Source organism: Peromyscus eremicus, chromosome 3 (assembly GCF_949786415.1).
Source record: "Peromyscus eremicus chromosome 3, PerEre_H2_v1, whole genome shotgun sequence".
NCBI lineage: Eukaryota > Metazoa > Chordata > Mammalia > Rodentia > Cricetidae > Peromyscus > Peromyscus eremicus.
In genome coordinates, this window is record NC_081418.1 from 139,127,164 (window position 1) to 139,271,342 (window position 144,179).

A 144,179-nucleotide genomic window follows, 5' to 3' on the forward strand; every position below is an offset into this window, starting at 1 on the left:
CAACTTTTCTATATTAATAGAGAGATAGATGTTAGACAGTGAGATTTTACCGTGTGTAGATTGGTACCAATAGATTCTTTCTTTCTGCTGTAAACATCCGGATATCCAAGGCCTTATGATTTTTGGAAGATGGGTATTTCCATTATCCTGGAAAGACAAAAACAGAACCCTACCCCAACCTTGATTGTTAAATTTTTCTTACAACTTGTAGAGATGTCACATTGGTGGATGATCTTTTACTTCACCTCATCAAGGGGTTTTTCCTGTTCAAATCGAATTTTTATTAATTTTGTTGGTATCCATAGCTTTTCTTCTCCTGCAGAAACAAAGGCAAAACCCCTTCCCCAACGTAGAACATATCCAGGTTTCCATTCTGAGGTCAGCACATCCTTGAAATAAACCGGTTGGTTTAGCTCGGGAGTTTTGTCTGTCGTCCAATGTCTCTCTGCAGCTGTTGTTCCTTTCTCATCAGCATTGAGAAAATTCAAGGTTAATAAAGCACTATGCAATCTATTTCTAGGAGTCATTGTTACCTGTTGCTGTTTATTTAGCATATCCTTTAAAGTTCGATTGGATCTTTCTATGACTGCTTGGCCTGTGGGATTGTGTGGTATACCTGTAACATGCTTTATATTGTAATAAGCAAAGAATTGTCTCATTTTATTGGAGACATATGCTGGAGCATTGTCTGTCTTAATTTGTACAGGTATCCCCATGATGGCCATAACTTCTAATAGGTGTGTAATCACAGAATCAGCCTTTTCAGAACTCATAGGAGTTGCCCATTGAAATCCTGAATAGGTGTCAATGGTATGATGTACATACTTTAATCTTCCAAATTCTGCAAAATGAAACACATCCATCTGCCAAATTTCATTTCTTTGTATACCTTTTGGATTGCTCCCTGCAGGTAATGGAAGTTGGTTATAGATGGAACAAGTAGGACATTTTTTCACAATATCCTTAGCCTGTTGCCAAGTGATGGAGAAATCCTTCTTCAAACCTTTGATATTTGTGTGGTATTTCTTATGAAATTCTGAAGCTTCTAGCACATTACCTATTAGTAACTGATTAATCTCATCATTACCTTGTGCTAGAGGTCCTGGCAGACCTGTATGGGATCTGATATGTGTTATATATATAGGATGTTCCCTTTTTCTGATGATTTCCTGCAATTGTATGAATAATGAAGTTAATTCTGTATTATCAGGAATAAATTCAGCAGTTTCAATATGTAAAACAACTCTCTCTGCATATTGAGAGTCAGTGACTATATTGAGGGGTTCTGTGAAGTCCATCAGTACCATAAGAATGGCATACAGTTCTGCCTTTTGTACAGAGCTGTATGGACTTTGTACCACTTTACTTAAGTCTCCTGATTTATATCCTGCTTTCCCTGATTTATTTGCATCAGTATAGAATGTGAGGACTCCAGAAATTGGCTTTTGTCGTACAATGTGAGGAAGGACCCATTCGGTTTTCTTTATAAATTCTATTCTCTTGCTTTTGGGATAGTGGTTGTTAATCTCTCCCAAAAAGTTACTGCAGGCTCTCTGCCAGTATTCATTATCTTTCCATAGTGATGAAATTTCTTCATTAGTTAAAGGTACTACAATTTCTGCTGGGTCCATTCCTGTCAACTGGCGAAGTCTTAGTTTACCTTTTTGAATCAAATCAGAGATCTTTTCTATATAAGTCTTTAATTTCTTATTTGGTTTACGTGGTAGGAATATCCATTCCAATATAATATCTTCCCTCTGCATCAAAATACCTGTTGGGGAATGTCTGGAGGGGAATATGACAAGAATGCATTTAAGTTCTGGATCCACACGATCCACATGTGCTTCTCGAATTGTCTTTTCTACTAGAGCCAATTCCTTTTCAGCTTCGGCTGATAATTCTCTTGGACTATTTAATTCTTTGTCCCCTTCTAGAGTATTAGCCAAATTTTGTAGTCCATTTTTGGGTATTCCCATGATACCCAGTAAGTTGGAAATGCTTCCTAATAACTTTTGAAAATCATTAAGAGTCTTCAATCGATCTCTCCTTAGCTGTACCTTTTGGGGTCTAATTTTTTGTAGCTCTATCTTATATCCTAAGTAGTTAATAGAATCTCCTCTTTGTATTTTTTCAGGAGCAAGTTGCAGTCCCCAGTGAGGCAAAACTTTTTTTACTTCTTCAAACATGCTTTCTAATGTATCTAACTTTGGATCAGCTAATAGGATATCATCCATATAGTGATAAATTATGGATTGTGGAAACTTTACACGAATTATCTCCAATGGTTTCTGCACAAAGTATTGGCACAAAGTAGGGCTGTTTAACATTCCCTGTGGGAGGACCTTCCATTGATATCTCTTGACAGGCTGAGAATTGTTATAATTAGGTACTGTGAAGGCAAATTTTTCTCTATCATTTTCTTGTAAGGGTATGGTAAAGAAACAGTCTTTTAAGTCAATAACTATTATAGGCCATTCTTTAGGTAGCAGAGAGGGCAAGGGCATCCCAGTCTGTAGGGAGCCCATTGGCTGAATTACTTTATTAATAGCTCTCAGATCTGTCAGCATTCTCCAATTACCAGACTTTTTTTTAATAACAAATACAGGAGAATTCCAAGGGCTGGTAGATTCTTCAATGTGTTGAGCATTTAACTGCTCTTGAACCAGCTGTTCTAAAGCTTGTAGCTTCTCTTTTGTCAAAGGCCATTGTCCAACCCAGACAGGTTTATTAGTTAGCCATTTTAAAGGTAAGGCAGTTGGTACTTCTGAGAGTTCAACAGCAGTTGTGCTCTGTTTGTGAACAGCCTGAATGGTTGGTGCCTGATTTTTATAGCATGCGATGATATTATTCCTAGAAACATGCATTGGTCTGTATTCTTTTTCTGAAAGTGTAGGAATTTTAATCTGGGTATTCCACTGTTGTAACAGATCTCGGCCCCAAAGATTTACTGCTACATTTGCTACATATGGCTTCAGTCTTCCTCTCTGTCCTTCTGGCCCTATGCATTCAACCCATCTCGAACTCTGTTTTATCTGAGATAGGGTGCCAATCCCTAAAAGTTGGACATCTACCTCTTGAAGAGGCCAATTCGGATGCCATGATTTTGGTGTAATTATAGTCACATCTGCACCTGTGTCTACCAGTCCCTCCATAACCAGGCCATTAATTCGAATTCTAAGCTTTGGTCTTTGACCATTTATGGAAGTCTGCCAAAATATTTGTTTTATAGTGTTCTTTGTAAACTGTGATCCATCCATCAGAGCTGTTTTATCATCCATTGCAGTATCGGTTTTTACATTAGGCAGTGGTTTATTCAGTTGTCCTGGAGAGGAATTTCTTCCACAGTGGCTGGGAATGTTCGTACTACATTTGATTTGGGGGCCTGCAAGAGGCCCCCTGAGGCGTTTCCCGCCAGTAAAGGGTTACCTCGTATATCTATTTTTGATCTGCACTCACTGGTCCAATGTCGGCCTTTGCCACACCTTCTACATAATCCGGGAGGTGGTTGGGGTCTCCTGTTTAGGCTATTCCTAAAAGGAGTATTACTCCTAGGAGTACCCCATGTACAGTTTTTACTTATATGACCTGGTGTACCACATTTAAAACATTTGGTAACACGGGGCCTTCTTTCACCTCTGGGATTTGTCTCTCCTATCCAAGCCTCATTACTGTAGTTACGAGACTCAACACCATTAGTATACTGAATCCATTCTTCCAAAGGAGCTGATCTGATCTTTAATGGTGTAAGTATTCTTCTGCATTCTGCATTAGCATTGTCGAATGCCAAGGACTCAGTTAATACTTTTCTTAATTCTTTATCTGATACAGCTCTTGTTATAGCTGTGTTCAGTCTTTGTAAAAAATCAGTGAAGGGTTCGTGCGGTCCCTGAAATATCTTTGTGTATACCTCAGTTGGTTTTCCAGGTTCTGGAATTTTTTCCCAAGCATTTAGAGCTGCTGTACGGCATAGGGATATTGTATGTTCATCATAAATGGCTTGTACATTCCTGTCAGCAAAACATCCCTCACCAAGTATTTGATCTTGGGAGATCACAAAACCTCTGAGTTTACCTTGTTGTTCTAAATTTTTTGCCTCTTCTCTCAACCAGCTTTTCCACTGTAGCTGCTGACTATATTCTAGAACAGCTGAAATCAACTGATGCCAGTCATCTGGGATGATTCTATGTGAGGTAGACCATGAATTTAACAATTGTTTTATGTATGTGGAGTGTATCCCATACGTAACTACTGCTTCCTTTATATTTTTAAAGTCCCTTGTTGAAATTGGTTGTAATGTATATGTATTATATGGCTCGGGGTGTGTGTCATCCGCTGGCTTCTCATGGATGATAACAGGATAAGCCATTGTGTGAGAGCCATTTGGAGATGTTACAACCTCTATGGTCTTGCCCTTCTGCTTATTAGGTCCCTTGTCATGTTTACTGAGAGTTTCTTCTAAGGCCTGCAAACGAGCACCTAGGGTCTGTTCTAGGGAGTGAACCTCCTCTCTGGCAAGGGACTCCAGATTTCTCATGGAATCATAGAAGTTTTTATGTTCCTCAGAAACACATGATTCCATGGACCTTATCTTATCAATTAATGATAATCTTTCTTCCTTATATAGTGTCTGGAGAGTTAGTGTTCTGTCCATTAAATATTCACATTTATTATCAATAAGATCAATTTTTGGTACAAGCCTGTTTTGGAAATCCTGATTAGCAGATTCCAGAGAAAGAATCTTTTTCTCTAAGGTCTCATTGCTATCCATTAAAGCAGATTCCAAAGATAGAATCTTTTTCTGTAAGCCATCATTGTTAGTTTTGAAAGCCTGTAAATCCTGGTTAGCAGATTCCAGAGAGAGAATCTTTTTCTCTAAGGTCTCATTGCTATCCATTAAAGCAGATTCCAGAGATAGAATCTTTTTCTGTAAGCCGTCATTGCTCTCGCTTAAAGCCTGTATCAGTCCCAATAATAACTCATCTTTGTTCTTGTTTTTAAACCAGTGTTTGAACACTGTGTGAATTATTACGATGAATGCCAAAATGGTACAGGCCAGATATGCCTTAGGAAGGTCGTATATTTCCAGGAAGATGTTATTCATCATACAGGCAAAAAGGTTTTCAAATTCTTGTGAGGTAATGTTGTCAGCCATATTACCAGAATTACTCAAAATTTGTCAGTCAATTTTAAGGTGTAAAATTATCAGGTACTTTTACTTACCTTTCGTGGTTTTGGGGGTGTAGTAGCACTTTTCAGCCAGCAGGTGGCGATGGTACAGCTCCAAAGCAGGGCCTGCTGGTGATCTTGGCTGACTGCAGCTCGCTGGAGTCAAGATGGCTGAACCTCTCTAGCACTTTGTTTCTTCCTATTCTCATGTGGTCTTCATTTACCATGGTCTCCTATTCCTTGTTCTCCCTCTCTGTTTTTGATCCAGCTGGGATCACCCACTCACCCAAGCTCTCTTTCCCTCGACCCTCGCCCTTCACTACCCCCACTCCTGTCCAGGCTGTTCATGTAGATCTCATTCCATTTCTCTGTCGTTGGGCTAGAGAGGCCCACAGAAATCCACAAAGATACCCCCACAACAGACTGCTGGCAATGGTCGAGAGACAATCCGAACTGACCTACTCTGGTGATGGGATGGCCAAACACCCTAATTGTCGTGCTAGAAACCTCATCCAACTACTGATGGATCTGGAGGCAGAGATCCATGACTAGGCCCCAGGTGGATCTCTGGGAGTCCAATTAGCGAGAATGAGGAGGGTTTATATGAGAGAGAATTGTTGAGACCAAGGTCGGATAAAGCACAGAGACAAATAGCCAAACAAACGGAAACACATGAAATATGAACCAATGGCTGAGGGGTCACCAACTGGATCAGGCCCTCTGAGTGGGTGAGACAGTTGATTGGCCTGATCTGTTTGGGAGGCATCCAGGCAGTGGGACCGGGTCCTGTGCTCATTGCATGAGTTGGCTGTTTGAAACCTGGGGCCTATGCAGGGTCCCTTGGCTCAGCATGGGAGGAGGGGACTGGACCTACCTGGACTGAGTCCACCAGGTTGATCTCAGTCTGTGGGGAAGGCTTTGCCCTGGAGGAGATTGGAATGGGGGGCGGGCTGGGGGGAAGATGAGGGGGGCGGGAGGGGGGAGAACAAGGGAATCTGTGGCTGATATGTAGAACTGAATTGTATTGCAAAATAAAAATTAAAAAAAAAAAAAAAAAGACCCTAAAAAAAAAAAAAAAAAAAAAAAAAAAAAAAAAAAAAAAGATGGCTGAACCGAGCCGCAGCTGGCGTGCGTGCACTCAGGAAGCTGGGGAGTGCCTCTTTCGCTGGTCTCGGGGCTAAGCTAGGGAGCTGAGACCGGACTAGCTGCTCCCTTTTTCGGGAATGGAACCGTGTAGGTGTTCCCTGGTTATATGGAACTTTGCAGGCGGGTTTAGGTACCCGCTAGCCGAGGAGGAGGCTGAGGGCAGGAGCCACCCAGGCTTTTGGGATTTGCCCCACGTTGGGCGCCAGATATTGGTGAAATTATTTAGGCCACTCCACGTAGTTAAAAGGAGATTTATTTAATGGCGTAACTTACAAATTAAGGGATAGGTAGGTCGCGGGGTCTGGGGAAGGTGTATCACAGTCAAGCGGTGTTCTCTGGAGCTCTCCTCTGTCTACCTCCACCATCCAGCGTCCTGGAACCAAGAGAGCGTTCGCCGATCCGGATCTCGGGTCCCCAGGCACCTCCCTTGGCCCCGCCTTGTAGGCGTGACAGTTGCCGAAGTCTCAATGGGGGTTGGAACTTCCAGAACAAAGCTGGAATGGCTACCCACTACACTGAAGTTATCACTTCCTGTAAAGAACTTACTAAATACTGTGCAATGAAAATTACACAGCACTTTGAACCTTCTACAAACCCTGATTGCCTGATTAGAACTTCAGTGATTATAGAGAAGCAGGGATATTGCAGGTCCAGAGCCTAATTACAATTTGTCTTTAAAATGATATCCACTCACTGCCTGCCTCTGTGTCTGACTTGCCATACTTGTAGCTGATAGGTGAAACATGTTTGGAAAGTGTTAACAGACTCCTAGCTTCCACCAACCACAATGTGAATAATTCCATCAGGTAGCATGTGAGAAATACATCAGAGGTTTCCCCATGTTGCTGTAACCTGTCCATCTGATGTTTCCACCATATTTAAAATGTGTCTTGATTTATGGCATTTTTTTGTTCTATTAGTATAAAAACTTTGGATCTCTTTGCCTTTTGGTTAATTTGGCTAGGGGTTTGTCTATCTTGTTGATCTTTTCAAAGAATCAACACTTTGTTTCACTGTTTCTTTGTATTGTTCTCTTTGTTTCTATTTTATTGATTTCAGCTCTCAATTTGATTATTTCCTGGAATCTATTCCCCATGGTGACTTTGCTTCTTCTTGTTCTAGAGCTTTCAGGTGTGTAGTGGGTAGCCATTCCAGCTTTGATCTGGAAGTTCCAACCCCCATTGAGGCTTCGGTAACTGTCATGCCTACAAGGAATAATTTCACCAATACAGGTGTGCTGTTAAGCCACTAGTGTGAGATTTCTCCAACTTCTTTATGTTAATTCTGAATTCTGATTATATATATCTGATTATATATATATGTACATCCCAATAATATACTAAAATATTCTGGCAATCAGGTGATCAAAGGACATCATTAGCACAGCTAATTCTCCAGGAGTGCATTCTCAGGAAGGTTTTAATTTTTATCTGTGCAAAGATGGCTTCATAACTATAGAGTAGTTGGTGGGGCTTCTGATATTCTGTAACTGACAAGTGATCAATTTGCTTCACACTCATGTGGACAAATGACACTCATTTCCGGTTGTTTTTTCCCGCTTAGTTCACACTTTGTGGTATAGAGGCATTTGTAAGCATCTTTAGTAGAAATCTTCTCACCTCAAATCTGCCATTCTTAGCAGAGCTATGGTGGATTCCTGGTAACCACAGATAGCTCCAGAACTTACAGCTAAAGTTCAGTGTCCTCACAGCATCATCTGAATCTTCTGCTTAGAGCATCAGACTTCTCCTCACTCTACTGATATTTCTAATTCATCCCCACAGCTTTCATTGGCTGCAAGATTGCATATTCAAGTGTGTGCTATGAATGGACTTAATCCTTGGAGTATTTATTCACATATTCCCTGTGTAAGGTTACACTATCTTGACAAAGGAAGTTCATGTGACAGGAACATGCATCATTAACAAATTTTGAGGTGATTATTATATATAATAAAACCTGAGACTCTTATACAATATATATTGGAATTTCTACTTTCTAGAGTTGATCATTTTTCTAGAATTTTTTCTAGAATAATTTGAGATAGACAACTCTGGAAAGTCCTGTACACTTGTTGAAATTTTAGGTTTGGTTGAAGAATGAGGCAGAACCCTATGCTTGGCATTGAGTAAAATGGTTCTCATCAAAGAGTGATAACTGAGGAGGTTTCCCGAGTCTTAAGTGCAATGTGAGACCCTCACACATGCTTCCCCTCACTTCGTAATCATCAGTCCTGGGGAATGAGTGTGATGCCCATGTTGTGAGTACACACCTGACTCCTGGAACTCACAGCCAGTGGACTGATGCCACTGTCATGTAATTGTGAGCGCCTGGTACAATTCCACTTTGATCACAGAAAGTGACTTTAAGGAAATGTTTATTTTTCTTCTTTTTCACTTGTGGTATGAGAATGTCTGGCTTGGAATTTGTAGTAGTTGGTCTAAGGCTTTAGGCCTGAAAATCCTTGGAGGAGTTAGCATATCCCGTAGACCTGTGTCCTCCACTCTCTGTAGCTCTGACAGATGAAATCCTTAACTACATCTGCATGGACCTTCAGGACAATCTGAAAGACATGTGTGGATTCCTCCTCATCGCTTTTCCTATTGTGTCAGTCACATGGGTTTTTTTTTTAAATTATTAACTTTTAGTTCCACACTCATATTTTTATTTCCATATTTCACAGCTTCCCTCACAGCATGAATCTTTCATGAGGATTTTATAGCTTCAATTCATGTCAAATAGCACCAGGGACTTTCACATATTTTTATTTTTACAACATGGTACAGTGTAATTCCTGGGAGTGTGGTGGGGAGGATTCTTCAAGTTTTAAATCAGTATTGATTGCTTGTGCCCTGAGAAAGTAATTGAAAACAGACAATTAAAGGAAGAAGGACAAAAAGTTCAGAGTAGATGACATGTTATATCTTCTGTTTGAAAGATAATAACGTGTGAACTGTGTGATCACAGTGGTCACCAAGTTCAGTAACTGTGGAGAAACCCTTAGCTACAAGTGTGGGAGGGTGTGGATGCAGAGAACAGAGTGTTCACAGTGGACTTCCTTTTGTTCATTTGGCCTCACAGAACTTGTCACTGTTCACAGTTCAAATCTTGAATCTACAATGGACACATCAAGAGTCTATGGCAGTGTAAAGACAGTTAAGACCCCAGGGAATAAGTATGCATCACCCCCATCTCTTCCCTCAGGTAAGTGGCTTTATTTCTCCTTTCAGTACTTGGATATCTTCTAGAGTTAAGATTCCCATGGTATTTCAGTTTTAAATGACTGCTTTGGGATGGTGAGATGACTCCTCAGATAAAAGCACTTGCTGCACAAACCTGACAACCAGATTTCAATTCCCAATACCTTGGTGGAAAGAGAATCTCTTCCTGAAAGTTGTTTTCTGATTTCTACACCTAGTGTGGCATTACATACCCCTGCAGTCACACACACACACACACACACACACACACACACACACACACACACACACCCCTACAACTATACTCAGTGAGGCATACACTTGTAGTCACACTCACATATCAATACATACACACACACACATTCATTTATACATATACCTGCAGTCATACACACACACACACACACACACACACACACACACACACCTGCAGTCACATACACACTCGCACTCATGCACTCACAAACAATACTCTCTCTCTTTCTCTCCCTCTCTCTCACACACACATACACACTAATTAACTAAAAAATTATTGCTCTAGAGCAATGGTTCTGTGAGTGTTCACTAGTGTAGGACAGCTTGCTTTCAGATAACTGCAACTTTAGAGAGAAAAAGCTTACACATTGACATTTTATTCATGTTTCACATTCATGAAACATGAATGAAGCTTTTTCTATTCAGCCTCAGTTACGAGACCCTGAATAAATATTTTCCATATATGAACAGAAGTATGTTTTTAGAGACACTGCAGACCTGCTGTAATAGCTGCCCACTCCAGGTCCAGGTTCAGAACAAACACTTTGACTCAGCTCTGCTGCAGTTGCAACCCTGGCAGTCAGCATTGGGTAAACCAGCCCTCTCCTCTGTCAGGGAATTCAGTACTTGGAGTGAAAGAAATGTGGAAGATGAGGTAATACTCAAAGGGTAACATGACATGAGGGAGTATGAAAAGGGACCAGAAACTGAGATAGAAAATGTATCAAATTGTCATGAGATAATACTTCATTCTGTGACCCAACTGAACTTACTAGTACCAGTAATATTGCAACATTTTCAATTTGACACTATTCCTGTATTTTGAAAACTGATTATCAACATTTTAGGACTTTTGGTTAGAAACTATTAAATTATAACAGTTAAAACCAGGAAAACACCTTAGCATCATCAAATCAGCTTCATTATCTTCTTCACATCAGGGTCAGGGAAAGTGAGGCTGTGACCCTGCTGGGATTCCAGTGAACCACATGATAGGAAGAAGTATGCTTTTCTTTTCCTTGTGGTCATGCCTAGCATGTTGAAATGGATGTAAGAAAATGAAGGTTGAGAAAGACAATGAGATTTCCTCAACACTACTATCCATGATCCCAAATTGAAAGACTGAAAACTTTGTCTACCCTCATTGTGATTATTATCCTACAAGCCATCAGCTTGAACAGAAACCAGAAGGGCGCAAGCAGCAGAATAAAGCCAGAGCAAAGCCTGTGAAGAGAAAACACTGACCCAGTAATGAAAGAAATGAAACCGCCTGGATCCATTAGCTAAACAGCTCAAACTGGGGGTGATTCACAGCTTAGTGAGTAGATCTCTCAGTGAACAAAAAAACAAACACAGAAAAAGGACGTGGGCAGTGACCTGCTTTGTGGCCAAATGACCAAAAGTTTGCTTTGAGAGTAGAACAGATAAAATGTGTGTGGAGCTCATGCGTTCACTCAAGAAAGAAAGGAAGACAGAAGGAAAAGTACTGTTCATTAAATAATGCTTTGTACCAGACACTTTGCTTCGGAATTTATAAGAATTTTTCACAAGTCCTAAAATTTATGAAATGGATATTGTGCAAACATTTCAAAGATGAAATTTATGGTTTATGAAGGCTAAACATATTATCCCAGTTGTTGTAGAATATTTGTATATGGTATAAAGATATGTCTCTGCGTAAGGTGTCTTCTGATTGGTTTAATAGAGAGATTAATGACCAATAGCTAGGCAGGAAGAGGTTAAGTGGAGCTTCTGGGGACAGACAGGACTCAGGGAAGAAGGGCAGAGTTGCCAGCCAGACAAAGAGGAAACAGGAGGTACAAGATGAAAGAGAGGTAAAAGCCATGAGGCAAAACATAGATTAATATAAATGGGTTAATTTTAAGTTATAAGAGCTAGTTAGGAACAAGCCTAAGCTACAGGCTGAACTTTCATAATTAATAACTCTCCATATCATTTTTTGTGAGATGGTGGCCCAAAGAAAAATCTGTCTACACCCAATATTATATTGTATTGCATTATTTTATGTTATATTATGATAATTTGAAATATGATTGTTCTGAATACTAGACCTTTGTAAAAGTCATCAAAATAGTGACTGCATGAAGCTTCCTCTATTTTACAAAAAATTGGTCTTTCAAGGATACAAAATATAAGAAAAGACAGAAATATTAAATAATACAGAAAGCAAGAAACATGACTTGTTGGGCTTATTTAATGGCCTAGTCACTCTGTGTCATACCAGTGTTCAGGAGAAATTCTAGGCTGTTATAAATACACTGGTCTCCTCATATTTGGAGTATCTCTTGGAACTTAGGGTCTTCTATGGTGTCTACCTCATTGTCCAGTAACACAGCATGTCCTCCATGGCAAGAATGACAGTTTAGGATCTCATTCCTCAGGTTAAATGCACTGATGCACTGTGTGTTTCCTTCCATGACAGTCTTGTATCACCTCTGACCACACAGTATTGCTCACTATCCACAGAAGATTGCTTATAAGCCCCCTGCATATGAGATCAAATTTTGTGGTGATATATTGTGTCCCCCAATGAATTGTGCATCCTAATAAACTTATCTGGGGTCAGAGGACAGAACAGCCACTAGATAGACATAGAGGCCATGTCTATGTGGCATACACACCTTTAATCCTGTCACTTGGGAGGAAGAGATCCATCCAGATCTCTGTGAGTTCAAAGCCACACTGGAAACAGCCAGGAATGGTGACTCACGCCTTTAATTCCAGGAAGTGATGGCAGAAAGCAGAAAGGTATGTAAGGTGTGAAAACCAGAAACTAGAGCTGGTTAAGCTTTTAGGCTTTTAGCAGCAGTTCAGCTGAGATCCATTTGGATGAGGACACAGGCTTCCAGTTTGAGGAAACGAGATCAGCTGAGGAATTGGCAAGGTAAGGTTAGCTGTGGCTGGTTCTGTTTCTCTGATCTTTCAGCATTCACCCCAATACCTGGCTCCAGGTTTTTTTTGATTAATAAGACCTTTTATGATTCATGTTACAAAATCTCTTCCATAAAATGCATTATTTGCACAGGATGTATGTGCATATCCTTGTGTGCTTTAGATAATCTCCAGGCTAACTACAGCTTCTAAGATAATCTCAATGCCATGCAAATAGCTGTTATAAGTTTTTAATCTGAAAAATAATGATATGGAAAGTCTGTATGTGTTTAATAGATGCAACTTTTTATATAGGTGAAAATTTTTGTTCAGCAGTGAATTGTGCCTGGAGATATGGGTGGTTCTTAAGACTAATGAGAATTGTCTTCTATCTGCTAAGAACATTCAAACTCTTTCTGCCTCTATTTTTTTTTTCTGTTTTTCCTCAAGAACATTTTAAAATTAGCTGACTTACTTAATGATTGTTAGCATCCTTAAACTGGTCCACAGTCCTGAGACCAGTGCTGTTTGTCTGCAATCAGAATCATACAATTCAGCCACTAAAGATAATGCAAAAAAACACAGAAAAACTAGAAATGGACACAGGATATTTTGGACCACACAACAAGAATAAAACATAATATATATTTTCAGCACATCTGGTTTATAATTTTAACATGATGTCTTTCTGTCATCTTAGTGGTTCCACATGAATCTACTGATATTTTAATTATTATCTGAAGCCCCACAGCCCTGCAGTCAGCACCCCACTGGCCTCCCAGGCCTTGGCCTAGTGGGGTTCCAGTGCTGTGGTCCTGGCTCTGATGTGGCCACAATATATAGGTTTAAATTAAGTCTCTTACTTCTCAATAAGATTCAGGAGTCAAAGGATGGGGTGAAAACCTGCTACCTCAGAGAGGTTGAGTAGCAACTAGTTGATCATGCTTTTTTGTCCAGAGATACTGCAGGAGACACATCTCTCCCCTCATCCCAGAACCAAAAGGAAAGGCCAAACTCAAGTCTCTGCCCTTTCCTTCCTGTGCTTCTTCTCTATCCAAATTTCTGGCTTCTCTATGGCCAGTTCTGGTCAGCCAGTCATTGGCTCCACCCCATGATTCGAGGTTTAACTTTATTGGCAAGTCTCAAGTGTCAGAGTGTGATCAAAATATCCTACAACATTGACATGTAACTCAACACATGCTATCGCTCATACCAGGAAATATTTAGAAACAGCAGGAAACTAGCAAAAACAGGAATAAATCTGTATCTGTAGAAGTTAAGCAATCTTAGTCATGCATGGTGGGGCACAGCTGTAATTCTAGTACTTGAGAAGTCGAGACAGGGGTATCAGGAGTTCAAGGTCATCTTAACCACAGGGCTGTTTGAGAATAGTCTAAGCTACAGGACACCCAGTCTTAGAAATAGAACAAAGCAAAACACAAGGCAACTAGGAAAACTTTGCTCAGGATGGCATGATGTTTGGTTCTAATAATTAAATCTAGAAATCATTCATAAAATGGCAATACATGGAACTCTTTGAAACTGAATGAGAGCAAACAGGGGATCATGATTATTTTAGAGATGTAAAAGCCAACTAATGTTTCTCCATATTATCTTTGTAAACAAAACTATAATTGTTTTCCATATGAAATTCACATTTTTAATTGCCTAGAAGAAAGTTAAATTAACAAAGATATACTTGACCACATTTCAAAAATTAGTACATTTCACTGTCTAATAAACATAAGACATCCACTATTGACATAGTTACCAAGGGAAGCAGAGATATCAAATATGGTGTCTAAGCAGTACAGTATGGTAGACATAATGTATGTCACATTATGTAGGAGGCATGGAGGCCCTTGTGCTCATAGATAAGCAGTAGGAGAACCAGGAATGTTAAACACACAGGGCTGTTCCTTCAAAGGAAGGGATGCATAATCTGAAATAGTGCACATTGTTAATACCTTGGTGACTTTTGTGCTGTGTGGATGAGACTACAGTGAATCATCTCCAAGACACTTATCATGAGCTTGTCAATCTATAGAACCTATCTTTATGGAATGTGTCACATGTAGTTGATCTATAGACCCCATCTTTATGGAAGGTGCCATATGTTCTTTACAAAGAGTTTCTATGTAGTACATCCTAAGATTTATTGTGCACTTGTGATTGAGTTAGTTATCACCAGAGAAGTTTTCACAAATTGTGCTGTGCTTAAATATGCCCAAAATAAACTAGTTGGGGTCAGACTCCAGAAATTTGAACCAACACTGGTTACTTAGTCATGTTGAACTGTACTGTACTGCCTTCTTGTCCCTAGTGGATAGTTACACTGCTGGCTGTGGTGGTCACAGAGACTCCCCCAATGTTATATCACAGCACCCCTTATCTGTTATAGACATAGCGTATGTCTTGTTTAGCACAGTAACCCTTATCTGCCATTTCAGTGTCTATATCTTCTGTTGCTTGTATTCAATAGCGGTCTTAAAGTACTAATTGTGGGAATAAGTAACTCAATGTTGTAAGCTGGACACAGTCCTGAGCAGCAATGATGAGATCTCACAGTGTCTAGGTCAAGAAGTGACTCACTAGTCACCAGTGCTTGTGTCCCAGTAACCCTCACTCACTCAGTGATGGCCCCAAATTGCAAAAGTAGAAATACCAAGAGCCCAGTCATTCCAAAGAGAAGCCATAATGCATTCCTTTAAAAGGTGATAGTACAAAGTACTCCATTTAGCTGAAAATTTGTTTATACTGTCACAGGTGAAATTGTGAAAGTTATAGCTGCCAGTTGTAATATGGGCTTAGTTAAGATGGAAAACTGTGTGCGTATGTGTTTGTAAAACAGTGCACACGTAGTGTAGCACTATCTCCAGTTTCAGTCAGTCCACTAGGAGTGCTGGAAAGAGTCCTTGTAGTTAAGGGAGGTCCTATGTAGTGACAAAACCACCTTTGACGTTTATCCAAATTGTACTCAAGTGGACTTAACAAGTCTATTTTTTGCACTTCCTAGATGCCTGTCAGTGCCCACACTGGCATCGGTTGGCTCTGAAACTCAGCTGTGCTGGACTGATCTTTCTTTTCTTGAGCCTGATTGGACTCAGTGTCTTAGGTAAGTGAGGCAAGAGCCTTTGCTTCAAAAATTTCCTGCATAAACTAAGTCCTCTTCACAGCATTTGGCCACCTTGAGACTAGGGAAAGGTCAATAACATCAAATGTTACAGGATAACATCCCTTGTCCACTGTGGAAACTTCACAATTCTTTCATGTTTCTTAATTTTCCTGAGGAAAATTATGGAGTGTGTCATATGTGCATCTAAAACTGTAGAAAATAAGTTACAAGTGTGACAAAAATATGAAAGAAATGAAGAAAACTAAGAGGTCCCCGTATTTAACTTATTACATGCCTTCTAAACCTTCCCTTGGGGTGAATGTGATTGAAGATGAGCAAGCTCAGGTGTGACTGTGGGCAATCTGAGAGTTTCAGCAATGCCCACAGATTGACTTGTCAATCAGATCATATGCAACCTCAGAGCTGTTTGAATCTGTGTTCTGTGTTTTCTTGTTCATATATCCTGTCTCCATACTTGTCCCTTAATTCAGTTTGCTAATATTTTATTCTCAGTCCATATATTCAGATTTTTTGAAGTAACTTGATTTCCTGAAGTGAGAAATACTGTTTTATCTGTAGCACAGTGTCTATACCTGAACCTACCAATGCCTCAGCTGCTGACTACACCTTCCTAGCTGTGGCCTGGCTTTTGAGGCTATGGCCCAGGGGAAGCTTCACATCCCACTGCCCAGCTCTGCCATTGCCTCAGCCACCTCCATGCAAGGAGGCAAATGTTGTTTTGGATTAAGCCTCATCTTTTTATAATACCAATAAAGACTCAAGAGCAGGACACTGGTGTGATATCTGCTAGCTCAGAGAGGCAGAGAGAGCAGCTGGCTCACTTTCCTTCTCTGCTATTTGTTGTGGAATATTCCTTTACACTATGTGAAGATGTGTCACTGTGGTTGGTTTAATAAAACTTCTGGGGACAGAGGTTCCAGGGAAGAAAAAGGCAAAATCACCAGCCAGATGCAGAGGAATCAGGATCAGCAGTGCAGAGTAGAGGTAACTGAGCCACAAAGAAGAATGTAGATTAAAAAATATGGATTAATTTAAGTTATAAGAATCATTTAAGCCAGGTGGTGGTGGCACACACCTTTAATCTCAGTGTCATTATTTGTGAGCTGGTGGCTCAAAGAAAAAGCTTGCTACACATGACACCCAACATCTGACCACATATATCCACATAAGGCCTGAGAAAGCTTAAAAAAGTTCAGAACACAGAGTCAAATGTGGCTTCCTGGTAACCACAGTCTCTTGGGTAGGCTTGGCAACACACAGAGACAAGCTACTAGCAGTTTTCTATGGGCTGGAGCCAGCTTCCACCACCATATACCAGCACCATGTGCTAAACTGAGCTGCACAGTGGCTAACATAATTGTTAAGATTCGTCCCACACAGTGAGAAAATGCTGCAGGCACTTACTACAGCCAGATTCAGACACAGAAAACCTCTAAAAATGTGTAGTATGTTTAAAAATGTTTAAAGATGTTGAAGAAAGAAAAGAAAATGGTTATAGACAATCATAAAAATAGTTTAAAAATAATAAAGTCTTTAAAAAGAGAGTAAAGTAATATAAAAAAATAAGCCATGTAAGGATGAAAAATGTTATAACACAGGGGTTTTGGATCTTACATGGTACTTTGTTGACTTGGAAAAATTTGAAAGCTAATAAACAGAAACTTATGGCTGCTGAGAAACATTTTACTGTAGAAGAGACTACCAAATTAAACTTTAGGAATTCCTTAACTTTAAAATGGAAGTCAGAAAATGTATTGCTTTGGAGAAAAGGTTAGGCTTTTGTTTACACAGAAAGTGAAAGGCTGTGGATTCATTCAAAGTTAAAGAGAATCAGGTTTGATTGAGTGAAACCCTCTGAAAATCCTGACTACAGACATAAAGAAATAGACCTAAAAAACTACAAATAGGTGATCTGCTCAAACATAAAACAAAAAATCATCTTTGGCTGGGTTGTGTACAACACACAGTCCATACTTGTGTTTATGCAGATATGTATGTTACCTTTGAAAGTTTGTGTGTTTTCAGAGCAAGGGGACCAGACACAATGTGAAAGGCCCAGGTGATCCAGCCTTTCAGAGTGCCTCTGTTGTGGTTTCCTCAGAGTTCTACATCCAGAACAGCTTCAATGCTGCTGGCTGAGATGGTCCAGCCTCACAGAGTATTCTAGCCAGTACTACAAACACATATTGTGCTTTTCCATTGCACAGAGACTGGGCAACAAATGTTATGGCTAGTTTTTCCAGGACTTGACCATCATCTCAGTTTTCTCAGGGTCCTCCAAAGATTCCATTGCCCCCAGAAAACAGGAAGCAGTCTAGAGAACACAGCACCTACATTCCCAAGAGGTGGGGTGAGTTGGTTTTGATCAGTGGGTTATGAATGTTTGTCATCATTTAGGGGAGTTAGTTATAAGTTGTTACCGGTCATGATCAGGAAAAGAGTTGAACAAGGGAGATTAGATTCAGGGATCTCTTTTTGAAGGGAAAAAGGGGGGGTATATTATAGAAATGATGGGATAAAAGGGTAGATTGTTTAGTCTATTTTTGAACCACCACTAGTCTCAAATATGTTACATTGGTATGGATTTTTGTATGTTGATACAAATTTAAGGTTATTTTAGTTATACTATAATTTTCTACTCTTGTTTAAGGTATTATACCTGTACAGCTCATTTAAAAATGTTAAGTTTTAATCCTTGAAAGGTATTTAGGTTAATAAAAAAAGAGGTTAACAGTTAGTCATATATAACAATCAAACTTATAGTCATGTTAGGTATGTTTTCAAGGTTATTCAGTGATATATTTTAGATAGATAGGTAATCTTCAAACACTTCAAAAACCTATGGAATATGGCATTTAAAATGTTTTAATTACATAAGGCTTTTCATGACAGTGAAACACATCTGCTCCTGGTAACACCAATTTACTTCCAAAAAGGATGATGGGCATAGAAGAACCTTCATACAGAGTTTGCTTTCTTTGAGGCAAAAACTAGCCATTTGGGCAAGAAACTGCCCTTGCCTTGACTGTTGACAGTATGCTGTACAAAATGGACAAGAAGAACACAAAAGAAAGCAACTGCCAAACGTTGCCAAGATAGGGTAGGACAGTCTTTCAAAAATGCTTGCTTTATATAAAAATCTGTCAGATATTCTAGGCCTGTAGGCCAAAGATGAATGCCCCAATGTTAAATGGGAACATTGGGTGACTGTCCAGGCAGCCAGGTGCTTCTATCATTTCTATAGTTTTTGAAGTTGCTTGGTTTGCACTTCATGTTTACTCAGGTAATATATCCTTCTTGGGTCTCTGATGGAGTTGAAGATGAGATAGTTATAGTTACAGATTTCTTTGTTACTAAATTCAAAAAAAGAAACTCACAAAAGAGGTATAAAATGTATAAGGTTGAGAGACATGAAAGCTTAAATTGTTTATTTAAGAAAATGTTTTGAGGTCTAAAAAGACAGTTTTCAGATAGTAATACAAGTTATGATAGAAAATTGTTTTGATATAAAACTTTAAATTCATCAAGGTAAGATAGATAAAAGAGTATTTTCTCTGAATATGCCAAATACAAATGGACTGGACATTGTGAATTTAATTCCTACTTGATAATTTTTCTTATTTTTTTATAGTTTTATTATATTAGAGTAAAAAAACTTTCCTTTTTATTTAGACAAGAAAGGGGAAATATTGTGGAATATTACTTTACACTTTGTGAAGATGTGTCATTGTGGTTGGTTTAATAAAGAGCTGAATGGTCAGTAGCTAGGCTGAAAGAGGTTAAGAAAGACTTCTCGGGACTGAGAGGTCTTTGGGTTGAAGAAAGGCAGAGTCACTAGCCAGACACAGAGGAAGCAAGATGGGCAATACAGAGTAAAGGTAACTGAGCCATGTAAACGAACATAGATTTAAAAATATGGGTTAATTTAAGTTATAAGAACTAGTTAGGAGCAAACCTAAGCTAAGGCTGAGTTTTTCATAATTAATAGTAAGCCTCCATGTCATTATTTGTGTGCTGGTACCCAAAGAAAAAGCCTGCTATAGCTGTTGTCCCAGAAATAGTTTCTCCTACTCAATCGGAAACAAAAGCTCCTCCAACTCGATGTCCCTCTCTTGTACTTCCTGTGCCCCCCTCTCTCTCCAACCCTCTGACTTTCCTTCACTCTCTATGGTTACTTCCAGTCAACTGGTTGCTTGATCCTATGGTTGATTTTATTTCAGTAATTCAACCTTGGGGTTCACAGTGTGATCACTTATCCTGCAATGGAGAAATAGAATACACATTCCACCATCTGTTTCAGCATTTAATTCTCTCTGTTTGTTTTCTTATTTGTTAGTGCGATTCTTAGTGCAAAAAACACCAATAGAAAGATACAGTGTGGCTGCTCAAGAGAACAGGACCAAATCAACAGGTATTGTGTGGCTTGAATTTCCTGAGAATAAGAGGTGATTTTTGATACAGACTGTGAGTTACCTCAGTCAACTTTCAAAACAGCCCTCCATGAACCACTATATCACCATGGTTTTGTCTGAGAAAACAACCATACAGTGTTAAGAACTCATGGAAAGTCACACAGTTTATAATTGTGGGTGCTGGGAATTTCATTGAAACTGTGTGACCTTGATGTCTATGATCTTAGGCACCTGACCATGCTGCCCCAGGCTGCTGGTGCACATGATCCCTAATAGGCAGACATCAAGTTAAAAAGTAGAATATTTGGTTATTTTAATGAACATATTGAACAGTTTACTTGGTCTTACGTTAATCAATAGAAACAAAACATAAAATTAATCCTTTGTCATTTATTGGTGAAATTAAAAAAACTCCAGCTACAGTCATTAATTATAATTTCTTGACATATGGCAGCATTAACCTTGTTCTAGCATGTGCTAATAAAGCAACTACTGTGTGGACTTAATTGTGGTACAGCAAGAACAGGGCAGAAATAGAACATGTCTTCTTTTTTACTCTAGGGAGATCAACCATACTAACATGCCTGAGACATTGGCATTCATACCGGGATAAATGCTTATTTATGTCTCAAACTTCTGGGCCTTGGGCTGAAGGTCTAGCTGACTGCTCTGTGAAAGAAGCCACTTTGCTGCTCATTGAAGATGAAGAAGAATTGGTAAATTGCTCAGTAGAACATAACACTTTCATTAAGCTATGTTGACATCTCTGGACTTTAACCAATTGTCTATGTTGAGGAAGTTAAGACTTGGATTTTAAACACCTCATAATCTGAGCGACTAATTGGACTTATGATTTAATAACTGAATACAGTGGGATGAATCAATTAAAAGTACAAATATAGAAAGACAAATTTCACAAAGAAGAGAGAAGTATGCTGGTGGGGAGCTAGGAAGGACTTCAAATAGGAGTAATAGTGTTTTAGAAGGTTAGTAGAAGAAAGTAAGTCATGAGTAAATAGAATGTAGATTAAACCTCCCAATATGCTTTGATTATAGAGATTCATTCATGATTTCTCAAAGAGAAAAGGACAGCAATTTTTTATTGGACTAAATTATTTATCAGCAGAGAAGATGTGGAAGTGGATAAATGGCTCTATTTTAAATCCTGATTTGTAAGTATTAAATGAGCTAATTTGAATATTCAATTCACATCCATTTCACTGAAAATTTAATTTTGTAATTTTAATTAAGCTTATAAATTCTTGAGAGGGTCAGAATAGGCTGAAAAGACAGTTCCAAGATTGGTTGAATTTTTTCATGTACAAGTAGATATCAACTCTTTATAATAGAGTATGTGTGTGTATTTATTTATTTTCAATGGAGTTTTAAAGGACAAGAAATAGACTAACTTCTTAGGGTTGGAGATAAAATATTTTAAAAATTCTATCTGGAATACATAGTTTTTATTCACTTTTATACTTCTGACACTTGCATAGAATTTAAAATTTTTTCTTTTATTTTATGTATATGTGCCTGAGTGTATGTATATGTACAATGTATTGCGGGAGCTCACAGAGGACATTATATTTCCTGAAACTGTAGTTACTGATGGTTGTGAGCTGCCCTGTTGAGTGCTGGACTTTAAACGTGTGTCCTTTTCAAGAGCAGTCAGTACTCTTAACCACTAAGCCATCTCCCCATCCCCTCCACAGAAATTCTTAAGCAGCATATTAGAGTTGTGGCAAAAAGCTGCACCATCATGTGTTATGAAATGAATTTCTCTAGGCAGAAATAGACATTGGTGTTTAAAAATATTTTCATACATAGCAAGGTTTCATTTGTGTGTGTGTGTGTTTCTTAATTGTGCTACGATGTAAAATGCTTACTTAATTTTGATTCATAGTAAAAATATGATGATAAGTGAAGAAATCCATGTAAGGCAGAGGACTTAGCTCAGTTGCTGTGTGATTTTACTCTTTGGGTGAAAGGACACTCTGATTAGACAGCAGTGACCAGGTAAATTTGGAGGCTATTATGCTTTTGTTTTAACTGGACTGAGAAAAATGGCTCTGGGTAAAAGCTCTAGTTCTGTGAACCTCACAGCTTGAGTTCAGTACACAGAATCCATATAAAAAGCTGGGTTCAGAAGTACACATCTGTATCACAGCTGGGAGGTGGAGACAGGAGAATCACCAAGAAGCACCTGGACCAGTGAGCCTGGAGTGCACAGCACAGTGGTAGAAACAAGGTAGAAAGGGATGCTCTCACCAAAAGTTATCCTCTGACTTCACTTGCTCTAACCTTTCATCTCTTTCCCTTCCCCAACTCTCTCTCTCTCACACACACATACGCAAAGTAAATATTTATTTTAACTCCCTGAGCCCTGGTTTTCAGGTAAGGAAAACAGGGGAAAACAAAAATTTTGCAAGCAGGATTATTTTGGGCATTAAATGAGATAATGTTTGAGCCCTCACCAGAAGCCTGGCTGGGGAAGCCCTGAGAACCCATCGAAGGTTTTTTGAAAAGAAGTCATTAATTTGAACAGATTGGCTTGAAGAAAAGGATCTTGAAGATTGAAGAAAGAAGCTAAAAGCTGAAAAAATAAAATGTAGTTGAGGGACGTTCATAGTTTGATTAGCATGCTGGGCACTAGGGTGACATCAAATTTTCTCCTTAGGGATAAGGGATCCATGAAGAAATGAACGGAGGCAAAGATCAGCTGTGAGGTAGCCCTACCTACTGCCTAATATGTGGCATCCTCTGTTAGAGACAGGCTAGGCTTGAACTCACCCCTTCTCTGTAATTACCCCAGAAGATGCCTGTGTTAGTGCTTGACTTCTGGTCTTATTCCCACCTGTAGTGACCACAGGAACTCTAGGTATGGGGCTAGTGTTGTGATAAAGCAAACCCACCAGCTCTGGGATAAGACAGTTAGGAACTCCACTCGTTTCCACTAGTTGAGGTTCTTTTCTTCTCTACATCCAATTCTGTAGACCCACTGTGTTCACTCTGTATGTTGAATGCATTTACTGAGCACCTACTCTGTGTAAGTGTTGTCATACATTCATGTATATCTCCATGGCTTCCCTAAACATCAGCTGGTAATACACTATATATTTAAGGAAACTGTAGCTCAGTGAAATGAAGATGCTTTCTACATGATCACATGACATGCTAGTAGTAGAATTAGGAGATTTCACCTCCAATTCCCAAACCTTCTCCTTTTTACACATTATTGTGAAGATTCTTGCTGAAAGAATTCTTTTCCAGAAAGGCGAAACTGAAAATTCTAGAGGTTTCTATCTGCTGTGTCTTTAATGCTTACATGCATTTATAATGTTTGTTACTGTGTGTTTACTATGCTTAAATACTATATAATCTACAGAATCCTTAAAAGTCCAAAGAAAAATAATGGCTAATGTGATAATTGTAAGAAAATCCTAAGTTCTAGGAGCAGCTGTTCTTTGCTCTTTAGATTACGAATCATGGGCACTGACGAAGAAAACAGCTGTGCGGTCATCTCACAGACAGAAGTGTTTTCTGACTTCTGTTCTGCAGACAACCGTTGGATCTGCCAAAAGAAGCTGAAGCATGAATGGAATCCTGGGTCCTGACTCCTGATTTCAAATCTCATCTCTATTACTTTACCATCCACACCCGATCTCTGCATTGAACTGTCAGTGCTGTCGGCCCTCCCAGTGCAGTTAGAGGCACAGAGCATGGACTATAAAACCACCACGACTCTTACAGCTGCTCACTTCCAATTTCTTTATTCTGTAAATGTGAATGTACACAGACACGGATGGGCCATTCTAAGAGAGGTGTTCTATATAGATGGAGGCCCAGGCCAGCAGGGGCACTGGAAGCCTTGGGTGGCCTTTGTTGATGTCTGTGCGTGAGGTCATCTGAAGATGGTTGCAGAAAATTGTTTGCAAAGTCCTCATCTCTACCCTCCATCCCAAGCTATCTCACATCTGGGCTACAGATCAAAAGTCTTTGCTCTTGACCCTGACACCAGAGGCCCATAGTTAAGGAGTTTGGCAAGGGAAGAGTTTGTTTTGATTGAGACCTCCAAATTAATCAATTAATAATTGACTAATGTTCTGATAATGAGAGTGACTCTAGGTAAACTGAGCTCTGTCCATGTGATGCCTCTTACCCTGTGGTGATGTACCAGAAGAACCTGGGCAGATGCTGGTGCTTGGCCCTGGGCTAGTCAGTCTCCAGAGCTGTGAGACAGGAAGGTCTCTTCTCCTTCAATTTCCTGTGATGGCAACAAAAATGGACTAATACAGGGACTTGTCCCTTCCCACCTTTCCAAAGACCTTCCCATTTTAATTTTCTCATCACTTCTTTCTTTCACACCTCTCTATAGCTTATGGCTCATGCATAAACTGTAGGAAGTATGCAGCTAAATATTTGGTTATTTTAGCATAAAACAAATGACATCTTTTCAATTCTTCATTTAGAGAAATTAAAATAATAAGTATTCTGATAAATATCTTGGATGTCTACTTTTCTTTCTTTCTCTCAATTTTTGTTTTTGGTCTTTTGAGACAGGGTTTCTCTGTGTAACAGCTCTGGCTATCCTAGAACTTACTTTGTAGACCAGACTTGCCTCAAACTCACAGAGATCCACCTGCTTCTGATTCCCAAGTGCTATGATTAAAGGCATGTGCCACCATCATCTGGCTCAGATGTCTGCTATTCTAAAAAATTATTGCCATATTTTCCAATGTAATAAAAAGAATAAAATTGAATTTACTTTATAAGGCAGCATAATAAAATTCCTGTTAAAATAGACATCTAATTACTCAATGTCAACATTAATTACTGAAATTGAAGCATATACTGTGATCCAAATAAAATATTATTTACAAATATTTATTTATTTATTTATTTTTACTTTGCAATGCAATTCAGTTCTACATATCAGCCACGGATTCCCTTGTTCTCCCCCCAGCCCACCCCATTCCCACCTTACAAATAATTTTTACATTAAAAATCATTATTTTCTGCGTATGATGTTCTGCTTACATGTATGTATACCGTGTGCATGCAATGCCCTTGGAAGCCAGCAGGAGGCATTAGATCCTATGAGACTAGAGTTATAGATGGTTACAAGCTGCTATGTGGGTGCTAGAACCAAATCTTGGTCCTCTGCAAGAGCAATTGATGCTACTAATGGCAGAGTCACCACAAAATCTCAATATTATTACTTGTCAAAAATAAGTACTATATTGTTGATCATAACTTTTAAATGTACCAAACATTAAAGAATAAATCATTTTGTGAAAATTCTTAGGAGATAAAAATCTAGGAAAACCTTACAGAGAAAAGCAGCTGTAGCTAGAGTTTTCCTGCCTGGCCCACAGTCAGGACAAATGCCTCTCACCCGCCAGTCCCACAGCCACTCAGACCCAACCAAGTAAACACAGAGACTTATATTGGTTACAAACTGTATGGCTGTGGCAGGCGTCTTGCTAACTGTTCTTATATCTTAAATTAATCCATTTCTATAAATCTATACCTTGCCACGTGTCTTGTGGCTTACCGGCATCTTCACATACTGCTAGTCATGGCGGTGGCTGGCAGTGTCTCTGACTCAGCCTTCCACTTCCCAGAATTATTCTCCTCCTTGTCCCGCCTATACTTCCTCCTGCCTGACTACTGGCCAATCAGTGTTTTATTTACTAACCAATCAGAGCAACACATTTGCCATACAGAACATCCCACAGCAAGCAGCACTATAAATCAGTCATTAACAACAGTGAAATTTTCAACTGTTAAGAGCGTGCAGCTAAGCAGATACGAGTAGGTAGGAGGCAGGGTCATACACACCCATCCTTTTTTAGTTAGGTACCCTCTGACTGGGGAGACAATCAAGGGGACAACAGCTGTGACCTGGTGGCTGTGTCTCCTGAGGTTACAATGCTCCTTTGTGGTTAGACACCCTTGAATCTGCAATTGGGCTCCTCCTGCCACATAAGAAACTAAGTCACCAGGGGACTTTCCCACTGACCATACATGTCACCAATGAGTATGCTAATGATCAGGGAAGGGGAAACCCTGGGGACATCTTGGCCCTGGAACAATTTCTTTAATGCAGGATAGAGGACGTTCTCAGTAGGGGAACTTAACAATAACATCATAGAATTGGAATCATAAGAAACTTCTGTAATTTCCACCATTCAGAGCTCAGTGGGCTACTGCAATCTTCAGGACAGCCTGCTCCAATATTGCTCTGGAGTGTACATTTACTTTCAGTTACTTTGCTTTTTTAAAAAACTTCTTCTCAAACTGTGTCTTGGGCAAATTCTTTTTGTGAGAAGACGAGAATAGCAGAGAAGCTGTCACCTGGTAACAATGACATGACAACATCAGAACACAAATCAGAGGAGAATATCCCCATAATTGACAATGTGCATGCAACCTCTTGGGATGGTGTTGGTACCAACCTTCTGGTGCTGTCAAAGATGAGCTGAGACCATCTTGATGGGTTAATTCATCGCACATGGGTGTTAGATCTGAAATCAAGTAACCCTAAAGGAATGTTAGTAGGAATGCTTTTCCATGACACCTACTCCAAGAAAGTAAATTAACTGTCTCTGTCACTGTGGTGATATATTATTTGTGCTCCAATAAATAAAGCTTACTTGGAGATCAGAGGAAAAAGCCAGCCACTATATTAAACATAAAAGTCAGGCAATAGAACCTGCCTTTAATCCTAGCATTCAGGATGCAGAGCTTCATCTGGGTCTCTGTGAGTTCAAGGACACACTGGGAACAGAGCCAGACATGGTAGTACACACTTTTATTCCCAGCACTAGTTAACCATAGAGATCTGGAGGTCTGTACACACAGACAGAAAGTGATAGAGCTGGGTAGAAAGAGAAAGTGATGTAGCTGGGTGGAGAGAGGAACTGAGATGGCAGAGTACAGAAAGGATATAGGTATGGGTATACAAGAAGTGGCTCTCTCTTTGGCTGAGGATTTCTAGTGGTAAGAGTGTGGCTGGCTTCTTTCTGCTTCTCTGATCTCTCAACTTTTACCCCAATATCTGGCAACCCAACATTTGTGGTACATATTCATGAAAAAGCTGCTTTCCCATGGCCTTACAGGCCCACAGCTCAGGCCTGAGCTGTATGCAGATGTAGTCTCCACCCCATGTGGGCTGGAGTCTCTTTGACTTCTCTCCTGGTGGGTTGTGGGCTCTCTCTGGATTCTTATCTTGGACTACTACCATACTAGGTAGCTGCTTTGAAACTCCCTTGGACTTCTACTGTTCTTCACAGTTGCCAGACTTGTTGAGTAAATTAAGATATCTTAAAGGAAAAAATTAGTTAAAAGAGCAAAATTTCCCACATTCAAAAAATGGGAAACATTTTTACAATGGAGAAAATTTAGGAAGTCTAAAACTGTAACAATTAAATAAGAGGATAATTAATGTTGCTGGGTGTAGATGTAACCAACCATCTTATTAAATAAGAAACACAGAGCTGATTCAGAGAAGAAAGCCAAGAGGTCAGAACTAAGAGCCTTACCCTTCCTGCTTCAGCCAAGAGAGCTCTCCGAAAGGGAGCTACTTCCTATGTGTTTGTCTTTATAGTCTTTCTGTTTTGCTTTCTCATTGGTTGTAAACCCAAACACATGACTGCCTGTCTATAGAGACTTCCAGGTCTTCTATGGTTGGGATTGAGATTAAAGGCGTGTGTCTCCAATGCTGGCTGTATCCTTTTACACAGAGAGATCTACCTAGCTCTGTCTACCAAGTGCTGGGATTAAAGGCGTGTGCCACCACCACCATGCTCTTGCTATGACTCTAATAGCTCTGACCCCCAGGCAACTTTATTTATTAACATACAATTAAAATCACATTTCAGTACAAATAAAATACCACCATAGATGGGGTTTACATAATGTCAATAATGAATATATTTGTTTGTTAATTTCTGTTTTAACATTAAAAAGGTTGGTTAATTTGAGTGCCAAGATGAATGTTTTAGAAAAACTTGTTAAAACAAGTCACAGAGAAATTCAGACCCGTACAGAAGAATTTAAAGGTGAACTTATCTCAGCATTGAATTATACAGTTACAGAGAAACAGCCTAAGATTTTCAAACAACCAACCTTAATCTATCTGGTAACCTTACAGTAACTGCCAAATGCTCAAGGCTGTATATGAGCTAACTGGACTCCAGTAGAAATGTTAGATTTGAGGAGATTTAAAGAAGGTATAGTCTCATATAGTATTCATTCTCCATTTGTAAAGCAGACGTTAAACTTGTGGTCAACTTGTAATAGAATTATTCCCTAGGACAGGAAAGATTTGGTTACAGCTGTCCTAGAGGCCAGTCCACAGTTATAGTGGAGAACCTGGTGGAAAGAGGAGGCTAAGACTATAGAACAATGATGTAGGGCTAGAGGTATGGAAATTTCCCAAGATCAACTTCTTGGAGAAGGCGATTATGCTGATATACAAAGACAATCTTTATATGATGAACACATCCTAATTCTATGCCCAATGGCAGCCATGAATGCTTGGGACAGAACTGAAGAAATAGGAAAGAAAACTGAGTCATTTACAAAAGTTTTATAGGGCCCAAAAGAAACCTTCACAGATTTCATGCAAAGGTTGTCTTCAGCAGTAAATAGAATGATATCAAATTCAGAAGCTAGACATATAATAACTGGATCTCTGGCTTTTGAGCATACTAATGCAGCATGCAAAAGTGTAATTAGGCCATTAAAGGCAAGATCAGCACCCTTGGAGGAATGGATCCGAGATACAATTAATATTGAATGTCATGATCATGATGATACTTGGATAGGAGAGGTGATTTCAAGAGGTCTGAAGAAAAATAATAATGTTATATGCTTTAATTGCAATGAACAAGGTCACCTAAAAAGGGACTGTAAACAGGGCATTCCTAGAAACAATGTTTCTTCAAGGAACAATGGTAACAGAATGCTCCTCCTTTCTGGATTATGCAGAAGGTGTGGTAAAGACAAACATTGGACTAATGAATGTATATCAACAGGGGACAGACAAAGTAATCCTTTGCCATTGCTGTCAGGAAACTCCCTGAGGGACCTCTTGCAGGCCCCTATGGCAAATGCAGGTCGGTCCTTTCCTGCCATTATAGAAGAAATCCCTTCTCAGAGCAAAGAAATAAACAAATGCCTATTGTAGTAAACCATACTGCTTGAGGTGATAGAACAGCTATAGAAGAGAGAACAGAAAATTCAGGAAAAATCATAAAGCAAATTTTTTGGCAATCTTCTATAAATGAACAAAGACCAAATTTAAAAATATGAATAAAAGACATTTTCTTGGAGGATCTTGTAGACATAGGTCTGGACATAACAATAATTGCACCAGAATCTTTGAATCCAAATTGGCCTCTTCAGGAGGCAAATATTCAGCTGTTAGGAATTAGAACATTATCTCAAGTAAAACAGAGTGCAAGATACATCAAACCTATAGGGTCAGAAAGACAGAGAAGAAAATTAAAGTCATATGTGGCTAACATAGCTATGAATTTAATGGGGCCATGATCTATTACAACAATAGAATACTCAGATTCATGTTCCTCCAACCCCAGAAACAAACCATAAACTAGCACATGTTTCTGAGAGAAATATTAGAAGATATTATTCTAATGAGTGGTCACCGGCCATCTAGATTGTACAAGAACAGGTCACAACAGCTGCTGATCTTTCAAAGACACCAACAGCTCTACCTTTAAAATGGTTGACAGACAAGCATGTATGGGCTCAGCAATGGCCTTTAACAACAGAGCAACTACAGGCCTTAGAACAGCTAATACAAGAGCAATTAAAAGCTCAGTGTATTGAAGAATGAACCAGTCCTTGGAATTTGCCTGTATGTATTATTAAAAACAAATCTGGTAAGTGGAGAATGGTAACAGACCTAAGAGCAATCAACAAGGTAATTCAGCCAATGGATTGGAATATGGAATTACTTTGCCTACTCTGTTACCTAAAGGATGGCCTCTTATAGTTATCAATTTAAAAGACCATTTCTTCTCAATACCCTTACAGGAAAAAGACAGAGAAAGATTTGCCATTACAGTGCCTACTTATAATAATTCTCAGCCAGTTAAGAGAGCTCAATGGAGGATTCTCCCACAGGCAATGTTAAATAGCCCAACCTTATGCCAATATTTTGTATGACAGCCATTGAAAGTAATATGTAAACAAATTCCTAAATCTATAATTTATCATTACATGGATGATATTTTACTATCTGATTCAAATACAAATAATTTAGAATGTTTGAAGGAGTAAAGAAAATTTTGCCTTGTTGGAGATTACAAATTGCTCCTGAAAAGATACAAAGAGGAGATTATATTAATTATTTAGGATATAAAATAGGTCTACAAAAAATTAGACCACAAAAGGTGCAAACTTTGAGAGATTGATTACAGACTTTTAACGACTCAAAGCCACTAGGAAAAATAGGCTCCAACAGGTACCCCCCTTCTTAATATATAAAGAATAATTTCCCTTAATAGCTCTTTTCACCAAGGCCAATTCTCTCTCAACTTCAGCTGATAATTCTCTTGGACTATTTAAGTCTTTGTCACCTTCTAAGATTTTGAAGAAATTACTCAGTTCATCATTTTTTAACCCAACAGTCCATAACTGGGAAATGACTCTGAATAATCTTTGAAAGTCATTAAAAGTCTGTAATCAATCTCTCCTAATTTGTACCTTTTGGGGTCTAATTTTTTGTAGACTATTTCATATCCTAAATAATTAAAAGAATCTCCTCTTTGTATCTTTTCAGGAGCAATTTTTATTGCCAACAAGGCAAAATTTTCTTTACTTCTTCAAACATTCTTTCTAAAGTACCTGCAGTTCAGTCAGCTAGTAAAATATAATCCATACAATGATAAATTATAGATCTAGGAAATTGTTTATGTATTACTTCCAATGGCTGTTGTACAAAATATTGGCACAGGGTTGGTCTATTTAACATTTCCTGTGGGAGAATCCTCCATTGATATCTCTTAACCCATTGAAAATTATTATAAGTAGGCACCATGCAGGCAAATCTTTCTCTGTCTTTTTCCTGTAAGGGTATAGAAAAGAAGCAGTCTTTTAAATTGATAACTATAGGAGGCCATCTTTTAGGTAACAAAACAGGCAAAGGAGTTCCAGACTGTAGAGAGCCCATTGGCTGAATTTCCTTGTTAATTGCTCTTGGGTCTGTTACCATTCTTCATTTACCAGATTTCTTTTTAATAACAAATACAGGAGGATTTCAAGGGCTGGTTTATTCCTCAATATGCTGAGTGTTTAACTGCTCTTGTACAAGCTCTTCTAAAGCCTACAGTTCCTCTGTTGTTAAGGGCCATTGCTGAACCCATGCAGATTTATCTGCTAACCATTTTAAAGGTAGAGCTGTTGGTGTCTTTGAAGGATCAGCAGTTGTGCCCTGTTTTTGTACAGTCTCCCTGACCAGTGACTACATTTTATAATAATAACCTCTAACATTTCTCTAAGAAACATATGTTAGTTTATGGTTTGTTTCTGAGGTTGGAGGAATGTTAATCTGAGCATTCCATTGTTGTAATAGATCCATGGCCTCATAAATTCCTAGCTGTATTAGTTTTAATTTCCCTCTCTGTCCTTCTGGCCCTATACATCAAACTGTCTTGTGCTCTGTTTCACTTGGGATAATATTCCAATCCCTAACAGCTGAACATTTACCTCCTGAACAGGCCAATTTGGATGCCAAAATTCTGGTGCAATTATCATGACATCTGCACCAGTATCTACAAGACCTTCTAAGAAAAAATCATTTATTTGTATTTTTAGTTTTGGTCTTTGTTCATTTACAGACGTTTGCCATAAAATTTGCTTTATGGTTTCTCCTGAATTTCTTGTTTTCTTTGCTATAGCTGTTCTATTACCCTGAGCAGTATGGTTTATTAGAATAGGCATTTGGCTATTTAATTACTTTGAGAAGGGGTTTCTTTTATGATGCTAAGAAAGTTCTCAACTGAATTTGCCTTGGAAGCCTGCATGAGGCCCCTCAGGGAGTTTCCTGATGGCAGAGGCAAAGGATTACCTTGTCTATCCCTTGTTGATCTTCATTCATTTGTGCATTGTTTACCTTTAGAAGACCTTCTGCATAATACAGAAGGGAGGGGCATTCTGTTACTATTGTTACTTGAAGAAACATTGTTTCTGGAAATGCCCTATTTACAGTCCCTTTTTAGATGACCTGGTTAACCACAATCAAAGCATCTGACATTATTATTTTTTCTGAAAACTCTTGATATTACCTCTCCTATCCACATACTATCATGATTATGAGACTCAATATTAATTGTGTCCCTGATCCAATCCTCCAAGGGTGCTGATCCTGCCTTTAGTGGCCTAATTATTCTCTTGCTTGCTGCATTCACATTCTCAAAAGCCAAAGATTCAATTATTATCTGTCTAGCTTCTGTATTTGATAACATTCTATTTACTGCTAAAGACAGCCTTTGTAAGAAATCCATGAAGGATTCTCTAGGGCCCTGTATAACTTCATAAATGACTCAATTTCCCTTGCTACTTCTTCTATTCTGTCCCATACATTCATACATTCAGGGATTCCATTTGGCATAGAATTAGGGTGTGGTCATCATATAAAGATTGTCTTTGTATATCAGTATAATTACCTTTTACAAGCAGTTGATCTTGGGAAATTTCCATACCTCTAGACCTACATTATTGTTCTACAGTCTTAGCTTCCTCTTTCCACTAGATTGTCCATTGTAACTGTGGCCCAGCCTCTAGGATAACTGTACCCAAATCTGTCTAGTTTTGAGGGATAATTCTATTACAAGTTGACTACAAGTTTAACATCTGCTTTACAAATGGAAAATGCATGCCATATGATACTATAGCTTCTTTAAATCTCCTTAAATCTGACATTTCCACTGGAGTCCAGGTAGCTTGTACATGAGCATTTGGTAGTCCCTGTAAGGTTACCTGGTAGATTAAAGTCTGCTGTCTGGTAACCTAAGGCTGTTTCTCTGCAACTGTATTATTCAATCTTGAGATAAATTTCCCTTTAAATTCTTCTGTCTGGGTCTGAATATCTCTATAATTCCTTTGACAGGTTTTTCTAAAGCTTTTATCTTGGCACTCCAATTGACCAACCCTTTAAATGCTAAAATAAAACTAATTAAACAAATAATATCATGTGTTATCTTAACTGAGAAATAAAAATTGTTAAAGGCTTTTATTCATGCTCTTAATTATTATAGCCCTTTAGTGTTGCTTCCCAAATTTGTTTTGGTTGCTCAGGCACTTTTACAAAGAACACCATAAAGGTAAAACAGAGAATTGCTTATATTTTCCCATTTGTAGAGCCTTTTAATTTTTTAATTCTTGCATATTAAATGTATGCAGGTATAGCTTTAATATCTTACTCATTACACATATGTTGTTTTTAAATCTTATCTTTTATAAACCTTGTTGTTATAATTTTGTCCTCATCTGTTATTTTTATTCTTAGGACAAGAATTATTATATAAAAATTTATTTTAATCCCAAAATATTTTGGACACTTGTTTTTGTCTTCTTAGTTGTATGTATCATGTAGTTATCTTAATCAAGATGGTGGTGAAGTTACATGGCTGTTATTTAACTTATCCATTTAAAAAAAATAAGTTTTGAATCCAGTTTCTGTAGGGAAAAGGGGCTCACTAAAGAAACCCACCCTGAACCTGGAGCCCAGAACTGGGGAAAGATGGCTCAGATCAGGACAGAAAGAAACACTGTTTGGCAGTAAGATCAGAGCCATCTCTGCCCCTGGCCAAATGACTTGTGAAACCAACCAATCACAGAGCAGGATAGTAGAACCCCAGGCCCAGGGTTGACTCCACCCCCAAGACTTCCTGTGTAAACTGCTCTGCCTAGTCAGTTAGAAAAAAAAAACATGTTCTTTCCACCCTGGTAGAGGCATCTAATCTCTTGGACTCTTCTTTTCCAAATAAATCTCTTCCTCAATAGAGTTTTTTTAGATGTGAAGATCTTCATTCACTGGTGTAGGGAAGATCGTTGCTGAGACATCCCCCAGTGGACAAAACAAGGGATAGCTGAAATAGCTGAGCAAGTAAGGAGGAGCTGAACAGAAGATCTTTGCTGAAATGTCCCTCAGTGGATAGAGCAAGAGAGAGAGAGAGATAATAGGTAACACTTTTCTCCAGAGCTGGAAGAGATTGTTACATTTCTTCAGGGGTTTCCCCTTTCACAGAGTGAAGCAAAAGAAGCAACATCTTAGGCCTGCAAAGCAGAAATCTGCTAGGAAGCCCCCTTAAGTGGGGGCTGAGCAAAGCTCAGGTGTAGCAGCTCCTCAGAGAGGAGCAGGATTGCTATATCCTGTGGGGAGACCATCCCGTATCACACCAGGTATACCTTGACTTTCCCAAAAAGTCAGGATACCCTTCCCTGCTGAAGCAGTTCCAGGCTTGACTCTCCTGAGAAGTCAGAAAAATTTCCCTTCCAGGTTTGGGCTGTTTTTTTGTTTTTTTTTTTTTTTTTTTCAGTCCCAGCTGTCAGAGCTGTGCTACACAGCTCTAGGTGTCCAGGACACTTTCAGGGCAGAGCTGTTGTTCTGAGCAGCTCGAGGTGTCCTGGATAACTCACCCTCCAGGGCTCAACTGTCTCTTTGCAGTTTCAGCCGTCACAGCTGTGCTACACAGCTCAAAGTGTTTCCTGACTCCCCAGGTAGTCAGGACACAAAACCCACAGAGTTGAAAAACTGATGTTCTGCAACCAATTTACCTACATTTTTTTTTTTTTTTTTTTTTTTTGCCAAAACCCGGGGCACCAAATCCACAGAGTTACACATTTTGCAACCAGTTTACTAACATTTTTGGGGCAATTTACTAACAGTTACATACACAGTTTGTTGTAGTAGGGTACAGACTGTACACACCCTTTGGTCTCTCAAGCACAGTAAGTCTAAACTTTAAATATAACATTAACCATCACAACAGACAGACATACAAGACATATGCACACATAGACACACAGACACAGACACAGACACACACACACACACACACACACACACACACACACACACACAGACCCACAGAGTTCTACTTACACTAGAAAGGGAGCCCTTACCAGACCTAATATTATACCAATGTTGAATTTGGTGAATCAATGAGTTTCTCTTTGGAGTTACTATCAGTGTTAAGGGGACTCACCCTTCCTTAAATTTTTAGCACTCAGAAATAAACAGGGTTGGGGGAATCTCCTTAATTAGCATGTGGCTGTAGCTTCTAGCTATTGCATAAAAAAGCCCAGGCCTCATCATAAATATTCCATAGATTATATATGGTTAAACATTGTAATAATGTTTTCTACATGACCATCTGTGGTGGTTTGAATAAGAAAGGCTACAAAGGCTCATTTGAATGCTTGGTTTCCAGTTAGTGGAACTGTTTGGGAAGGATTAGCACATATGGCCTTGCTGGAGTAGATGTTTCATTAGGGACGGGCTTTGAGGTTTCAAAAGCCCACACCAGGCCCAATCTTTCTATCTTTCTCTCTGTCTGAATCTCTGTCTCTGTCTCTCTCCCTCTTCCACTCCCTCCCTCCCTAATATCTCTCTCTCTCTCTCTCTCTCTCTCTCTCTCTCTCTCTCTCTCTCTCTCTCCTCTCTCTCTCTCTCTCTCTCTCTCTCTCTCTCTCTCTCTCTCTCTCTCCCTGATTCCTGTGGATCAGGATTAAAGTTCTCAGCTACCTGCCATGATGCATTTGCTCTTCCTGCTATGATTAACATATACTAACTCCCTGAAACTATAAACAAGCCCCTAACTAAATGACTTCTTTTTAAGAGTTGCCTTGGTCATGGTGTTTCTTGACAGCAAATAGAAGAGAAGGGAGGTCTTTTCTTCTCACTCCAAAAGAGTTGTTCTCAGAGCTAAGCAAGTTTTACAGAAGCTGCAATTATAGGTTTCTGGTTAAAACAGTTTTATCTTAAGCAAACAGAACTTGCAGTCAAAGTGGACAGGGGTGGTGGTTGCTTCTTAAGGGAGAAGAACAGATGTATTCCCTGTTCTCCAAAAAGGAGGGGATCGGTGGATTACAAAAACAGAAGCCAGCAGTGTGGTGTCAACTCTGTTTTCTCTGATCAAAGAAATAATCTGTGATTCTGCTTGCTTATTCCTATGTTATTTAGCATTTCCTAAGTAATCCTGTTAATCATAATTAATGTTAATATTTGTTGCTTTCCTTTGCCCTTCAACAGGAGTACGGGTGAAGAGTTACTCACAATGAGCAGGAATGACTCAAAAGTAGCTTCATCACCAGAAATCCTACCCCAATATGGGTGCTGACTGCCCCAAACCTGCAACTCTGGGGCTCTCTATGACTCTTGCAGGTAGCTTGACCATTCCAATATCTTTCTTTCTGCAGTTTGGCTGGACAGAGTCTCCACCTCCAGTACCTGTTCACTCTTTTTTATACTGTTGGGGAGGAGCCCTGGAGAATCTGCAAAGTTTGTGTTCTCTCAGACATGTGCCCTTTGCCCTCCTGAGGCTCTTGCCCCTCTCTTCGTTCCTGGAGGAAATGTTTCAATTTGGAAGGAATTTGCAATTCATGGGGTAATACCAGGGAACAGATGGCATCCATGGTTTGACACATTGCATCCTGGTGAGCAGTGCTGATCTTATTCTAGAGAGCCTGGCATAAAATGATACTTCCCCATCCACAGAGGTGTGCCATTCAAATTAGGTACTGTAGGATTATAGTAGCCAAGCATCCACTGAGAACTGAGGGCTAGTCTGGTCCCAGAGTTTGTCCTCCTTAGTTATACCTTATAGCCATCCTTAGAGGAGGATGTAGGGTAGAGAGGCATGGTGGCCATCTGAAACTGAGAGACTCATGTACTTGCTTTCTGCGTTTCATAACAGAATTTCCTGAAGGGATGGAAGGGGAATTCTGACCACTGGATTGGCCTGCACAGAGAGTCACCAAAGCACTAATTGAGAGGAACAGGCAGCACTGAATATAACAGCTTGTGCGTTTTCAGACCACTTTCCCTTCACTGCGTTCATGTGTCATGATGTGTGTGACTTGTGGCTATGAGAGTTGAAAGGCAGTGTGGTGTGAAGGCAGCTGTGTGGGAAGGAAGAAATAAGGTGTGGCTCACAGGGAGAATGTGTGTGTACATGCAGAGCCAGTCCCTACCAAGTTCCACATCTGAAAGGACCTGTATCAGCACAAGACACCCCAAGACCAAGTTCTCAGAGATTTATTTGTCCCAGAGGGAAAAAAGGCAGGGAACAAAAACCAAAGACAGAAGGTAGAGGACAAGGGGATATAAAGAAACATGAGAGAGGGGGAAGGATATTTGTCCCAGAAGGACAAAGACTGCTTCTGGATAGAGAGGAGACAGACATGGCCCATAAACAAATTGAGGTTCATAAAGGCTAAAGGGAAAACCCACGTTAGGATGAGGTATTTAATTTTGATTGAGCATGTTAATGAGAGCAGTCAAAGCAGGTTTTTGGTTGCTGGACTTCAATACTTTAATAGCTGGACTTCGGTAGTCAGCCTCTGTGGGAGGTTGTGGCAAATAAGGGAATAGACCTTGGTGGCTGGCTTTAGGAATGTAATCTAATAATTTTTAGTAAGGAAATGGGAATGGAGGAGAAGGGCACTGCCTTCCAGAGCCATGTTTGACATGGACCCACTAGACCCCCTTCAACCTCCCCTCACATCTAATTTTCCTCTGTTAGCTCTACATCCCCTCAAATCTGGGCACTTTTTTGCCCTTCCATTCATTAGCTGCAATTTTAGAAAACCTTTACTTGCTGTTATTTCACATAAAACCTTAGTGTGATGGTTGCATCTGGGGTAGCTCTTGTCTACTCCTTCACCAATTTAAAACTTCTCCCTGCGGACAAACACCCTATGCACAATGTAGACAGAACTGCAGGTATGCCTGGGATTCTGAAACCACAGGAAGTCACTGCAGAAGTGCAAGCATGCTCATCAGTCTTCTCCTGCACAGTTGCACCTGTTCACATCACCACAGGCTCCAGGGACCCTGGTGATCTCTGATGTATCCTCTTCAGAGAACACCTGAAGACAGTGCTAGCTTTTATGGGAAACATTTCAGTGGGATATTTTGTTTGTTTTCAAGACCAGGTTTCTCCTTGTAGCCATGGTTGTCCCTGAACTTGCTATGAAGAGCATGCTGGCCTTGATATCACAGACCCACCTGCCTCTTCCTCCTGAGTGTTGGTTTTAAAGGCATGTTCCACCATGTCTGGTTTGGTGGGATATTTTGAATTCCACTATTTAATTGGAAAGGCACAGTGTAGAGGCCCAGTCATTTTCTTCAGTCAAAGGAATTCATTGTAGGCACTTACAAAAACATTGTTTTAAAGTTTCTCACGTTTATGAATAAGTTTGGAAAGCTAAAAATATCTTCAGCAAAGCCCTAAGTGGCAGTAGTTTTATGAACATTGCAGCAAGCACTGGTTCTATACTTCAATGACACACAACTGAGTCTGGTAGTGTGTGCTTACATGTGCATGAGTGATAAATGTGTGGTGTTAAAGGCCTCCGGGATGTAAAGAAGTCAAATGTTGAAGCAGGCTAGCTCTCATGATGGACTTTTGATTTTTGCTCATCCACATCAAAAGGTGGAGTAGGCAGGCTAGATATAATGGTGGGTAATAAATGTTGACATTCAAATTATGAATATTTAATTGTTTCTTGTTGAATTTTAGGCTTGCCATCAAAAGGACTGAAGAAGGGACCTATCTGAATAGTGAAGGTATCAGAGGTGCCAGAATCAACACAGATAAGAAATGGATTTGTAGTAAGCCATAATTGCAGCCTTTGTTAAATTACTTAGCATTTTTTGATTTTCAAATTACATTTTTTAAAAAATAACATATGTATCTATTTACTTGTATTGGTCTTTTGAGATGGGGTCTTTCTACATAGCCCTGCCTGTCCTGGAACTCACTATGTAGAACAGGCTGGCCCCAAACTCACAGAACTCTTCCTGCCTCTGTTTCTGCGTGCTGGGATTAAAGCCTACGATACTATGTCTAACAAAAGGGCTACGCTTATACACATAGTGGTGGGAGTGTAAACTAGTGCAGCTGCTTTTGAAATTAGACGGAAGGTTTCACAAAGTACTAGAGGTAAAACTACCATATGACCAAGGTGTACCATCCCTGGTGTATACTCAACAGATTTTTATTTTTTACCACAAGAGAAACTTGCACACCAATTTTAATAGCTTTTCCATTCATGACAGTTAGAAATGGAAACAGCACTGATGTTCATTAAGAGGTGAATAAATATGAAAAACATGGTACACATGCACAGTGGAACATCATTCATCTGTAAAAAAAAAGTGAAGTCCTGAAATCTTCAAGTAAATGGATGGAAGTAGAAGAAAAGTTGCAGTTAGTATGGAAACCTAGGCCTAGAAAGACAAACACTGAATATTCTCTCATGCAGATTGTAGCTTGAAATCTCTTATTTTTTTGTCTTTAATTCTGAGCACAAGTGGGAGCCAGGAAACTAGAAAGGAATCTTTATGTTAAGAGAAGGGGGATAGTAGATTATAGATAACATGATAACAGAGAGTTGGAATATTGGTGGTAAAAAGGCTTAAGCATAGAAGGGAATGGGACAATGAATGAAATCAGCTGCTGGTATGGGGAAGGAGTGGAGACTGTTCCCAATTGGGGATTATAGAAAGTCTACAATCTCACAACCCAGTGAAAACATACCATTGGAGGGATAGTAGAAAACATGTGATGTGAAAGAAAAGGGGGGATTCAGGAAGCTGGAACTATGTGGGGATGGGGAAGGTTGAGAGGAGAGGATGGGTGAACCAAAACTAAGGATATATGCAAATGTCTATAAAAATCTACCATTTAATATGCTAATTTAAAAATATAACTTTTAAAAAGCATTGGTATGGGAAACATTTGCATATTTCCTAAAAGAAATTGGTCAGTAAGTGAAAATTGAAGTGCAAGGGATAGGACACCTCCCTCTGAATTACTGCTCAGGAAGATCACAGAGATCTTCAAAACAACATAGGCTACTGCCGTTTGTTGTAGGGATTCGATCCATTCAGCCAATGACTTTGGGGTAACAAGCCCTAGGCGTGAGGTAACAGAGGTCTCAAAACAGCATAGGCTACTGCCATTGTCCTTGGTTACCTCCCCAAACTACATGGCAAGACCCTATTGCTGAAGACCCCACTTGCTTTGGGTATAGGACATAGAGATATCAATGTCAAACTCATCAGGAAACTTCATCCCAGCTGGCCAGCTTTCATATTACCTGTAGATGCTACTCAGGCAGCTGGGGAGAAAAGGTAGAACTGATCTTTCCCAGTGCTGGAACTACGTGCTATAACACTGACTTACTAGGCAAAATGTGTCCACTGGTCTACTAGTGGCACAACTGTTATCTGACAACAAACCACACTCTGATTGTATTTGGGGTCTGCTCCACAGGAGGGAATTTCATGTCTGATACTATAACCTTGTCTAGAAGCCTGTGGCTGAGGAGGCGGTAGGCTCTAGGGGAGAACCTGATGTTGTCATTTTACTAAGTGGTTATCTTATCAAATTTCCTTCTAAATGTTTCTGTCTGTACTTACAAACCTGGGCTTCACTCAGTCTTTTTAAGAGAAGCTTGACAGGCAGCAGTCAACGCTGAGATTCATAATTGATCACACTGTGGAGCATAGGGGACTGAGGACTCAACCCTAGATGAGATGTCTTTATCAGTCGGCACTGGAAAGGCCCAAAAGATGTGAGAGAAGAGTCAGAAAGAGCCAGATGATGGGGAGGGTTGTTGTGAAATAAAAACTTTGATTTGAACCTGTAGGAATAAGAGTTTCAAATGGTGAGGTGATGAGTGGGAGGGCCAGGAATGAGAAATAAAGAAGACAAAAGCAATACCTGGGACCAGCAGGTCTTTTTTTTTTTTTTTTTTTTTTTTTTTTTTTTTTTTTTCTAAACAGGGTTTCTCTGTGTAGTTTTTGGTGCCTGTCCTGGATCTTGCTCTGTAGACCAGGCTGGTCTGGAACACACAGAGATCCACCTGGCTCTGCCTCCTGAGTGCTGGGATTAAAGGTGTGTACAACCACCACCCAACATAATTTATTTAACTTTACTTTATGTGCGTTGGTATGAAGGTGTCAGGTTCCCTGAAACTGGAGTTACAGACAGTTGTGAGCTGCTATGTGGGTGCTGGGAATTGAACCCAAGTCCTCTGGAAGAACAACCAGTGCTCCTAAGCACTGAGCCATCTCTCCAGCCCAACTGACTTATTCCAAGCAAGTTTATTAAGAAGTATAATATCTTATCTACTATTTTAAGGGGAAAATTTGTCAAGGTCAGTAGAGAGATAAGTCAGGTAATGTTAGCAAAGAGAACACAGGATACCACAGGCACAGCTGCCTAAGGACTGATAACCACTGCTCAGGGGAAATGTCAGGTCCCTAGAAACAACATCCTTGACTCCTACAAGGCATTGACTCTAGTATCAGACAAGCCTTGTCAAATGTGTTCTTGAACAAGGACACAGAACCCAAATTCTGTTTGTACTGTCATAAGCGCCTTTGAGAAAGTCTTGGGTGTATCTGGCTCCCCAAAGGCTTGACATGGCTATAGATCTTATGGACTCACATCAGCTGGGTTTAACTGCATAAGGCTGCATAAGATATATCCAGCATAATATCTAATACAGATATTATGTTTTCTACAGTAAACCATAATTCACAATATTCTTCCCATGGCTACTTCTCATCCTCTTTCTCCTTCTCCTTTTTATTTGCTGAATTTCTACGTGGAATTATTTTCTTCTCCTTGAAGAATTTCTTCAGTATTTCTTTTGGTATAGACATTTAAAAATGCATTTTTGATCAATTTCACCTTAAATGGAGAGGTGACCTTTCCCAGGAGTCTATTTCTATTTTTTGCACACAGAATGGTCAGCTGCAAATGAAAGAAACAGGTACATCCCAGTTCAGCTTAGAGAACTAGTGAGTTGAGTGTGGTTTCTCAAGGAATACAGTTGACTTTTGGGTACATACATTACAGAAAAGTCCTGGACACATATGTGAGTGATGACTCATAAAAACTGTGTTGGAAAGATACAAAAATAGCAAAATGTCATGAAAATTATCAGCCCAGGTTACCTCTGCCTCACTGCCCTTGGACCCTCTGCTTTTGACAACCTGACGTGGTAGAGAGACTAGATGAATGAGGAACATAAAGGAAAGTGTATTATGAGGCAAAAGGGCACAGCTTTTGGAGCAAAAGCAGACCACATTCAATATGACCATTGAAGTCCGATGGTTGTTTAAATTCATATATGTGTAGTTACAAGAGCAATGGTCCCACAGACATACTTGTTCTCACCTGCATCCTGTGTACTGAGTGCTTTGTATAAAAAAGAAATTTTCAGATGTGATTAAAGACCTTGAGATGGAGAATTTTTCTGAATCAAGCTGGTGTTCTAACCTAATCATGGGGTTCCTCAATAGAGAAGACAGGGCATCAGAGAAAAAGTTAAAGATGCTACACTATTGGTTATGAAGGATGGAGGACAGGGACTTTGCCATGGAAAGCAGGTAGTCTCTAGAGACTGTTAGGTCAAGGAAGAGTTTTCCCTTAACCCTTCAAAAGGAATGTGGCTCTACTGTAAATTTTTGTCCAATAAGATCTCTTCTGAACCTCTGGTCTTCATAACTCTAATAAAGATTCATGTTGTTGTTGTTTTAAGCTTACTTATACATTTTTAAGAATTATTTATTTTATATTCTTGTGTGTAATTGTTTGACTGTTGGATATGTATGTGTATCATGTGCATAACTGGTGCCTGTAGAGGTGAGAAGAGGGCACTAGATCACCTGACACTTGAGTTAGGGATGGTTATGGGCCCCTACAGTGTTAGGAACCAAACCTGAGTACTCTGCAAGAGCAGTCAGTGTTTTAAACCACTGAGCCACATCTCCAGACCATCAGTGAGATTTTGCCTTTAAGTCAGAATGCTAATACAAAACTAGGTTTGTTTGTTTGCTGTGGTTTTTCTTTTGGAGACAGGGTCTCCCTATATAGCCCTGGCTGTCCTAGAACTCACTATGTAGACCAGGCTGGCCTCAAACTCATCTTTGTGGTTCTGCCTCTCAGGTGCTGAAATAAAAAGCATGCATTCAGCCTAAAACCATTATATTATAAATTTTTATATCTTTTGTAATTTGTCCAATAACTGCATCTAAACAATGCTAGACACAGAAAACTGTGAATATGTGGATGTCTGGGTTCTGTGGCTCACTGCTGTTGCCTTGTATGACAGAAGCACATGTACTGTTAATACCAGCCAGGAAACAGTAAAACAACTATTATTTCCTTCAACTAGTGGTAAATTCCAGTGACTATGAGATGGCTTGAACAGCTGTCACCTGTAAGTGACAGCAGTGCCACTCAGAGGCTACAGTCTAGTGAAGACTACTGCTATTCTCATTTTCATCTCCATAATTCAACAAGGGATGAACTAGGCCTTACAGATTTACAGAGCCTAGTGAGACACATTTTGGACAAGCTTGTAATGCTGCCTCCTTTGGCCCATTTTGCATATGAAGAAATCCTGCAATAAGAGCTACAAAATTTGTCAAGGTATTGGATTACAAATAGGAGAATCTAATTTTCTTGGTATGTGATTTAGAAGCCAGTTTGTATATGAATATTATACCAGCTAGGGTCACAGTGTCAATCAAATTCCTTTTTGAGTTAATCTTCTAGTGTCACAATTTCCTCTGAGAACATTCCAACCTTGAAAAAAACCAAAAAGTTAAACCACTCAAAATGGTTTCAGGAAGTTCCTCAAACTGACCAGATTTCCTAGGTCCCCTCCTCTTCAAGAATGTATATGCAGTAAGTGACTTCTCAGAGTCACTCTCAGACAAGCCCAGCTGCCTGGAAGAAGCAGAGAAGCCAGAAATCTGTTCATTATATTCAAGGGTTCCAGCTTTTATGAGGGGTCATTCATGCTGGAGTGGATTTTGGTGATATAGCATCTCTGTGATTTTGGTGATATAGCATCTCTGTGTCAGTTCTGATCTTAGACAAAACTCCTCACTCCTCACCCATATTTCTAGAAATAATCCCAATAAAACTATAAGTTCATCAAGTTGGAGTTTGATGGTATCTGTACTTTGGTCTGTCATTCCCTCCCTATCTTAGGTGAGTACATGTGTGTCTTGAGTCTCCCCAGAAAAGTCTGTCACGCAACAACCATACATAGTTTAATAGTATAAAGTTATCTGTTTTTCTGTAGAAAAGTAGGTTTCTGCATGAAGAACTTAATTGGATACAATACAATAGAGAAACCTCACAATCACAATCCTGAGATGCTGCCTTCCTTATGCATATGGTTTGAACATTCATGTGTTTGACACACTGTGCTGTTCTTGAGAATACAAAAGTAAGTTACACATAGGACTTTTCTATTAGTTTATTGGAAACAAAATGGACTGCAAAGCAAAAGGGCTAAATGAAGTAGGACAAGAACCACTGAGAAAAGTATTTTCCTGAATGAGATATGCTTGTATTTATCTAATAATAAAAATACAGACTCTAAACAGGCATAGTCATTGCCAGATATGGTGGCCCACACCTTTAATCCCAGCACTAGGGAGGCAGAGGCAGGCAGACCTCTGTGAGTTTGAGGCCAGCCTGGTCTACATAGTGAGTGCTAGGACAGCCAGAGCTACACAGTAAGATCCTGTCTCAAAAAAACAAAAACGAAAACCAAGCCACAACAGCAGCAACAACAACAACAAAAACAAACATAACAGGCACAGTCTCTATAAAAGGTAAACTTAAAATTTTTTATTACACTTAATTATTTATTTGTGTGTATGTGTACCACCATTGGACAATTTGTGGGAGTTTTCTCCTTCCGCCATGTGGGTCCAGGTTGAACTCAAATCATCAGGCTTAGTCCATATATCAATAAAGTAAGAAGAAAGAAATGACTGAAGACATGCTTTGACCTCTTATTTCGTCCTTTTTAGGACTCATCAGTACAGTATAGCATATAACCAAAAAATTAAATTATTTTGTCCTTAAAACTCAACTGTGTGCAAACAATTGCAAAATTAGGCACCTAATGCTTTTTAAAATGTTCAGTAATTAACTGTCTTATTTTTTATTAGCTTCATTTCAAACTAGGCTGGTTTTAAGTGAAGCTAATAAAGAATAAAGTTCAAATGACATACTCATGCATGAAAGTCTCAAAAAAAGTTGAATTAAGAGAGTAAAATGGCCTTTGCTTGGATCATGCTCTTAGTCCACTGTAATTAAAATAGGAGTGCTGAGGAGTAACATGTAAAAACATTTTCACAATGTGTTAATCACAGAGTATACAGTATTGGTTTCAATACTGGCTAGATATCACTTCGTGTTGGTTATTGAACTTTGCAAAAGAATATTGACCATGAGTACAAAAATACTTAGAGTCCACAGATCAACTACCACTTTTCTTGTGATTATTGAATCATTTCAATGGGTTTAGTCACCTTGTATTTTTAGGTCCCCTGCATTCAAAGCAAGGACCAAAGAAACAACTTTCATATCTGGTCGTAAAAGTGGAGCTAACTAATACAGATATGACTATAATTTAGGTTCTTGCTCAAACACTGATTTAGTTTAGAATCATCCATGCTCTCCCAAGAACCCTCGTGTAGAATCCTCTAAGTGAGTTTTCATCTTTGCTGTCAACACACATTATCACTGGATTTTGATGATGATTTTAGTAGATCAGGAATGGAGTAGCAACTGTAGATAACAGGTCACACAGCATCTGTTTCTCAGGCATGCTATGGCACATTCCCTACCCTGCATTTAAAAATCATTGGCCCTTGTAAAGGATAGTTGAGGCTTGCTACAAATCCACTTCCTGTATGTGTAGCCCCTGCTGCTGCTGATCCCATTGTCACTCAGGTAGACACATTCTCCTTGTCCTCGGATAGGAACCCTAAAACAACAAACAAACAAAATTTCAGCACAGGCTGACACTGAATCAATCCAGCAGTATAATCTTGCCCATCTCCATTGCTTATTTGTAGTAAGAATCAGAGAAAGGCAGAGTCCATGAGGAATCACCTGCATTGTTAGACCTAGCATCCTTTACGTGCTTGGAGTTCAGTTTGAGCACCACATCTTTGTCATTCCTCCATATTGACCTTATAAAGTATGTAAAAGGCATTGGCCTGGTGCTTGATGTCATGTTCAAATGAACTGCTGCCATGGGTGGCCTCACAAGGGTGATTTTTTTCAATTCTGTCTTCAAGTATTTTTGCACATGTATGAAAGTGGGAAAAATCCAATTCTTAGTAAATTTCTGAAAGGTATTTAAGGATGGACATGACTGGCTCTGTGTTTTACTGTTCCAGTGAAATGGCTCCATTCAAAATGGCTAGCTATGCTCACATCCAGGAGCTGTCTGGGGTGCTTTTTGATGATGAGACTTTAGAGGAGGCTCCCAATGCCCCTGGAGTCTCTGCTTCTGTGACAGGTGCAGCTGTGTAAACAGCTGTCTGACAAGTCCTACCCCAGCTGTTTTGCAGTGGTTTTCTGGGGTTTCAGAGCCCTCACTGCCCATCCTAGATTCTATCTACATCTCACAAGGGTGTCTATCATCAATGAAAAGTTTTCAATTAGTGATGAGCAGACAACATCTACCCCAGATGCCATTATCATGTTAAAGATCTTGAGTGAAATCACACTAAGTGAATGCTTTGAAAATAATGGTCAATAAATGGGAACACACAGAAGAATTTAAATTGGCAGGGATGTGGGATTTCCTGGGGATTATCTATTACATGTAAGCACATGGCCTACCTCTGAGGCATACCTCCAACTTGAGGTTTATTTTTCTACCTTTGTGGTACAGTTGGCTTCACATGACTCAGTCTTTCCTCTCTTATAGTCATAACTCACATATACAATACATGAATGCAATAGAGGAAAAGTGCTTTACAAACATACAAGTTGTTATATTCAGTGTTGTTTGTCCACCTCCAAGAGTGCTCTGGTGACTCTCTGTACAGGTCCATCCAGTGGTCAGAATCCCCCTTGTATCTCTTCAGGAAATTCTGTCATAAAACACAGAAAGCAAATACGTGTGTCTCTCAGCTTCAGATGACCTTTGAGTCTCTGCCTTACAGCTTCCTTTATGGAAAGCAATATATACAACAGAGGGTCACTGACTTTGGAGCCATACATGCCCTCAGTTCTCAGTGGATGTAATTTATGTCCATAATCAAGTACACTGATGACTCCCATCCCATTGTGGCTGGAAAAGCCCCTTGTTAAGCCTGTTCTTGCAGTTATTAACAGTAGTCACCTTCAGTATGCAACACCTGCCAGCTTGGATGAAGACTTACATGACCATCAGGTGTCTCAGTAGACTGTATGTCTGACGTTACATGTTGACTGTGAACACTACATGAACAATGTCTCTGGAATGTCTCAGGGTTCCAGTCAGAAGCAACAACATCAGCAAATGGTACACACTGTTCCCATGTCCCCCAGTGCCTAGGGTAGGATCCTGCCTCATGTTTCAGCCTTAAGCTCCCCATTTCAAGGAATTACACACTCAGTATAACAAACAACAAACCAGGTCCTGATACTTTCTTACCAGCTCCTCCAGGCTGTCAAATCGAGCTAGATGGGCCTTTTGTGCCATGCAGGAAGTCTGGCTAAATGTCCAGTTTCTCATGTCTTTGGAAAAATAAAAACATTTACTTCCAAATCCAACCCAGTCTCTTGGGCAGGTGGCATAGCAAGGTCCACGGGTCTCATTGACTGGTCTCACTGAAATGCAGATAGTGCCATGAAATATAATAAAGAAACATTTCCATGTCTGGGCCCTCAGTGAGGTGTGTTCTTGGACTGTACTTTCATAAGTGATCATTAGAAGACCCCTCCTAGTATGAGGATCACCAATACAGAGCCTTCCAGTGGGATTACGAGGAACAGCTTTCTTTTTCCTTCTTTGTATTTTATGTTTTGAGACGGAATCCTGTTTGGCCTGGATCTCATGTGGACTGCACTTATCCAGAGCTTGTAGTAATCTTCCTGGCTGTGCCTCCTGAGTGTAAGGACTAAAGACATCATACCCTGTGAGGAAATCATTTCTAGGCCATCAGCCCCTTAGGATTGTTCCTGATTCCTGGAATTCTATAGCTTCCTTTCCCATAATCCTCCTTCAAATCCAGCTTTTCTCTTGACAAAAGAAAGTAAACTCCTTACTTGCTTGGATTTTACTGTAGAGAAATGCCAGTTTGCAAAACATGACATGGTCAAAATAGATCTTGTATACCAAAACTTAGATCAAGACCTTCTTAGAATTCTACCACAACCATTAAGCTTATATATAAACATATGCTGGCTCTTGTTAGAGCCAGTTAGGATGGCTGTCATGAAGAAACATGACAACAGATGTTAGAACCATATGCAGAAATAAGGACGTTTATTTCCTGCTGGTGGGAGTACAAACTGATACAGCCAATATGCAAGTTCCTGAAAGAAATTAAAAATAGACCTACTGTGTGACTTAGCTATGCCACTCCTCGATATATATGAAGAGAACACATCCTACCATGGAGAATTTTGCACATCCATGTTTATTGATGCCCTATTTACATTAGAAGGAAGTGGACCTAACCTAGATGCCCATCTATTGAAGAATTCATATAATATGGAACACAACAAAACTGAATAATATTTCAGCCTTAAAGAAAAATGAAATTTTTGTAGGAAAATAGGTGGACTGGGAAAGTATGATATTAAGTGAGGTCACCCAAACTTCGAAAGAAAGAGACCCATGTACTCTGTCACATGCAGTCCCAGCCTGTGATGTACAGTGTAAACAGATTTGAGTGTGGGCATGGTGTAACACTTTAGAAAGGAGAACAAGGAAGAGTGATATAAGGTGATGAGGAAGGACAGGATGCAGCAAAGGGCACATAAGTTGTGAAAAAGGGTTGTAAAGAGAATTGTTTTTCTAGATTAAACCCTGCCATAGTTCATTTAACTGACATGTAAAGTCTAAAACCACAACTGAATCTCCACAGCTTCTGAGTGGCTAGCCTAACTGTATGGAAGTTAGGTGAGATACCTGAGTGTGGGACTCGGCAAGTGTTGGAGTGGCTGTGTTAATGGAGCTGTGTGATGTGTTCATCTGAGTCTATTATAATTAAATGATTATGTATGTATGTGTATATATATACATATATTTATGAGTGTATACACACACGAATACACACACACACACACACACACACACACACACATGAATGTGTGTGTGTGTGTGTAAGAAGCTCTTAATGTCACAAGATTTCAGAGGACAGTTTAGAAGAATAATAGACATTTTATAACTTTACTTTTTTTTTTAACTTTGACAGGTAAGAATGAATGCGCTGCTCTTTCAAAGGTCTAGTGAGTTTCAGGAAACATGACTTGATAAGAAATATTAAATACCAGAAATGACTCCCCCCCAATAGTGAAGGGTTTTTTTTTATAGCTGTTCTAAGTTCTCATACCCAATACCATGAAGCTTCAGTGAAAAGGACAAATGCAACAGGCAGTGAGAGTCACTTCTTTTACCTGACTCTTTTCAGAGCTATGTAATAGATTAGGTTACACTGACTCAGACTTGTCGGTAAATGTTTGTCCTGTTTAGATGTGTGTATTATTCATTGATGTGGTTAAAGTGATTTGATAGAACAATATCATGAAACATTTCTCCAGCTATGGCAGCAAAGTTGTTCTAGTTTTTAATCACATTATTCAGAATAATCTACAGCTAAAAGCTTAGGAATCACATATTTCTGGAAGTTTCTATTTAATGTTTTCAGACCATGGTTGAAGACATTAACTGAAACCATAAGTCATGTGGAGGGTGACGTTACTGTACCGTCCCTAACCATATTCTCACTTCCCTTTAGCTACAGCAGCCTCCTTGTGAGTCTCTGTTCCAGTTTTCCTCTCCTTGCTCTCTACCTTGAATAGATCCCCCAGGTGGACATGTGTCTAAACCTTTGGAAATATTGGATATTTACATTATGACTCATAACAGTGGAAAAATTACAGTTATGAAGTAGCAATGAAAATAATTTTATGATTGCAAGTTACTACAACATGAGAAAATGTATTAAAGGTTCACAGTACTAGGAAGTGGTTAAAAAACCACTGCTCTAGACGTTACTAGATGTTATCTTCCCAGGGATGCTGAGCCTGGCCTCCTGTGCACACCACAGCCTGTGCTGTTCCTTCACTGGATCTTCCTGCTAGACCCCAAGTTCCCAGAGAACAGGAATTTCCAGTGAGTTTTCTCCCCAGCCCTTCCCACAGCGCCTGGCTCACAGTGGTCAGTTAGTCTAAGTGACGATGAGGATGTGGACAGAATGCTGCAGAATCTGGAGATGAGTCACTCACCTGACAGTGTAACAGTCAGTGCAATTACAGCTGCAGTGAGGACAGCGATCACTGCATAGCAGCCGTAGAGCTTTGCAGGGGACTCAGGGGAGACGATCCTGGGACAATGTACTTGGAGCTTTTTACCTGAAAATATAAATATGAGAGTATCAATCTCAGGAAACTTTTAGGGAAAAAGATAAATTTACCTCAGAATCATCTGTAGATTTGGCTTGTACTCCCTTGTTGCAAATGCCCTCCATGGAAGGTCTTGGTTCATAAATGATATCCTTGGCTTACAGAAGACTGGAGGAAATGGAAAAATAATTTTTCTTGTGGAGTCTTCCAGTTAATGAACTAAGAACCAACGAAGGAGCAAGAAACTGAAAGAGTGAAAGTCAAGTTGAAAAAAACATGAACAATACAAACTACCCATAGATTTAGTTCCATAAGAATAGACCTGGGTAGGACTTATTGGACCATAATAATAAGAAAAAGAGAAACAAAATCAATGTGCCAGGTGTGGTGGCACAGGACTGTGGTTCTAACACATGAGAGGGTGAGGCATTAGAGTCAGGAGTTCAAGGACTGTCTTTACTAAATAGTGAGTTTAAGGCTAAGAGGGGCTACATTTGACTCTGTTCTATCTACCTATCTGTCTTCCTGTCATCTATCTATCTATCTATCTATCTATCTATCTATCTATCTATCTATCTATCATCTTCTATCATCTGTTTTCCTAATCATAAAGAACTAACTAAATGAAATTCTATGCATTAATGAATAAGAAAATAATAAGGAGCATTTCAGTAAAATCAGCAAGGTGTGTGCACAAAGTCAGTGTAAATCCTCAGTAAGAACTCTCAGTATATTAGGAATTGAAAAAACTTTCTCAACCTGACAAGATGTACCTATGATAAAGTAAAACAAAATTATAACTACAGCCAGCATGAAAGTTTTCTTCTGGTTACCCAGAGCAAGGCCAGGATGTCTGCTCACCATTTTAGTGTGACTCTGGGGGTCTTAACCACGACAGTAGGGCAAGAATAAGAAATAAGAGTCAAGTCTCATTGAGATAAAAGTGTTGATATTCAGACAACATGGTTATATTTACATAAAAATTTCAAAGGAGTCTACTAAAAGGCTCTAAAAATAGTGAATGACTTTACAATGCTGCAGGAAAATATGTCAATGCACAAAATAATTTTCATTTTCATACACAAGCAGTTGTCAAATGCAAATAAATGTGTAAGAATAACAATATTCACAGCATTGCCAAACACACAATTATACACCTGATGAAACATGTTCACAATCAGTTTCAGGAAGAGCAACAAGTTCTCTTAACCTTTGAATAATTTCTCCACTCCCTACTGTTGGGTCTTTAAAGCTCTCAATACATCATAGGTGCAGTTTCTTTTGAGAGAGATGGAGAGATACAGAGAAAGAGACAAGCTAGAGAGAGAAAGAGAAAGAAAAAGACAGAGAGAGACAAAGACACACACGCACGCACACACACACACACACACACACATACAGAGAGAGAGAGAGAGAGAGAGAGAGAGAGAGAGAGAGAGAGAGAGAGAGAGAGAGAGAGAGACCAACAGAGAGAGACAGAAGGAGACACAAACAGCCAGAAAGACAGATAGACACACAAACACACACACACAGAGGGAAAGGGGGAGGGACCCTGCCAGTCCATTGTATATCTTTTTATTTCTTTTTAGGGACCAAAGCAGAGTGTTAATTGTACTAAATACAATATATTTTACCTACTTGGGGTGTAGGTAAAGCTTTCGGTATTGTAACCAAGAAATCTTGAGACAAGCTCTCATTCACAAAGATTTTTTTTCTTCAAATAGATTTAAGATCTAGGCTTTATGTCTGAATCTGTGATCCATTTTGAGTCAGTTATTATACACAGGATGAGGTAAGTCTTATCATGAAAACCCACTGTCTAAGCATCATATACAGAAGAGTTTTCATCCTTTCTTTACCTAAAAATTGTCCACCTTCCCTGGTCTACAGTACATATGCACACACATAAACACACATTGGGTTTTAAAAAGAAAATGATCCAAAATATGGAATAAAATGATACATAGTGAATACATGCATTAATATGCTTAATATTACTAAACTTTGGGGAAAATAGTTGAAATACAGTTCAACATTTTGTTAAAATGAGAGTCATTTACCTCATGCCCTGGATCTAAGTGTCTGTGTTTACATTAAAAAAAACTTCCTGTGTTTCCAGCAGCTTTAGAAATTAATCCATGTATTTTGGAACAACTCAAATATTCCTGAACTTGTGACTAAGTAAATCAACATTACTCAGCACTGGGGAAAACGTTTGAAAAAGAAAACTGGACCTCATGCTTGCATCTGTCCATTTTTTATGCTGGTTAAACATTCCTCAACCTGCTGTCCCCAGAAGTCCCTAAAGTAGGACTTGCTGGCCAGTTTAAGTATCCCTTAAAACATTTTGTAGCCAACACAGTTTCCCTTGAGTCAGCAAGATGGCTCTGTGGGTGTAGGTGTTTGCAGTTCAATCCTGGTGACCCGAGTTCAATCCCTGAAACATGCACAAATGTGAAAGGAGAGAACCAACTACACATAGCTGTCCTCTGACCTCTAAATGGCTCATATGTGAACCCCCCTCTCCACCTACACGACCACCATCACCACCAAAATCCCAAACAACAACTCCCGGAGTCCAGCTCCAGTGGGCTTTAAAGACCCTGAAGATGGAGATGTGGCATTGGTAAAATGAAGGAAATGGCCACCAGCTTATTCAGGAAATGGCCCCCAAATAGCCCCAGCGTCTCTGAATTTATTTTATTTCAGTCATAAAGCCTACAGTTTCCGTTTTATTTCCTTAAAGATGTTCCACAAAACTAGATAATAACTCTCTGAAGTCTTTTTTATTTGTTTCTCATATCCTTTATTTTCCTCAGGCAGATATTTAACCTTATAGCCTCATAATTAAGCACCTACTACAAGGTTTTTATCTTAACCTATACTGACAATATCTTTATTCTTGTCCTGTACAACCATGGCCAAAATAAGACAATTTATTATGTTGGCACAAGAGCTGGTTAACTCTTAGCCAAACCTCTATTTTCTAACTACTTGGGGTTTGGGCATCTACATGGATGAGTTCCTTGTTCCTGGATGAATATCTTCATGTTCATATGTATTTATTAACTTCCCTGATCCATTCCTGCAAGGGTTATTTTCTGAGTCGGTGCACTCTATGTGCTTTTCTGAGAATAATTATGTGCCTCAAGAAACTGCAACTGCATGATTTCTATTCTTTTTTTTTTTTTTTTTTTTTGGTTTTTCGAGACAGGGTTTCTCTGTGTAGCTTTGCACCTTTTCCTGGAACTCACTTGGTAGCCCAAGCTGGCCTCGAACTCACAGAGATCCGCCTGGCTCTCCCTCCCGAGTGCTGGGATTAAAGGCATGCGTCACCACCGCCCAGCTTTCTTTTAAGTTTTTAATTGCTTTAATAATCATTTCAATCCATCATATATTTTAATAAATCCACCTTAAAATTATTAAGAGATTTCTATTATGCCATTACTGCACCCATTACAGAAAAAGTGAAAGAAAAAGCTACCAAGAGTACACAGAGTGTTATACTAGAGGAAAAGGATCACCCCTCAACTAATTCCAGGAAAGACAGTTGAGGCTGCAGATTCTGTCACACTGGTCCACGCCAAGCATACAGGAGCTTCTCCTTGGGTGCTGCCCACAAGGAGGGCCATCCACAAAGCACTCACATGCTGCTCCCTGGAACAAAGCCATGGTTTCCACCATCTCCTTTAAAACATTTTTTTTTTTTAAATGTAGCTTTTAAATGACTTGGGTTGCAGAGTGAAGATTGATGTTTACGGCTGGGTGGTGGTGGCGCATGTCTTTAATCCCATGACTTGGGAGGCAGAGCCACGTGGATCTTTGTGAGTTTGAGGCAAGCCTGGGCTACAGAGTGAGTTCCAGGAAAGGCGCAAAGCTATACAGAGAAACCCTGTCTTGAAAAACAAAAACAAAAACAAAAAACAACAACAAAATTGATGTTTACCTGGTGGATGAGGACTAAAAAAAAAAAAAAACAAATTAGAAGGACAAAACCTCCAATAATAATAAAAAATTATATATATAAATATATAAAATTCCCAAAACAACCAGAAGAGACATAACTAGTAATAGACTTTAAAAGACAGGAAGTGATCTCTTCTGGTGATGTTATTTGTAAATGGGCATGTGAAATGGCAGGTATTTTTCATGTAAAGTGTTTATATCTAAATTTACATCTGTGTTGCTCCAAATACATCTAATATGAGCCTGAATCTGAAAGCCATTATATGGCAAAGGAGTAACATAGACCCATTTGTAATTAGAATGGCATGCCACATATAACCTTGATGTTTTCTATCTGGGTTCCCATATAGAGTAATGCCTCTTCCAAAACATAATTCTGTCTACTAATCCTTTATCTATATATTCCTGGGTAAACAAGGCCAAAGACACATTATTTTGGAAAGAGAATTTACATGATGTGCAGTATGTACTTGTTGAACTAATGCAGTAGTAGAGGCTACCACAGAACCTACAAGAGATACTAAAGCAGTAATGCCAAGAATTAGAACAGCAATAAAACATTTGGATTGTAAAAGAGCAGAAGATAATTGATCCAAAGCATACATTACAGGATCAGTATGCCACAGCTGAGTAAGAGTCAGTAAAAACATTAGGAGGAAGTAAAACATTAGGAGGCTGATGAATGACAGCAAAAGAAACTGGGCCCCAAGAACTATTAGTCATAACACAATTCCTACAAGTCATATGAAAAAAGGAAGACTGAGTAGTAACTGAGGAATCATCCTAATGTCCTTCAGCTAATATAGCAAAGGGAGCAACAACACAAGCTTCAAGACCGGAGATAACTGGGGCTGCCTGGAGGGGCCTAGTAAAAAAAAAATTGTAATTAATAGCAGCAAATAACTTATTAAGATGTTTTTGTGGCATATATTTATGAAATGATGTAGTAGCAAAAATAGGGATAATCCATCCTCCTGAAGAACAATTATGTATATGGTGAAGTGCATCTGAACCATATTTGGACCAAGTAAAGTGTTGTCTAGTAATATTTAAATAAAATTTATAATTATAATCAGGACTTGAAACAGACCAATCCACTACAAAATCACTAAGGTCATGAAATAAATAAGTAACTCCTTTTGTAGGAAATATGCAAGACTGAGGGAGCCCATTTTCAGGTTCCTCGTGACTTTACCCAGCAGGTCCACATAGAGGATGATTAGGACCATGGGCCTGAGTGCAGGTGTCTGAGATGGTCTGCACTTGGCTGTGCTGGGGGAGGTCTTTTGTTCCACATCTTGGCGTCTCTATAAATACCCTGGGACAGAGACAGTCAGGGCCCTCTTGAGGCTATCCTTTATTTTCTATCTGTTTATCTCCGCAATATAAATCCTTCTATCTAATATTTTCTGCTGATCACACTCAAGAAAACTCTGGGGAGCTGTGGGGTTGGTGGGTAAATGCCCCACACAAGATAACCAAGACGGAAAACTATTTTCAGGATTTGACACACAGCTGTTGAATTCACTTTGGTGAGTCTCCAATACATTTACTACTGCAGGGATCCAGCTCCATGGTATTCAAGTGTGTAAGAGCAGAAAAAGCAAGGATGACGTAGTCTGGGTACAGAGGAAAGGAGTGTCTCCAGAAGGGTACCGGGGACTTGGGTGGGGTCTGGGTCCATAGATTGATTGTGATGGAGATTTCATGATGATATATGCTCTAAAAATTATTGGAAATGAACAGTAAATGAATAAATTGTACTGAATGTAAATTACATTTTTAAAATGTCCAGCTGGCTGGGCAGTGGTGGCACATGCCTTTAATCCCAGCACTTGGGAGTCAGAGGCAGGAGGATCTCTGTGAGTTCAAGGCCAGCCTGTTCTACAAAGAGAGTTCCAGGACAGCCAGGGCTACACAGAGAAACCCTGTCTCTAGAACCCCTCCCCCCAAAAAAACCCACACTCCAACTGACTTTAACCACCACATTTTGTTCATTTTTAGAAAACTCCAAGATAACAGGGAGTCTCACTTTACACTAAGGAAAAGGCTGAGGGAGGACTGGATGCTTAAGCTGAGGAGGACAGGAGACAGAAAGGGGTCAAGCAGATTTAGAAGCAGAGGTCCCAATGGTGAGTCGTTCCAATTCTTCTTGAAACAGGATTCTTTCCAGTCCAGAGTTTAGAAGTGACTGAGTTCGTTTCTTTTCTCCTATGTGAGCTCCCTGCCTTTATGCTGTGCCTGAAGATGTAACTGACATTAAATATGTCTGCTGAATAGCTTAAATGGTTTCTTAGATTTTCATGACAGAAATACATTGTATCAATTCCTCAGGTTTAGCCCATAACTTAAATAATTTGGGGGTCTTTTAAGCAGGGAGTGTTAAAGTAGTGTTTGAGGCCATTGAAGATTCCAATGCTTGGTTGAGTCCTATTTCCTTCTGTCAAAAAGAAGGGAATCTGTTTGTTGTCCTGGGTAGACATGACACACCATTGTGTCCTATCATAAGAGTTAGTCATGCTGGGCCTGTCACTCCTCTGGCCAAGAGACCACCCCTCAGGAAGGCTGATCCACCTAAAGCCATTCTAGAGAGGTGGCAGGAGAAAGGATTTTACTGAGATAATGTGCTTTTGCTTCCCTGAAACTCCACTCTGGTCACCCGTGGAGCTGCAGTCAAGCAGTCTGTGAAGCTCGTTTCCTTTTCTGAGATCTAAATCAGAAGATCTTAGCTTCTCCGTGTTCTGATTCTCTATCTCTTTAGGATGCTGGCCAAAGTCAGACTCCTTCACTCTTTCTCTGAACCTAACTGCCTCTCCCGTGGGGCTGCTTGCTAAATGTGGGGCTCCCCAAAGTTTCTGGGACAGCATATACAGTGTCCTTTGGAGTTTGGCTCCATAGAAACTTCTCATCTCTCTTTCTTTCCAGTTGTACATTAAACAAAGATGTCCTTTGATTTCAGTGCATCAAGATTTCCACAATGTCTTTCTTTTTCAATAAGGTAATATCCAACTTTTCCTTTAAATAGTCCCCCCATAACCCACTTGGGTGTTTTGCTTCTGAAAGTTATTTACTTATATATGTGACTTTTATTGTTTGCTTTCCTTGTTTTTCTTTTTTGAAATTAATCCCTAAATGTTTATTATAGAAAATATCACACATATCCAAATAACAACAACAACAAAAACCCAAACAATATGATAAATTCTCTGTCTGGGCTAACGTGTCTCACAGAAATATGGGGTGTGTATGTGCTTCTGTGTGGAGAACGAAAATGGTTTCAGTTACGGGACTACTTGACTAAGTTGAAAAACATCTACGTTCTTCATGACCTTGATAATTTTTTTGTAATTATGAACAATTTTCCAGGAAGCCCATATTCTTTCACCAAAACAAACAAGCAAGCAAATAGAAATTAAAGAAAGGGAAAAAGGAATAAAATAAAAGAATGAAACAGACAGTTTCTAAATACAGAAGATAATTTAATAGAAACCCTGCAAGATTATTCATTTCCATAATTTTCCACAAACCAGAAATGCCTGAGGATTTGCTGGAGTGGGGGTTTAGTCTCCCATTACATCTTACCTCCCTACCTTTCCTTTGAATCACCGTGGATCTGCAAACTACAGGCCCCAGTCCCACAGGGAACGTCCTTAGCTGTGCACATTGAAAGATGTGCTGTTAGAGTTTCCTTCACTCTGGGACATAAGAAGCATGTTTTACAGCAACCTCTTGTACTTCACCAGAGTGCAAACTACCAGATAGAGAGTGGGCTAGCAAGCTACTCACGCATGCGCGCGCGCGCACACACACACACACACACACACACACACACACCCCAAAAGAATCAAACAAAACCTAAAAAAATATGCTTTAGGCTCATGAAATGGATTCTTTGTTCAATTCTCTTGCCCAGAAATACTTGAGTGTTATAAACTTTGCCAGAGTAACTAACATAACAGAAGCCTCCAAGTACCTCTACTTCTACCGAGACCCGCCATGACAGGCTAACAGGAAAAAGGTTCAGCTCGTCTGTGAGATCCTGGTGAAGCTCCTCTCTGCCCTTTCAGTTTGATTCATATTGCATGAAATACATACCTGTTTCTTCCTCCTGAAAGAGGTCTGTGGTAATGGACACTGTCTCTGGCGTGCATGTGGAATCCTTTGTAGCCGCTGCCCCAGGCATCTCTGAGCTGAATCTCAGCTACAGGAAGACTAAAATTGAAACTAGAGAGGAAGAATTATGGTTTTCAATCTTGGGCAGTTCCAAATAAGTCTGTTGGTAACTCCACTCTGTTCATCAGGTGGCTTGTTAAGTTTCACCTCTCTAGCAGAATATTGGCTCACACCACACAATGAGACAAAGAATGAAGTGTACTGTAAACAAAATAATCAGAACAGCACAATGTATCATTCAACAAGGCATGGTGCTTTTAGTTTTAGGAAGTGTTTGTTTATTTATTTGTGTTGGAAACAGGCTCTCACTGTGTAGCTGTGGCTGGTCTCAGACTCACTTGATAAGTGAATCTCAGAAGGATACAGCACGCATGTCACAGTGTATCAGAGCATAATAAAGAAATATGAGGAGACCGTCTGTGGGGGCTAGTCCTCCTTCTTTGCCTCCATTCCCTGGGGACTCTGCAGATCCTCATAGGACTCATTCTTTCTTCCTCAAAAAACAAAACAGAGGAGGAAGATGGGGGAGGACTCCTCATCCTATGGAACAGATTAAAAAGGAGGACTTGCCCAGGCACTGGGACCTTGGTTGGCTTGTTTGTGGGCAGTGCAGATACAGACATGCTAGAACAAGGAACTGACAGGCTGACTCTGTCCCAGGACCTGTCCATGTACCCTGTACTCTGAGGGGGACCCAGAGAGGTGTATGTACAACTCCCAAATAACGCATTATCAGGCATTTCTCCTGGCCTAGCCTGTATCTGATTCTGTAAAACTTTACCCACCAGCCCAGCCAGCCTACTGCCAGAGTATAACCCAACAGAGACTCTCCAAGATATCAGCCAAGTTAGGGTCATCAGACTCCACCAACCAGATGGACTGCACAGCAGGGTATGATCGCGTGATGTTTCAGTGAATGTGGACAGCGTCTCCAGGCAACTAACCCTGTGAGGGGAGTTACAGTCCATGAGCTGCTCTTGCCCTACCTCATTTCTAATAACTATGCCAATACCCCAAGAAGTTAAGGGAAATAGACATAAAGCCAAGAGATGAGCAGTACCAATTATTAAGAGTAAGTTTCCAGGTTATGTTGACTATAGGATGAATGTAAAATCCTGGTATGCCCCCAGAGGGGTTAGAACAGTAGGAAATACCAGCTCTGGCTGGTGAGTTGATCATGAGAATCCAGACACTACCAGATGTAAATATTAATCACAAGAGACAAAACTGTCTCTCAGCCTGTGTGACACTGTAGCTGCATGTACCACCCACTGTGCACACTGTTCTACCTATAGGTGTGCCTAGTTAGAAAAGTTCCTGTAGCTTGTCAAACTCTTACACTTCTGATGATAGAGATATAGTTCAAAAGGGTAACCGCTGTCCACGGGTGCAGGAGAGCAGAAGGGGAAGAGACAGAGAACAAGCTGGTAATAATTGTAACCAGTTTTAGAAACTTAAATAAAACAAAATGGGTTGTTAAACAGTTCATGCAAGCCATTGAAACTGTATAAATAAAGACAGATCAAACTATTCAGGGCCACTTGCTTGAATGAAAACTGGCAGTCACAGTCTCTTCTTGATGCTGACTCCACACCTCCATCCCAGGTCTCTGAACCCTCCTGGAGCAAGGTCCCCAGCACTAGTGGTTGGGGTGAGATACAGACTTAAGCACTTTAAGCTGTTGTCTCAGCCTGGGCCTGGGCCTGGCTGCCACCGTCCTTGTCCCTGTGGCTGCAGCTGCTTCATTGCCAACTCCACTCAGCTTTAATGGTGTCAGGTTGAAGCGATTAAAGATTTGCTAAATCTTGACTGACTTCAGGGTAAAACTGAGGTCAACCTAACCCTCAGCAACACACAGTACTTAAAATGAACTTTTGCTAACCTGTGTTCTGTTTCTGTAACCACAAGGAGTTTTGCTCCCAGATCAAACAGAGAAACTGTGGTAACACAACTGTGCCCTATTCTTATTAAAAGTTAATATTCTGACTTGCTTGCCAACAGCCTCCTCAGGTACGCCAAAAAAACACTGAATTTGTCGTTTTTGCCTTTATAAACCCCCATTGCTCACTTAGCCTAGGTCCACTGAAAAAAGAAGCTGTTATAATCAAGGTTGAGAGCAGCAGTCTATGGGTAAAACATAGATATTTAGAAAGTAGTCTGACAGCATGACTATTTACCAAAACAACAATAGTGGGTTCCTCCTTAGGGTCTGTGACCTCCATAGTCATGGGTTAAAACCTGTTTATAACACCAGGCATGAATTCTCTTCTGTGGAGTAGGAGGACTCAAATTCAATTGGAAACTAGTTGTTTACCCCCATAACGTTCATACCAGTATTGTACTGAAAGACCCTAACCCTTCAGGCTTATACCCCCCAAACCCCAGGAGAATAAGGAACTAAAAAGAAAGCTAGTTCCAAGGGCAACCTGACTCAGCCATTATTCAACCACCCCTGCAACAATGTAACAATGTAAAGAGATTTCTGTTAAGAGATGTCCTCAACTGTGACTGGGATAGTTGCAAGTGTTCCAGGAAGGACCACTGTGACCTTTGTGTAAACTCCACTCCCGCCCTGAGGTTTTGGGAAAAATGTGCACACTGACGTAACTGTACCCCCTCTGTGATCACTCTGTGACCAGACCATGATCTTATGAAATTAACCTCTAGACATAAATTGATCGAAACAAAATTGTATGGGAATTATAATCTTATGGCTTTTGTGGGTTTTTTCTTTAAAAGTACCTATGTGACTGTAGTGCGATGCGACTCTTGCTCTTTGGAGCTGAGTTAGCCTGACTGTACAGCCACATCAATAAACACCTCTTGCTGTTGCATCAATTGAATTGGAGTCTGGGTTCTTGGGGAGCCCCCTCGAGAAGGTAGTACCCTGGGTCTGGGGTCTATCAGTACCAGTGGTCATCTTGTGGGGTTGACTGGTGTTTTAGGGCAAAACCATTGATGGCTTCTCCTTCAGCAATATGCACAGTGCCTTCCAGCATTATGAAAGCTTATCAGCAGCTTGGAGATTTCCTGGTCAATTCAAGACTATTTTATTTTATTTTTTTGGTTTTTTGAGACAGGATTTCTCTGTGTAGCTTTGCACCTTTCCTGGATCTCACTCTGCAGACAGGCTGGCCTTGAACTCACAGAGATCCACCTGTTTCTGCCTCCCGAGTGCTGGGATTAAAGGCGTGTGCCACCACCGCCCAGCTTCAAGACCATTTTTTTTTAATGTCCTAAAACTATGTGTTATCTTCAGCAATAGAGTCCTGCCTTATAGTAATGGTGAACAACCAATCAAGAACAACGGCAATAGCCTGTGTAGTTTGGGGACCTCTGGGTTTTTCCATACAAGTATCTTATAGGATATCCCATATCTGGACCTGAGATATTGGTTTAATAACCCATGTCTTCTGGGAGCAGCATTGCCACCCATGCAGGATTCCTCAGTTCAAACTATTTTAAAAGAAACATCAGTTTTAAATTAGCTTGTAAGTTATTGAGTTTCCATAAGGCTTTCTCATACATTCTTAGTTTTGGTTAACCCATTCTCTACATCTTCTCTCTCCTAACGTCTCACCCCCATCATTGCTTGAAACCAACATATTTTTTAGTTCAATTATTTTATTTTTCATTCCAGGATTTCTGTTTGGTTCCATTTATAGTTTCTACGTCTTCATTGGTATAATTTATCCATTCATTGCTTTCCTACAGTTGTTTTTCTGTGGTGTCCATGAACATCTTTATGACACGTTTTAAACATTCTTTGTCCAGGAACTGGAGAGATGGCTCAGCATGTCAATCACCTGCTGTGTAAGCAGTAAGATCAGACTTCAGATCCTCAGTGCCATTGTAAGTACCTGGGAGGAATGGTAGCCCATCTACAATCCCAGAGTGTGGGAGGTGGAGACATGGGACCACTGGAACAAGCTAGATAACTAGACTAATGGAATCAGTGAGCTCTGGGTTCATAAGAGATCCTGCCTCAGTCAATAAAGTAGAGCATGATCAAAGAGAACACTTGATATCAAAATCTTGTCTCCACATTCACACACACACTGTATACATATCCAAAAAAGAAATTAAATTATGTCCTAAGCAGCTTATAAATCTGTGATGCTTTAGTTTAAGAAGTATTTCTTTCCTTTCTTTGGCTGTACAATCTTTTGCTGTTTCTTTGTATCAGCATAAATTGATCTTTTTCTGTGAATTGGGCATCTGAAAAACCAGTCACCTCTCTTAGTCTTGCATGGGCTCTTCATCTGAAGAAAACTTTCATCAGATTGACCTTATTGTGTTTTTCAAACCTCTCTCTCTCTCTCTCTCTCTTTCTCTGTACTGTCTGTCCGTGAACTCTGTCTCAAACATACTGCTTTCCTCTATTATCTGTGGGCTCCAAACTGGGCACATGCCCTTTGGCAATCCAAATACGGCAAGACAGAAATAGTTCTCAGGTATCCCCAAGCAAACAAACCAGAAAATCTCACTCCTGCCCATTGTTTCATTGAAAAGAAGGAGCCTCTCTGTGGTGACCCTGACCAGCAGGTCATTCTTCAGTGACAGGTCCTGAGAAGGAGGGTTCACAGGATCAGAGATAAAGAAAATAGAACAGGTGAGCTTGGGAGGTCTTACAGAAGCTGTGTCTTATGCCAAGTGAGCTTATTAAGAAATACAGCATCTCATACACTGTTGTCAGGGAGGAAATGGGACAGAGTCAGAAGAAAGCTGTCGTGCAATAGGACTAAGTCTGAAGCTAATCAAACAGAGATGAGCAAAGGGAATGTGGAGAATCTAAAAAGCATTACAGACCAAACACGCAGTGGCCTTGGGGATGAGTAACTCCAGTCTTGTATTGAGAGAAGCCCCATTTTCAGAAACTGAAACTTAAACTCCTTTGAGACCTGGCCCCAGCTCCAGACTGGCCTTGCCACATTCAACCCTGGGCCAGTACTAGGTTCCCTTTTCCTTTCATCAGCTCTGAGAAAACCTTGGATAGGTCTGGCTCTCAACAGTGTGGGAGGTTTCCTCCTAGATCTTCTGCAGGATGAAGCATGAGAGAGCTGCACCAGTTGCCTATCCCCTTCCCTGTAATTATCTCTTTGGTTTTAAAAAGGGCTGGGGCTGCAACTTCCCAGCTAGTCTCCAAACCTTCCACAGGGGTGCTCTCCTCTCTATGGCAGTTCCTAAAGCAATGCCTCTGGAAGGAGGGCTTGTAGCTTCCTGGTGAGCCATTCTGCTCATGTTATCATTCCTTTGAATTTTTAGCCAGAAGCATATGATTTTTCTCCATAATTACTATTTTCTGACCCATATTTTTATCTTCTTGTATAAAATTATTTTATTATGACATTCATTTTCAAATTTAAGAGTGCTATTGTTTATATTTTACTCTATTTGTTTTGCATCCTAGCTCCCATTATTAACCTGGAATGGTTTGAGATTAACATAGGCTTCTAATTAAAAACTTGTCTTTATTTCTTCTTGATACGCTCAGTATTACTTTCTCTATTTCCACACTCTAAAACCCAAGATTACTTAGAATCACTCACCATTTGATTTACTTCTATTAATATCACATTATTTATATGTAGCATCACATTGTTATCACTCTCACACATTCTCTGTCTGTCTCTCTTCCTGATCCATACTTCCATATATAATGGAATAATATGCACCAATAAGAGAGGATGGGATGATGTCTAACTAGCTAAAATCAGACTGGAGTTTATATTATTTTCTTGGATTTGGAAAGTTTTTTTTTTTTAAAGCACAATGCAAAACTAGAAATCATAAGGAAATCTATGTATTCAAAATATGAAGGAGTTTAGAAATCTCCCAAGATTTACTTTCTATAGGGAGTGTGAGGAGCTATGAGGCATAGAACCCAGGGGAAACCAGATTACTCACATGCTGAGAGGTGCTGGAGCTGGAAATGAGCATGTGAGAATTATCCTGCCACTTTCTATATCTTTGTATAACTGGAAAGAATGAAGGTCGAGTGTTTTGTGTGGACCCAAAATCCAAAGGCCACAGTTTAGTGCTTAAGCCTTCTAATCCTATGTATCTTTCTCCTCCATTGTTAATGAGAAAGGCTTCCTGGTATTTTAGATGTGTGAATCTGAGCAAAACGCAATGGTTAAATTCAATGGAAAATTTTAAATAGTATAATTTGCATTCAGTAAAGTTAATTCATTTGGAATAAATTTTAATGAATTTGAAACATCAAATCATGCATTATTCATCAAGATATATAGGGGCTGGAGAGTTGGCTCAACCATTAAGAACATTTGTTGCTCTTGCAGAGGACTGGGTTTGATTCCCAACACCGATATAGTGGCTCGTGTATGCATTCCTAACTCCAATTCCAGGGATCCAACACACTTTTCAGAACCCTCCCAACACTAGGCATGCATGTAATACACACATACACATACATACGGACAAAACACTCATGCACATAAAATAAATCTAAAACAATAATTTACAAAAAATATAGACCCCCCCCATACCTATTGAGGTCCTTCAGGTGGCAGCCCTTTAGATCTCTTCAGGGTCCAGAAAAGACACTACAGCAAGCAGGGGAAACCTAACATATCTGAGGGCAAAAAAATGAATCAGCTTACATACATCTGCTCCTTAGCATGTCTGTTTGTTGTTCTGTCCTAATTCTAATTCTCTTACTCTAATTGTCTATAATTTCTTAGCTCTGATTCTGTGTTCCTATTCTAATCCTAATTCCTTCTAGCTTCTTCTTCATGTAGCCTAAGTCATCTTCTCCAGGAGGCTTGAAGCAATAGAAAAAATTACCAGAGTTCCCTCTCATTGGTCAAAAGCACATTCTTAGGGTAAGCGATAAGTGCAGAGCCATTGACCATGACAACACAAGGTTCCAGGTTTCAGGACTAAGACTGTGACCAGACTGGGGTGGGAAGGCACAGTGAGCAGTGACAAATTTGAGACATAGGTCTATTGTTAGCAGACTTGACAAGTGAAGAGTTGGCATGTTTTTCTTAGGGTGCTTTGTGTAGGTAGTGAACTTGGTTAGACACCGGCAACTCTGACGTTGTGCGTAACTGCGAAGTTTTAAACGTATCATCTATTTACAAAGGCCTTTGGTGTAGTTTGAACCTGCTCTGAGGTAAAAATGAGCTAATTGTGTGCAGTTTGTGTTAGACTGAGGAGAGATTGTTATTTTCTTCAGTTAGTCTGAGTAAAAGGAACAAAGCAGGCTTTAAGTGTCTACTGTCCATGTGGGACAATAGATCTGGCTATGAAGCATCTCCTAGTATATTTCTACATATTAAAATTGTACAGCTAATGAAAAATCATCCCCTTGACTGTCCACAGACATATGTGTGCTGGTAAGATTGAGATGCAGTCAAGAGATTACATAGACACATTTCATGAAAATGAATGATAATGCAGAAATATCACTGTTACTGCACAATAAATTACAGATGGAAACAACAGTGTTCAGAGTCAGTGGCCTGCAAGCCTTCTCGAAAGGGTATCCCATCTGAGAATCATTCTTATGGTGGGTTGACATCTGAATTATCAATTGCTATAAGCTGTATTTGCATCCTGGCCCGCAATAGCTCGTGGCAATGTCTTCTGACACCTACCCCACTCTGACTTCCTATTCTATGTTGCAGAGACTCTGTACCTCTGTCCCCAGCCCTTACACACTTACTTTTCCAGAATGCCTCAAAATGGATCCCTGAAGCAGAGACTTCACATTTTCCTTCTTTCATGTCGTCACAGTATTACATTCTGCTGTTCAGACAGTGCAGTGTCTATCAATAGTGAGTCAGACACACCGCTGGCTAGATCTAAGAGACTGTCCACAGCACCACCTGCACAGGAGCAGTGCTCTGAATTCTGAAGTACACAAGCACCATGTAATCAAATATTACACAAAGAAGTTAAGAAAAGCTGGCAGGAAACTTGAGAAGTGAGAGGAGGAAGCAAGTCGTGGCATTTGGGGTTTCTTTTCAAATAAGCAGGGAGGAGACAGTTTCCTGTGGCTCACTGTCTTTAAGCTTGCTTAAGCATGCTGATAAGTTTAGTCTAGGGACTTTTGAATCAGAAGCTTTGGGACATTTGGCCTGGTAAAATGGTATGAGAAATAGGCAAGTGGAAGCTTGTGGTCCAACTTGTTTCTTCTGTTGAGAGGTTTGTTTACATTGTCATCAGCTTAGGGACATTTGAATGATTGCAAATGTTGCATTTTTTTTTTTTTTTTTTTACAGTGATCCTCAAAGCAGCTACAAATATACACGTAAAAGTTTCTTTTTCAGAAAGAGTGGTGGGGCCTGGTCTACAAAGTGAGTTCCAGGAAAGGCGCAAAGTTACACAGAGAAACCCTGTCTCAAAAAACAAAAACAAAAAAAAAGTTTCTCGTTCTTTTTTCTTGAACCTTAAATGCAGGCTTTCCTTTCCGTATGGGGATATGTGGGCAGGATGGGCGCACATCACCATATTGTGCAGTTCCTGCACAAACTGCTTCATAGTGGTTGCACAATTTTGCCTTTCTGAAAGAAAGGCATTAGATTCACATCAACATCTAATTCATCAACCTCCTGTTATCTAGAAAGTGATTTTTCTCTTGAATCTAAGATGATTTTTGCCCAAGACAAGTTCACAAACATTCCCTACACTTTTTAAGGAATTAAATGAATTTACAATATTAAGCTTTGTGCTTGGGTCTACAGTCTTTCTCATGTCTTGTTCTTAGCAGACAGCCACAGGGTTGTTTCAGCAGCACATACTGGAGCGATGCCATCCTTTCCCTGTCTAAAAACCATACATCTCTGTTAAATATCTGTTGACCACATGTGTTTGATTTAACTTCTGGAGTCTTATTTATTTATTTATTTTTGTATTGTTTTAGTGTCTACTCTTTTACTAGCACCAGGCTGTCTTTATTTCTGTTCCCATAAGTTATAAGATTAGCCAGAATGATCTCTGAATTCGACCCTTTTCAGAATCATTTTTGACTATTCTAGTTTTTTTAATTTTCATATAATTTGATGCTATGATTTCTTTTCTGAAGGCAGTTACCATCCAGGAAGTGAAACTGTTGCAAATACAAACTTGCTCAGGAATTGTTGACATATGGACAATAGTGAGTGTTCCAGTTCATTATATGTTTAGAACTGCCTTGGTTTGTGGTGGTATTGTGTTTTCCAAGATATTGTGCACCCTAATAAACTTTATCTGGGGTCAGAGACAGAACAGCCACAATATTAAACATGAGGATAGGCAGTGGTAGCACACGCCTTTAATCCTAGCATTCCAGAGGCAGAAATCCATCTGGGATCCATCTGAGTTCAAGGCCACACTGGAAACAGCCAAGCATGGTGACTCATGCCTTTAATCCCAGGGAGTGATGGCAGAAAGCAGAAAGGTATATAAGGCATGAGGACCAGAAACTAGAAGCTTTTAGCTGGTTAAGCTTTCAGGCTTTCGAGAAGCAGTTCAGCTGAGATTCATTCTGGATGAGGACTCAGAGGCTTCGAGTATGAGAAAACAAGACCAGCTGAGGAATTGGTGAGGTGAGGTCGGCTATGGCTTGTTCTGTTTCTCTGATCATTCAGTGTTCACCCCAATACCTGGCTCTGGGTTTGTTTTTATTTATAAGAACTTTTAAGATTCGTGCTACAAAAAGCTATGGCTATCATCAAGTTTGGTAAAGATTAGGTTCAAACACGAGAGACCTCTTGATTAAGGAAAGGAATAGTTCATCAAACTGTGTGGCCATTCAATCCAAACTAACATGTAAGACTAACAAATGCCGTTCATTTGATCAGATATGAAATATATACCACATATCTTAATTCCATGTTTTAGTATGTTAAACTGCAGATTGCCATGTAGCCCATGCCATCTTGGACATCAGCATATTAATTTTCTTCTCAAATAAAAAGGATATTTTGTTGTTTGCTGTTAAAAACTCAGTTAAGAGATTTAGAATGTTTTAAGTAAATTCAAAGAGTTACTAAAAAGATGAACTAAAATTCAAAATTAATGTCCCTTGTGATCTAAAATTAAATACACCTTAACATTGAATATATATGTATGTATATATACTCACACACATATATGTATACACACATATATTATATTATATTATATTATATTATATTATATTATATTATATTATATTATATTATATTATTATATTATATTATATTATATTATATTATATTATATTATATTATATATAAAGAGAAAGGGGAAAGTAGGTATATTTATCCACAAATACCATGGTATATTTAATTTTAAAATTGCAGAAAATATTTTTTAATTAAAAGACAATACTTTTTCTGTTGCCAAAATAATTTTGCCTTAACAAAGATATAACCTACCAAAAGAGGAACTCCCCAACATTAGGGTTGGGCCAGAGTTTTGTTTTTGTCTTTCTGGGAGAATAAAAGCATATAACTAAGGAATCTGGAGACCACTGGACAAATGAGACATCTGAAGGACAAATCATTAAGAGTAAATGTCCCAAGAAAAGAGTAAGTTGAGCTAATCATATAGCACACCTCCAACAGGGTAGAATTTCATAAATCCTCCCAAATGTTTGCTTTTGCTCTCTTTACAAACATAAAAGGCAAATTGTCTTTTTGTGGTCTCAGTTCAATCAAAAATCAAAGCTGGCTTTAGAGTTGGAGAGTGGCTTTCTCTTCTAAACCCAAGCATGCTTGTTAAAGGAAAATCCAAAACTTCTGTCTCATGTCAGAAGAGCCACCTTAGGTATGCAACAAAATAAAACCTAAATTAAAGGACTATTCTATTGTCAGTAATCTCATAATCCTTTGGATTTATTTGACTCTTTTAAAACTTTTCCTAAGATATAAATATTTTCTCAAAATCTATATGATTTTAATTTCTGTTGGGATATTTATAGTCATTCAGAGTACCAATTCTAGAAATAAGCTTATTCTAGCTTCCTGTATGTGTTTTCAGGTTTGAGTCTAAAGCAGCTAATTAGGAACTCAGTTTGTATATTCCAGATGTACTTAATAGGTTGTGGCCCTCTAACATTTTGGAGATCTGCTACATATGGCATTTAAAATGTTTATTATTTCTGCAGTGATCTGTGACCATTCCTAACAGTGACCTTTGAGGTCTCCAAAAAGAAGATGGCACCCTGCAATACCAAATCCACCTGAGCTGTGGTGATGCTATTAAGCTGACAAACACCATCCAAAGGTCAGTTTTGTACTACAAACTGCTCAGGACAACTTCAAAGCTGCTAGCTGAGAGGGTCCAGTCTCACATACTACTGTAGCCAGGACTTTAGATAAGCCCTGCACTTTCCTATCACACAGAGGCTGGACAATAAATGATACAGCTATCTCTCCCAGGACTTAATCATTGTCCCAATTTCCTAAGGTTCCCTAAAGATACTCTTGCCCCCAGACAACAGGAAGTAATTTTAAGAACATAACACACACATTCCTAAGAGGTGGGTTGGTGATTTTTGGTCATTCAATGGGTTATGGATGTTTGTCATTGTTTAGGGGCATTAGGTGCAAGTTGTTATTGGTTATGGTGAGTGAAAACACTAAGCAAAGGAAGTTAAGTCAGGTATCTCTGTCTGAATAAAAAAGGGGGGGGTATAGGAATGATAGGACAAAAGGGTCCATTATTTAATCTGCTTTTAAACTAAAAGGTGTAGCACGAATCTTAAAAGTTCTTATTAATAAAATCAAATCTGAGGCAAGTTATTGGGGTGAATACTGGTAGATCAGAGAGACAGAACAAGCCACAGCTATCTCACCTTGCCGGATCCTCAGCTGATCTTGTCTCCTCAGACTGGAAGCTTCTGTTTCCTCATCCTAATGGCTCTCAGCTGAACTGCTGCTAGAAGCCTGAATGCTTAACCAGCCAAAGGCTTAACCAGCCAAAGGCTTAACCAGCCAAAGGCTTAACCAGCCAAAGGCTTAACCAGCCAAAGGCTTAACCAGCCAAATGCTTAACCAGCCAAATGCTTCTAGTTTCTGGTCCTCACGCCTTATAAAACTTTCTGCTTTCTACCACCACTCCCTGGGATTAAAGGCTGCTTTCTGGGATTAAAGACATGAGTCACCATGCCTGGCTGTTTCCAATGTGGCCTTGAACTCACAGAGATCCAGATGGATTTCTGTCTCTGGAATGCTAGGATTAAAGGCGTGTGCTAACATTTTCTAGCCTAAGTATCTTGTGGCTTTTCTGTTCTCTGACCCCAGAGAAGTTTATTAAGGTACACAATATTTTGGGGAACACAATACCACCACAAAAAGGCAACTATTAAACTCAAATATTTTACATTGGTATGGATTTTTTGTATATTGATACAAATTTAAGGTTTTTTTTTATAGAACATACTGTATATATGTTTCTACTCTTGCTTAAGGTATTGTACCTATACAACTCATTTAACAATGTAATGTAAATTTTTAGTTCTTGAAAGTTATTTTTACAAACTGTTTAGGATAAATAAGAAATATAGATTAGTAGTTAGTCATCTAACAATTAAATTTGTGCCCATGTTAGGCATGTTTTGAAGGTCAAACAGAGATATATTTTAGATAGACAGATGGTCTTCAAACACTTTAGAGACCTACAGAATATGACATTTAAGATGTTTTAATAACATAAGACTTTTCATGACAGTGAGACATGTCTGCTCCTGGCAGCGTTAATCTACTTCAAAAAAGAATGATGGTCATTGAAGAACCTCAATATGGAGTTTGCTTTCATTTGTGGCAAAGCTATTCATTGGGCAAGAAACTGCCCTTGCCTCAACTACTTACAGTATGCTGTCCAAATTGGACAAGACAATATAGAATGGTACCTCAAAATTCCTGCTTCACAGAAAAGTCTGTCAGATATTGCAGGCCTGTAGGCCAAAGATGAATGCCCCAACATTGTAGAGGAACCTTGAGTGACTGTCCAGACCAGTTGTTTCTGTCATTTCTATAGTTTTGCAAGTTGTTTGCTCTGGGTTTCCTGTTTTCTCAGGTCTCTGATGTAGTTGAAAGCAATATAGTTACAGTTACAGTTTTCCCTGTCACCAAATTCAGAAAATAAACAAAAAGAAAATTCACAAAAGAGGTGTAAAATATATAAGGTTGAGAGAAATAAAAGCTTATGTTGTTTATCTAAGAACATGTTTTGAGGTCTAAAAAAATAGTTTGGATTGCTAACACAAGATAGGATAGAAAATAAACTAGGTATAAAACGTTGTACTAACCAAGATAAGATAGATAATAGAGTTTTTCTCCATAATTGCCAAATACAAATGTACTGGACATTGTGAACTTAATTCTTACCTGATAATTGTTTTATTATGTATAGTTTTACTGTGTTAGAGTTAAAACATTTTGTGGTGATATATTGTGTATCAAAGAAAGTTTGCCTGAAGATCAGAGAGCAGAACAAGCCACTAGATTAAACATAGAGGCCAGACAGTGGTGGCACGCACCTTTAATTCTAGCACTCAGAAGGCAATGATCCATCTGGATCTCTGTCAAAAGTCACCCAATTATATGAGATTGATTCAGTCTAGGAGAGAAACAGAGCCAGACAGTGGTGGCACACACTTTTAATCCAAATACTTGGGAATCACACGCCTTTAATCTCAGCAGTTGAAATCTCATGCCTTTGCTTGGGAAGCACACACACCTTTAATCCCAGCACTAAGGAAGTGATACGGCTGCATGGAGAAAGGTATATAAGGCATGAGGAGCCAGGAACTAATGCCCTTTTAGCTAGAACCCTTTTGGCTAGAAGCTTTTTGCTGAGGATGGAGAGGCTTTCAGACAGAGGATTTGTGGAGTTGGTGAGGCGAGACTTGGCAGTGGCTTGTTCCTTGGTCTCTCTGGTCTTTCGGCATTTACCCCAATATGTGGCTGTAGCTTGAGTTTTCCTGCCTGGCCCACAGTCAGGACAAATCTCTTTCACCTGCCAGTCCCACAGTTCCTCAGACCCGACCAAGTAAACACAAAGACTTATATTGGTTACAAACTGTATGGCCGTGGCAGGCTTCTTGCTAACTGTTCTTATAGCTTAAATTAATCCATTTCTATTAATCTATACCTTGCCACATGGCTCGTGGCTTACCGGCATCTTCACATGCTGTTTGTCATCGTGGTGGCTGGCAGTGTCTTTCTGACTCAGCCTTCCACTTCCCAGCTTTATTCTCCTCCTTGTCCCGCCTACACTTCCTGTCTAGCCAATGGCCAATCAGTGTTTTATTTATTGACTAATTAGCAACACATTTGACATACAGAACATCCCACAGCATGTGGCTCTGGGTTTTTTTTTTAATTAAAAGACCTTTTAGAATTCACACTACATCCTTTTGTTTTTATTTACACAAAAAGGGGGAAATGTTGCAGAATATTTATTTACACTGTGTGAGATGTGTCACGGTGATTGGTTGAATAAAGAGCTGAATGGCCATTAGCTAGTCAGGAGAGAATAGGTGGAACTCCTGGGAAGAAAGAAGAATTCAGGATGAATCTAGGTATTCAAGAGATGCCAGTGAGACACTAAAGAGGTTGGACATAAGATACAGAGGAGAGGTTACCAAGCCATGTGGCAGAACACAGATTAATAGAAACAGATCAGTTTAAGTCATAAGAGCTAGTTGGGATAAAGCCTAAGTTAAGGCCAAGCTTTAATAATTAATAATAAGTCTATGAGTCATTATTTGTGAGCTGGCATCCCAAAGGAAAGTCTGACTACAGATGGGCTCACATTGTACTAAATAGCAAACATGTAGCTTGCCACCATCTTGTCTAATGACCTAATGAGCATGGAAGCAACCATGTGGCTGGCAGATATCTTTACTAAGGTTAAAGAGGTGACATATCATGTGACTTCACCATCATCTTGGTTAAGTTGACCAAATGGCATAAACCAACTAAGTTGTCACCCATAAAACTCACTACTCTGAGGTCCCTGTTTGGGCACCAAATAACACAGACTGAGAATTCTATGTATTGAGAGCTTAGTCAGCTGTTCTGTAGAAAGTTGGGAGATAAGAATGTTGAGAGCAGTATAGATGATAGAGGCCTGTCTTGTGAAATTTCAGAGGGAAGCAAAGACTCTGAAGAGCCATTTTGAGTTAAGAATCTGTGGTTTGCTTATCTGGGGTAGGATAATTGGTTCTGATTAACAAGATACTAGAACCATTAAAGTGAAAATTTTGCTTTGCTGGAATAATGGTTGCTGGTCACCTGGGGCTGAAGAATCAGCTGTGATTAAGAAGAGACCAGCATCATTGAGGTAAAGTCTTCTGGGCAGTGTTTTCTCAGTGCCAGCACACAGAAGCTGTGTTGAAAAAGTGGCTAAGGCTGTAACTCATTCTGGAAGCTGAACTTGGTAGTATTAGAGTCACCTAGATGGAACTGGTTTTGAAGGTGTGGAATAATAATGGAGAACAACTGAGTCTTTGCATTGTGTGGCAGGGCTGGCATCCCTTAAGAGAACTCAGGAAAGGCTATTGGTGAAGTTGCTTTGGTCATGGTGTTTTATCACAGCAATAGAAACCCTTAAGATTGTAGGATTTTTGCTTTTCATTAAGAGCACTAATATAAACTGAATTTATTTTGTAGCTGTCATTTTTATTTTGGAATATCTTTATGTATCCCCAGCTGGCCTGGAACTCTATATGTAGATCAGAGTGGCCTAAAAAGTCACAGAGATCTTCCTGATTCTGCCTTTTGGTGCTGAGATTAATGGTGTGCACCACTGGACCTAGTCTATAAAACTTTTATGTAATGGTTTTATATATCTCCTGAAATTTATCAAGTAACTGTATCTAAATAATGCTGGCTATAGGGAACACTATGACCATGTGGCTAACTGGGCACTGTGGCTCACTGCTGCTACCCAACATGATTAGAGATGTACTGTTTATTACTAGCCAGGAAAACAGCAAAATTTAAATTTCATTATTTCAACTAGTGGATAACACTAGTAACTGTGAGAAGATGGTTTGAAAAGCTGTCACCTGTAGGTGGCAGCAGTGTCACTCAGAGGTTACAGTTCTTGGAAGACAAACACATTACACATTTACACGATTGGAAAAATACACTCATGGATAAGCTTGCCAGTAATACTGCCATTCTTAAATCATTTTCACATATGAAGAAACCCTGTGACTGGGAGTACAAAATTTTTTATCAAGGTATTGACTTATTAATAGGGTAATCTAAACATTTTTGGTATGTGATTTTTGAAGCCAATTTTTACATCAATATTAATCAGGCAGGTCGTAACATCAAACAAATTTCTTTCATGAATTAATATTATAGTGTTGCAATTTCCTCTGAGAAACATAGGGAAGCTGGGAAGACAGGAAGGAAATAACTCAAAATAGCTTTAGGAAGTCCCTGAAACTGAGCCTCTCCTCCCCAAAAGGGACTGCTGAGAGTCACAATCAGACAAGCTCAGCTGCTTGGAGGAAGTAGAGACAAGCAGAATTGTCTGGAAATAATACAAATCAACTGTACCACCAGCAAAAGACACTACAGTGATTTGAATGAGAATATTACCCAGGGGCTCATATATTTGAATGCTTGGTCCATAGATGGTGGAACTGTTCTCGAAAGATTAAGAAGTATGACCTTTTTAGAAGAGGTATAACTTATTGGAGGAAGTGTAGTCTTGCCTGTTGTATGATATTTTGTATGTGTTCTGATAAATAAGGCTAGCCTGGAGATGAAAGGGTGGAGCTAGCCACTAGTTAACCAGAGAGGCCAGGCAGTGCTGGCACATACCTTTAATCCCAGCACTTGGGACGAGGAGCAGGAAAATCAGGAGTTAAAGACCACCCTGGGGAACATAAAATTGAACCAGTCTAAAAGAAACAGCTGGGCAGTGGTGGTGCATGCCTTTAATCCCAGCACTAGGGAGGCAGAGACAGGAATATAAGGCAGGTGGAGATAGGATCTCATGCCCCCCCCCCACATTCAGTCTGAGATTTCATAGAGATGAAAAGTGACTGTGGCTGCTTCTTTGCCTCTCTGATCTTTCAGCTTTCAGCCTAATATTTGACTCTGGGTTTTATTGATTAAGACTAATTAGGATCATGCTTTATCTGGTGTCCAACTTTGGGAGCACAAATTCACAAAATAGCTGCTTGCCTGTGGCTTTGTAGCCACTACCACATGCTGGAGCTGCATGTGGAGGGTCAGGCTAGAGTCACCAAGGCACTGGCTATGTTTTCCTCCCCCCCCCAAGTCCTCTGAGTAAATTTGGGATTTTTTTGTTGCAGCCTCTCTGCAGTAAACTCCACAGGCATTTGGGCTCCAAACACAACTGGAAATAGCTGCTTTCACACATTCCCCCATGCAGACAGCTGGCTTCCTCTCTTCCAGTGGGTTGTGGTTTTTTTCTGGTCCCCCTCCTCAGGCTGCTGCCACACTAGGTAGCTGCATTGACACCTGCTTGGGCTCCTACTGTTCTACACAGCAGCAGTCAGCCTCACACTTCACCATAATCTTCATCATCACCAGCAGATTTGGTGAGACAATTGGGAATTCTTAAAGGGGGGAATTAGTTAAAAAAGGAGAGCGTTTTTCTCCAAGTTAAAAATTAGGAAAGTATATTATGATGGAGGGAGTTAGGTCTCTGTATGATTATACAATGAATGGTCTAAAAATGGAACAATTAAATGAGAGGATAATTAACTTAGATCAGATTTATGCAATGTCAATTATAAACATTATCAGTTTGATTATTCTTGTTTTATCCCTAAAAAAGTTGGTTGATATGAATGCCAAGATACAGGCTTTAGAAAAACTTATAAAAATGGATCATAGAGATATTCAGACCCAGACAGGGACATTTAAAACTTCTTGCAATATCAAAAATAAAGTACATGGCATTTTAAAAAGATTTCAAGTATTAGTGCTGCTACTCTTTCTTGGCATAGGAGCAGGCTGCCCCCGCCCATACCTGAGGTAAGAAGTGACTTCCCAGTGCCTTTACTAAAGATGGCAGTGAGGCCATATGACCTGTCTGTCTTTGACCTTACTTAACATGGCGCCCCTGACCATGTAACATGAATTGCTAAATGATCTTATTAATAAAAAACCCAGAGCAAGCCGGGTGGTGGTGGCGCACACCTTTAATCCCAGCACTCGGGAGGCAGAGCCAGGAGGATCTCTGTGAGTTCGAGGCCAGCCTGGTCTACCAAGTGAGTTCCAGGAAAGGCACAAAGCTACACAGAGAAACCCTGTCTCCAAAAAAAAAAAAAAAAAAAAAAACAACCCAGAGCCAGATATTGGGGTGAAAGCTGAAAGATTAGAGAAACAGAACAAGCCACAGCCAACCTCACCTTGCCAAATCCTTAGCCGATCCTGTTTCCATGAATTCTCAGACTGAAAGCCTCTGAGTCCTCTCCCCTGAGAGTCTCAGTTGAACAACTGCTTAGTTCCTGTCTCCTCATGACTTAAAAACCATTCTCCATTGATCCATGTCACTTCCTTGGATTAAAGGCATGTGTGCTTTCCAAGCAAAGACATGAGATCTCAAGTGCTGGGATTAAAGGTGTGTGCCACCACTGCCTGGCTCTGTTCCCAATGTGGCCTTGAAAGCAAAGAGATCCAGATGGATCTCTGCCTCCTGAGTGATAGGATTTAAGGTGTGTGCTACCGCTGTCTGGCCTCTATGTCTAATCTAGTGGCTGGTTCTGTCCTCTGATCCCCAGATAAGTTTATTAGGGTACACAATATATTGGGGTACACAGTATATCAACACATGACCATATGATTGCCCTTATCAAATATGGTGATTGACCATGTGGCCATGTGGATTTTTTTTCCCCCCAAAACATACTGAACAGATAAGGAACATGTAAACTGAAGCATTTAAATTCAGTCAGAAATATATATACATGGCCACATTAATCATACATTTCCATTTGCAGATAGGAAGTAGACTTCTTGAAAGAAAGATGGACAAAAGTTTTTCTGGGAAACTTTTACAGTTAATGCGTTGGAGCTCAGAGGCATGGCTGTAGAGGAGACTGAGGAGTGGCGTAGCAGTGCAGATAGGTGAGAGAGAGGGCCCCTGAGCTGCAGCATGGCATGAATGGTTGCAGAGGAATGAACCCAAGCAAGTCATGGGTGGGTCTCTCAAGTAGTGGTGGTGGTGGGGCTATGCTCCACTTAGCTTGCCCCAGTGCCATGAGTGGCAGTGGCAGCAGTGGCAGAGGGAGGGCAGGGACAGAAGAGATAACAGAGAACAGGGATTGCTCATTTTCTACAAATGAGGCAGAAGGTCTATCAGGCTGAACTCCAGTGTCCCAGAGGGTCAGTGAGGGCCAATAACAGCTCAAGATAGCCTGTGGACCATCATACCAAAGGCTATGGGCCATGGAGTGAGTGAGCACAAGCTGTCATCATATGCCATCGCTTAGGAACAGGGGCCAGGAGGGCCCAAAGCTCTAGACACATGGTGCCAGTACTGGAACTTCAAGAGACCACAGTCAAGAGATAAGCAAGATCCTCACTTGTGGGAAATGGCTAGAAGGGAAGGGGGATCTTACTGATTCTAGCTGTCCTCCATTTGGAAAAAATGGTGGGTGTTACAGGGTCCCAGAGTTTCTCAGACTGCTCTCCCACAGGAAAAAGCAATGGGAGAGCCTTCTGACATCATGGCACTAATGTACTGATATGGCGCATGTGAGGCCCTGGCTGGCCGGGCTAAGGTGTCCAACTGGTGAGGGAAACATGCCGGGCAGATGTGATGGCAGGCTGCAGTGTATGGACAGTCACTCACACCCCAGGTATTGCATCCATGTGGAAATGAGTTTATTTTGGGATTTGAGGGGAAGAGAAGAGAACGGGGGAGGGGGGGAAAGAGAGAGAGAGAGAGAGAGAGAGAGAGAGAGAGAGAGAGAGAGAGAGAGAGAGAGAAGGAAAGAGAGGGAAAGAAAGAGAGGGATGGAATAGAGGGGGGAGAGTGTGCACCTCCTCATGGTGGGGAAGGGGGAAAGGGTGGAAGAGAGAGAAGGGAGGGGTTTTTCCCTAAAGAAGGCTTTTATGTCAGGACACAGGGCACCCTGCAGGGTGGGTTCATAATGTTAACACGGTGGAATCAAGAGACAGAGGCATCTCAAGCATAATTTTAATCTTTCCCAGCTGCAGAGGGGATCCATCTCTGTAGACTCTTCCACTGTAGCTTAGCAAATAGCCCTTTTATTTTTCTCCAATTTACATCCTTTGGCAAGTTAATCTTCATACTCCCAAACCCCTCATCTAAGCTTCCCAAAGGGACGATGCTAAATGCAAATTCTCAGCCATAGAATACCTGTGGTGTTCCAGGTTCTTCCTCAACCACATTTGCATAGGCTTTGCACCTTCAGAAAATTGTCAGACAAGACTCACATAAAGGATACTAGGAAACAAAGGTAGCAATAACAAAACAAAAAACAAAACAAAACAAAACAGAAAAAAGATTAAACACTCCTGAATCAAACCAGCTGTAGCTCTGTTGGAATTCTCCCAACATATCTCCCTTTTTTATATGCAACAATTAATTATTGAAAATTATGTAGCCTTACAGCATATACAGCCTTTTCTCTATCTTTCTATTTTACAATCTTACGTAAGTAAGCCACAACACATTTTAAAGCCAATAAAGTTACTATTGCTAGCACAAGAGTAACACTTGGTAAAACAAGAAATCTAATATATTAAAGTGACTCACAGGGTTGAATGGGGCTATAGTATTTGTGAGACTTTCCATAGCATCCATTTCTCTCATATCAGGTAACTTTTTTTGTAAAAGTTTTATTAATTTCTTGTTGTAAATCATAAGTTGTTTGAGAAGAATTAGGGTGACCCATCAAATTCATCTTAAATTTTTCCCAATCATACTTGCTTTCATTAAACTTTAAAGGTGTAATACAATAAGATGTAACATTCTAATTACATTTTAATTTTAACTGCTCCTTTAATATTTTTAACTGATCTCCTAACAATATAACCACTGGTCTTAAATCAACTAACTCTTGCCATGGCCTTGGTAACGTCATGGTATCCAGATTGCTGGCCTTGCTTTGAGAGTGTATAAACTTTTAGAGGTTAAATTTAAAGACATATTAGAATTAACACAAGTATGAAGGGTACAGAATTCACAAGTGATGCTGTAATTATTAGTGTGCCATTGTATAGGCCCCTTTAGTAGCAAGTAAGGTAATGGTACACATGCCATAAAAGGATGGCTTTGACTTAGTCTAAAAGACCAAGTATACTTATTATCCTTAATGTTTAACTTTTCTTCCCACATGTTAAGAGCATGAACACACTTGCTAATTTCTACAAGTTAGTCTAAATTGAATTGCCAAATTGCAGGAGAAGACTTGACATTCCAACTCTGTGCCACTGGATAGGGTCATTAACAGAAAAACTAATTTCTATAGTTCCATTCAAATTATACCACTTGATGGTTTTTAGCAGTGCTCTTACCCTGCGAGGAAAAGTCACAAAACACAACAGAATCCACTAATAAGTTTTATTAAGACAAGGAGAAAAGGATAGAGGTGATCAGGCCTGCTGAAAGGACATGTGTGTGAAGGAGGTAGGGAAACATGGGGGTTGTCTTTTAAAGACCAAGTTGCACCTGTGCACACAGGCCCCTCGTGGCTATTCCACACATGTGCATAGATCACATGGTTGCACTGCATGCTTTATGCAACCACACAGCCACAGGGTCATGGGTCACATAGGATGTATGACCCAGACATGACTAGGTGGAAATGACTAAGTGTCTCACCGGGCATGCAAAGATCATGGGGGCATGGTTGGAATTGCTATCACCACTTCCATTTTAACTTTGAGTGAGAATATTTTCCTTGAAGGGAGCCATAAGGGCTCCAATCAATGATATTTCTGTTGGAGATATTAATTAGAACCCAAGGTTTCTTGCTCTTACATCATTGTCAGTGCACCCAGTCAGATTCCTTGTTGGTAACCTTCATCTCACAGAATGGTAGATTTATGGAGCTAGTAGCATTAATCTCCTATTCTTTAAAACCAGATGCATGAAGCATATAAAACTTATTATGATAATCTTAGATAGTATTGACTATGGATAGCCATACTTGAAAGGTTATATTTAGACACTGAATTCTATTTTCCATACAAATAGGAATTACTTATATCCCTACAGTATAATTTTTAATCTCTTTACCCTCCTCCATTGGTTGAGCAGGACCTCAGTTGTCATAAGGACCAGGTAGCCAAGAAGATTCATTAACCATTACAGGAATATCCATATCTCCCCAACTTACTGCTAAGTTAATTGGAGGATTAGGGATAAAAGCCCAATAATTATGACCTATCCCTTTTACCTGCACAGTTACCACCAAAAGCATAGCAAGAAATAAGTTTGTAGCATTCAGAGTTTTCTGAGTCATATGAAGTATTGCATCCCCTTTATCACACAAATTCTTAAGCTGTCCCCAGGTAGGAGGATTAGCTGTCTGCTCCAAAGGGCTCCCATGTTTTTCTCTTTCACAGAGGCTTCTCATCAGATGAAGCATCAGGGAGATTCCTCTTACTCATGCCAGATTTTTATCAATTTTGATGGGATCCACAATTTTTTATCCCCTGTGGAAAAATAAGCATAATATCAACACCGTAACAACACCCCCCCCCCATCATTTTCCATACTGATGTCAAGGCATCCTTGTAGTACACAGGTTGATTTAATTCAGCCTTTTTTCCTATGGTCCAATGCCTTTCAGCAGCTGTTGTCCTTGTTTCATTAACATTTAAAAAGTTTAAGATTAGTAAGGCATTATGTAGCCTATCCCTGGGGGTCCTCATATCCCCCTTCTGTTTGGCAAGCATCTCCTTTAGAGTGTGATTAGATCTTTCAACAATTGCTTGTCCTGTAGGATTGTATGGTATCCCCGTAATGTATTTTATGTTGTAATGTGAAAAAAAATTGTTTCATTTTACTGGAAACATAAGGTGAGGCATTATCAGTTTTAATTTGTATCAGTATACTTATTACAACCATTGTTTCTAATAAATGTGTAATTATAGAATCAGCCTTTTCAAAACTTAAGGCAGTTGCCCATTGAAACCCAGAGTATGTATCAATGGTATGATGAATGTGTTTTAATTTCCAAATTATGCTAGTGAAACATACCCATTTGCCAAATTTCCTTTCTTTGTGTACCTTTAGGATTAGTTCCTGCAGGTAAAGGAATTTGATTATACAAAGAACAAGCAGGAAAGATTTTTATAATTTCCTTAGCTTGTTGCCAAGTAACAAAAAAACTTTTTTGTTAAGCCCCTACTATTAACATGGTATTTCTTATGAAATTCTGAGGCTTCAGGCAACCCACTATGAAATCAAATATGGATAAGATAAAGTGGGCAAATCCTTTCTCAGATTGCCTGTTGTACAAATAGTACAGATAATTCTGAATTATCAGGAATAAGTTTAGCAGTTTCTATATGCAATACAACCCTTTCTGCATATTGAGAATCAGTAATTATATTAAGAGATTCATTAAAAATCTAATAAAACCATCAGAATGGCAACATCTCTGATTTTTGAACCAGATCATGTGGAGTTTGAATAACTTTACTGATGTTTCCTACTTTATAAACAGCCATTCCTAATTTATTCACATCAGTATAAACATAAGAGCCTTAGGAATAGGTGCTCTTTTCACTATGCAGGGAAGAATCCATTCAGTTCTTTTTACAAATTGTAGCTGCTTACTTTTTGGATATTTCTCATAAGAAATTACTACAAGTTCTTTGCCAGTTGTCATTAATTACCCACAATTGCACAATTTCAGCATCAGTATAGGGTACTACAATCTCAGCTAGATCCATTCCTGACAATTGATGAAGTCTTATTCGTCCCTTTATGACTAATTCAGAAACTTTTTCTATATAGGTTTTTAACTTTTTACTCTGTGAGCTAGGAAAATCTATTCAAAAATATTATCCTCCCTCTGCATAATGAGTGCAGTAGAGGAATAATTGGAAGGTACAATTAATAAAATACATTTCGTTGTGATATCTAATCAATCCACATAGGTATTGTGTTGTTGTGGGATGTCTTTCTGTATGCTGTGAATATGTGTTGCTATGATTGGTTAATAAAGATGCTGTTCTGGCCTACAGTGAGTCAGGCTATAGCCAGGCAGGAAATCCAAGAGAGAGACAGGAAGAAGAAAGGCAAAGAAGAGGAGAGATACCAGCCACCACCTAAGGAACAGCAAGATGCCAGCAGACCAGTAATGCCACAGACATGTGGTAATTTATAGATTAATAGAAATGGGTTAAGTTTTAACAGCTAGGCAGCAAGAAGCCTGCCATAGGCCATACAGCTTATAAATAATATTAAGCCACTGAATGATTATTTTATAAGTGGATGCAGGATTATGAGGCCAGGGAGGACCTGAAAAAACTTAAGGCTACATTTGGCACTGATCCCCAGATAAGTTTTTTGGGGTGCACAATATATCACCACATTGTGTAACTTTTGTTATACTTGGGTTAATTCCCTTTCAGCCTCAGTTGTTAATTGTCTTGGACTGTTTAAATCTGAGTCACCTTGCAAAATTTTAAACAAATTACTTCATAATTGAGTAGACAATCCAATGGTAAGAAGCTACCAATTAATATTACCCAATAATTTTTTTTTTTTTTTTTGTTTTTGGAGACAGGGTTTCTCTGTGTAGCTTTGCGCCTTTCCTGGAACTTGCTTTGTAGGCCAGGCTGGCCTTGAACTCACAGAGATTCGCCTGCCTCTGCCTCCTGAGTGCTGGGATTAAAGGTGTATGCCACCACCGCCTGGCTGATATTACCCAATAATTTTTGAAGATCCTTAAGAGTGTACAACTTATCTCTCCTAATCTGTACTTTTTGCAACTGAATTCTCTGTTTATTAAATTTAAATCTTAAATAACTAAGAGAATCTCCTCTTTGTATTTTTTTCAGAAGAAATCTGTAATCTCCAAAAGGGTAAAATTTTCTGTACCACATTAAATAATTTTTCTAAGATCTCTGTATCAGAAGCATCCAATAAAATATCATTCATATAATAATAAATAATAGGTTGAGGAGATTGTCTATGAACCACTTCTAGTGGTTGATGTATAAAACATTGCCATAAAGTTGGGCTATTTAACATTCCCTGGGGAAGGACATTCCAATTATTTGCCTTATTAGTTGAGTATTATTATAAGTAGGAACTATAAAAGCAAATTTTCTCTATCCTATTCTTGCAAATAAATAGTAAAGAAGCAATCTTGTAAATCAATAACTATAATAGGCCAATCTTTAGATAATACAGAAGGTTAAGAAATTCCAGGCTGTAAAGATCCCATAGGTTGAATTAACTTATTTATCACTCTTAAATCAGTAAACATTCTCCATTTTCCAGATTTCTTGTTTATTACAGACTCAGGAGAATTCCAGGGACTGGTAGTTTCTTCTGTGTGCTTAGCCTCTACCTGTTCTTTTACTAGCTCTTCAAGTGCCTGCAAATTTTCTTTATTTAAGGGCCACTGCTCCACCCATACAGGCTTCTTAGTCAGCCATTTTAAAGGCAGAGCAGTTGAATTAACAGCAGTGGCCCCTACTCCAAATTTGGATAGCCAGTTCCTGTCCTATCTTGCTTTTGTGCAACCTGCATAACCTTTGACCTTCCCCTATAATTCTTTCTGATGTTCTTTCCAGGAATATATCCCATTGTAAACATCCTTTTATGAGCTGTTTCTAAAATTGTAGGAGTATTAATTCGAGCTCCCCATTATTGTAACAAATCTCTCCCCCATAAATTCATGGCTATATTAGCAACATAAGGCTTTAACATCCCTATTTGTCTTTCAGGCCCTATACATTTAATCCACTCTACACTGTTTTTTCTTGAGATAAGATTCCAATGCCTACAAATTGAGTGGGGACTTGTTGTAAAGGCCAGGTGGGATCCCACGATTCTTGTGAAATTATAGATACATCAGCACCAGAATCCAATAATCCTTCAATCTCAATCCCATTTAATTTTATTTTTGATTTAGGTCTTTTGTCATTGATGACCATTTGCCAAAATACCTTTTTTCTAGTACTTCCAAAGCCTCCTGTTCTATATATAGGAGCTATTTTGCCTTTAAAACAAGAGAGTAATAACAATTGAAAAATTCTATCACCAGCTTCTATTTGCATAGTCCTTTTTACATATGCCATAATTTTAATTTCTCCCTGATAATCTTCATCTATAATTTCTGGGTGTACAATAAATCCTTGAGATGCTAAACTTCTACTTCCCCAAATTATTCCTACTGTCTCTTGGGGAAGGGAACCATATACCCCAGTTACTATCTTATAACAAAGAATTTGTGGAGAAAATGTAATATATTTGCCCACTGCCAATTCTAAAGCAGCACTCCCTGAGGTAGCATGTATTAAATCTCCAATGCTGAGCCTATGTTCCCCTGATAGCTCTGTGGATGAGTCAGTCCATTGCTGACAGGAAATTGGTAGCTCATGTTGTCTGTTCCTGGGCCCTGAGCTAAATCCTTCCTCAAGTTTCCAGATGGTAAAAGATTACTATGCATATCTCTTTTTGATCTGTATTCATTAGTCCAATGTTTACCTTTCTCACATCTCCTACAAATTCCTGGGGGTTGAGGCTTTCTATTCTGATTATCCTCCAAAGAGGTATCCTTTTTAGTAACAGAACAATAACAATATTTCCTTATATGTCCCAATTTTCCACAATTAAAGCATCTTGTAATCTGAGATCTAAGACCTTTAGCTAAAGCTTGTCCAATTATATTAGCATTGTATTCTGTGGATCCAATATCAGCAGTAGCTTTAGTCCATTCCTCTCCCTGAGTCTTCAAGGGCCTTATTTTGATCTTCATTATTAGCATTCTCAAGTTGAAGACTCAATTAAAACCTTTTTAACATCAGGATCAGCTACTGCTCTATGCACTGCTGAAATTAATTTTTGTAACACATCAGTGTAGACTTCTTCACTTGGTGTGATTTTTATGAAGGAGATAGATTTTTTTTCTGGTTCCTCAACCTTATCACAGGCCCCTAAAGCCATTAAATGACACTGTACTATAGTAGCATCATCAAACTGTACTTGCCTTTGTAAATCAGCATCCAACCCTCTCCTAACATATGGCCCCTTATTATATTTACTCCTCTAGTCTGATTATGCTGTTCCATGGCTGTTGCTTCCTCTCTCCACCATGTGAGCCATTGTAATTGAGGACTAGCTTCTAGTATAGCTACTATGAGGTCCTTCCAATCCTGTGAAATAACTCTATTCTGAGTAGCCCAATAATTTAAAACCTGTCTTACATAGGGTGAATGCATCCCATATGCTACTACTGCTTCTTTTAATCTTTTCAGATCTGTCATGTCCATAGATCTCCAGTTAATCTGACTGTAACCTTGAAGATACTGATTATTTACAGGAATTTGCTGCATAGTGACTAGGAACATTTGTGGGAGTGTCCTTATGACCTTAGGCAACCATTCCTCAATTCCATCATAAGGTGGCACTGTAAGTCCATAATTAAGCATTTCCCTTTTTTCTAATGGGAAAATTCCTTTTCTTTTCCTATTTTCTATAGAGAAATTTTTCCTTTTAATTATTTCTCCTTCTCCTTTTTCTACTATGAAGATTTCCTCTTTTATTTCCTTATTTCCCTTTTCTCTGTTAGGAAGTTTCCTTTTCCTTTTTTTAATTTTTTATCTTGGGAGCTCTTGTATTTTTAAATGTGTAGTTAACCTTTCAGCCTTTCTTATTTCTAAACCTATTTCATCCAAAGAAAGAGGAGGAGAGTCATCTCCAATGTCTTGGCTCTCCTCACTTCCATTTTCCTCCAAAACAGCACTCTTATCTTCCTGTCAAGGAACATTTTCCTCTGCTGACTGACAATTTCTAGCTAGAACATACTTCATTTTGTTTCCCTGTTCTACATCAGATCCAGCTTTAAATGACTCCTTACTCTGCAATGGATTTAGAACATTTAAAATTAAATTACATAAAGACCAAATTTTTAATGGTATGGGATCTCCCCTCTGATGAGCTCTCCTCAAAGCTCTCAACACTTGCTTCCATATCATCAGCTTTAATTGAACGTGAGGAGTTGCTTGAAACCAATGCCAATGCCATTTAATTAATACCAAAAGCTCTGTAAGCTGTTTTTCCTTCACTTTTACTCCATTTCCTTTTAACAGGCTTTTTTTTGAGACAGGGTTTTTGGAACTTGCTTTGTAGACCAAACTAGCCTTGAACTCACAGAGATCCGCCTGCCTCTGCCTTCCGAGTGCTGGGATTAAAGGTGTGTGCCACCACTGCCTGGCTTTAACAGGCATTTTAATAACTGCATATACCATTGCTTCTGAGATGGGAAGTTTCCCATGACCCTGCCAATCTTTCAGTCCTCTTACCTTGAGAGCAACTTCCTCCAGTCTTCAAGATCCGGATCCTCTGTCCTTCTTCAAGTTCCACTTTGGCACATCAATATGTTGTATATCTGGTGTGGGTATTCATGTAGGTCCATGGAATCAAGAGACAGAAGAACCTCAAGGATGGTTTTAGCCTTTCCCAGCTTCAGGGGGGATCCACCTCTACAAACTGGTTCACTGTATCTTAGCAAATAGCCCTTTTATTTTTATCCAATTTACACCCTTTGGCAAGTTAATCTTCATACCCAAAACTTCTCATCTAAGCTTCCCAAAGGGATGATGCCAAATGCAAATTCTCAGCCAAAGAATACCTGTGATGTTCTAGGTTCTTTCTCAACCATATTTGCATAGGCTTTGCATCTTCAGAAAATTCTCAGACAAGATTCACACAGAGAATAAATACCAGGAGACAAAAGGTAGCAATCACAAAAGGCAGACTAAAGCTAGGTACTAACATTCCTGAATCAAACCAGCTGTAGCTCTGTAGGAATTCTCCCAACACTATGCCACTTCAATTAAAAGCTGGCTCTGGAGTTGGAGTATGACTTCCCTTTCTCTAGACCCATGCATGCTTTTTAAAGGTTTCTTCCAAAATCTCTGTTCCATATCAGGTGAGCCACTTGAGTATGTAACAGAGAAAGGAGAGCAAAACAAAATAAAGGGACTGACCAGTCCTAATGGGTACTATTGCTACTCATCTGATACTCTCTTGATTTTGGTTTAACTCTCTGAAGCTTTTGCTAAGGTATAAATCTTATCTCAAGATTTGTAAGATTAGCTCTGAGACAGAGCCCACCAGCACCTGACTTTATCCTCATACCTAAACACCCAGCCCCTAGGCTTTGGGCCCAGGAGCACAACCCTGTGCCCCTACACCAGCACCAGTTGCAGTCCTAGTTTCAGGCCAGTTGGCAGGCAGACCTCCTGCAGATAGGTCACACTAGTGACTTAACAGCATAACTGAAAGCTCTAGAACAAGAAGAAGCAAACTCACTCAGGAGAAACAGACACCAGGAAATAATCAAATTGAGGACTGAAATCAACAAAAAAGAGACAAAGAATCAATAAAATAAAGAGTTGGTTCTTTGAGAAAATCAACAAGATAGACAAGCCCTTATCCAAATTAACCAAAAAGCAGAGAGAGAGGGCATCCAAATTCACAAAATCAGAAATAAAAAGGGAGACATAACAACAGACAATGAGGAAATCCAGAGAATTATCAGGTCATACTTCAAAAACCTGTACACCATAAAATTGGAAAATCTGAAAGAAATGGATGATTTTCTGGATAGGTATCCCATACCAAAACTAAATCAAGACCAGATAAACTATTTAAATAGTCCAGTAACCCCTAAAGAAATAGAAACTGTCATTAAAAGTCTCCCAACCAAAAAAAGCCCAGGACCAGATGGTTTCAGCACAGAATTCTACCAGATTTTTAAAGAAGAGCTAATACCAATACTCTTCAAATTGTTCCACACAATAGAAACAGAAGGAACATTACCAAATTCTTTTTATGAGGCTACAGTTGCTCTGATACCCAAACCACACAAAGATGCAACAAAGAAGGAGAATTACAGACCAATCTCCCTCATGAACATTGATGCAAAAATACTCAATAAAATACTGGCTAACAGAATCCAGGAATACATCAAAAAATTATCCACCATGACCAAGTAGGCTTCATCCCATGGATGCAAGGATGGTTCAACATATGAAAATCTGTCAATGTAATACACCATATAAACAAAATGAAAGGAAAAAAAAACACATGATCATCTCATTGGATGCTGCAAAAGCCTTTGACAAAAATCCAACACCTCTTCATAATAAAAGTTCTAGAGAGATCAGGAATACAAGGAATATACCTAAACATAATAAAGGCAATTTATAGCAAGCCGACAGCCAACATCAAATTAAATGGAGAGAAACTCAAAGTGATTCCACTAAAATCAGGAACAAGACAAGGCTGTCCACTCTCCCCATACTTATTCAACATAATACTTGAAGTTCTAGCTAGAGCAATAAGACAATAAAAGGAGATCAAGGGGGATACAAATTGGAAGGGAATTAGTCAAAATTTCACTATTTGTAAATGATATGATAGTATACATATGTTACCCCAAAAATTCTACCAGGGAACTCCTACAACTGATAAACTCTTTCAGTAAGGTGGCAGGATACAAGACTAGCTCAAAAAAATCAGTAGTCCTCCTATATACAAATGACAAATGGGCTGAAAAAGAAATCAGAGAAACATCACCTACCCTTTACAATAGCCCCAAATACTATAAAATACCTTGGGGGTAACTCTAACTAAGTATGTGGAAAACCTGTATGATAAGAACTTTAAGTCTCTAAAGAAAGAAATCGAAGAAGATATCAGAAAATGGAAAGATCTCCCATGTTCATGGATAGGTAGGATTAACATAGTAAAAATGGCAATCTTACCAAAAGCAGTCTACAGATTCAATGCAACCTCCATCAAAATCCCAACACAATTCTTCACAGACTTGGAAAGAACAATACTTAACTTTATATAGAAAAACAAAAAAACTAGAATAGCTAAAAGAACCCTATATAATAAAGCAACCTCTGGAGGCGTCATGATCCCTGACCTCAAGCTCTACTATAGAGCTATAGTAATAAAAACAGCTTGGTACTGGCATAAAAACTGACATATGGACCAATGGAATCGAATTGAAGACCCTGACATTAATCCACACACCTATGAACATATGATTTTTGACAAAGAAGCCAAAACTGTACCATGGAAAAAAGAAAGCATCTTCAACAAATGGTGCTGGCATAACTAGATGTCAACATGCAGAAGATTGTAAATAGATTCGTATCTATTGCCCTGCACAAAACTCAAGTCCAAGTGGATCAAAGACTTCAACATAAATCCAGCTACACTGAACTTGATAGAGTAGAAAGTAGGAAGTAGTCTGGAATGCATTGGCACAGGAGACCACTTCCTAAATATAACACCAGTAGCACAGACACTGAGAGCAATAATAATAAATGGGACCACCTGAAACTGAGAAGCTTTTGTAGAGCAAAGGACACTGTCAATAAGATAAAATGACAGCCTACAGAATGGGAAAAGATCTTCACCAACCCCACATCTGACAGAGGGCTGATATCCAAATATATAAGAACTCAAAAAGCTAGACTTCAAAATACTGAACAATCCAATTAAAAAATGGGCTACAGAGCTTAACAGAGAATTCTCAGCAGAATAATCTCAAACGGCTGAAAGACATTTAAGGAATTGCTCAACATCCTTAGTCATCAGGGAAATGCAAATCAAAACAACTCTGAGATATCATCTTACACCTGTCAGAATGGCTAAGATCAAAAACACTGAAGACAGCTTATGTTGCAGAGGACGTGGAGCAAGGGGAACATTCCTCCACTGTTGGTGGGAATGCAAACTTGTACAACCACTCTGGAAATTAGTATGACGGTTTCTCAGAGAATTGGGAATAAGTCTTCCTCAAGGCCTAGCTACACCACTCTTGGGCATATACCCAAGGAATGCTCAACCCTACCACAAGGACACATGCTCAACTATGTTCATACCAGCATTATTCATAAGAGCCAGAACCTGGAAACAACTTAGATGCCCCTCAACTGAAGAATGGATAAAGAAAATGTGACATATATACACAATAGAGTACTACTCAGCATTAAAAAACAATGATATCATGAAATTTGCAGGCAAATGGATGGAACTAGAAAATATCATCTTGAGTGAGGTAACCCAGACTCAGAAGGACAAACACAGTATTTACTCACTCATAAGTGGATACTAGATGTGAGAAAAGGGATGGCCAGACTGCAACCCACAGCTCCAGAAAGGCTAGCTAACAGGGAAAGACCCTAGGAGGGACACATGGATGACCCTGTGAAAGAGAAGTGGATGAGATCTACATGAGCGGACTGGGTGTGGGTGGGTGGCAGAGGGCGAGGAGTGGGGGATGAGAACATAGGGAAATGGGAGGGTCAAGCTGGAACAGGGACACAGTGGTAGGGCAGGGAGGGAGATACCATGATAGGTTAGGACATCATGGGAGTAGGAAGAGGCAGGGTGCTGGAGAGGCTCTCAGGAATCCACAAGGATGACCCTACTTTGGTCTGCTGGCAATGGTACAGAGGGTGCCTAGACTGGTCTACTCTGGTGACTGGTCTAGCCAATAACCTAGCTGTCATCATACAGCCTTTGTTCAGTGACTCAGGCACCAGGCTGAGCTCCGGGAATATAACTGATGAGAGAGAGGAGGGATTCTGCAGGCGGGGGCATCGAGATCATGATGAGAAGATGTGCAGAGATGACCGGCCACACTGGTTAAAGCCCATGAACTGTGGACTGGTGGTTGTGGAGCCCCCATGGGACTAGACTAGGCCCTCTGGATATGGAAGATGGTTGTTTGGCTCAAACTGTTTGAGGGACATATTGTTGAAATTATTAAGGCTACTCCATGTAGTTAAAAGGGAGGTTTATTTTGTGGGGTAACTTACAAGTGAAGGGATAGTTTACATGGTCTGGGAAAGGTGTAGCACAGTCCGGCTGTGTTCTCTGGAGAACTCTGCTCTGTCTGCCTCCAGCTTCCAGGGTCCAGGAACCAAGAGAGCCCCTGCATCCAGATCTGGGGTCTTCAGCGTCCTCTCTCAGCCCTGCCTTGTAGGTGTGACCGTTACCAAAGCTTCAATGGGGGTTGGAACTTCCAGGTCAAAGCTGGAATGGCTACCCACTACAGGGGCACCCAGGCAGGGGGATCAGTTGTCCCTGGTGCATGGGCAAGCTTCTGGGAATCCAGTGGCTGTAGTGTGATGCCTTGCACAGCCTTGGTGCAGTGAAAAGGGGCTTGGACCTGCCTAGGCTCAGTGTGCCAGGTTCTGCTGACTCCCCATGGGAGACCTTGATTTGGGGGATATGGGGATGTGGGGTGGCTTGGGAGACAGGGCTGGGAGATAGGGGGAAGGAGGAGGGGGGATCTGTGGGTGGTATGTGGAGTAGAAAATTTCTTAATAAAAAAATGGAAAAAAGATTTGTAAGATTATTGTGTAAACTTTCTGCACTTCAAAATTTATAAGCTTATAGGTATGATTAAAAATCTGTAAGAAATGGGTTAATTTAAAACTAGTACACCAAGATTGATAGTTAAAAATCTATATGTAGGTAATCTTAAAGGAAACGTGGCTTTCCGCCATCTTAGCTGCTGTCCCCTCGTTGGGATAGAGGTAGCCACATGGCTGACGGCCATCATTGCTTGGTTTGGAAAGGATGGATTTTGCCATGTGACTTTACTCCCATCTTGATTAAAATTGACCACATGGTGTAAGTCAACTGAAGAAAAGCAAATCCTCCTAGCTCTAAAGTCCAAACCAGATGATTCCTTCACAACTTATGATCATACTAATGAGCCTTCTCCTATCTGGCCTAATCCAGCCATGGGTTCTTGCATTATGGGAGGATGCCAGGGTGGACAGCTTGTTCAAGCCACACATCCCCTATTTATTAAGTGTACACTTTCAAATAAAAAAGGATTGTAGTTCTATACTGCTAATTCTTCCACCTTTATTGAAGAATTCCAGTGTATAATTTTCACCAATAACTTTCTCCCTGAACACAGGAGAATGTGGGAACAAGCCAGAGCACATGCAGACAAAGTCCAGACAACTTGCTACCTGGCCTATCTCTGTAAGTCTGCTCTTAAAGTGCCACTTCTTCTTCCAGAGTTCCCCTGACATTAGGACAAACTTAAGCATCCTGAAAGGGGACCCTGACTCCGCAGGCAGAAGTCTTAGTGTTGGCCTTCAAGGTGTACCATGGAAGAGATGAAAAAGGTCCCAAACAAAAACACCTGATACTATGTAAGGCTTTTCATCCAGGCATAGCAGCTCCCTCTTGCTTTCAAAAGCCCTAAGAAACTCTGGGTCCCTGCTTCAAATGCAGTCAGGAGGGTCATTGGGCCTGGGTCTCCCAAAACCCTCATAAAAAATTCAGACCATCCCACAGTGCCATCAAGAGGGACATTAGGCCCATGTCATTTGTGGTATGGGTATATCAGGCCCAGATCACCCTCCAGCCCACCTCCTAGGTCTGACCATGGATGACTGAGGGCCCCAGGCTCTCTTGGCCTGACAACCACCACCTCCTACAGGGAGCCTCAGGTAGTCATCACAATATTAGAGTGATCCACCTCCTTTCTTCTAGACACCTGGGCTTCCTAATTAGTCCCAATGGAGTCTTGGCTACCCACCTCTCCTTATTTCCCTATTGTCAGGGTAGGGAGACGTCTTATCAACTTCACCAAAGCCCACCATTTAGTTGTATTTTTAGGGGTATCCCCTTTGCTCACTCCTTCCTAGCAACACTAACCTCTCCTGTCCCTTTGCTGGAAAGGTACTTAATAGCCAGAGTGGGAGCTTCTATTTCTTTCACTCCCCATCAGCTTGACCCCAGGATCCCCACCATTCCCCTTTCCTTCTCAAAACCAATCTGACACACTTTTCCCTTTCCTGGCCTCCCAGGTGGATCCCTGAGAATGGGACACCCCAAATCCCTCTATGGCCAAACACCATTCTCCTCTTGTTACCCAATTGCAAAACCCTACTAATTACATCACCTAGGCTCAATATCCACTCTCTCTCCAAAGTCTTAGGGGACTTAAGTCTCTTATCTCTGACCTCTTAAGAAAGACTCTTCTGTGTAGCTAGAGTTTTCCTGCCTGGCCCACAGACAGGGCAAATCTCTCTCACCTGTCAGTCCCACAGCTCTCAGACCCAACCAAGTAAACACAGAGACTTATATTGGTTACAAACTGTATGGCCATGGCAGGCTTCTTGCTAACTGTTCTTACAGCTTAAATTAATCCATTTCCACTAATCTATACCTTGCCACATAGCTCGTGGCTTACCGGCATCTTCACATGCTGTTTGTCATCGTGGTGGCTGGCAGTGTCTCTCTGACTCAGCCTTCCACTTCCCAGCTTTATTCTCCTCCTTGTCCCGCCTATAGTTCCTGCCTAGCCACTGGCCAATCAGTGATTTATTTACTGACCAATCAGCAACACACTTGACATACAGACCATCCCACAGCACTTCTGTGCCCCTCACTTCTTCTCCCATACTTGTGGTTAAAAACCCCAGTGGAACCTACTACTTGACTCAGGATCTCCAATTTAATCAGCTCGGGAGCCGGTTCCCCTTCAACCTGTGGTAACCAATCTCTATAAGCTTCAGTGGGCCCTCCCAGCCTGAACCACTAATCAACAGGCTGAACAGCTCTCACCCATGCCTTTCAACTACCATGGAGACTAGGTCACTCTTAACGAAGATTCTGATTTGGCTCAAGTTGCTGATTTGACTGTCTTAAGATGCATAGAGATCACTTGTTTCTGCCAGTTTCTTCTCCCCATGATATTTGGTTCCAAATTCTAGTGTCTGCCTCCAGCTGTTTCTCCTCTCTATCTGGTTTAACCATCCATCTCTCTTCACCTACTTAGTAAGTGTCCTCTCTCTGTCTCCTCCTGCCTGCTATGCCCTCCAGTGCCCCACCACAATGGCTACACTCTAGTTATTAAGACACTTGCTCCTCTCCCTCTATTGGAACACTTCCTGTTTCCTTGCCTCCTCACCTTAGTAGCTGCCTGCTAAATCCTGCTGTAGCTAGAGTTTTCCTGCCTGGCCCACAGTCAGGACAAATCTCTCTCACCTGTCAGTCCCACAACCGCTCAGACCCAACCAAGTAAGCACAGAGACTTATATTGGTTACAAACTGTATGGCCGTGGCAGGCTTCTTGCTAACTGTTCTTACAGCTTAAATTAATCCATTTCCATTAATCTATACCTTGCCACATGGCTCATGGCTTACCAGCATCTTCACATGCTGTTTGTCATCATGGCAGCTGGCAGTGTCTCTCTGACTCAGCCTTCCACTTCCCAGCTTTATTCTCCTCCTTGTCCTGCCTACACTTCCTGCCTAGCCAATGGCCAATCAGTGTTTTATTTATTGACTAATTAGCAACACATTTGCCATACAGAACATCCCACAGCACTTCCCCCCCCCTTTTTTTTAAAGGAAGGTTTTAACCTTAACAAAGTAAAATTACATATAATTTGGGAATTTGGGCGTAGCTTCTCTTAATAATTCCTGCTGGAGGGGGGCGCTGTATCTTATGGGGATACAAAGAAAATTTTAGAATTATGGAATAGTCCATGAGGCTGTATTGTCTGAGCCAGTTGCTTTGAAACCATTCTGGATGTTGAATCATCTGGGCCATGGTGTCATCGGAGACCTTTCAGGGGGTCTTAGCTGGTCAAACGTGATGTATCTTAATCTGGAACAAATCCATAGCCTCTTGCTTTCTGTGGAAACAAAAGCAGAGACTCTTTTTCAAAGCAACATATCCTTACATCCAAATTTTGAAGTCAAGGTATCTTTAAAATATATATATTGATTTAACTCAACAGCTTTTACAATCAAATGTTTTTCTGCAGTTAAAAATCCCAAAGACAACACAATCCAGATTCTCTGTGTAATATTCATCTTTACGTGGCTTATTTTTTATATTAATTTTATTGTCTCTTTAAAGACTTTATTTTTTAAAACTATGTATTTGTTTCTATAACTGTATATATCACCTTTTTTGTCTCTTTCAAGCCTACGTATATTTTACACACATTTAAACTATTACATCTGAATCTGTCTTATTGTGAATCTATTGTTTTAAACTGCAGCAGCTGTGGCTGCTGGCTCCGCCCACCTCAGCTTCCCAACATGATGGTGGTACGTTTTCCACCAGCTCTGGGAGCTTTTGTGGGTCTATGCTTTTATCCAAGCAGCGTGTAGCCTAGAAACCTCTTTTTTTTTTTTTTTTTTTTTTTTTTTTTTTTTTTTTTTTATACTAGCAAAGGCTAAATCCACCATGCAGTTTAATGTGCCACTTGCAGAGGCCTCATTCCCTCCATATGGCAGGTCGAGCGCAAAGCTAGGAACCCACCAGTAGCTCAAACCAGCAGCTGCTGCTCATTTGAGAGAGACAATTAGAAAGCTGTTTTTAGCTCCGTTTTAGAATCTTTTTTTCTCAGTTTTTAGGTGGAAACTCTTGCCACCATGTTGGACGCCATTTGTAGCTAGAGTTTTCCTGCCTGGCCCACAGTCAGGACAAATCTCTCTCACCTGCCAGTCTCACAATCACTCAGACCCAACCAAGTAAGCACAGAGATTTATATTGGTTACAAACTGTATGGCCGTGGCAGGCTTCTTGCTAACTGTTCTTACAGCTTAAATTAATCCATTTCCATTAATCTATACCTTGCCACATGGCTCGTGGCTTACCAGCATCTTCACATGCTGTTTGTCATCATGGCGGCTGGCAGTGTCTCTCTGACTCAGCCTTCCACTTCCCAGCTTTATTCTCCTCCTTGTCCTGCCTACACTTCCTGTCTAGCCAATGGCCAATCAGTGTTTTATTTATTGACTAATCAGCAACACATTTGCCATACAGAACATCCCACAGCATCCTGCAGCATCCTTAAGCACTTCTGGGTCTTTGAAACCTTGTTCCTCCTGTCTCCCATCTCTATCTTGAAAGTCTCACAACTTCCCTATGCCAGTCTGGCCTTCTGTCTTGCCTCTCAGCTCCCACTTGGAGCTTACAGAAACTCCTTCTGGTGGAGTTCCTTTTGCCATCTTTCTTCTCTTCCTCCATAAACTTAAATTTTATTAAAGCCCTGAGAAGTAAAGTCTAAAAATATTTTGACAATGTTCCTAATGAATTAAATTCCAGAATTTATGGCATTGGTTTTAATCTTGTCTAGATATCCCTTCATGTTTGTCATTGAATTCTGTAAAAAAAAAAAAAAAATGTTGATTGTCTCTAAAAATACGTGGAGGCCACAGACAAATAATCATCTTTCCTGTGATTACTGAATTATTTCCATGTTTTCACTTGTCCTTCACTTTTTAAGATTCCAAGCATTCAAAAGAGGAAGTAATGAAAAAAAAGTTCACATGTGGTCATAAAAGCAGGGGTCACTAATACTGTTGTTGTACTTTAGGTTTAAGATATGAATACCAACTCATACATGAGTACTTATTTAATTTAGAATCATCTATGGTCTCCCAAGCACCTGTAAGTATAGTCGTCTAAGATAGTTTTCATCCTTGACGTCACCACACATTATAAGTTGATTTTGATAGTGGTATTAGCAGATCAACAATGGAGCATCAAACATAAGCAACATCTAACAGGTTTGTCACAAATGCTTTGACACTTTTCCTACCTTAGATTAAAAACTACCGGGCACTGAATACTGTGAAGTATAGCTGTTGGACTTGCTACAAACCCAACGTCTCTTTAGGGAGTCCTTGCTACTGATGATCCCACTACTAGTCAGGTAGGCATGTTTTTCTTCTCCTTCAACAGGAACCCTAAAACAAAAAATAAAATTTCTACAGAGGCTAGCACTGCATTCACTCCTGCAATGAAATCTTACCCATCTCCAATGCTTATTTGTAGTATGAGTCAAAGAAAGGCAGACTCTGTGAGGAATCACCAACACTGCTTTTTCACCTAGTGTCTTTTCCATCTTAGGGTTCAACGTGAACATTACCCTGTTGTCATTGATTCATATTGACCTGTAATGTGTATATAGGGGATTTAACAGATGTTTGCTGCCATGTTCAAAAGAACTGGTGCCATGGTTTACCTCACTGAAGGTGATATTAAATTCTATCTTGAAGTATTTTACACATATATGCAAGCAGGGAAAACCCACTTCTCAGTAAATTGCTGAAAAGGCTTTAATGATGGAAATCAATTGGTCTGTGATTTATCATTTCAGTGAATGACTCCATTCAAACTGGTTAGCTATATTCATATCCAGGAGCTGCCTGGGGTGCCCTTTGATAATGAGACTTTAGAGGGGGTTCCCAATGTTCCTGGAGTCTCTGCTTCTGGGACAGATGCAGCTGTGCAAACAGTGGACTGACAAGTTCTACCCCAGCAGTTCTGCAGTGGCTTCGTGGGATTTCAGAGGCCTCACTGCCCATCTGCAGCTCTGTAGACAGCCGACAAGGGCATTTCTCAGCAGGAAATGTTTTATATTGGTGATGGAAGTGGAAAGATTACCCCTGATGCCATCATCATGTTAAAGATTTCAAGTCAAATCACACTAGGTAAATGCTTTGATGATGATAGCAAATAAATAGGAGAGCACCCAAAGGATTTAAATTTGTTGGGATGTGGAGCTTGCTGGGGATTGACTCTTGCATATAAGCACACACCCTACCTCAGAGCCAACCTCAAGACCAATGGTTTATGTTTTTTGCTTTCTAGAACAATTGGCTTCACATGACACTGACTTTTGTCTCTCATAGTCACAATTCACACACCACAACACATGAACACAGTAGAAAGAAAAGTGGTCTGAAAACATACAAGTTATTATATTCAGTGTTTTCTGTCCACTTCCAAGGGTGTTGTTTTGACTCTCTCCATAGGCCAATCCAGCAGTCAGAAACACTCGTACATCTTTTCAGGAAATTCTGTCATAAAACATGAAAAGCAAGTACACATGTCTCTCTGTTTCAAAGGACCCTTGAGTCTCTCTGCCCTACAGCCACCTTCCTGGAAAGCAGCAGGTTGTAACTGAGGACCATCGACTTAGGAGCCATCATAACCCTCAGTTCTCAGTGGATGCCTTTTAGACCCATAAGCTGAAGTATACTGACGGCCACTCATTCCTCTATGGCTAGAACCATCCCTTATTAAGCCTGGCCTTCCAGTTATTAACAGTTGCCATATTCAGTTTGTAATATCTGCCAGCTTAGTTAAAGACTTCCATGATTAGCATGCATCACAGTGGATGTGGCCATGCAGGTTGACTACGAGCCCTACATGAGAGCTTGTCTGTGGAAGATCTCAGGGCTCCAGTCAGAAGCAACAACATCAGCAACTGCATACACTCACATGTTCCCCATGTCCCCCATATAGGAAGGGTGAAATCCTTCCTCATGCTTCAGCTTTACGATCCTTGTCACAAGGCAATACACATTCAACAGAAAAACAACAAACCAATTCCTGAGCTTTTCTTACCAGCTCGTCCAGGCTGTCAAATTGAGCTAGTTGGGCCCCTTCTTCCATGCAGGAGGACTGGCTAAATGTCCAGTTTCCCATGTCTTCAGAAAAATAAAAACATTTGCTTCCAAATCCAATCCAGTCATTTGGACAGGTGGCATAGCAAGGTCCAGGAGTTGAAATGACTGGTTTTTCTGTTCTCACTAAAAAGCAGACAGTGCAATGAAATATAATAAAGAAACATTTCCATGTCTCATCTCCTTGGCTAACCATGCAAGTCTCAGTTGGGAGGTGTGTGCTTGTACTGTAGCTCTACTAATTTATCACTAGGAGACCCATCCTAGCATGATGGCGCCCAATCCAGGGCCTTCCAGTGAACTCTGAGGAAATGCTTTATTTTTCTTCTTTGTATTTTGTGTTCTGAGACAGAATCTCCCTATGTCTTCTACCTGGCCTGGATCTCACTGTATAGACTACACTTGTCTGGAGCTTGTAGTAATCCTCCTGGCTGTGTCTCCTGAGTGGTGGGACTAAAGACACCATACTCTGTGAGGAAATCATTTCTAGGCTATGAGTGCCTTAGGACTGAGAGGTCTAAATTTCCTCCATTTTACAAGCTAGGTCTAAGTTCCAGTTTCCTAAACAAATAACACCTCTGACAACAAGGATTAAGGAGAGAGCACAGAGCAGACACAAGGCCTGAGTCATCTTCACAGTATCTAAAAGCAATGACATACACATATACATATGCATATACATATACATATACATCATATACATATACATGCTGGCTCTTCTTAGAGCCACTCAGAATGGTGTGTAAGAAGCTTTGAATTTCAGAGGGCTTAGAAGAATAACAGACACTTTTCTGTCATACCTTCAGCTTTTTCTTTCTATGACAGATTAGAAGGTTTGCACTATTCTTTCAATAGGTCTCTAAATCCTAAAAATAACTGATTTTGTAAGAGATATTAAGTACCACAAATGGCCCCCACACTAATTTGTAGTTGAACAGAATTTGTTGTAGCTGTTTCCAGTTCTTATACCCAGTACCACGAGACTTCAGTGAAAGGGACAAATGGAAGAGGCAGTGAGGGTGACTGTAATTCTTTTTATCTGACTCTTTTCAGGTTATGCTGATTAAGACTTTTTGGCAAATGTTTGTCCATGTTTATGCCTGTGTATTATTTTCTGACATGGTTAAAGTTGATTTTATAAAACAATATTATGAAACATATACTCGAGCTATGACAAAAAGCTGTGAGTAATTCTGAACAGTCCACAACTAAAAGCTTAGGAATGACATACTTCTAACACTTTCTATTTAGTATTTTCAGACAGTGGTTGAGGAAATTTACTGAAACCAAGAGTCATGGGGGGTTCTGTACCTTCCCCAACCATATTACTCTTCACTCCCCTCACTTCTCTTAGGTGCATCAGCCTCCATGAGGTTTCTCCTTTACTTTCTTGTCTTAGTTCTTTGCTTGCCATTGGTCTCCCAGGAGGACATATGTCTCCTGCATCTCTCTCTAGAGGTTGCTGAATGCCATCTTCCCAGGGATGCTGAGCCTGGCCTCCTGTACACACCACAGCCTATGCTGATCCTTCACTGCATCTTCCTGCTAGACCCCAAGTTCCCAGAGAACAGGAATTTCCAGTGTGTTTTCTCCCCAGCCCTTCCCACAGTGCCTGGCTCACAGTGGTCAGTAAGTCTAAGTGACAATGTGGATGTGGACAGAGTGCTGAAGAATCTGGAGATGAGTCACTCACCTGACAAAGCAACAGACAGTGCAATTACAACCGCAGTGAGGATGATGTTCAATGCATAGCTGCAGTAAAGCTTAGCAGGAGACTCAGGGGAGAGGATCCTGAGACATACTTCTTGGAGCTTTTTACCTGAAAATATAAATATCATAACATCAATCTCAAGAACCTGCAAGGGCAGGTAAAGGTGACCGAGCAAAAGGTAACGGTGTCTGTTGATCATTCTAGTGTGACTCTGGGGGTCCTAGTTAGGACAACAGGGCAAAAAATAAAAAATAACAGTCAAGTCTCATAGAGATAAAAATGTTGGTATTCAGACGACATGGATATATCTACATATAAATTTCTAAGAAGTCTATTGAAAGGGCTCTAAAAGTAATGAACAAGTTTACAATGTTGCAGGAAAATATGTCAATACAGAAAATAATTACCATTTTCATACACCAGCAATTGTCAAATGCAAACAAATTGTATGAGGATAGAAGTTCACAGTACTGCCAAACACACAATTATACATCTAATGAAACACTGGGTTTTTAAAACTCTCAGTACAATGTAGGTACAATTTCTTGTGAGAGAGAGAGAGACAGAGACAGACAAACAGATAGACAGACAGACAGACAAACAGACAGATGTGGGGAGGGGGAAGGGAAACACTGCCAGTCCACTGTTTAACTTTTTTTTTCCTTTTTAATGATCAGAGCAGAGTGTTCATTGCACTAAATCCAATTTATTTTTCTGGTACATAGATAAAGCTTTTGGTATTATAACCAAGAAAATCTTTGCTCTCATTCATAAAGATGTTTTTCATATTTTCTTCAAATAGATTTAAGTTCTAGGCTTCATGTTTGGGTCTGTGATCCATTGTGAGTCTGTTATAATGCACAGGATGAGGTGTGAGTCTTACTATGAAAACCCACTGTCTAAGCATCATATGCATGAGTTTTTATCCTTTCTCTATTTAAGAATTGTCCACCTTCCCCAGTCTACAATACTGTGCACACACACTATAAACACACATTGGTTTTTAAAAAGAAAAATGAGCCAAAATATGGAATAAAATGATATTTATGTAGTAAATACATGCATTAAGTATGCTTAATATTGTGAAAATTATGGGAAAAATAGTTAAAAACAGTTTAACATTTTGTTACGAGGAGACTACCTTTACCTCATGGCCTGGATCTAGGGAAATTCCTCTTTACATACAAGCCTGTCTGTATTTACAGCAACTTTATGAGTTTACTGTGTATTTTGCAACAGTTCAAATATTCCTGAGCTTGTGACAAAGTAAACCAACATTACTCAATATCAGGGAAAATGATGGAAAAGGAAAACTGGAGCTCATGCTTACACATATCTTATGTTGATTAAATGATCCTTAGCCAACTGTCTCCAGAGATTCCTAAGATAGGCCACATACACCAAAAACAAACTAAACATACAAATGCAGTTCAACCAACCAACCAAGCAATCAAGTGAGCAAAAACCCACGTCTTAGTCTTTTGTAATTAATTTATTGTTCATTTCTCTTGCCTGGAAATACTTGAGTGTTACATACTCTGCTAGAGTAACTAATGTAGCAGAGGCCTCCATGCATCTCTACTTCTACAGAGACCCACTGTGACAGGCTAACAGGCTGGGGGTTCAGCTCCTCTGAGGGTCCCTGGTGAATCTCTCCTCTATCTTTTAGTTTGAATCAGGTTGCATTAAAATACATACCTATTTCTACCTCTTGCAGGCAGCCTGGTGTAGGGAAGTCTGTCTCTAGCATGCCTATGGAAGCCTCCTCAGCCTTTGCAGCCTTCATCTGTGAGCCGAGAGGAAGAGACTCAATTGAATCCAGGAGGAGGTTTGGAACTTGAAACTGTAGAGGAGACAGAGCCTGTGTTCTGTATGTTGTTGCTCCTGATAAAGCCCAGCCTGTTTGGGTGATTTATCAACTACTCCTTATCAGTCCTGAACAGGTCACCTCTTAGCATATAGTTTTCTGTTTCTTTTTTGAAATGATATTAAGTGTTCTTTAAACAGGGTAAGCGAAACTGATAAATACTTTAGAATTTGAAAATGTCCTTATCACTGATTCTTTAAGAAAAATACTGCTTTGATTAAAATTGTTATTATTAATTTGAGAGAGTATTTATTTATTTATTTACTCTTTCAAAGAGGGTCTATCTGTGTAGCTTTGGCTAGCCTCAAACTCACTATATAGACCAAGTTTGCTTCAAACTCATAGATATCAGCTTGCCTCTGCCTTCTAAGTGATATCAGTAAAGATGTAAGCCACCACACTCAGGCTAAATATTTTAATTTTAGAACATGTTTACTTATAGAATCTTGAGATTTCGCTATTCTGATAATATTCAGTAATTGTGACATTTGTTAGAAGAATGAGGATGCTGCTGAGAGGGTGGTAAAGGGAACACAGAGCTAGACAGCCATGACCTATGCAGGGATCTATCCTGGAATCAGCGGCTTCATTCCTCAGTGGGTGCACCACAAAGAGAACAGGAACAGATCTGAATGAGAGGTCTCATGGCATTATTATGATAAGTAAAGTGGAAGGATACATGTCATCGGTGTGATAAGAGTGCAAGAAAGAACTAAGTACAACAGATAAGAGAGGAATGAACAGGCAGTGCATGTTGGAAAGTGTAATACAGGCAGTGTACCACAGAAGAGTATTGTGCTATATTCCCCTAATGGGATGGGCAGTGATAACAGAGAGCAATGTCCTGCTATACCCAGCAATATAAGAACGTTGCATGTGTACTTTGCCTTGTTTTTTTCCCTTTTTTTAATAGAGAGCAAGAAAAAAAATCTCTAGAGATCAGTAAATATATTATTCTTGCTAAAAAAAAGAGCAGTATATAAATTTTTAGGAGTGATGTATTACAGCTAATGGAAGAATAAATACTTGTAACTATATTGTAAGTAAAACTTTGGAATAGTTATTAATGTTAAGCACAATCAAACCATGCTATAGCAATTTTATTTGATTACATGTGCACAAATGGCATGTACAAAATAGACATACTAGTATTATTTCTAACAGCCAAACCAGAAACTTAGATGTTCATTAATATCAGTAGAACATAGAAACACACTGTGCTGTATTTATGTGGTGTGCATACCAGGCATCACTCAAGAAGAACCCATTCATGCAAGGCAACAACATGAATATCCTCAAATCCTAATAAGTGAGATGTCATGGACTACATGGGAAACAGTTTCATTTTTATCAATTTCGAAACCATGCATTTAAACACAGCATAAGAATACAGTGTAGGAAAAGGAGGAGCAAAGAGAATAGATGTTCTGAAAACAATGGGTGGCTTAGTTAAGTATGTCACCCCAAGAACACTGGAGCATTTGTTTAGGAAAAATGATACTCAAGAGAGCTTGAAATGGATTCTGTTCTTCCAACCCAAAGTACCAGTGTTTCTTGAGAGTGCAGCTTTACCAAGCTTACCCGATATGGCAAAGCCAAAACCTGCACCAATTTCACCTCTGTGGTGATATTGTGTTCCCTAATATATTGTGCACCCTAATAAACTTATTTGGGGTCAGAGAACAGAACAGCCACTAGACAGACATAGAGGCCAGAAAATGGTGGCACACATATCTTTAATCCTAGCATTCCAGAGGCAGAGATCCAGGTGGCAGAGATTCCAGTGAGTTCAAAGTCACACTGGAAACAGCCAGGCAAAGTGGCACATGCCTTTAATCCCAGGAAGTGTTGGTAGGAAGCAGAAAGGTATATAAGGTATGAAAAGCAAGAACTAGAGCTGTTAAGCTTTTAGACTTAGCAGTAGTTCAGCTGAGATCAATTCGGGTGAGGACTCAGAAGCTTTCAGTCTGAAGATTCATGAAAACAGGATTGGCTGAGAAGTTGGCAGAGCTGGGGTTAGCTGTGGCTTGTTCTGTCTCTCTGATCTTTCAGTGTTCACCCCAATATATGGCTCTGGTTTGTTTTTATTAATAAGAACTTTTAAGATTCTTGCTACACACCTCCTCTGACTCTCAGTTGACTTCAAAATTACTAATTTTTCACACAGCTTCTGTGGTGTTTGCCTCCTCTGAAAATCTTGGGTCAGGTAGTAACCCATGTAAGAACCCAGCTCGGTACATAGACACTGTCATCATTTTTAATGTGTTTTTTTTTTCTGGGACTGTGACCCAGACTATCTTTTCATAGATTCAACAGGTCATAGATTAAAGGGCAAGATGACAAACTTCTAGAGTCAGATGTTCTTGCTCCTGATGACACTAAATATTTAACATCTCTTTGCAAGGAAGAGTAATTGTTAATCCTGAAGATGGGAGAGAAAGACCACTGACCCAACTTATCATGGCCAAATTCATTAAAGCAAGCAATTAAATAAAGCAAGGTTTTGTATTCGTGTACATGGGCTGCCTCAACCCAAGGCAGGGTTTGAAGAGGTCAGTCATGGATGTGAGAAAGACAAGGCTTTTATAGCTCAGGGGTAGAGGCTTCCTACTATAAGGGATGTGGTAGGCAAAACAAATGGGGTTACAGGAGCAGAACTAATAAGTTAGTCCTAATGACCTCTTGATACCAAGGCATAGTTGCAGGTGGGCATAACAAGGTAATCATAACAAGAGGTTGTTATAACAATAGGTGGTCATATAACCTTTTGAAACAAGGGCTACAAGATGGTTATAAACAACTTATTGAAACAAAGACATAGTTGCCATTCCTGGACCAGACAGTACAGAACTATTTATAGTTACAGTTATAGGTGGAGCACATTGAAAAACAGAGGTTTAATCATAAACAGAAATGAACCTAGTTTGTCTTTACTATAAGATGGGTTCCAAGTGCAAGGAATGTTGGTTCTTCATAGTAAAGACTGATCCTCCTGAAGTTAGCTAGAAGCTTCCCCAGGAACATGTGACATTTTTTTGCACAGGCTCCTGGCTCATCCCAGGATGCCCCCTGATTCTGTTGCCTCTCCTGGTACTCGTTCCTTCCATCCTTCCCCCACCAGATCCCTCCTGTTCCTATCCCCATTCCTCCTTCTAGAACCCTCCCCCATCCACTGACAATGTCTATTCTATTTCCCCTTCATGGTGAGCTTCATGCATCCATATCTTGAATCCTCCTTGTTAACCTCCCTAGCTCATATCCATGGAATGACCACCTGTGTCTGAAGAGAAACAGTGGAGGAGGAGTAGATGGGGCAGGAGGTTGGGAACATGGCTAGGAAGAGGGGAGGGGGAAAGCTTTGGTTAGGATGTAAAAACAAGAAAAAATCAATATAACTTGAGATGTATGAAAGAAAGAAGGTTTGAAGAAGGGATTCCTATTCTCACTTCTTAGAGATAATAATATACATTTTGCAAAAAATAAAATAAAGTAAGACTCTTAGCAATTAAGAGGTCAAATCAGGAAGACAGCTAGTATGAACTCAGTTTGGACTACAATGCTATTTCCCACTTTCTCTTCTATCAGGTTCATATTAACTGAATTTATACTGAGGTCTTTGATGCACTTGGACTTGAGTTTTGTGTAGGGTGATAGATTTGGATCTATTTGCATTTCTACATGCCAACATCCAGTTATGTCAGCACCATTTGTTGAAGATGCTGTCTTTTTTCCATTGTATAATTTTGGCTTCTGTAAAAAATCAGGTTTCCATAAGTGTGTGCATTTACATCTGGGTCTTAGATTTGATTCCATCGATTCACCTGTCTGTTCTTATGTCAGTACTATGCTGCTCTTATTACTATAGCTCAATAATAGAGCTTGAAATCAGGAGAGTGATACTTCTACATTATTGTACAGGATTGTTTTAGCTATCCTGGGTTTTTTGTTTTTCCAAATGAAGTTGAGTATTGTTCTTTCAAGATCTGTAAAGAATTGTGTTGGAATTTTGATGAGATTGCATTGTTCCTGAATAGAACACCAGTAGCACTGACACTAAGATTGGCAATTAATAAATGGGACCTCATGAAACTAACAAGTTCTGTAAGATAAAGGACACCATCAATATGATAAAACAGCAGTATACAAAATGGAACAATATTTTCAACAGCCTCATATCTGACAGAGGGCAGATCTCTAAAATATATAAAAACTCAAGGAATTGGACATAAAATACCAAATAATCCAATTTAAAAATTGGGTATAGATCTAAACAGAGAATTCTCAATAGGAAAATCTCAAATGGCTGAGATACATTTAAAGAGATTCTACCTTACACCTGTTAGAATGGCTAAGATCAAAACCACAAATGACAGCTTATTCTGGAGAGGATGTGGAGTAAGAAGAACACTCCTCCACTGCTGGTAGGAGTACAAACTTGTATAGCCACTTTGGAAGTCAAAATGGTGGTTTTACAGAAAACTGGAAATTGATCTACCTCAAGACCCAGCTATACCACTATTGGGCATATACCCAAAAGGTATTCAGTCATATCACAAGGACACTTGCTCAACTATGTTCATAGCAGTGTTATTTTTAGTAGAAAGAATCTGGAAACAACCTAGATGCCCCTAAACCAAAGAATGGATAAAGGCAATGTGGTATATTTACACAATGGAATATTACTCAGCTGTTAAAAACAAGGACATCATGAAATTTTTAGGCAAATAAATGGAACTGCAAAAAATCATTCTGAGTGAGGTAATACAGACCCAGAAAAACAAACACAGTATGTACTCAGTTATAAGTGAATATTAGCTATAAAGCAAAGGATATAACCAGGGTATAATCCACAGACCCAGAGAGGCTGGGTAACAAGGATGGCCCAAGTTGGGACAATTGGATCTCCCAGGGAAAAATAAATAGAAGAGATCTGGTGGGTGGACTGTGGGCAGGTGAAGACAAGAACATGAGGGATGGGTTTGCAGGGTGGATGGAGGGGGAGAGTACTAAAAAAAGATTACTGAAATGTGGTGGGAAGTGCATTTTGGGGTCAGGTACAAACCTGGAACAAGGGAATCTCCCAGGAATCTACAAGGATGACCCCTCCTAAGACTACTAGCAATGGTGGGTGCATAGCCTGAACTGGCCATATCTTGTGACCAGATGGAACTTCCATTGGAGGGATTGGGATGCCCCCAGCCATACAACCTTTGACCTACAGTCTGTCCTGCCTATGGAATGTGCTGTGTGGGGAGGAGTTAAGGATGGCTTGGAGATTGTGGGAGTGGCCATCCATTGATTGGTCAGCCTCAGGCCCAATACCATGAGAGTGAACTGACCCTGACATTGCCTGGAATTCCAGTGTCCAGAAGCTGAATGACCCAGAGACCTAGGATAGAACCAAATATAATTGGAGGAAAAATATCAATGTAATGATGGCTGATGATATTCTGCTGTACACACAGATTGGTGACTACCCCAATTGTCATCAGAGAGCCTATATCCAGTAAGTGATATAAACATGTGCAGAGACCCACATGTAAGCATTGGGTACAGCTCAGGGAATCCTGCTGAAGAGACAGAAGAAGGATTGTACAAGCCAGGGGCGTCAAGCACATCACAAGGAAACCCACAGAAACAACTAATCTGGGCCCATAGGAGCGAATAGGAAGAGAGGTGGACAACAACTAATTATATGTAGAAACTCAGTCAGGCTCAGGAAATTCTAGAGACCTTGTACTATTTTGACCTGTCATACCCAGTTATGTACTGTGTACAAAACAAAATGTAGAAAAAGTGAATTGATATTATTATATAGTGAGAATCTGTTTAAAAATTGCAGCCTTTGTAAAGTAGTTGACAAGATGTCAAGAGCGTTAAAAATTGCTGGGCATACATGGTGGTGTACACACACACACACACACACACACACACACACACAGCATTTGTTATATTAAATGATGAAGTTTGGTTTAGCCATCAGAATAGTTTAAATCAGACCCTTTGCTTTCAGAAGGTTCACTGAGCTCTAGATGAGCCTGAAAGCATTTTCACCTAGGACAGAGAGGGAAAATACCTCCCCAGGTGATCTAGCATAAACACTTCTATGACTGATGCTACAGCTTAGGATCCCCAAACATAAGCCTCAAAGGCTGTAATTGGTGCACAAATCAAGGCTGTGATTGATCTACACAAAGTCTTGTGACTGGTCAGAAACTATGGCCATGACTGGTCCAAAGGCCTTTTCTCAGACTACTCAGAAGACTGTTCTGCCTTACTGAGTCTGCTGGCAGATGTGCTCTTGTGCTGCCCCTCCAGGTGTTTCAGTGTCAGACCTGACAAAAGGCTCCTTTTGAGTGTCCTTTTCTTACCTTCTCTAAGCAGTTCAGGCTGAGCTGGTAACACCAGGGAAGCAGCAGCAGGAATAGCAGAGAGTGAGGTAATGCCTGAGGCCACAGAACATGCAAGAGGCAGGGGAGCTGGGTGTAGTCAGGCCACGCTGTGAACAGGGCAAGGCAGCTGCTGCTGGACAGCTGAAGAAGAAGCAGCTGATCAGTTTTCTAGCAGCCAGGGCAGGAGGGGGAAGGAGAAAGAGGACAAAGGGGGGTGGAGCTGAGGCTGAAGAAGGATAAAGCACTATAAAGACAGAGAAGAGACACTGCAAGTCCTTGTTGCCAGAAGAGTCCCAGCGAGTGACATAGTCTTTATGGACAAGAGTCTCAGAGCTGAGACTGGGGCTGAGAGCTGTAACACCACAGAGACAAGGAAGTGTGATAAGGCCTCAGGGTGTTGGTGACATTGATGTTGGGTTTGATGCTGAGCAGTGAACACTTACTTGTTCTCAGTACTTGGACTATCTATGAGTCTCCACATTGACCACAGCCCATTCCCTAAAGAGACTTGTCTGATCAAGGGTGAACAGCAACTCTTCTACAGAGACAAAATAATTAGAAAGCAGTTTAACTATATATCCATATGCCAAAACTTCAGTAGTAGATTCCTTCATAGAGGCCTCCTCATTACTATACCATGGGATCCAATTTTAAGATTAATTTTGGAAAAGCTATAACAGAGACCCAACTTTCAATACTTACGGTCATATATCCTGAAGTAGGGCTATAGGTACCATGCCAATCTATTTTCTTTCCTTCCTTCCTTTTTTTTACTTGATGACTAGCTACAGTTTTCCACAATGGTAGCACCATTTTGCTTTTCCACAAAGCAATAAATAATGGTTTCTGTTCCTCCACATTCTCACCCACACTTTACAATCTTTCATTTTTTTTAGTGGGGAAGCTGCTTTCTTAGTGTGGTCATCCAATGAGTAGGAGGTGATGTCTCATTACTTTTTCCACAACCCCTGTTGTGACCTGTTCTGAAGGTTGTTCTTAACCTTCCAGTCACATGTTTTGCATTGAGCTGTGTCTTGTGATTTTTCTAGATAAACAGACACAATGATCCAGGTAAAGGAACTGCAGAAGTAGACCTTTAGCATGCTGGTGAAGTGGAGGGACATGGAACTATGATAAGGTCTCAGAGTGTCAGTGACCTTGTGCCTTTAAAGATAAATTTCTCAGTGTTCTTCACTCATTCCTTCCCATCTTATGTGAGAGGGGACAGCATCTACGTTAGCTGAAGTGGGGCATTTCCCTTGGCCATAGAAGTCTAGAGAAAAGTCTCAAGCTGACTTTTTCTTCTATGCGAGGAAAGGTGACTGGCTAGAGTGTGTTTCTCCTGTCCTCTGGGCAGTTAAACTATAATAAATCTCCTGCTCTTAGGTTCTGAGTTCCTAAGGTTTTGTTCTATCTATCTATCTATCTATCTATCTATCTATCTATCTATCTATCTATCTATCTATCATCTATCTATCTATCTATTTTAGAAAAAAACTCTGTTAAAAGCAGAGTGGTCAGCCATATATTTTAGAAATTGCTTTGCCTCTCCCCTACTATGATCTTAAGGGGATTATTTTGTGATGTTTATTGTGAAGATCTGGTCAAGTCTCTGGAGGCTAGTCTCTCAGACTGTGGTTGCCCTCTGACTGGCTCTTGGAAGAGTTTGTAACTATCAAGTTAACCACAGCGAGTCCACAGTACTTTTTAAATCATAGCTGAGGTTTTCTAGTTCTGTTCTGGCTCCCATGGTGGGAGAACAGCGCCGAACTGGACTCCCATGAACCATGGCTTCCTGACTTCCCCCCTCTGTCTCTCCAGTACTGGTGGGCATTTCTTTGTCTTGTGTCCCAACCTCTCTTATACAGCCTAGAAGAATTGTTTGGTTTCTAGCTGGTTCACCTTGGTGTTTGTTGTGAGAATGAACTAGAAATTTCCAAGCTCCTTCATGAAGAACTAGAAACCAGGAGTCTTTCCTCACTGTGTTTTCATTTTAATCCTCATGATGGTTAGTGATGTTTGCAACTTTTCACATGCTCCTTGGACATCTTTACACTGTTGTGATAGTTCACCTTGATTTTAGCTTGCTTGGATTAAGAAACACCTAGGGCCTTTATTTAGTATGTGTCTGTAAAAATGTTTCCAAAGAAAATTAGATGGTTAGGACTTTAACAGAATACATGGATTAATCCCTTGATAGATAAAATATGATCACATTTTGAGATCTGATGAAAGGCAGGTGATGGCAGCCTTGAAGGAAGCAGTAGTTCATTGGAAATGTGTCCTCTGGGTAATATCTCAACCTGGACCTTCTCTCAATGCTTTTTTCTCTGATTTCTGGCACACCTTGATGTGACTGCTCCCCTTCCCCTTTCCTACTAGCCCATGATGGACTGACACTGTGAAACTGTGAGCCAAAATAAATAGTTTCCTCCTTTAAGTTTTTCTCTGTGATTTTGTCACTGCAACTTAAAAACAACAAATACAATTATTTTTGGAGAGATGTCTATTAAAATCATTTACACATTAAAAAATACAGTTGATTTGGTCTTTGTTACTTTATAGTTTCTCAAAATATGCTGGATAATAATCTCATAAATTATGTGGACAATTTATTTTCTCATTGCCTCAGTTACTTTTCTATTGCTCTGAAAAGACACCATATGAAGGGAACTTACAAAAGAAAATGTTTATTGATACTCATGGTTCCAGAGAGTTAGCGGTTTTGATCATTGTGGTGGGGAACATGGTAGTCTGCAGGCAGGCATGTGCAGGAGCTTATTTACAATAAGAGCTTATTTACATCCTGATCTGTAAGTTGGAAGCAGAGAGAGAACTAATTAGGAAGGGAGAGGGATTTGAAATCTCAAATCTTCAACCCCTTTCTACAGGGCTACATCACCTAATCCTTCCCAAACATTCCCACAAATTGGGGACAATGAATTCAAACATATGAGCCTATGTTGTCCATTCTCATTCAAACTACCACATTCCACTCCATGACTCCCATAAGTTTATGGCCATATAGTAATGCATAATGTGTTTAATTAAACTCCATAAGTCCCCACAGTCTTTCTGTTTCAAGAGCATTAAAAGTTCAAAGTCCAAAGTCTCCTGATACTCAAGCAATCTCTTAACTGTAACCCTCTCTCTCCTCAAAGAGCAAATTACATACTTTCATGATACAATGACAGAAATACATATTACCTTTCCAAAGGGAGGAAAGGGGCACATTGAGGAAATACTGAATCAAAGCAAGACTGAAACCAGCAAGGCAAACTTTAAATCCTGTATCTCTACATTGGAATTCGAAGGGTCCCAGTGGCTCCACCTTTCCAGCTTTGCTGATTGCAACACACTTCTCTGTCTTGGTCTGGTTCCATTCCATGTCTGCAGCTCTTCTTGGTAGATATCATATAGCTCTGGCATATCCAACATCTTGGGATCTCCAACACATTCCAGGTTTCATTTTCACAGTTTCACAGAATGATGTCTCTGGGCCTCAATGCAGAGACTCCCCTGCCATACATTTGGCCTCAGCTGCTCTCCTTAACCATGGAGGAATAATTCTCATCACCTTTACTTCTGTATTCTTCATGAGTCTAAAGCCAGAAGTGTGTGTCCAATTTCTGTTGCAAAGTTCTACTGCCAGCCAGGGATGGACCCTGTCCTCCTCTCTGAATTACATTTGCATAAGCTTTGATTTGCTGTTGCTCATGGTTCTAGAGAGTAAGAGTCCATAATCACCCTGGTGGGAAACATAATAGCTGACAGGCAGGCATGCTGATGGAACAATAGCTAACAATAGCTAAGAGCTTATGTCCTGATCTGCAAATTGGAGGCAGAGCATGAACTAACTGGGAATAGCATGGGCTTTTGAAATCTCAAAACCCATGCACAGTGACATACCTTGTCCTCCTAATCCATCATAAACAGTTCCATCAACTAGGGACCAAACATTCAAATATATGATCCTATGGAGTTCATTCTCATCAAACTACCACATTTATATTCCCTTTACAGTGTCAACTGCAAACTTAGTTGTAATTCTTTAGATTCACGTGGCTCCATTTCCCTATTTTGCTTTTGTTGTCAATGTTTTGGTGCCACGTCCACAAACCATTACCAAGTACGATGTCACAAATATTTCTCTCTATATTTTCTTATAGGTATTTTATAATTTTAAGTTTTGTGTTTAGCTAATTAACCCATTTTGAATTAAGTTTTTATGTAATAGTATAATATGTGAATCAAATTTAATTCTTTGTTTGTGGATTTTCAGTTTTTTTAAACATCTTGCACTGAAGGGATCATTTTTCCCAATTGTACCACTTGATACACTTGTCAAGATAATTTGACCTTATATTGATAATTTATGCACGTTCTCTTGTTCTGTGTTATTTTCTTTTAGTCTGTTTTTGTCTATGACAGTATCACACTGTTTTGATTAAAACATATTACTAAGATGTTTTCAAATCAAGAAGCACCTGTCTTCCAACTCTGTCTTTTAATGTTTAGAATTCCCTGAAATGCCTTTTATATTTTAATACAAAATTTTCTATTTATGAGGAGATACTATTAAGATTTTGATAAGGATTTCTTTGAATCTGTAAATAACTTGTTTAATATGATAATTTCAACAATATAAAGTCATCTAACATGTTAACTCAATATTCCATTATTTGGTTTCTGCTTAATTTCATTCAGCAATCTTTTATTGTTCTCACTGTATAAGTCCTTCACATTTATAATTGGCTTCATTCCTAATAGTTTTAGTCTGCTTCATGATATTGGAAATGGAATTTTTAAAGAGTTTCCTTTTAAATTGCTCATAATGAGTTAGTGGTGTACAGAATGGTAAGGAATTTCTGCATTATACTTTTGTAATCTGAAGTGTTAAATCACTTTATCAGTTCTAATGAGCATGTGTATACATGTGAGACAGACAGACAGTGGGAGAGAGACAGACATGGAGGCTTTTACTTGAAAATTTTATAGATGAACACAATATATTTTGGTCATATTCACTTCTCATACCATATCCCTCTAACTTAGGTGAGATCCCTTGTCAATATGTCCCTCTCCCAACTATATGACTTTTTCTTTTTGTTTTCTAAAACCCATTGAGTTCAGTGAATGCTGCCTGTATATGCATAGGCGTGGGGCCATCTGCTGTAGCATAAGAAATCCACCAGTGGCCGCACTCTATATCCCTGCTATCCTGAAAGTCACTGTGTAGACCAGGCTAAACTTGAACTCACAGAGCTCCTCCTGTCTTTGCCTACCAAGTGCTGGTATGAAAGGCATGTGCCACCATGCCTGTCCCATGCTGGAATTTTGACTGGCTTGATTTTGTGAGTTTGTGAGTGCAATGACCATTTCATGTCCAGAAGACAGAATTCTATGGTAATTTTACATTCTCTTCACCCCCTCTTCCATGGATTCCCTGGGTAGGAATTAATATAGATGTCCCATTTAAGGCTGAGCACTCACAGTTATTCTCAGAAATTTGAGCAGTTATACTCATACCTGCATTGGCCACTGCCCACTGCAAAAAAAAGAAGCCTCTCTGGTCAAGGTGGAGCACAGCAAGAATCTATGGGGATAAGCATAGATATTTAGATGGTAGTCTGAGGAGACTACCATTTATCAAAACAACAATAGTAGGTTCCTCTTTAGGGCCTATAACCTCCATAGTCATGGGTTTTAACACATTTACAATGTCAGGAATGAACTGACTTCAAATTTAATTGGAAAGTAGTTGTTTACTCCCATAACCTTCATACCAGCCTTGCACCACTGATCATATAGTGTGACTGATTGGTGCTATAGGGCAAGACCATTGATGACCTCTCTCTCAGCAGACTGGCTAACATCCAGCCTTATGAAAACTTACCAGCAGCTTGGAGGTTTTCTGGCCAATTCCAGATTGCTGTCCTTTATTTGTCTTATTTAGACAAAAAGGGGGAGATGTAGTGGGTAGCCATTCCAGCTTTGATCTGGAAGTTCCAACCCCCATTGAGGCTTTGGCAACTGTCACGCCTACAAAGCAGGGCCAAGGGAGGCACTGAGAGACCTGAGAGCTGGAGGGGCCGGCATGCTCTCTGTTCCTGGACCCTAGATGGTGGAGGTTGACCAAGCAGAGCTCCAGAGAACACCGCTGGACTGTGATACACCTTGCCCAGACCCCCACGACTTACCTATCCCTTCATTTGTAAGTTACTCACTAAATAAATCTTCCTTTTAACTACATGGAGTGGCCTAAATAATTTCACCAATATCTGGCGCCCAACGTGGGGCAAGAGTTTCCACCTAAAACCTGAGAAAAAAAAGATTCTAAAACGGAGCTAAAAACAGTTGTCTCTTTCAAGCTAGTGGCAGCCTGCATGTCTGAGCTACTATAACGGGTTCCTGACGTGTGCGCTCAACCTGAAGTATGGCGGGAATGAGGCCTCTGCAAGTGGCACATTAAGCTGTGTTGTGGATTTAGCCATTGCTAGTACAAAACAAAAAAAAAAGAGGTTTCTGGGCTACACGCTGCTTTGATAGAAACATAGACCCACTATTTCTGAGAGTTGATGGCTCCCAGAACTGGCGGAAAATGTACCACCACCATGTTGGGAAGCTGAACTGGGCGGAGCCAACAGCCATGGCGCCATTTCAGTCTTAGAGTGCTACAGTTTAAAGCAATAGGCTCATGGCAATATAAAAAATAAGCCATGTAAAGATGGCTACCACACAGAGAATCTGGATTATGTTCTCTTTGATAGTCGTAACTGAAGAAAAACATTTGATTGCAAAAGCTGTTGAGTTATGCCAAAATGTATACTTTAAAGGTACCTTGACTTCAAAGTTTAGATGTAAGAATATGTTGCTTTGGAAAGGAGGCTCTGCTTTTGTTTCCACAGAAATCTAGAGGCTATGGATTTGTTCCAGATTAAGATACATCAGGTTTGACCAGCCAAGACCACCTGAAAGGTCTCCAATGACACCATGGCCCAGATGATCCAACATCCAAAACCATTTCAAGGCAACTGGCTGAAATGATACATCCTCATGGACTACTCCATAATCCTAAAATTTTGTTTGTGTCCCCATAAGATACAGCACCCCCCTCCAACAGAAAGTAGTAATAGAAGCTACACCCAAATTCCCAAATATACCAAGCTGGCTTTGGAGATGTGTAAAGGTTAAAACCTTCCTCTTTAAAAAAAAAAAAGAAAAGTGGAAGTGCTGTGGGATGGTCTGTATGTCAAATTACTCTGATTGGTCAATAAATAAAACACTGACTGGCCAGTGGCTAGGCAGGAAGTATAGGCGGGACGAACAGAGAGGAGAAAAGAAAGAACAGGAAGGTGAAAGGAGTCACTGCCAGCCACCACCATGACAAGCAGCATATGAAGATGCCGATAAGCCACGAGCCATGTGGCAAGGTATAGACTTATAGAAATGGATTAATTTAAGCTATAAGAACAGTTAGCAAGAAGCCTGCCACGGCCATACAGTTTGTAAGCAATATAAGTCTCTATGTTTACTTGGTTGGGTCTGAGTGGCTGTGGGACTGGCAGGTGAGAGAGATTTAAGTCCTGACTGTGGGAAAGGCAGGAAAACTCTAACTACAGTCCTTATGTCCAGAAACCCAAGCATATGATATCTTCAGTAATAGGGTCTTGCCTATTACAGCAATGAGGACTGGCCTCTAGCATCTTTGGGTTTGAGGGGTAGCCAACGAAGTAGGCAGACTATCACTTAACTTGACTTTTCTATCTCAGGGAGTCAAAATAAATTCTCTGGGGCCAGTGAGGGGGGCTAAACTTAACTCTCTGGGGCCAGGAAAATAGAAAACACACATACACACACACACACACACACACACACACACACACACACAGGATCTTTCTCTGTTCTCTTTCATTTCTCTCTGTCCTGTTTCTATTTTTCATTATAGCTTATATATCCCAACACAATTTTACAGGCATTATAAAAATTACAACGTGGTTACATTCTATTTTTCACATGAATGATTATAATGAGTACAGGTAAAAATCATGTTTCTCATTTCCCTTGCATTATTAAACAACCTACCTATTATAGATGAAAAACAAATTATCCCAAGAATCCACACACATTCATATCCAAGCAACTTGTTATAGATTAACAGAGTGTAAGCAAACAAATTTTTCTCAGCTAGTCCTTTTTTTTCTGGCAGGCTGCAATTTTCAGTTACAAAAAATGGATCAATCACTTCATTACATATTTCAGAAGGTAATCTTATAAGGAATCTTAAAAGAATCATAAACCCAAACTTTTACATATGAGAGAAGATTAGTCATTCATCTTTACTTTAAATCCTCAGGGTGCATGTCCACTAATTAACAGGTTTTTTTTTGTTTTGTTTTGTTTTTTGAGACAGGGTTTCTCTGTGTAGCTTTTGTGCCTGTCCTGAAACTCACTCTGTAGCCCAGGCTGGCCTCGAACTCACAGATATCCACCTGTGTTTGCCTCCCACATGCTGGGATTAAAGGCACGTGCCACAACAGCCCAGTGTTTTGTTTTGTTTTGTTTTGCTTTGCTTTTTTAATATCAGAAAGTTGAGGGCAGAAATGGGTACAAGGAATTAATCATCATCTTTGATCACCAACCAATCCTAGCAAGAAAGTCGTGTCAGCTGATAATATTTGGCCTTCTTTGTTGTTCTTCTTTTCTGACCTTAATGAGTCCCTCGCTCAACTCTGCCTTTCTAAACTTCAGATTGTTTCCCAAGATTTTGCACCTCAAAGTTATTAACAAAAACATCTTAATCTAACTTTAAGTCATAATTTAAAGCTTTGTTTCAGCTATAATGCACACTGAAACCTGTGAGCACATCTCTCAACAATAAGATTAAAAGAACTTGAGCTACCTTAACTTCTGGGACTCAGTTGTTTTTCTTAATCATTTACCTAAGCCACAGTCTATATGGCTCCTCAGGAGAAACTAGCTGTGTGACATTTCCTTGTTCTATTTTTCTATCCTCTGCAGCCCCTGCTTTATAAGTGGTGGGGGCAACACCATATCTTGCTTATACCTATATTAATTTTCCCACTAAGATAACCTCTATTATAATACCTTATTATATTTATTAAAGACTCTCAATTATCAAAATCCTATTTAAACTAACCCTATTATTGTATAAAACTATTGCTTCAGTTAAATGGTACAGCTTAAGAGGAAATAATCTTCACAATAATCCATAGGTTCAGTAGAATGGGATATTTCCATGAGATAATCACACCATATTAGGGGGAGTGGGGATCTCCCCACACCCATTTACACCATGCCAGATACTAGAGAAAAATGACAGCAGTGGACATGTAAAGACACAGCAGTTGCAAGAGACATTTTCTGGGGTCCAGGCTCTCAGGGCTTTGCCTATCCAAGATTCACCTAGCAGTGCCTTGCATGCTGGTGGGCTGCTCCCCTGAAGTCAATTGCTACCTGCTGCTTCTCTGGCATGGCCACCTGCATTTGCCCATATAGTAATATTAGACAATCAAGAACAATGGCAATAACCTGTATTGTTTGGGGAACCTCTTGTGTCTCCCTGACCAGTAACTTGTAGGGTATCTGATGACTCACACTGAGATTTTTGTTTAATAACCCATGACTTCTGGGAGTAGTATTGTCCACCAATTCAGGCTACTCAGTTTAAACTACTTTTTAAAACATCAATATTAAATTAACTTACAAATTATTGTGTTTTCATAAGGCTCTCTCATACATACTTCATTTTGGTTAACACACTTTCTACCTCTTCTCTCTCCCAATTCTCTTACCCCTATCCTTGCTAAAAACTAAAATATTTTTAGTTCAGTTTTTGTGTTTTTCATTCCAGATTTCTGTTTGGCTCTATTTACAGTTTCTACATTTTCATTGGTATAATTTATCTATGAATTGCTTTCTCATAGTTTTTTCTCTGTGGTATCCACGAGGATCTTTATGATGTTTTAAAAATCCTTTTTCAAGGACCTGAAGAGATGGCTTGGTAGGCCAATCACTTGCCATGTTAGGAATAAGATCAGACTTCAGACCTCCAGCACTGTTATATGTGCCTGGTAGGTATGGTAGCCCATCTACAACCCCAGTGCTTAGAGGTGGAGTCAGGGGACCACTGAAAAAATTTTGTTAACTTGACTAATTAAATCAGTAAGCTCTTGGTTCATGAAGAGACCTTGCATCAATAAATAAAGTAGAGCATGATCAAAGAAGACACCTGACATCAAACTAGTGCCTCCATGTGCACACATATATACCACAGATGTGCACCTACGTACATTTGATGACTCATATTCATACTCACACATACCATATACACATGCAAAAAAAGAAATAAAATTATGTCCCAAGCTGCTTATACATCTGTGATGCTTTAGTTTAAGAAATATTCTTTTCCTTTCATTGGATGAATAATATTTTGCTATTTGATTTTGTTCTGTGATTGGGCATCTGAAAAACCTGTCTTAGTTTTGTGTGGGCTCTTCATCTGAGGAAAATTTTCATCATATGAAGCTTATTGTGTTTTTCAAACCTGTTTTCCTGTCTCTTTCCATATTGTCTGTCTGTGAACTGTGCCTCAAACATGTTGCTTTCCTATGTTATCTGTGGGCTTCAAACTGGGGACATGCTCATTGGTAATTCAAGTATGGCAAGATAGAAATGGTTCTTGGGTATGTCCAAGCAAACAAAGCATTCCATTCATGCCCATTGTTTCATTTCACTGAAAAGAAGGAGGCTCTCTGTGATGACCCTAACAGGTCATTCTTCAGTGACAGGTCCTGAGAAGGAAGGTCTAGGGGATCAGAGATATAGGAAGTAGAAGGAGGTCTTGCAGAAGTTACGTCTAATGCCATGTGAGCTTACTAAGAAATACAGCATCTCACCCACTATTTCTGGGGATAAATGAGACAGTCAGAAGAAAGCTATCATATGATAGGACAAGTCTGTAGGAAGCTAATCAAACAGTGATGCAAAGAGGGAATGTGGAGTAAAAGGACCACACTGCTATGGAATGGTCTATATGTCAAATTGCTCTGGTTGGTCAATAAATAAAACACTGATTGGCCAGTGGCCAGGCAGGAAGTATAGGCGGGACTAACAGAGAGGAAAATTGAAAGAACAGGAAGGCAGAGGGAGACACTGCCAGCCGCCGCCATAACAAACAGCATGTGAAGATGCCGGTAAGCCACGAGCCATGTGGCAAGGTATAGAATTATAGAAATGGATTAATTTAAGATATAAGAAAAGTTAGCAAGAAGCCTGCCACAGCCATACAGTTTGTAAGCAATATAAGACTCTGTGTTTACTTGGGTCTGAGTGGCTATGGGACGCTGGCGGGTGACAGAGATTTGTCCTGACTGTGGGCCAGGCAGGAAAACTCTACCTACACCACACAGATGCCATAACAGGCTGCTCAATTCTCTTAGAGATCAGGCCTCAATTTCAGTTTTCTGAGACTTGAGCAAGCACTTTCTGGGAGGGCCATGAACAAAAGACATAGTCCTTGCAGTAACTCCCGTTCTGCATGTACTCTGACTGCTCAAGGTTCAGCCAATTGTTTACTGTCTTGGGCCCCTCATCAACTTAGAGCTATGTGCATGAATCAAGGACAGAGTCTGGGCCACTGAGTCAGCCTCCACAGTCAATACGTTCAAGGCCAGCCAGCCTCCATGGCAGCTCAAGGAAAAAGCCTGGGACTTGTCCAGGCCTGCCCCCAAATGATAACTTTAGCCACCAACCAGTAAATTCAAAGATTACATACCCTCATCCAATCATATGACACAAAGGCTTGTACCACCCTGCTTGCGGTTTTTCCCTTTAAAAATCCCTCATTCTGAGAGCTCAGGGCTATCCACCTGTACCTGCTGTGTCAGAGTGTTGGACACAGACCAAGCCTGGGCTTGCTTGTAATCAATAAAATCCTGTGTGTTTTGCATTGGGTATCAGCTCTGTAGTGGTCTTGCTGAGGAGTCTTGAGGCATGAGCACAACAGAAGAATCTAAAAAGCATGACAAATCAAACACACAGTGGCCTTGGGGATGAGTAACTCCAGTCCTGTATTGAGAGAAGCCCATTCTCAGGAACTGAAACTTAAACACCTCTGAGGCCTGGCCCCAGCTCCAGACTGGTCTTGCCACATTCAACCCTGGGCCAGGACACAGAACTAGATTCTCTTTATTCTTTCATTAGCCTCTGAGAACGCTCTCAAAAGTGTTGGAGGTTTCCTCCTACATCTTCTGAAGGATAAAGCATTAGAGAGCTACATTAGTTGCCTACTTCCTTCTCTGTAATATATCCCTTAGGTTTTAAAATATGCTGGGGCTGCAACTTCCCAGATAGTCTTCAAACTTCCCACAGAGGTGCTCTGGTCTCTATGGCAATGTCTAAAGCAATGCCTCTGTGGAGAAGGAGAGCTTGAGGCTTCCTGGTGAGCCATTCTGCTCAAGTCACCATTCCTTTGTGTTTAGCCTGAAGCATGTGATCTTACCTGACAATTATTATTTTCTGACTCATATGTTAAACTTTTGGCATAAAATTCTTACTTTATCACATTTGTTTTCACATGAAGGTGTAGTATTGCTTACATTTTGCTCCAATTATTAACCAGTAATGGTTTGATATTAAAATAGACTTCTAGTTAAAAACTTGTCTTTATTTCTTCTTGAGGTCATTCAACACTACTTTCTTTACTTCCACACTCTAAAACCCTTGGTTACTTGTAATCATTCCTTATGATCATTCACCATTTAACTTACTTAGATATAATGTCACAGTGTGTGTATGTAACACCACATTGAAATCTCTCTCACACATTCTGTCTTTTCTCTCTCCATATATTTTACCATGACAAGATCAAGGTAATTCTGAATGCTGATATATTTTGTGGTTAAAAAAAAATATATTCCTGGAAATCAAGTGATCAAAAGATGTCATTAACACAGCTAAATTCTCCAGGAGTGCAGTCTCAGGAGAGTGTATTTTAGTATCTGTAGGATGATGACTTCATAACTGTGCAGCAGTTATTGTTTCTGATATTCTGTAACCAGCAAGTGCTCAGTTTGCTTCACACTCATGTGGACAAATGACGCTCATCTCCATTTTTTTTCCCACTTAGTTCATACTTCTTAGAATAGAGGCCTTTGTAAGCATCTTTACCTGAAACCATCTTACCTCAAATCTGCCATTCTTAGCAGAGCTATTGTGGATTCCTGGTAACCACAGACAGCTTCAGAACTTATAACCAAAGTTCAGTGTCTTCACAGAATCATCTGAATTTTCTGATTAGAACATCAGACTTCTCTTCACTCTACTGATATTTCTAATTCATCCCACAGCTCTCATTGGCTGCAGGACTGCATATTCAAGTGTGCTCCATAAATGAACTTAATACCTGGAATGTTTATTCTTACATTCCCTGTGTAAGACTACACTATCTTGACAAAGGAAGGCATTTGTGTGGCAGAAATATGCATTTTTAACAATTTTTCCGATGATTCTTATATATAATAAAACTTGAGAACCTTATGAAATATACTCTGAAATTTCTATATGCTAGATTTGATCACTTTCTAGGACTGTATAGAGTAACTCAAGACAGACAACTCTGGAAATTCTTACATACACACTTGTTGAAATCTTAGGTTTAGATAGAGCATGAGACAGGACCCAGTGTCTGGTGTTGAATGAAATGACCAACATCAGTGACAGGTGAGGAGGTTTCACTGAGTCTTAAGTGTGCTCTGAGACCCTCACATAGGTTTCCTCTCACTTTGTAATCATTAATGGTCTTGGGGAATGAGAATGTGTCCCATGCTATGAGAATGTACCTCTGTCTTCTGGAATTCACAGGCAGCAGACTGCTGCCATTACCATGTAATTGTGAGTGTCTGGTACAATTTCACTCTGATCACGAAAAGTGACTTTAAGGGAATCTTTGCTTTTCTTCTTCTTAATCTGTAATCTGAGAATGTCTGACTTGGAATTTGTAGTCCTGCTCTAAGTCTCTAGGCCTGAAAATACTTGGAGGATTTAACACATCCCAGAGACCTAAGTTCTCCATTCTCTGCAGTTCTGACAGATAAAGTCATTTCACTCAGGTGAATTTTTACATCCATGTGAACCTTCAGGGCAATACTGAAAGGCACATGTGGCTCCCTCCTCATTGCTTTTCATATTGGATTAGTATATCTATATATCATCTCTCTCTCTCTCTCTCTCTCTCTCTCTCTCTCTCTCTCTCTCTCTCTCTCACACACACACACACATCTATCATCTTTTACCACATTCTTGTCTTCATTTCCACATTTCACAGCTTTCTTCATGACATGGATATTTCAAAAGGATTTTTGAGCTTCAACTTGCATCAAATATAACCTTGGACTTTGATGCATTACTTTTTATTTTTATAAAAAGTCATAAAATACCTTATATCATAATTCCTAGGAGTTTGGTAAGGAGGGATCTCTTAAACTTGAATTCAAGATTGGGTGGTTGTATGCATATCTTTCCTGTCCTGCAGCCACTCTCAAATAAACACACTGAGGCTTATATTAATTATAAATGATAGGCCAATAACTCAGACTTATTATTAACTAGCTCGACATTTTAAGTTAACTAATATACCTTATTTACACTCTACCATGTGGCGGTACCTTTATTAACATGGCAGGTTCATCTCCTGTTCCCTCTGCAGCTGGCTAGTGACTCCATCTTTCTTCCTCCCAGCATTCTCCTAGTCTGGCTTTCCTGCCTAACCTTACTCTGTTCACCTATTGGCCAGTCAGCTTCTTTGTTAAACCAATCACAGTGACATATATTCACATAGCATAAAGGAATATTCCACAGCAGGTGGTCATTTACCCTGACCTTTGCCCTGAGGAAATAACTGAGAACAGATGGTTAAAGAAATAAGGACAAAAAGGCTTTTCCAGAATGTTCTCAAAATACACGCCATGTTATATGTTCTATTTGAAAGATAAGAACATGTAAACCATTTGAGAATAATGGACATCAAGTTCAGTAACTGTGGAGAAACCCTCAGCTACAAGCGTGGGTGGGTGTGGACACAGACAGCAGAGTATTCACAGCAGATTTCCTTTTGTTCATTTGGCCTCACAGAGCTTTGAGTTTGTCCTCATTCACAAGTCAGTGTCATATTTCCCACCTGTAATGGACACATCAGTGGTCTATGCTGACTTAAACTTAGCTAGGACCCAAAGATTTAGGCGTGCATCACCTCCGTCTCTTCACTCAGGTAAGTGGCTTTATTTCTCCTCTCAGTACTTGAATATCTTCTAGAGTTATTCCCATTATATTATAGTTTTAAAAGATTGCTTTGGGATGGTGAGATGAGTCCTCAGGTAAAAGCACTTGTTGCACATACCTCAAACCAGACTTCAATTTCCAATAGGTGGAAAGAGAATCACCTCCTGAAAGTCGTTCTCTGATCTCTATACCCAGTGTGGCATGCATACACCTTTAGTCACACACACACACACACACACACACACACACACACACACACACACTTATATATTCACAACTTTGGAGAGAAAGACTTAAATGTAACTTTATTCAAGGAGTTCATGAAATACGAACTGGACATCTCCTATTCAGCTTCAGTTGAAAGGGCCTCAATAAATAATATTTTACATTTATGATCAGAAAAATACTCTCAGAGACACTGCAGACTTGCTGTAATAGCTTGCCCATTTCAGATCCCGGACCAGAACATGAACACTTTGACTCAACTCTACTGCCGTTGCACCACTAGGAATTAGCATTGGGTAAAACAGGCCTCTCCTCTGCCAGAGAGTTTAGTGATCTGAGTGAATGAAATGTGCAAGACTGAGTAATACTCAAAGGAGAACATGGATGAGGGTGTGTGAGAAGGGACCAGAAACTGAGGTAGAAAATATGTCTAAAATTGTCACAAGATACTATTGCATTCTGTGATCTAACTAACCTTACTGATATCATTACAATGTTTTCACTTTAACATTCTTCCTATATTGTGAACAACTTTTTTTTTTTATCAATATTAAAGGACTTTCTGCTAGTGCTGCTGTAGGACCAGCTTCCAGCAGCTCAGGATTGAGGGGGAGCCAGAGTCAGCGGACTAATCACTCGACTTTTCTATCTGAGGGAGTAAAACTTAATTCTCTGAAGCGAGCGAGGAGGAGCTAAACTTAATTCTCTGGGGCTGGTGAAAAACGGAAACACACACACACACACACACACACACACACACACGCACACACACACACCACCACCTTTAGGGTCTTTCTATCATCTCGCTCTTATTTACTTGTTACTCTTTCCTTACCTCTATCCAAATATATCCCTTTTGTGCATTTATTTTTCCCCTTACATCTTATATACCCCAGCAGAATCTTCCAAGCAATATAAAAATTACAATGTGGTTATATTCTATTTTTTAAGTAAATGATTAAAATGAATACAAGTAAAAAAACAACACGTTTCTTATTTTCCCTTACACGATTAAATATTTTACTTATTAGAGGTGAAAAACAAACTATTCCCCAAAACCCACATACATTCATGTCCAAGCAAAAACCTGCTATAGAATAACAGCGTGTAAACAAGCAAGGTATTTTTCTCAGCCAGTTCTTTTGTTGGCAGGCTGCATTTTGTGTTTACAAAGAAAAGATCAATCACTTTATTATTTATCTTAAAAGGTAATCTTATAAAAATCTTAAAAGAATCATAAATCTAAACTTTTATATATGAAAAACAATCAGTCAGCTCTACTTTAAATCCTCAGGGTGCACACATTCATCAACAGTTTTTTATATCAGAAGTTGAGGACAGAAACAGATATGAAGAATTAATCTTTACCTTTGATAATGAACCCATCCTATCAAGAAAGGTATGTCAGCCAGCAATAGCCAGGTTGTCATTGTTTTTGGTCCCTGATCTCAATGAGTCCCTTTTTCAACAATTAGAAGTGTGCCTCTCTGAACTTTAAATTGTTCCCCAAGATTTTCTACCTCAAAGCCTTTAACAAAAACATCTTAACCTAACCTTGCCATTACTAAAAAGTTTGTTTTAGCTATGATGCACGTGAAACCCATTAATACATCTCCCAACAATAAGATTAAAAGTACTTATGCTAGCTTAGCTTCTGGGAATCAATTGTTTTCCTTAATCATCAACCTAAGCCACAGTCCATAGGGCTCCTCAAGAGAAACTCATAAGCCTTAGCTGCATGACACTTCCTTGCTCCTTTTTTTTTTTTTTTTTTTTTTTTAATCTGCCATCCCTGATTTATCAGGACAGGTAAATATCCTTCCTTTACCGGTACAAATTTTCCCATTAAACCTTTGTCACAATACCTTGCTATATTTATTAAAAAACCCTCAATCACCAAAATTCTATTTAAACTAATACTATTATTGTATAAAATCATTGCTTCAGTTAAACATTACAGTTTAAGAGGAAATCATCTTCATAATAATCCACAGGTAAAAATGCCCATTAGAACAGGATATTTCCATAAAGTAATCATATTACATTAAAGGTAGTGGGGATCTTCCCACACCCATTCATGCCATGCCAGATACCAGAGAAAAATGGCAGTAGCAAACATATAAAGGCATAGCAGTAGCAAGAGACATTCTGGGGCCAAAGCCCTGGGGCCTTGCCTATCTGAGATATACTCATTAGTGCCTTGCATTCTGGTGAGATGACCTCCTGAAGTCAATAGCCACCTGCTGCTCTCTGACCTGGCCACTGGCAGGTAGGTACTATTAAGTTATAAAAGTTAAAATCAGCAAAACGTCTAGAGGCATCAAATCAGCTTCATTATCATCTTCACATCAGAGTCAGGGGAAAGTGAGGTTTTGCCATTGCTGGGATTCCAGTGAGCCAAGATGATAGGAAGAAGCATGTTTTTCTTTTCCTTGTGGTCAAGCCTAGCAAAAGGATAGGCAAGGGCTTGTTGAAATAAATGTTAAGAAAATGAAGGTTGAGAATGACCATGAAATTTCCTCAACACTACTATCCATGGTCCCAAATTGAAAGACTGAAAAATTTGTCTACCTTCATTGTGATTATTATCCTACAAGCCATCAGCTTGCATGGAAACCAGAAGAACACAAGCAGTAGAATAAAACCAGAGCAAAGCCTGTGAAGAGAAAACACTGACCCAGTAATGAAAGAAATGAAACCGCCTGGATCCATTAGCTAAACAACTCAAACTGCGGGTGATTCAGTGTAGTGAGTAGATCTCTCAGTGAACAAACAAACAAACACAGAAAGAGGGGCATGGGCAGTGACCTGCTTTGTGGACAAATGACATAATGTTTGCTTTGATAGTAGGATGGATAAAATGTGTGTGGAGCTCATTCATTCATTCAGAAATAAGTACCTACTCTGTGTTAATATTTCTCTAGATGAAGATCCAGCTGTAAACACACGTGAACATCTTTTTCTTATAGGGTCTACATGACTGTGTAGGTGTACAGTCATTGATCACCTGCATCAAAGATTATGTGATGTTGGATGCCAGCAAGAAAACATTTAAATGGAAATTAAGATTTTTGCCTTTAGAAATGGCATCATGTAAAGCAGAGTGATCAATCAGGCCTTCCTGTGAGATGACGCTGGAATCAAGTCCTGGAAGGTATTGGGGGAACAAGGCTGAGTGTCTGAGAGATTAGTCTTCTAGGAAGCTGACCTACAAATACAAAGAGAGAAAATCCCAGTGAGGTTGTAGGGGAACATGCACGCCCAGTGTGCTGTGGAGATCAAGTCAGGAGGAATACTGTCAGATGGAAAGGGATTTGGAAAACATTCCATAAGTTCAGATCATCTTGAAGAGGAAGCCATTGAAATGAAAAGCCTGGTTAGTGGAGATGGCTTAGCATTCCATGTATACCAAAAAATGTCTGTGGCTGATTATTTCCACATAACTAAATGTGTCTTCAGTGATTAATGGCTGTTTCACTCAGTCTAATCTCAAACAGAACAGCTCAAACAGGGCAGGTTGTCTATGCAGTTCCTTATATCTAAGTGTGAAGGAGTAGCAATTTCAAAAAATCACCCAAATAGTCTTTTACTTTTAGTTAAAAAAAAAAAAAAAAAAGAAACACTTGGCATGGGCATAGGGGGAAGAATAACTGAGTACTGAATAGTGCTTTGTAGCAGACACTATGTTTTGTAACTGTTTAGGGAACACCCAGGCAGGGGAATAGGGATCCATCCCTGGTGCATGGGCAGGCATTGGGAATCCAGTACCTGTGGTGTGGTGCCTTGTGCAGCCTTGGTGCAGTGGGAAGGGGCTTGGACCTCCCTAGGCTCAGTGTACTTGGCTCTGCTGACTCCCCATGGGAGACCTTGATTTGGGGGATGTGGGGATGCGGGTTGGCTTGGGAGGGAGGGCTGGGGAGTGGGAGGAGGGGGGATCTGTGGGTGGTATGTAGAGTGAGTAGAAAATTTCTTAATAAAGAAAAATGAAAAAAGAATTCTTTCATAAATACTAAAAGTTTTTATAGTAGATATTGTCCAGTTATTTTATTTTATTTTACTTTAAAATTTTTTTTTATTTTATAATTAACTTAATTTTACATATCAGCCATGGATCCGCCCACCCTCCCTCCTCTCCCCCCCCCCCCCCGCAGACCCCCGAATCCACCCCCCATTCTCACCTTCAAGTCAAGGTCTCCCCTGGGGAGTCAGCTCAGCCTGGTAGACTCAGTTGAGGGAGGTCCAGTCCCTTCCTTCCTACACCAAGGCTGAGCAAAGTGTACCAGCATAGACCCCAGGCTCCAAAAAGCCAGCCCATGCACCAAGTAAGGACAGGTCCCTGCTCCACTGCCTTGGGGCCTCCAAAGAGTTGAAGCTCATCAACTGTCTCACTTATCCAGAGGGCCTGGTCCAGTTCCATGGGGGCTCCTCAGCCATTGGTTCATAGTTTATGTGTTTCCACTAGTTTGGCTATTTGTCCCGTGCCTTTTCCAATCATGGTCTCAATATCTCTCCCTCATACAATCCCTCTTCTCTCTTGCTGATTGGACTCCTGGAGCTCCACCTGGGGCTTGGCCATGGATCTCTGCATCCACTTCCATTAGACACTGGATGAGAGTTCTATTATGACAGCCAAGGTGTTCGGCCATCCGATTACCAGAGCAGGTCAGCTCAGGCACTCTCTCAACCATTGCTAGTAGTCTATTGTGGAGGTATCTTTGTGGATTTCTGGGGACCTCTATAGCACTCTGCTTCTTCCTATTCCCCTGGGGTCTTCATTCATCATGGTATCTCCCTCTCCATTCTCCCTCTCTGCTCCTGATCCAGCTGGGACCACCTGTTCCCCTAAGCTCTCTTTCCCCTGACCCTTGCCCTCCATTACCCCCACCACCACACACACACCCAGTTTGCTCATGTAGATCTCATCCATTTCTCTGTCATTGGGCAATCTCTGTGTCTTTTTTAGGGTTCTCTTTACTAGGTAGCCTCCCTAGAGTTGTGAGTTGCAGTCTGGTTATCCTTTGCTTTACATCTAGTATCCACTTATGAGTGAGTACATACCATGTTTGTCTTTCTGAGTCTGGGTTACCTCACTCAGGGTGATATTTTCTAGTTCCATCCATTTGCCTGCAAACCTCATGATGTCATTGTTTTTCTCTGCTGAGTAGTAATCCATTGTGTATATGTACCACATTTTCTTTATTCATTCTTCAGTTGAAGGGCATCTAGGTTATTTCCGGGTTCTGGCTATTACAAATAATGCCGATATGAACATAGTTGAGCATGTGTCCTTGTGGTATGATTGAGCATTTCTTGGGTATATGCCCATGAGTGGTATAGCTGGGTCTTGAGGGAGATTGATTCCCAATTTTCTAAGAAAGCGCCATATTGATTTCCAAAGTGGCTATGCAAGTTTGCATTCCCAAAAACAGTGGAGGAATGTTCCCCTTGCTCCACATCCTCTCCAACATAAGCTGTCTTCAGTGTTTTTGATCTTAGCCATTCTGACAGGTGTAAGATCATATCTCAGAGTCGTTTTGATTTGCATTTCCCTGATGACTAACAATGTTGAGCAATTCCTTAAATGTCTTTCAGCCATTTGAGATTCTTCTGTTGAGAATTCTCTGTTTAGCTCTATAGCCCATTTTTAAATTGGACTGTTGGGTATTTTGATGTCGAATTTCTTGAGTTCTTTATATGTTCTGGATATCAGCCCTCTGTGAGATGTGGGGTTGGTGAAAATCTTCTCCAATTCTGTAGGCTGTCATTTTGTCTTGTTGACAGTGTCTTTGCCCTACAAAAGCTTCTCAGTTTCAAGAGGTCCCATTTATTAATTATTTCTCTCAGTGTCTGTGCTACTGGTGTTATATTTAGGAAGTGATCTCCAGTGCCAATGCATTCAAGACTACTTCCTTCTCTTCTATCAGGTTCAGAGTAACTGGATTTATGTTGAGGTCCTTGATCCACTTGGACTTAAGTTTTGTGCATGGTGACAGATATGGATCTATTTGCAGTCTTCTACATGTTGACATCCAGTTATGCATGCACCATTTGTTGAAGATGCTTTCTTTTTTCCATTGTATAGTTTTGGCTTCTTTGTCAAAAATTGTATGTTCATCGGTATGCAGATTAATGTCAGGGTTAATGTCTTCAGTTTGGTTTCATTGGTCCACTTGTCAGTTTTTATGCCAGTACCAAGCTGTTTTTATTACTGTAGCTCTATAATAGAGCTTGAAGTCAGGGATTGTGATGCCTCCAGAGGTTGTTTTATTGTACAGGGTTCTTTTGGCTATCCTGGGTTTTTTGTTTTTGTTCTTTCCAGGTCTGTAAAGAATTGTGGTGGTATTTTGATGGGGATTGCATTGAATCTGTAGATTGCTTTTGGTAAGATTATCATTTTTACCATGTTAATCCTACCTATCCATGAGCATGGGAGAGCTTTCCATTTTCTGGCATCTTCTTCAATTTTATTTTACAGATGAGGAAATTTCTGGTATATGATGGTTAAACGTGTTGCACCCAATATCACATTGTACTGCATTATGTGATGTTATATTATGATAAATTTGAAATATGATTGTTCTGAATAGTTGAATTTAGTAAAAACCATCAAACTAGTTACTGTATGAAAATAATTCTATCTTATTAAAACAGAATTTCAGGTGTGAAAAGTTTGAGAAAAGAGAGAAATGAGAAATAATGCATATATATAAAACAGAAAATATGACTTATTAGGCTTATTTACTGGGCTTAGTCGCCATGTGCCACACCAGTCTTCAGGAGTAATTCTAGGCTGTTATACACTGATCTTCTCATATTCAGGGTATCTTTGATATCTTGGATTTTTCTATCATGTGTCTCCTTGTCCAGTAACACAGCATGTCATACACAGCAGAAATTACCATCCATGGTACTACTTCTCAAGTCCAGTGCCTATATGTTTCCTTCCATGACAGTCTTGTATCTGACCATACATTGCTCACTGTCCACAAAATATTGCTTACAGAACCTCTTCATATGAGATTAAATCTCTTCTATAAAATGGGGGTTTTGCACAGGTATTATGTGGGTATCCCTGTGTGCTTTAGATAATCTTCAGATTACCTATAGTATCTAAGAAGATCTCAATGCTATGCTAAGAAGATCTCAATGCTATGCAAATAGCTGTTATAAGTATTTATCTAGAAAATATGATGGGGAAAGTAAGTATGGGTTCAATAGATTTTTATATGTGCCAAGTTTTAGTCAGCAGTGAACTACTGGGTCTACAGATACGGAGATGAGTAGTTCTTAAGGCTAAGGTGAGATGTCTCTTACCTCCTGGGAACATTTCTACTCCTTCTGTCTCTCTTTTTTTGTTTTTCCCCAAGAACATTTAAAAATGATGTAACTTAATGATTGTCAGCATCATAAAGCTGCTCTAAAGTCCTGAGACCTCTAGTGTTTGTCTGAAATCTGAATCATATAATTCAGCCACCTAAGATCATGAGAAAAAAGGAAAAAAAAAAGACAAAATAGAAATGGACACATGGGCAATTATGGACCACACAACAAGAATAAAGGTGCAATTTAGCACATCTGGTTTCAAATTTTAACAGGTAACACAAAGCATGCCATCACTTATACCAGGAAATATTTAGAAACAAAAGAAAACTAACAAAAATAGGAATAAGTCTGTAGCTGTAGAAATCAGGAATCCCTAGCCATGCATGGTGGTTCCAGTACTTGAGAAGTGGATACAGGGGCATCAGATATTCAAGGGCATCCTTATCCACAGAGGGAGTGTGGGACTAGCCTAAGCTATAGGAAACCCAATCTGAGAAATAGAACAAAGCAAAACAAAAAGCAACAGAAGAGCTTTGCTCAGAATGGCACAGTATTTGTTCTAATAACTAAATCTGGAAAACTGTTTGTAAAATGCTAATACATGGAATTGTTAGAAACTAAATGAGAGCAATTAAATTAGATTGTGATTGTGATTAAATTAGAGGTGCAATGGCCAGCTAATGTTTCTCCTTATTACCTTTTAAACAAAACTTATTGTTTTACATATTTAACCCACATGTTAAAAATTGTCTAGCAGAAAGTTAAATTCACAAAATTGTGGTACATGATTACCACATCTCAAAAATTAATAAAGTTCATTGTCTAATAAGCATAAGACATCCATTGTTGATACAGTTACCAAGGAAAGCAGAGATATCAAATATGTTGTTTAGGCAGAGCAGTGTGGTAGACATGGTGTATGTCATGTTATATAGGAGGCACAGATGACCCTATGCTCACAGACAAACACTAGAAGAATCAGGGATGTTAAACTCACAAGGTTGTTACTTCAAAGGAAGGGATGCATAACCTGTTATCCATCCGGAAAGCTGGGTTGTATTTTATCCTCTGGTGACTATTGTGTTGTCTGTGTGGTTGAGACCTCAATGGATCATCTCCAGGAACTTTACCGTGATCTTGTCAATATATAGAATATCTTTATGGGTGATGTCACAGGTACTTTATAAAGAGTTTTGATGTAGTCACATCTTAAGCTTTATTGTGCACATGATATGGAGTTAGTTATCACCAGTAAAGTTTTTACTCAATTGTGCTGTGCTTCAAAATGCCTAAAATAAACTGCTTGTGGTCAGATGCTTGAAGTGTGAACCGACACCAGCTACTTAGCCATGTTGAACCAAACTGCCTTCTTGCCTCCAGCAGATCATTATACTGCTGGCTGTGGTGGTCACAGAGATTCCCACAATGTTATAAAACAGCACCCCTTATTTGCTATAGACATAGTGTATGTCATGTTACAGCACAGTACCTCCTTATTTGCCACTTCAGTGTCTGCAACTTCTAATACTCAACCATTAACTATAAAATTCTAGGAATAAGTAACTCAATGTTTTAAGCTGGACACAGCCCTGAGCAGCAATGATGAGATCTCACAGTGTCTAGGTCAAGAAGTGACTCACTAGTCACCAGTGCTTGTGTCCTAGTTACCCTCACTCACTCAGTGATGGCCCCAAATTGAAAAAGTAGTGAAAGCAACAGCCCTGTATTCTAAAGAGAAACCATAATTCCTTTAAATGAAAGGTGATAGTACAAAGTGCTCCACCTAGTGGATAAATTTGTTTTTACTGTCACACATCAAATTGTGAAAGAGCCACTAGGTGTATTTTGGACTTAGGATGGAAACTCCCTCCCATCCCTGTGTGTGTGTGTGTGTGTGTGTGTGTGTGTGTGTGTGTGTGTGTGTGTGTGTTTTATACACAGAGTGTAGCACTATCTCCAGTGTTAGTCAGTCCACTAGGAGTGTTGGAAAAGAGTCCATGTAGTTGAGAGAGGTCCTGTGCAGTGACAAAATCACCTCTCACTTTTATCCCAGATGCACTCAAGTGGATTTAACAAGTGCATTCTTTGCACTTCCTAGATGCCTGTCGGTGCCCACGCTGGCATCGGTTGGCTCTGAAACTCAGCTGTGCTGGGCTGATCCTTCTTGTCTTGAGTCTGACTGGACTCAGTGTCTCAGGTAAGTGAGAGAAGAGCTTTAGTGTCATAATTTCCACATAAACATTAGTCCTCTTCACAGCACTTGGCCACCTTGAGCCTAGGGGGAGGTCAGTGACATCGGATGTTACAGGACAATATTCTGTGTCTACTGCAGAAACCTCACAATTCTTCCATGCTTACTTTTTGTGAGAACTTACAGGGTATGACATATGTGCATCTAGAATTATAAAAATAAAAGCCACAATTATGAAAAAATATGTCAACATAGAAAACTAAAAGGCCCCATATTTAGCTTATTACATGTCTCTAAACCTCCCCTTGGGGTGGGTGTGATTGAGGATGGGCAAATGTGACTGGGAGCAACCTGAGAGTTTCAGCAACACCCACAGATTGGCTTGTCAATCAGGTGATATGCAACCTCAGAGCTTGTGTGAATCCATGTGTTCTGTGTGTTTCTTGTTCATACATCCCATCTAAAAAACTTGTTCCTTAATCCAATTTGCTAATATTTTACCCTCAGTCCAGATTTTCAGATGAAATAACTTGATTTCCTGAAATAAGAAATAGAACACTGGTTCTACCATTTGTTTCAGTGTTTAATTCTCTCTATGTGTTTCGTTATTTACTAGTGCAATTCTTAGTGCAAAAACCACCAAGAGAAAAATGCAGTGTTACTGCACAAGAGAACATGGCTGAACCAACAAGTAATTGTGTGGCTTGAATTTTCTGAATATAAGAGGTGTTTTTTTGTTTTTTTGTTTTGTTTTTTTTACAGGAAATGTGAGTTACCTCAGTCAAAATTTACAACAGTCCTCCATAAAGACACAAAATCACCATGGATTTATGTCTGAGAAGATGTTTATAAAAATGTTAAGAACTTATGGAGAGTCAAAGTTTGTAAGTGTTGGTTCTGTGAACCACACTGAAGCTGGGTGACCTTGACATCTATGATCTTAGGCACCTGACCACGCTGCCTGGGGCTGCTGGTACACATCATCCCTAAAAGGCAGATATCAAGTTAAAAAGTGGAATATTTGATTATTTTAATGAACATGTTAAACAGTTTACTTTGTCTAAAGTTAATTAGTAGAAACAAAACATAAAAAAATCATTTGTCATTAATTATGATTCCTTGATATATGACAGCATTAACCTGTTCCAGCATCTGCTAAAGAAGGAACTACTGTGTGGAGTTGATTGTGGTGCAGCAGGAACAGGGCAGAAATAGAACATGTCTTCTTTCTCACTCTAGGGAGTTCAGCCGTACTAACGTGCCCGAAAGATTGGCATCCATACCGGGATAAATGCTTATTTATTTCTCAAACTTCCAGAACTTGGACTGAAGGTCTAGCTGACTGCTCTGTGAAAGAAGCCACTTTGCTACTTATTGAAAATGAAGAAGAATTGGTAAATTGTTAAATAAAATTGCTCAGTTAGAACATAACACTTTTATTAAGCTATGTTGACTTCTCTGGACTTTAGCTAATGGTCTATGCTGAGGAAGTGGAGAGTGGATTTTAAACAGCTCATAATCTAGGAGACTAATCGTATTTATGAGTTACTAACTGAAAATAATGGGATGAATCAATTAAAAGTAGAAATATATAGAGGTCAGTTTCATGAAGAAGAGGATTCTGCTGGTGGAGAGCTAGGATGGACTTCAAACAGCAGTAATAGTGTTTTAGAAGATGAATAGAAGAAAGAAAGTCATGAATAAACAGAAGATTAAGTCTCCCACTAGGTTTTGATTATAGAGATTTATTCAGGACATTTCAAAGAAAAAAGGACATCAGTTTTCTATTGGACTAAATGATGTACAAGTGGAGAAGATCTGGAAGTGGATAAACGGCTCTAGTTTAAATCTTCAGCTGTAAGTAGTAAATGAGCTAATTTGACTATTCATATCACATTCATTTTACTGAAAATTGAATTTTGTAATTTTGGTTTAGTTTATAAATTCTTGAGATGGTTGAAATAGGCTGAAAAGACAATTCCAAAATTAGCTGAAAATTCTCATGTAGAAGTAGACATCAACTCTTTATAATAATGTGTGTGTATTTATTTGCAATGGAATTTTAAAAGACAGGACATAGATTAATCTCTTAGCTTTAGAGATAAAATAGCTTTAAATGCCTACTTGGAATACATAGATTTTCTTTCTCTCTTTCTTTTTTCACATACACATTGACACACAGAAATAAAAAAGTAATGTTTTCACTTAGGTGTGTGTGCCTGAGTATGTGTGTACCATATATATGCAGGAGCCTACAGTGGTCAGGAAAGGGCATCAGATTCCCTGGAACTGGAGTTAGAGATGATTGTGAGCTGCCCTGTGGGTGCTGGAATTTGAACCTGGGTCCTCTGCAAGAGCAGTAAGCAATCTTAACACCTCAGCTATCTCTCCAGCCCCTACACAGAAACTCTTAAGCAGTACTTTAGAATTGTGGCAAAAATGTTACCACATACCATGGTGTGTCATGAAATGAATTTCTTTAGGTAGAATCAATATGGACATTGCTGTTTAAAAATAATTTCACACATAGTAAGATTTGATTTTTTTCTTTGTGTGTTGAGTTTTTGTGTGTTTGTAATTCTACTATGATGTAAAATGCTTACTTAATTTTGATTTATAGTAAAAAAAATTATAATAAGTGAAAAAATAACATGTAAGGCAGAGGATTTAGCTCAGTTGCTGTGTGATTTTACTCTGGATAAAAGGATGCTCTGATTAGACAGCAGTGACCAGGTAAATTTGGAGGCCGTCATGCTACAGTAGAAAGAGAGTCAGTCAAACTGGCTTTTGTTTTAACTGGACTGTGTAGCATGAATTGTTAGAAGGTCTTATTAATAAAAACAAACTTGGAGCCAGGTATTGGGGTGAATGCTGAATGATCAGAGAAACAGAACAAGCCACCTCGCCAATTCCTCAGCTGATCTTGTTTCCTCAAACTGGAAGCCTCTGTGTCCTCATCCAAATGGATCTCAGCTGAACTGCTGCTAAAAGCCTAAAAGCTCAACAAGACTCTAGTTCCTGGTCCTCAAGCCTTAAATACCTTTCTGCTTCCTGCCATCACTTCCTGGGATTAAAGGTGTGTGTCACTATGCCTGGCTGTTTCCAGTGTGGCTTTGAACTCAGAGATCCAAATGGACCTCTGCCTCCTAAATGCTAGGATTAAAAGCATGTTCTACCACCGTCTAACCTCTATGTTTAATATAGTGGCTATTCTGTTCTCTGGCCTCCAGATAAGTTTATTGGGGTGCACAATGTATCTACCACTGGAGTGAGAAAATGGCTCTGGGTAAAAGCTCTAGCTGTGCAAACCTCACAGTTTGAGTTCAGTCAACAGAACCCTTATAAAAAGTCATACACAGGAGCACACATCTGTATCACAGCTGGGAGGTGGAGACAGGAGAACCACCCAGGAACACCTGGGCCAGTGAGCCAGGAGCACACAGCACAGTGGTAGAAACAAGGTAGAAAGGGAGCCCCCCCGCAAAAAAAAAATATTGTCCTCTGACTCTTGCACTTGCTCTAATCCTTCCCCTTTCTCTTCCTCCCCCCTACTCTCTCTCTCTCTCACACATACACATAAAGTAAGTATTTATTTTAACTCCCTGAGCTCTGGTTTTCAGGTAAGGAGAAGAAGGGAAAAATTTAAAATTTTTTGCAAGCAGGATTATTTTGGGGATTAAATGAGGTAACATTAGCGCCTCACTAAAAGTCTGGCTGAGTAAGGCCTGGGAATCCATCAAAGGCTTTTTGAAAAGAACTCATTAATTTGAACAGATTGGCCTTAAGAAAGTGATCTTTAAGATTGAAGAAAGAAGCTAAAGGACGGAAAAAATAAAATTCAGGGACAGTTATAGAAGCCCAGTTGAGGGAAGATCATAGTTTGATTAACATGCTGGGCACTAGGGTGACATCAAATTTGCTGCTAAGGTCAAGGGGCTCCATGAAGAAATAAACAGAGGTGAAGGAACAGCTGTGAGGGAGCCCTGCCTACTGCCTGATGTGTGACATTCTCTGCTGGATACAGGCTAGTTTTGAACTCACCCCTTCCTTGTAATCACCCCAGAAGATGCCTGTGTTACTGCTTGACTTCTGGTCTCATTCCCACCTGCAGCTATCCTCAGGAATGCTGGATGTGGGACTAGTGTCGTGATTAACCAAAGACCCACCAGACTCTGGGATGAGACAGGAAGGAACCCGATTCTGTTCCACATGAATTGATGCTCTTTATCTCTCTGCATCCAATCCTATAGACCCACTCACTGTGTATACTCTGTATGTTGAATACATTCACCGAACACCTACTGTATGTAACTATTATCATACATTCATGCATTCTCAATGCCTTACCTAAACATTAGCTGGTTATATTCTCTATATTTAAGGAAACTCAAGCTCAACAAAATGAAAATGCTTTCTACATGATCACATGACATGTTAATAGTAGAACTGGGAGTTTTCATGCCTGATTCCCAAACCTCCTCCTTTTCATATTTCCTGATAAAGATTCTTGCTGGACTAATTTTTCTCCAGTGATGGTGCAACTGAAATTTCTAGAGGTTTCTATCAGCTGTATCTTTAATGTTTATATGTGTTTATAATGTTTGTTACTGTGTTTGCTATGCTTAAACACTATGTAATCTGAAGCATTCTTAAATGTCCAAAATGGCTGATGTAAAAATTGTTAGAAAATTCTAAACACTAGGAGCAGCTATTATTTGTTCTTCAGATTACAGATCACTGGCAAGGATAAAGAAAACAGCTGTGCCTTCATCTCACAGACAGAAGTGTTTTCTGACATCTGTTCTTCCAACAACCGCTGGATCTGCCAAAAGAAAAGGAAACATGTCTGAAATCCTGTGTCCCGACTATTGATTGCAAATCTCATTTCTTTTACTTTACCATCCTCACCCAATCTCTGCATTGAACTGTCAGTGCTGTCGGCCCTCCCAGTGCAGTTAGTGGCACAGAGCATGGACTATAAAACCACTTTGACTCTTACAGGTGCTCACTTCCAATTTCTTTTTCTATAAATATAAATGTACACATACACAGATGTGCCATTCTAGCAGAGGTGTTCCACAGAAGGAAGCCCAGGCCAGCAAGGGGCACTGGAGGCCTTGTGTGCCCTTTGCTGATTTCTGTGCCTGAGGTCATCTGCAGAAAACTTTACAGAGTCCTGTTCTTTGCTGGACTTTCTCCCCTCTCCCCTACCCCAAGTCATGTCGCATCTGAGCTGTAGAACCTTGATTTCAGTTTTTACTCTTGACATTGATAACAGAGGCCCAGAGTTGGGAAGGGAAGAGTTTGTTTTTTATTGAAACCTCCAAAATTCATAATTGAATAATGTGATAATGAGAGTGACTCTAGGTAAAGTGAGCTCTGTCAACATGACACCTCCCACTCTGCTGTGATCCACTAGCAGATCGTGGAGAGTTGGTGGCACCTTGGTGCTGGGCTTGTCAGTCTCCAGAGCTGTGAGACAGGAAGGTCTCCAGGTTTTACTACGGTAACAAAAACCGATTAAGATAAGTCCCAAACTCATCCCATTGTTGCACAGGCCTTCTCATTTTTATTTTCTCATCACTTCTTTCTTCTACACCTCTCCTAGCTTATGGCTCATACACAAACTGTAGGAAGTATGCGGCTAAACATTTGATTATTTTAGTGGAAAATAAATGACATCTTTTCAATTCTTCAGTTAGAGAAACTTAAAAAAATAAGTATTCATTCTGATAAATCTCTTGTATATCAACTTTTATTAAAAAATTGGCAAATTTTTAGTAGTAATCAAAAGAAGAATAAAATTGAATTCACTATATAAGGAGGCATAATAAAATTTGTATTAAAATAGATATCTATATACTCTAGTCACTCATTGTCCAGTTTGATTACTTAAATTTAAGCATATGCTACAGTCCAAGTAAATTTTCAATTAAAAATAATTTTCAAATAAAAATATATTATTTTGTGTGTATGGATGTTCTGCTTGCATGTGTGTCTGTGCATCATGTCCATGCAGTGCCCTTGGAAGCCAGAAGGGGCACTGGATCCCCTGAGACTGGAGTTACAGATGGGTGAAAGCAGCAATGTGGGTGCTGGGATCAAACCTGGATCATCTGCCTGATCAGACGATGCTCCTAACCACCAAGCCATTTCAAAATCTCAATTTACATGTCATAAATAAGTACTTACATTGTTGTTGTTCATAACTTTCCAATATATCAAAGAATAATTCATTTGTGAAAATTCTTAGCAAAAAATTACTGAGGAAAACCTTTCAGGGAAAAGCAGCACTGTGAATCAATCATTAACAATGGTGAAGTTTTGGAAAGATCCTCTAACTGTTAAGAGCTTACAGCTAAGCAGATGTGAGCAGGAGGGAAGCAAGGTCATACACAGCCATCTTTTTCTAGTCAGGTACATCCTTCGCAGTGTGGGAGAGAGAAGGGGACTATGGCTGTGTCTTGGTTGCTGTGTCTCCTGATGTTACAATGCTCCTTAGTGGATAGACAACCTTGAAGCTGCAGTTGGGCCCCTCCTGCCATGTAAGAAATTAAGGCACCAAGAGACTTTCCCAAAGACCATACATGTCACCAGTGAGTATGCTGATGAACAGGGAAGGAAAAAGTATGAGGACATCTTGGCCCTGGAACAATTTCCTTAACATAGGAGAGAGGAAATTCTCAAGAAGGGAATTAACAATGATATTGTAGAGTTGAGAACATAAAAACTTCTGTAAATTCTACCATGCAGAGCCCAGTGGGCTATTGGCCAACTCTAGGCCAGCCTGCTCCAATCTTGTTTTGCAGTGTATATTCACTTTGGGTTACTTTGCTTTGTTAAATAAACTTTTGCTTGAATTGTGTCTTGGGTGAAATCTTTCTGTGAGAAGAAAAGAGTAAAGGAGAAACTGTTACCTATTAACAATGACACCATCAAAACAGAAATCAGAGGGGAATATTCCCATAATTTAAAATGCATACACTGCCTCTTGGGATGGTGTTGGTATCAGCCTTCTGATGTTGGTCAGGAGGGGCTGAGTCTTTCTTGATGAGTCATGATTCATCACAAATGGGTGATAGATCTGAAATTAAGTAACCCTAAAGGTACACTAGTAGGAATGTTTCCCCAAGACACCTATCCCAAGAAAGTAAATTACTGGCACTTTTGTTCCAGCATTAACTTACTATAGGATCCTACCGGGATCTATTTAAGCCATGAAGGTGAAATTACACCAAAAAGCCACGTCTCACTTTATCTCAACCAGCTAAAACTGTCAGGTCTAATTGAGATTATTACAGGTGTGCACTCTCACCTGTCAGAGGTGAGTCAGTGTTTATTGTGAAGGAAGCAGGCAAAAAGCACCTTGTCCTAAGTAACACCATTTAACTTCAGACTCCTGTAGCATGAAACACAGTACAAGTTCCCAGGCCCTAGGGGAGCTGGGAACTTTCCAATGGCTTACCAACCTCCTCCTTAACATAAATAGTCTGTTGTCCCTTGGTTCTCTAGAACTTTACGGTTGTTCCTAACAACAGAAGGAGCATATGAATCTGATTGGTTGGGCTGAAAGTCTTCCATTTTACACCAGTTGAAAATGATGGAACACTTAAGGAAAACCCCTGTCCCTGAATCCTGAAGGAGAAAAATATAACTGTAACTTGGCACAGGTGTGTTTATTGTTTCATGCTTATAAATCCCACTTCTGCCCCTGCTTGGGGCTTTCAGAAAAGTTAGGCCCCCTGAGCCCCTGTCCTGCCGGCCTGATCCATCAGTGACTCCACATATGTGGTGATATATTGAAGTCTTTGGAATCCATAACTGTTGTCTCTTTCCTACCATTTAGTGCACAATGGACTGGGTTTAAGAATATACCTTATATGACTGCAAGTCACAACAAAAGTTGGTGGTTAGTTTGGTATTTAAACCCAGCCCTCTGCCAATTACCAAACAAGACACGAGATGACTAAGTTTAGAAGGATATCGACCAAAGGAAAACTGCCCACTTTGGTGGGAATGAAAACTAACACGGCTGTCATAAAAAACAACATGGGGTTCCTTTCCTCAAAAATTAAAAATGCCTCCATTGAAGCATCAAAAAATCTCACTCTCCATATACCCTGATTTAAAAAAAAAAATGAGATGTTCTAAAATTTAACTTTGAGCGTTGGAGGATGGAGGAGGTTTAGAATTTTCCATCCTTTTACCCTAAGGTAGTGTCAGTCTTTGATCTTGAGTTGTGTTTCTTGGAGAAATAAATTGGTGGGTCCTCTCTTTTAATCCAACCTGACAGTCTGTTTTCTTTGATTGGGGAATGCGAAGCAATGACTTTCAAGTTATTATTAAAAGTTGTGTATTATTTCCTCTCATTTAGTAGTGTTGTGTTTTCCCCCAATATTTTCTTAACCATTTTCAAACATGGTTTTGTGGCCTCATGGGTGTGTTTGTGTTCATCTTCAGGCTGAAGAATTCCTTTATACATCTTCTGTGGAGCTTTGTTGGCAGCCAAAAATTTCTTTAGCCTGTTTTCATTTTATTTATATTCATCAGCAACAATTTCAGGATTAATGGATGTATTAATACTTAGTTATTTGGGGCTTAAGGGATGTTTTAAATAGCATCAATTACATAGGATGTTTTTTTTTCTTTTTTTCCTTTTTCTTTATTAAGAAATTTTCCACTCACTCCACATGCTATCCACAGACCCCCCCCTCCTCCCTCCTCCTGCCTATTGGTGAAATTATTAAGGCTACTCCACGTAGTTAAAAGGAGATTTATTTAATGGCGTAACTTACAAATTAAGGGATAGGTAAGTCGCGGGGTCTGGGGAAGGTGTATCACAGTCCAGCGGTGTTCTCTGGAGCTCTGCTTTGTCCACCTCCACCATCTAGGGTCCTAGAACCAAGAGAGTGTTCGCCGATCCAGATCTTGGGTCCCCAGGTGCCTCCCTTGGCCCCGCCTTGTAGGCGTGACAGTTGCCGAAGTCTCAATGGGGGTTGGAACTTCCAGAACAAAGCTGGAATGGCTACCCACTACATCTCCCCCTTTTTGTCTAAATAAGAAAGTTCTAACCTAATACAAGACTATATACAAAGGAATGGTTATCAAATATTGTCCAGGAATAATGAGGGATAATGACCAAGATAAGATGGAACTACAACCAATGCAAACAATATCAAGCAAGAAACACATATTAAAATCCAGAGAAGTAGAGAGCATAGGTAAATGGCATGTTACAAAGATCATTCCAAAAGGTATCCTATCCTAAAGAACCTGAATCTAATACTTAATATGTTCTATCTACTAAGTTGTAACTATAACTGCTAGTCTTCAATCCCATCAAAGACCTGAGAAGGAATATAATGGTACCTGAGAAATGGTAGATGGATGCAAGCAACTTTCGGGAATCTTGCGAGAGTAGACCGAGACAGCTGGCAGCCTGGACAGTCACCTAATGTTTCTCAGCACTGTTGGTGCATTCAAATTGGCTACAGGCCTAAAGTATCTGACAGACCATTTTCAGAAGCAGGAAT

General features: G+C 39.7%; 4 protein-coding genes across 5 annotated transcripts; 2 read left to right on the forward strand and 2 right to left on the reverse strand.

Annotated features, from left to right (window-relative positions):
* Window positions 1–9,431: 9,431 nt before the first annotated feature.
* On the forward strand, window positions 9,432–24,488 carry LOC131906135 (killer cell lectin-like receptor subfamily B member 1F). The gene is made up of 6 exons (XM_059256926.1): window positions 9,432–9,516; window positions 15,676–15,774; window positions 20,132–20,206; window positions 20,769–20,923; window positions 21,264–21,379; window positions 23,683–24,488. Exons 1-6 carry the CDS (start codon window positions 9,432–9,434, stop codon window positions 23,819–23,821), a joined length of 669 nt encoding a protein of 222 aa, XP_059112909.1. The 3' UTR covers window positions 23,822–24,488.
* Window positions 24,489–44,773: 20,285 nt separating this feature from the next.
* On the reverse strand, window positions 44,774–66,862 carry LOC131907449 (C-type lectin domain family 2 member H-like). The gene is made up of 7 exons (XM_059258680.1): window positions 66,690–66,862; window positions 65,509–65,594; window positions 58,922–59,050; window positions 50,744–50,869; window positions 47,943–48,118; window positions 47,291–47,397; window positions 44,774–46,277 (listed from the first exon to the last, which is right to left on the reverse strand). Exons 3-7 carry the CDS (start codon window positions 59,007–59,009, stop codon window positions 46,145–46,147), a joined length of 630 nt encoding a protein of 209 aa, XP_059114663.1. The 5' UTR covers window positions 59,010–59,050; window positions 65,509–65,594; window positions 66,690–66,862; the 3' UTR covers window positions 44,774–46,144.
* Window positions 66,863–97,770: 30,908 nt separating this feature from the next.
* LOC131907450 (C-type lectin domain family 2 member E-like) lies at window positions 97,771–103,134 on the reverse strand. The gene is made up of 5 exons (XM_059258681.1): window positions 103,047–103,134; window positions 101,331–101,456; window positions 99,579–99,763; window positions 98,922–99,028; window positions 97,771–97,912 (listed from the first exon to the last, which is right to left on the reverse strand). Exons 1-5 carry the CDS (start codon window positions 103,132–103,134, stop codon window positions 97,771–97,773), a joined length of 648 nt encoding a protein of 215 aa, XP_059114664.1.
* Window positions 103,135–124,811: 21,677 nt separating this feature from the next.
* On the forward strand, window positions 124,812–139,594 carry LOC131906136 (killer cell lectin-like receptor subfamily B member 1). Of its 2 annotated transcripts, none has more exons than XM_059256927.1 (6): window positions 124,812–124,896; window positions 134,554–134,652; window positions 135,263–135,337; window positions 135,886–136,040; window positions 136,388–136,503; window positions 139,373–139,594. In XM_059256927.1, exons 1-6 carry the CDS (start codon window positions 124,812–124,814, stop codon window positions 139,494–139,496), a joined length of 654 nt encoding a protein of 217 aa, XP_059112910.1. In that variant the 3' UTR covers window positions 139,497–139,594. The 2 variants fall into 2 exon arrangements, with proteins under 2 accessions (XP_059112910.1, XP_059112912.1); XM_059256929.1 differs by having other exon boundaries at window positions 134,554–134,643.
* Window positions 139,595–144,179: the final 4,585 nt, after the last annotated feature.

What these genes read in the sequence shown, in the direction of transcription:
- LOC131906135 (XM_059256926.1), top strand. Translation starts at nt 9,432, where the DNA reads ATGGACACATCAAGAGTCTATGGCAGTGTAAAGACAGTTAAGACCCCA. An exon ending in GAACAGGACCAAATCAACAG is followed by an intron (nt 20,207 to 20,768) that starts GTATTGTGTGGC and finishes TTTTTACTCTAG; the next exon opens with GGAGATCAACCATACTAACA. An exon ending in TTGAAGATGAAGAAGAATTG is followed by an intron (nt 20,924 to 21,263) that starts GTAAATTGCTCA and finishes CTTTGATTATAG; the next exon opens with AGATTCATTCATGATTTCTC.
- LOC131907449 (XM_059258680.1), bottom strand. Translation starts at nt 59,009, where the DNA reads ATGCCTGGGGCAGCGGCTACAAAGGATTCCACATGCACGCCAGAGACA. An exon ending in CTTTCAGGAGGAAGAAACAG is followed by an intron (nt 50,870 to 58,921) that starts GTATGTATTTCA and finishes TTATATTTTCAG; the next exon opens with GTAAAAAGCTCCAAGTACAT. An exon ending in ACTGACTGTTACACTGTCAG is followed by an intron (nt 48,119 to 50,743) that starts GTGAGTGACTCA and finishes TCTGCATTTCAG; the next exon opens with TGAGACCAGTCAATGAGACC.
- LOC131907450 (XM_059258681.1), bottom strand. Translation starts at nt 103,134, where the DNA reads ATGAAGGCTGCAAAGGCTGAGGAGGCTTCCATAGGCATGCTAGAGACA. An exon ending in CCTGCAAGAGGTAGAAATAG is followed by an intron (nt 101,457 to 103,046) that starts GTATGTATTTTA and finishes TTATATTTTCAG; the next exon opens with GTAAAAAGCTCCAAGAAGTA. An exon ending in TTGACAGCCTGGACGAGCTG is followed by an intron (nt 99,029 to 99,578) that starts GTAAGAAAAGCT and finishes GTTTTATGACAG; the next exon opens with AATTTCCTGAAAAGATGTAC.
- LOC131906136 (XM_059256927.1), top strand. Translation starts at nt 124,812, where the DNA reads ATGGACACATCAGTGGTCTATGCTGACTTAAACTTAGCTAGGACCCAA. An exon ending in TTGAAAATGAAGAAGAATTG is followed by an intron (nt 136,041 to 136,387) that starts GTAAATTGTTAA and finishes TTTTGATTATAG; the next exon opens with AGATTTATTCAGGACATTTC. An exon ending in TCTAGTTTAAATCTTCAGCT is followed by an intron (nt 136,504 to 139,372) that starts GTAAGTAGTAAA and finishes TTTGTTCTTCAG; the next exon opens with ATTACAGATCACTGGCAAGG.